Below are 144,179 nucleotides of genomic sequence, written 5' to 3'. Positions count from 1 at the left end.
TATTGTTTCAATCTGAATTTCAGTGAAAACATTTTATCAGAACGAACAAAGTTACGCAGCAGTTGCGATACGTGTTCAAGCGATTCTAAGGCAGAATAAAGCACCGAATGAATCAGCAGTTCGCAGATAGTTGTATAATTAAATAAATCCAGGTTCAACAGTTAGCATTAAGGGTCATTTCACAGTAGGCCTGTGCTGGTTAAACGGCAAAAGGGTTGTCTCGCTGCTGCTGTGGTAAGCCAGCGGCGGCAAACGAAGGAGACCAACGGAATACAGGCTGTGGGGCATTGTTGGGATCCACATCTGACGATATTTGACGTTTATTGTTGTAGTCTCCGTTGATTTTGTGTTACGTGTTCTTTGTCATGATAGACGTTGTCACATTTTGTAAGAGGCAAGCGAAATGAAAAATTAATACCCACTACAAAGGGAACATGGAATGGTTAGATTCTGAAATAATCAACTTACGTGTTAAGACATTTATCCCACTGTGAGACTAGACGATCTATTCCTGTTTCGTAGAACGCGATCGGCAGCTGGTGGATCCACAACAGCAGCCACTCTTGCACTTGGTCATTCGACTGCAACAGCTCTTTTTACAGATCACTGAAGATGTGAAAATCACACGGTGAAAGATCCGGGCTGCACGGAGGATGTTGCAGTGTTTCCCAACCAAATCGCTGAAGCGTAGCCTTCATCCAATCGGCAGTGTGACGACGGGTGTTATCGTGTGACCGGATGCTTTCTCTCTGCTGGCCGTCTTCCTCGAGTTTGGAACCACGATCAGTGCGCAGTGCTATGGAGGTAGAAAGCGCCATAAAGTCCAAACGCCCAATTAATTCTGGAGTCCTGTTGCACGATAGCGCCCACCCGCACACTGCCAATTGGACGAAGGCTAAGTTTCATAAATTTGCTTCGGAAACACTGCAACATCCTCCTACGTCCCGGGTCTTTCACTTTGTGATTTTCGTGTCTTTGGCGAACTGAAGAACGACACGTGGACGTCGCTTTCAGTCGGACGAGGAAGTGCAAGAATGGGTCCGGTTGTGGTTGCGTCAGCGACCGACTGACAACAATTGATGGTCTCGGCTCCCGGTGGGATAAATGGCTTAGCGCGTGTGATTGTTATTTTTGAATGGAACCATTCCATGGGCCGTTGTGGCTGGTGTTCGGTTTTCATTTGAGTGCCGCTCATAGAAACGAACGTTACTTAAAGCGACCGGAAGCAACTCAGAGTCAGTTGAATTTGAACTAATTGGTGCCAAAGTTAGGTGGGCACACGTCGTTTTTCAATGGAAGAGTTCAGTCCTTAGACGGTTTTGACTACGATGAGGTAATGAAATTCCAGAAAAGAGTGTTACGAATCGTTTCTGAAATTAGAAAAAGCAAAAAAAAAAAAAAAAAAATCCATTGAATTCCAGTGTGGTTACTTGGCATAGCACATTCAGTGGGCACCATACCGCAAAGAGAAGCCCCCACCATATCCTACACCCCGTTACCGAGACTTCACAGGGACATTTTACACACACCCCTGTATCAAATGGTCTAGCTGTTCTAGGCGCTCAGTCCGGAACCGCGCGACTGTTACGGTCGCAGGTTCGAATCCTGCCTCGGTCATGGATGTGTGTGATGTCCTTAGGTTAGTTAGGTTTAAGTAGTTCTAAGTTCTAGGGGACTGATGACTACAGACGTTAAGTCCCATAGTGCTCAGAGCCATTTGAACCCTGTCTCACATCGCCTCAAAATCTCATCACTTAATTCATACAGTTTCTAAATTAAATATTTAAATTTCTTTCTTAACTGCCGGTTTGCGTTTAAGGTTTTTGTGTACTGCAATATTAAATTGTAATACATACATCTCCGACTCTTAAATACGAGAGTTGTCCAGAAAGTAAGTTCCGATGGGTCGCGAAATGGAAACGACTGGGAAAATCCGGTAAAGCTTTGCAGAGATGTGTTGGCAGTGTCTCTAGAATGCCCGCCGATCGTGTCGCGTCGCTCTTTTCAGTTTTGAGTGAACAGTGAGCACGTAAAGGTGCGTAGGGAATAGCGTCTCCCGCCAAGTATGAGGGCCTGGTTAGAGATTTCGCCTGTGTCATGCAACCCACATAACACATCTGTCGAGCAGTTCCTTCTTCATGCCAATTCTCGACCGCACACTGCAAGGGCAATGAAGACGCTCCTGCATCGTTTCCGATGAGTACTGTTTGATCACCCACAGTACAGTCCGTAATTGGCTCCCCCTGAGTCTCATCTCTGCTCACAAGAACCGCTGACTATGAAGACAAAATCTTTCCACAGACAACGAGCTGCAGACCAGTGCAGACAACTGGCCGAAAGCACAGGCGACTGCTTTCTATGACGAGGATCTTGGGGAGGCGATACAACACTACGAGAACACTCGAAGTTGGAGCGGCGACTATCTAGAGAAGAAGGTGGAAGGTGTACCTAACTGATGCAAATAAAACGTTTCTGGTTTTCACCGTGGTTTCCATTTCGCGACCGATCGGAACTTACTTTCTGGACAACTCTCGTATCTTGGAGATATGTAACAATATACAATATATTAAAGTTCTTTGGAACAGGTGCAGAACTTACAATACAATTTAAAATGTTTCATTATCTCTGATTGTGACTGCTAACGTGTCGCATCCCGGCAAGAACAGTGACAAAACTCAAACATGCAACACTTCAGAAAATTGGACTGAAGGAATGAATTCTGCTACTGAACATAAGTACTGCAACATATTTTTTCCTGAAAAGAGGCTGGTATTATTTAGGTTTCCAATACACCATATTATTCCCCTCTGTTTTGGCTGCAAAACCCCACTTTTCAACATAATGTGCGTTCAATGCGACGGCCGTACGCCACTCTATTGGGAGGCCTTGTATGTCCGCATGGTACCACTCTACTGGTCAGTGTCCGAGCCAACATCTTGCTGCCTCAATAGCATGGCCATCATCCACGTACTGCTCCCCACGGAGTGCATCCTTCATTTGACCAAACAGATGGAAGTCGGAAGGTGCGACTTCCGGGCTGTAGGGTGGATGAGGAAGATCAGTCCAATGAACTTTTGTGAGGGCCTATAGTGTGACCAGACTTCTGTGAGGCCTTGCGTTGTTATTGACGAAGAGAAGTTCGTTGCATTTTTGTGCTGACGAACGCGCTGAAGTCGTTTCTTCAGTTTCCTGAAGGTAACACAGTACACTTTTGAGTTGGTCGTTGCGCTATGAGGGAAGACATCAAATAGAACACCCCATTCAGAATACCAGAAGACTGTTGCCACATGACCTCACCGGCTGAAAGCGTGGCTTAGAACTTTTTGTTCGTAGCAGAGGTGCCGTTGGGCCACTCCACGGATTGCCGGCCGGCACACGGGAGATCGGACGGGTTTACGCGACCTCGTTGTGATGATGACAGACGCCTCGCCCAACGACTCAAAGTGCTTTTGTTCACTGTCAGTTCTCCGTAGGCATTCTGCTAGCACCTATGAATACCTGCGATGTTGTAGTTTTTCTTCAAAGGAAACTCAATGAGAGCTCTCTGCTTGGAATGCACCTCTGCTACAGACGCCATTTTGAAGGATACGTATAGCGTCATCACCCACTGGACCTTCATGAAACTATAGGGGTGAAAGCGGGAACCCTTCACCATGTTTCACAAAAAATTCCGCTTTTTTTCAGCCCAAACGTGTTGCATTAGTTATTGAAGACTCCTCTCATAAAAGTTATATTGAAATAGTAACTTCTCCCTAACAGGCCCTGAAGGCCCAAAGGTACCGACCGGCCGCCGTGTCATCCTCTCTGCCCACAGGCGCCACTGGATGCGGACATGGAGGGACATGTGGTCAGCACACCTCTCTCCCGGCCGTATACAGTTTCCGAGACCGGAGCCGCTACTATTCAATCAAGTAGCTCCTCAGTTTGCGTAACAAGCGCTGAGTGCACCCCGCCTGCCAACAGCGCTCGGCAGACCGGATGGTCACCCATCCAAGTGGTAGCCCAGCCCGACGGCGCTTAACTCCAGTGATCTGACGGGAACCGGTGTTACCACTGCGGCAAGGCAGCATTTTTCATGCACGTTGTTACGCAACATATGTAGTTTTTAGTAACATAGCCTAAAATTGCCACTTTTCGCCGTGTCACTTTTCTTGCCGCGGTGTGATGTGTTTACATTGGGCCAATTCTCTGAAGGATGTTTTGCGGCCTTGGATCGAACTCTTTATTATTACATGCAGATCATCAAAAGTTTGCATATTCATAGTAAAATAGTAGAACAATTTATCACCATCGTTTCTCAAGTCCTCAAAAAGTATGAAGTAATTCCCAACATCGTATCTCCTCATGTTGAGTGGAGGAAGCCACTGCCTCATTCTTTTTTTCTTCAGGCTACTACAAGCGAACACCACTCAACTAATTTATTGCGACCCATGTGTCTATTTGTGTGTCAGACTTTAGGAACGTCTGACGAGCTGTTGTCGCTACAGCCTGTCAGCTGTCGGCGCAGGCCACCGCGCAGTTTACATGGCAATCGGTCGAGTGTGAAACGATCCTAACAGTTCTGGGCGCCCTGGTTCTGGCTGATCTGTGCAAAACATGGCGGTGGTTCATGACGGTGTGGCTGTCTGTTCAGTTGAATCGATTCTTTGCCGTTCCCAATTGCTGGGCGTAGAATATCCTCGAGTGAATCCTTCGGGTAGGATATCCATTACCACGTTTGTAGAATTCAGTTAACACTGCAGCTGTAAGAAACTGGCAAACGCGACATTCTGTCGACTGTTTCCTGAGACGAGGACGGTTTTGAGAGGAACATCATCTTTAGTGTCACGGGGCGCTTCCATCTAAAAGCATTTGCAAATGAACAAAACTACCGTATCTGGGGATGAGGAATTCCTTGCATAGTTCGAGAAGGGGAAATACATTCTCATCGACTGACGGTGCGTTGTGACTTTTGGGTGGGCGGCATCACAGACCTTTTTTATTTATATATTTTATTGTTTGAAAAGTGGGTAAGCTATTACAGTATATGGAAGCCGATGCCGCTTCACGATCAGAGGTTTTTTGCGGCCTTATTTCAGTGGACTGGACGTTTAAGAGTTCTGGATTCACCAGGATAGTGCCACCTGTTGAATTGCCCCAAGGGCGGTTTCCGGATCACCTTATCTTCTGTAATGGCTGCCAACATCGCCCGCCAGAATCATGTGACATGACCTTTCGCGAGATTTTTTTCCTTTGGAGTTATCTTAAATCTTTGGTGTATGTCAATAGGTCTCGAATATCTCCGAGTTGCAGGAAATTCGACGTGTTCTTGGCGAAATGCAAGTGACGTCCAGTTAGGCAGTCATAGTAAATTTCATATACAGGGTTCTCACTTGCCACCACAGCAGACGAGGTTATGTGCCAGATCTGGAACAGCGAAAGGTATATAGCGACTGGAAAACTGCTCGTCACTTCCGCTTTCAAGAAGGGTTGTAGCAGAGATGCTTATAATTGTAGGCCTAGATCGCTGATGGCAATCTGTTGTAGAGTTATGGAACATGTTTTATGCTAAAGAATTATGACGTTTCTGGAGAACGAAAATCTCTATATAATCAACACGGATTCTGCAAACAGAGATCTTGCGAAACTAAGAGCTGTAGATAACGGCGCTCAGATTGATACCACGTTCCGTGACTTTAGGAAGGCGATTGACACCGTGCTGTTGAAGCTTCCTGGCAGGTTAAAACTGTGTGCCGGACCGAGACTCGAACTCAGACCTTCGCCTTTCGCGGCCAAGTGCTGGTAGAGCACGTTCCCGCAAAAGGCAAAGGTCCCGAGTTCGAGTCTCGGTGCGGGACACAGTTTTAATCTTCCAGGAAGTTTCATATCGGTGCACACGCCGCTGCTGAGTGAAAATCTCGTTCTGGAAACAACCCCAAGGCTATGGCTAGGCCATTTCTCCGCAATATCGTTTCTTCCAGGAGTGCTAGTTCTGCAAGGTTCGCAGGAGAGCTTCTGTGAAGTTTGGTAGGTAGGAGACGAGGTACTGGCGGAATTGAAGCTGTGAGGACGGGGCGTGAGTCGTGCCTGGGTGGCTCAGTTGGTAGAGAACTTCCCCGCGAAAGGCAAAGGTCCCGAGTTACAGTCACGGTCCGGCACACAGTTTTAATCTGCCAGGTAGTTTCATATTGACGCACACTTCTCTGCAGAGTGAAAATCTCATTCTGGACCGCACTGTTGTTCAGTGAGCTTACCGAATATCGGACGAATTTTGCAACTGGATTTAAGACTTCCTTACATACAGAATTGAGCACGTCGCTCTTAACAAAACAAAGACAACTGATGTAAAGGTAGTTTCCGGAGTATACCAAGGAAACGTGATAGGACCGTTGCTGTTTAAAGTGTTTTTGGATGATCGAGTAGAGCGTGTCGGGAAGATCTTGAAGACTGTTCGCAGTTTATGTGCTTCTCTATATGACAGTAGCAACGCTAGAAGACTATCGATTTGCAGAATGACACACATAGGGAATGGTGAATGGTGCAGGCTCCGTCAGTTGATCCTGAGCGTAAATGAATCTAACATATCACGTTAGCATAGAAAAAGATGTCCACCACTGTGCAGCTAAACTATTGATTAAAAACAGCTGGAAACAGTGTCCGCCATAAAATTTATGTGAGCAACTACCCAGAGCGATCATCAGTGGAATGACCACACAAAATCAGTAATAGGAAAAGTAGACGCCAGACTGAGATTCATAGGAACAATCTTACGGAAATGTAACTCAGCCAGGAAGGAAGTGGATTACAAGGAGCCTGTTCGAGCGATTCTTGAGTAATGTTCATAAATCTGGGATCCTAAGCAGGGAGGATTGATAGAAAGCCAGTGAGGATCCAACGAAATGCGGCGCGTTTCGTCACAGGATCGTTAGGACGGCGTGAAAATGTTACCGAGAGGCTAACAAACTTTAGTGGCAGACGTTACAAGAGATGCATCACGGAGAGCCTTTGCATCAAAATTTCGAGAGAGCACTTTCCGGGAGGAGTCGCACAACATATTGCTTCCTCCCACATACCTATCGTGTAAAGAGCACGATCATACAGAGGCTACCGACAGCCATTCTGCCCACGCGCCAGTCGCGAGAGAAACAGGGAAAGAAAAGGGGGGGAGGGAGGGAGGATCAGTTAGTGGTGCCCCAAGTACCCACCGGCACAAACCGTTGATGGCCCACGGAGCGAGATGTAGATGCAAATCTCATTTTTTGTGCCGAGAATGGGAAGGTGTGATGAACACGTTTAGGTTATTGTTGTTGGGTCTTCAGTCGAGAGACTGGTTTGATGCAGCTCCCCATGCTACTCTATCCTGTGCAAGCTTCTTCATCTCGCAGTACCTACTGCAACATACATCCTTCTGAATATGCTTAGTGTATTCATCTCTTGGTCTCCCTCTACGATTTTTACTCTCCACGCTGCCCTCCAATACTAAATTGGTGATAGCTTGATGCCTCAGAATATGTCCTACCAACTGATCCTTTCTTCTAGTCAAGCTGTGCCACAAATTTCTCTTCTCCCCAATTCTATTCAATACCTCCTCATTAGTTATGTGATCTACCCATCTAATCTTCAGCATTCTTCTGTAGCACCACATTTCGAAACCTTCTATTCTCTTCTTGTCTAAACTATTTATCGTCCACGTTTCACTTCCATACATGGCTGCACTCCATACAAATACTTACAGAATCGGCTTCCTGACTCTTAAATATATACTCGACTTTAACAAATTTCTCTTCTTCAGAAACGCTTTCCTTGCCACTACGTTCTATATGCTATCTACTTCGACGATCATCAGTTATTTTGCTCCCCAAATAGTAAAACTCCTTTACTACTTTAAGCGTCTCATTTCCTATTCTAATTTCCTCAGCGTCACCCGACTTAATTCGTCTACATTCCATTATCCTCGTTTTGCTTTTGTTGATGTTCATCTTATATCCTCCTTTCAAGATTACAATCAGGAGTTGGACGATCCAGAGACAACCTGAAGGGAAGGGGCTTCATAACAGAAGATACGTCCTGTGATTGTGGACAAGAACAAACCACAAGCCACATGCTCCAGCGCCTTTTGTGCCCTACATCAGCACGAAGATTGATCTCCTGCAAGTCACTCCAAGCGCCTTGGAGGTTGGAAAGTACTGGGCACATGTAATATAAACACAATTTGTATATACAGGGTGAAAAGTATTTAAACCGACAAACTCTGGGAGGTTGTAGGGGACATCAAAACAAATATTTTTCCCTAATGTCATTTTTTCCTATGATGATTATTTAAACCGGTGGAGGCCGTGTTACGCTCTTCACTTGTTAGAGGCTGTATTGCGATATTAAGTTGTCAGAGGACCTATTACGTTCTTCACTTGTAGACAACTCCTGTTCACTAGTGTAGTAGTGCACTTTCTCCGTTTACTAATGGAGCGATACACCTGTATTGAGTTCACTGACATGCTTGGTGCATACTACGTAGCGCACCACAACGGACGAGCTGCACAGCGGGTTTATCAACAACAATATCCTAATCGCCGTGTCCCGCATTATGCGACGTTCGCTGCTGTGTACCAACGTCTGCGTGAGACCGGGTCATTTAGCAGATTACCTGGACAGGGACGCCGTCGCACAGTAAGAACGCTGCAATTTGAGGAAGCTCTCTTGCAGCATGTGGAGCGGGATCCTTCAATCAGAACTTGTCCAATTGTACGTAACATGGGGACGAATCAGACGAATGTAAGAACAGTCCTTCGAGAACAACTGCTACGTCCATTTCACTTAGAGCGTGTCCACGACCTGGAGCTAGTTGATTACCCACCCAGAGCACAGTTTTCGCAGAGGTACCTGGCACACTGTGAAATGCATCCTACATTTCCATCCTCTGTGTTGTTTATCGATGAAGCAACGTTCGGGCGTGATGCAGTCTTCAACATGCACAATTCGCATGTTTGGAGTGAGGATAACCCACATGCCACAGTTACTAGCGTTCATCAAGTGCGGTTCTTCGTTAATGTGTGGGTCGGTGTTGTTGGGGACTGTTTAATTGGGCCGTATCTGCTACGTAGGCCATTAAATGGCAGGCACTATTACAATTTTCTATTACAATTTTCTCGCCAGAGCATTGCCGGAATTGCTGGAATACGTCCCGCTCGCTACAAGACAACGCATGTGGTTCCGACATGACGGGGCGCCGGCACATTTCAGTCGTGCTGTGCGTCGATTCCTGGACCGACGGTTCCCAGAAAAGTGGATTGGCAGAGGTGGTCCTGTACCATGGCCTGTTCGATCCCCAGATATGTCCCTCTCTGGATTTTTTGTTGGTTTAATTAATATGTCGCCAGAGAAATCTTCCTCTACCGGTTTAAATACTCCTCATAGGAAAAAATATGACATTAGGGAAAAATATTTGTTTTAATGTCCCCTACAACCCCCACAGAGTTTGTCGGTTTAAATACTTTTCACCCTGTATATATGTACAAACTTATTGATGTGTATGGCTACTGTAAATTTGTATGTTTCTGACTCGAGAATATATTCTGTTCAGCTGTTCTTACCAGGTCCTTTCCTGTTTGTGACAGAACACGTTTCGGTATTTTGCCAATACGTTTTGAAGTTTATAATGTGATGGGCCAGAACTGACATTTCCTACACCGGTGTGTGTGTTCTGTACTGTGCTCCTGGTGTACGGCTACTGGCGGGCAGGGATTACACGGTGCTACTGCAGCAGCAGCAGAAACAGGTGAGTGGCGGCGGCAGGGCTCGTGTTACTGAAACCCTGCCCCGTAGAGCGCCGCCGCCGCCGCCGGCTGTTCCCAGGCGTCTACCGGAACCTGAGGTTGAGGTTGGGCGCAGCATTCCGACACGCCACGCCGGGCTGCGCGCGGGAAAAACGCAAACGCTCCGTGCGGCGGCAAGCCGGCCGGGCCCGGAACTCGCCGCCGTGCACTGGCGATGGCAGCCGCGAGACACGAGAGGGCGGCGCGAGGCAGGGGACATCGTAGCGCGTATGTACGAGTAAACCAGTGGTTCCCGATCTCCCCTAGACCGTCGCACCTAACTGCAATTAGACATGAGCTAGTAACCCCCCCCCCCCCCTCTTTCCTCCGCCGGCCCCAGTGGCCGTGCGGTTCTGGGCGCTACAGTCTGGAACCGTCCGACCGCAACGGTCGCAGGTTCGAATCCTGCCTCGTGCATGGATGTGTGTGGTGTACTTAAATTAGTTAGGTTTAATTAGTTCTAAGTTCTAGGCGACTGATGACCTCAGAATTTCAGTCGCATAGTGCTCAGAGCCATTTGAACCCTCTTTCCTCCACCCTCCACGTCTGATGCCCTTCCCCCTTCCCTATAATACCACCAATATTATCCCCTACCTGAACTTTTCTTGGAACGCTTTTATTTTTAGAATGATAAAAGAAAGTGATATTTACACTCCTGGCCATTAAAATTGGTACACAACAAAGATGACGTGCTACAGAATTTTAACCGTCAGGAAGAAGATGCTGTGATATGCAAATGATTAGCTTTTCAGAGCATTCACACAAAGTACGCCGGTGGCGACATCTACAACGCGCTGAAGTGAGGAAAGTTTCCAACGGATTTCTCATACACAAACAGCAGTTGTCCGGCGTTGCCTAGTGAAACGTTGTTGTGATGCGTCGTGTAAGGAGGAGGAATCCGTACCATCACGTTTCCGACTTTGATAATGGTCGGATTGTAGCCTATTGCGATTGCGGTTTATGGTATCGCGACATTGCTGCTCGCGTTGGTCGAGATCCTATGACTGTTGGCAGAATATGGAATCGGTGGGTTTAGGAGGGTAATACGGAACGCCGTGCTGGATCCCAACGGCCTCGTATCACTCGCAGTCGAGATGACAGGCATCTTAGCCGCATGGCTGTAACGGATCGTGCAGCATCGTCTCGATCCCTGAGTCAACAGATGGGGACGTTTGAATCACAACAACAATCTACACGAACAGTTCGACGACGTTTGCAGTAGCATGGACTATCAGCTCGGAGACCGTGGCTGCGGTTACCCTTGACGCTGCTTCAGAGACAGGACCGCATGCGATGGTGTACTCAACGACGAACCTGGGTGCACGAATGGCAAAACGTCATTTTTTCGGATGAATCCAGGTTCTGTTGACAGCATCACGATGGTCCCATCCGTGTTTGGCGACATCGCGGTGAACGCACATTGGAAGCGTGTATTCGTCATCGCCGTACTGGCGAATTACCCGGCGAGATGGTATGGGGTGCCATTGGTCACCTTTTGTTCGCACTGACGCCACTGAACAGCGAACGTTACATTTCAGATGTGTTACGACTCTTGGCTCTACCCTCCATTCGATCATTTCAGCAGGGTAATGCACGACCGCATGTTGCGTGCTCTGCATGGGCCTTTCTGGACACAGAAAGCTCATTGTCCAGATCTCTCACCAATTGAAAACGTCTGGTCAATGGTGGCCGAGCAACTGGGTCGTCACAATGATGAACTGTGGTATCGTGTTGAAGCTGCATGGGCAGCTGTACCTGTACACGTCATCCAAGCTCTGTTTGACTCAATGGCCAGGCGTATCAAGGCCGTTATTACGGCCAGAGATGGTTGTTCTGGATTCTGATTTCTCAGGATGTATGCACCCAAATTGCGTGAAAATGTAATCACATGTCAGTTCTAGTATAATATATTTGTCCAATGATTACCCGTTTATCAACTCCATTTCTTCTTGGTGTAGCAATTTTAAGGCCAACAGTGTAGTGTGTGTGTGTGTGTGTGTGTGTGTGTGTGTGTGTGTGTGTGTGTGTGTATGTGTGTGTGCATCGCAAGTGCTATCAACAAGTGCTTCTCAGATAAGAAAGCTAACCATCCACGGCGAGGGCAGACACTTGTTGCGAAACGTACTTCCCTGCACTACTCCTCTCTATTGCGGCAATAGCTTGAACTGCACACTGCAACCCAATTTCAGTCAACCAAGTTAAAAGGTGTGCTCTATACTTACTGTTCATAAATCACTTGATTGCTTCACTCCTCACTTCTGAACTGGCAGAAGTTGGAAGACTTCAGGCTGTTAACGCTTTATGTCTCACCACAGCCAATAACTTATGATTAAGTAATGATAATAATAATAACAATACTGTACACAGCACGGCAGCTGCTATGCTGACCACTCTACACAACACCCGCTCTCAGAGTAGAGAAAATGTCTGACCCAGTCGGCAGCCGAACCTGAGCCCATCGCTCGGCATTCTGTTGGTCTGACCTCTCAACACCACATCTAGTTCAACAGAGGAGAAAATCTCTAACCTCGATGGAAGTCGAACGTAGACTATAGATGCGGACGGCGCGAAAGCTTCTTCGCCCTGAATAACAAAAGGCTAAGGTCATCCACATCAATGCTAATAGAAATCCGTTAAATTTCGGTTATACGATAAATCAGTCAAGTACTAGGGCCGTAAGTTCAACTAAACTTAAACTGGAAGGAACAAGCAGAAAATGTCGTAGGCAGGAAATGTTTTATCGGAGTGACACTTAGAAAATGTAACAGATCTACTAAAGAGACTGCCTACCTACACTATGCTTGTCCGCCCTCTTTTAGAATACTGCTGCGCGTTGTGGGACCCTTACCATACAGGACTGACGGGGTAGATCGATAAAGATCAAAGAAGGACAGGACGTTTTGTATTATCGCGAAATAGGGGTGAGAGTGTACTAGAATGATGCACGATTTGGGATGGACATCCTTAAAACAAGGGCGTTTTTCGTTGCGGCGGAAGCTTCCGACGAAATTTCAATCATCAGATTTCTCCTCCGAATGCGAAAATATTTTGTTGACGACGACTAAATAGGGAGAAACGATCACAAATAAGGGAAATAAGAGATCGCACCGAAAGATATAGGTGATCGTTTTTTCCGCGCGCTGCACGAGACGGGAATAATAGGGAACTGTTTTGGTTCGATGAACCCTCTACCAGGCACTTAAATGCGATTTGCAGAGTATCCATATAGATGTAGATGTAGATGTATTGATACATAAGTAGTTTATTTCTGTAGGGAGTAGAAACCGATAGGTTTGTTTCGTTGTGAAAAAAATGGTAAAAATAGAACTTTTTTGGTTAAGAAGGATGACATTGTAGCATGGCATGCACGCTTCCTCATAACTGTGATCTGAACGCCAACTACAGTTATGAGATCGGGAAACGTCAGTTTTATTTTAATTTTTTATGCTTCTTTGTAGAAGAACGTATTAACAGTTATTAGATAGTAATACAACAGTTTGATTTTCTTTTTTTCATGTCCTGTGCTTTCCTGTGAAACAAATTAAAATGGAAAACAGCCATTGTCTCCTACACGCACAGCTGCATTGTTCGACTGTAAATGTCTATTTTGCTATTGATTGTTCCGAATATTTTTCTGTAGGAGAATGTGTTAACTGACCATACGTTTGTTTTATCTGATCCATGGATAGAAAAAATGGTTCAGAAACCGTGTTCCATTTTGAAAGAACACTTTTATCTCGCTCCTGCATCATTCGAAACAACCAATAGCAGAACAAGTTCGCAGTGCCCTCGGCTGAAACACCAGTTGTAAAGTAAGCAGGTTACGCATAAATAAGCGAATAGATGTAGTACTATAGGTAAAGTTGTAAACAAAATAATATAGGTAACATTATTTCCTGGAACCAGGCTGCATAGACTGAAAAAAAAATAATTCAGTGAGCATCCTCAGCTGGAGCCTCCCAGTGCTTTTTCATTTCATTAAGTTTTTCCATTTCGAGCTTCGGTCTGTAACGGCAGCATACAAAGAAGAGAAACACGAGACGTCTCCTCACTGCACAATAGCAGTGTCCATATATCTCACGTAATTGGACAGTGGCCCTATATGGATGTGAAACTTGGACAGTTGGAAGAGCAGAGAGAAGACGGCTAGAGGCCCTGGAGATGTGGTGCTATAGAAGGATGATGAAGATCAGCTGGACAGACAAAGTAACAAATGAAGAGGTGCTTAGAAGAGTACAGGAAACCAGATCTCTGTGGAGGCACATCCAAACAAGAAGAGACAAACTTGTAGGGCACATCCTACGACACAACAATATCATTGGAACAATAGCAGAAGGAGTTATTGAGGGAAGGAATCGGCGGGGGCGACCAAGGATATCATACATGCAACAGATCATGAATGACGTTGGATGTAACACATATGTGGAAATGAAGAGGAAAGCAGACAGAAGAATGGCGCTCTGCTGCAAACCAACCTCAGGGTTGAACACTAAAAGAAGAAGAAGAATTGGAGAGCAGAAGCAGATATGACTCTCCTTCCACCGTTAAAACCAATTTCGATATGTTTGCTGCAATTCTTACACAGTAATGGTTGGCACAAAACGCACCAAACGTAAACTGGACAGTGACTACATTTATCTCTGCAAACTTTTCAAAATATGTACGGTGTTGTACTTTACTTCGAAGAATTGCAATAACTATGGCCAATAACGAATAGAAACGAAGTTGATTATCAAGCTGCAATGAGTGGCTATAAGGTGCGGAAAAATAATATTTTCCTACCGAATAATTTCCTCGGAATCGAATGAGAAAGACTGCACAGCGGAGAACACGTGTGAATCCCAAAGGAGAGCAACTTATTTTCTAACGCGAGAAGAAAAAGTTTTACTGAGAAACTAACTCCAAAGATGCTTTGCTTCATTTACTGGAAACATTTTCTTAGGTAAATCAGATGACTCGAATTTTCACGGCCCATGTTTCGAGCGAAACGAATTGCGTGCAGTGGGCAGCGCCTCAGTGTTTCTGGGTACCCAGATGGAGGGGGAAGCTTGACACACTTTGCGCTGCCTGGAGGCTTCTGTTTACTTCAGTCGTTCCCAACTTGGGGATGATTACCCCCTAAGGGGTAAACTGAAATTTTCTGGGGGATAAAAACTAAACGATTCGATTATGTTTCAATCAGGAAACTAAATTATTTTCAAAAGATCATTGCCTTTATAACAATTTTATAAGACTCTGATATTGATTATGTAAGTCATCAATCATTACTTTGAAACGCCCCCTTAGAAAGATTAAAAATAACTGCGCTGGTAAACTGCGTTATTCGATTTTCAAACAGCTGAGCAAAGCTCAACGTACTCAAAAGGTTTTCTCTTTTGTATATAAAACATTCTCGATATTCTTGCCGTGTCATTTCTGGATAAAATCTCGAGGTTTCGACGATTACTTCCATCTTCATCGTCAGGAGCTCACGATGACGATGGAGGTATTCGTCGAAAGCTCGAGATTTTTCCAAGACTGACGCGGAAAGAATATCGAGAATGTTTTATATGTAAGTACCATCGCGAAAAACTTCGTTCCCAGTTTTCTCTTTACTTATTCTGATCATCACTAAACTGGCACACAATCTGACTTTCAATAATCTCTACAAAAGAATGGCCCTGACTAACAATAACCTATACCTTTCATGAATCACTTACCTCATAAAAATCTTCGTTACTCGAACTACTGCAATACAGCGAGCGCCAATACTCCCAGCTAAATAAAAGATTCAAACTACTGAAGGCACTAACTACTGATAGGCATAGTTAGAAAATGAAAGATTTTGATAGAGAACAAACAATGTATTTACCTTAATAAAATTCAAAAGTCATCATACATACATCTATCAATTCATGACATCCATCTTTACAAACCGGCCGGAGTGGCCGTGCGGTTCTAGGCGCTACAGTCTGGAGCCGAGCGACCGCTACGGTCGCAGGTTCGAATCCTGCCTGGTGCATGGATGTGTGTGGTGTCCTTAAATTAGTTAGGTTTAATTAGTTCTAAGTTCTGGCGACTGATGACCTCAGAGGTTAAGTCGCATAGTGCTCAGAGCCATTTGAACCATCTTTACAAATTTCCTTTTTCTGGCAGACACACGTCCAGATCGTCCGATTATAGTAACCTCTCAAAACTCTGGCATCTCTCTCTCCATATCCATCACTGCTGGCAGCTCACCTCCAATTGCCCAACGCTATGCGCTGTTTACGTCCAACATCCCAACACTATACAAGCGAATATACCAATAATGAGTCCAACCAGCCACAGACTGCACACAGCACAGTCAGTAATTTTCATATAGAGCGCTACGTGCGTTACCAACATAAAAACCTAAACAGCCTACTTACAACTTTTCTCAATTAGTAGCATTAAAGCCGTGGAGACTACAACTTCGTCACTTTCACATCATCTGTCCAGGTTCCCCCCGTTAGCCCTCGGCTGTGGTATGTCATATTTGTGCCAAATTTTTAATGCAGTGTTCAAGTGAGTGTCCAGCGTTATATGTCTTTCCAAAGTGTTACGAATAAAAATCATGCTGTTGCTGGGTGTGAATTTTATATCTCTTACGAAGGGGGGCCGAAGTGCATGCGTTTTAGCTCATGCAGACTGGCGTGAGGCGGAAAGAACTATACTGATGTGAGGTCTGGAACTTGCCAAGGAATTAGAATTCAGAAAGCGTACGTAATTAGTTTGATACTTAACTTAGATCCATTAATGATGAACGTCGATCTTGATGGTACATGATTCAAAATATTATCTGTTCAGAATACGTATAGTAACTGAATATGGCGCCTTGCTAGGTCGTAGCAAATGATGTAGCTGAAGGCTATGCTAAACTGTCGTCTCTGCAAATGAGAACGTATGTAGGCAGTGAACCCTCGCTAGCAAAGTCGGCTGTACAACTGGGGCGAGTGCTAGGGAGTCTCTCTAGACTAGACCTGCCGTGTGGCGGTTCTCGGTCTGCAATCAATGATAGTGGCGACACGCGGGTCCGACGTATACTAACGGACCGCGGCCCTATTTAAAGGCTACCACCTAGCAAGGGGGGTGTCTGTCGGTGACACCACACTAAGCTGGTGCCAGCCCGCCGCCTTCGGGGGGAATCGAAACTCAATAGAGTAAAAAAGAAAAAAAAAAGTATTCCGGGACGATTAGGTCCGTAACGGTGACAGTCCCGGTATATTGGCTGTAAGGTGTCAGGCAAATCCAACACTTTCCATGAAAACCCTGACATCATAAGCAAATCCAGTAGTATGTCACATAGCTCCGAATAAATCGTGACATTAAATTAACCAAAGCAATACGAGTAAGGAGTGAGCAAATGGAATACCACAGACTAACACCAGAATGCCTAAATGCATGTCATACCTTCCAACCGCGAGACAGACGCAGTTCCGAGGGGAGAAATGAAAACAGAAGCCGAGAGCAGAACCGTGTTAAGCTAGAAGGCCCTACGATAAGGGACGGACACCCACGTCGCCAGCTAACCACCATCACCACCCCCCAGCCCATGTTAAAAGCTAGAGCCCTCCAGAAGAAAGTATAGATCTTATGATAACACTAAAAGGCCACACCAACTGCAAGTTTTAGCGTGAGACTTTTTCGCGTCTCTGTTACGTTGCAAACTTTAAAAACATTGCCTCACCACGAAAAGTATAACGTTTCTCATTGGATAGACAGAATTTTTGTCGGTGGAGCTTAACATTGAGACCCTGATTGGTCAGATGAAAACACAGCGAGATAATTTTTTTTATTAAACAACTTCGGTAAATTGTAGTAAGGAGAAGTTAGAAGAGAGTTGCTTCGGAGATGGCGAGCTGTATGGAGCTGCGCCGGCCGCCGCCCCCTTGACGAACACCGACAAGGTAATGAACGCACGCGATGCCGCATTTATGAGCGCATAAGGCTTCACTCAGAACTGCAGAAGTCTCATATGTTACATCCCCTTTTTACGTAATACTAGTGTCGATCGTCAATTGAAGCTCATGGTATTCACATTTTCTACGTAAGTTGAAATCTGAAACGCACTGATTTTTCTGTTATATAATTATTGAGAAGCCACATCAGCCACTGTAATTTACGACAAGTTAGATAAGTAATTAAAGATAATTGAGGGTCACTGTAGACCATTTTGATAGTTTTCTCTTTTGTGAAACTTAATTTAAACCTAGATTGTAGATGTGATATGGCATAGGTCATCCTTTGATCCCTTGTAGAACTTGGAAACCCATTCAGGGAATATTCGTTTATGTTTTTGTTGAACGCAGTTGGTTTTTACCATCCTGTATTAAAACACTTCCTTTTATCAATAGTGCAATTTATAAACAATGCTTTGTGAGTAGAATAAAATTTCCAGTGGTAAACTTAACTGCTTTTTCGACGTTATTTTACGAGCTAACTAAAAATAGGAAAGCCTTGAACCCCTTCCACTAAATTTAGTTAGTATTAAGATTCTTTTACAGGGAGTGCAGTGGAGCTGACGCTGAAATCATTAAGTATGTGGTTATATCATCGCTAGTCTCACTGAACTCTTCTGAACTCTACATGTCATGTGTGGCCTGGCGTCTCCTTACCAGCAACGGGTCCCAGGTTCAAACTAGTCAATTCCCTAGAAAACACGCTCAGAGCGTCGTTGCGCGAAAGTGGTAGGGAGACACGACTTAGAGAAACCACGCAGAATGTTAGACGGCACGGACGGCGGCCGTACGTGTGAGGCTGGTTCCGCAGCGGCGGCGGGTTTCCCGCTGTGGGCAGAGCGCGTCCGGGCCGGGACCTTGCGCCTCTATTTCTGTGTGCAGGGCGGGCGCACGTGGTGCCGGAATGCGGCCGGCGTCGTGTCGCGCCGCGACGCGCCGCCCGGCGCCGCACCTGCGCCGCGGCCGCCGCCGCCAGCAGCAGCCTCAGCGCCTCCGGCTATTTGCGTCTGCCGCAGCACTTGGCGCCGCCAGCCCGCCGCACACCTGCGCCCCGTCGTCTGTGCTAACGCGACGTGCGCTATTGCCTCACCGCGCTGTCGCCTCAGCCGTGAGGTGGCCGACCTCTCAGCCAAGCACGCTGCGCTCCCACTACACGCTCACCTTATTCCGTCACGTCCGTCTCAGTAATCGTCCTACTCTCTCTAGCGGTGCTTCCCAACCTTACCCGTGCGGTTCTAGGCGCTACGGTCGCTCGTTCGAATCCTGCCTCGGGCATGGATGTGTGTAATGTCCTTAGGTTAGTTAGGTTTAATTAGTTCTAAGTTCTAGGCGACTGATGACCTCAGCAGTCAAGTCGCACAGTGCTCAGAGCCATCTGAACCAACCCAACCTTACTTAGAACATTACCTCTGAGTGAAATCAGACATTAGCTAGTATCCTCCCTTCCCCCCCCCCCCCCCCTTTTCTGCTATATTCCCCCCGCCTTTGCCCCTTTGTCGTCTGACGCTCCCCCTTTTTAGCAACTAACTAAACAGTAGCTGAAAGACTTCTCTTGGAATACTTTTATTTTCAAAGTGATGACACACTTGTTACAAAACGTGCTTCCCCTGCATTACTCCTCCCTACTGCGGCCCTTGCTTGGCCTACACTGCAACCTCATTTAAAATCCAACAAGTTCAGATGTGTGCTCTGTACTTACTGCTCGTAAATCACTTTCTTGCTGCACTCCTCACAGAAATTGGACGACTTCAGCTGTTAATGCTTGGTGCCTAACCATCTAATAATAATAACAATAATAATAATGATAAAACTGTGTACAGCAATCTTTTGACTCTGAAGGTCCTATCTACAACTTGGAGAAGACGTTTCCTTGAAATATTTAGCATTTCATATGTATGTGCCTCACTTTTTAGGAATCGCGCTGCGAAATCTGAGTGCGTGAACTTTTCTTCGCGGTGAAATGGACCGACCGCAATGTCTCAATCAGTAGTAGTAAAACAATGTCAGCAATTTAACGTAGGCCTCACAGACCAGAGACGACACTGTCCAGGCAGTCTTTTCGGTAAAGGTGGAAAACATCTGGCGGGAAAGAGGTTGTCCACACAGCGGCGCTAGACCGACCCACCGAGCGACGTGGCGCAGTGGGTAGCACACTGGACACGCATTCGGGAGGACGGCGGTTTAAATCCGAGGCCGGCCATGACTTCCCTAAATCGCTCCAGTCGAATGACGGAATGGCTCCCTGGAGAAGGGCTCGGCCTATTTCCTTCCCTACCCTTTAGTAATCCGAGCTTCGTCTGGAAACTGTTTGTCTTTAACATAGCGTTCCAATGCTCTTTGATGACAGCGAAGATGCGAAATATTTTATAGCTCCCCATTTCTTCATTGCACATAGCTAAAATGACAGCATTCGTTTGTTTGGCTTCCGAACGTTTTCTAGGTGACATCTACAAAAGAAACTTGGAGTGCTGTTAGGAACTTTACCTCTGTTTCTATTAAAATACTTTCTTTGGTATGCCATTCACCATGTAAAATGAAAACATGTTTACTTATATATAAGCAGGTTTATCAGAAACGGTTCAAATGGCTGTAAGCACTATGGGACTTAACATCTAAGGTCATCAGTCCCACAGACTTCGAACTACTTAAACCTAACTAAAATAAGGAGATCAAATACATCCATGCCCAAGGCAGGATTCGAACCTGCGAGCGGAGCAGCAGCGCGGTTCCGGACTGAAGTGCCTAGAACCGCTCGGCCGCAGCGGCCGGCAGGATTTATCTAAATTAATTTTATAGAAAGCAAATTTCATTAAACATGTAAGGTGGCAGAATAAATGAAGGTCAATTTTACATCTTACAAATGAGTTTTATACATCGTGATGGGAAGGTGAATATGACACTTAACTTACTTCGGCGGCAATGAGCAGATTTCCTTATAAGTATGTAATGCAAAAGGGATGACACTCAATCGGTGGTATTAACACACCGCCCCTTACAAAAATACATACAACGAACTTATAGTTATAACGAATAAATTGGGATCCCAATTTGGGAAGCCCCATATTAGGAATCGCACATATGATTATCAAATGTGTTTGATTTGAGCACTTCAGAGTCCGTGAAGTACAAAACGATTTACGTCATTGCAATCCTAAAGTGGTATAGACTTAATGCATGTATAATTATTTAATCATGTACTCACCTCTTACAATACACACGTATCAAAAAGCTTTTGCATCACCTCGATTCCAAGAGTTCCAGAACCAGTACAGAAAATCGGACTAGAGATAACATAAACGTTACTTCCGCCCTCTTTATTGATCATGAAAATCATATATTGCATGTTGTACCACCATACAGCGAGACCTTCAGAGGTGCGGTCCAGATTGCTGTACATACCAGTACCTCTAACAACCACTAGCATGTTCTCTTGCATTAATGCATGCCTGTATTCGTCGTGGCATACTATCCACATATTCATCAACGCACTGTTGGTCCAGATTGTCCCTCTCCTCAACGGCGATTCGGCGTAGATCCCTCAGAGTGGTTGGTGGGTCACGTCGTCCTTAAACAGCCCTTTTCAATCTTTCCCAGACATGTTCGATAGGGTTCATATCTGGAGAACATGCTGACCACTCTATTCAAGCAATGTCGTTATTCTGAAGGAAGTCATTCGTAAGATGTGCATGATTTGGGGGGGGGGGGGGGGCGAATTGTCGTCCATGAACACGAATGCCTCGCCAATATGCTGCCGATCTGGTTGCACTATCGGTCGGAGAATGGCATTCACGTATCGTACAGCCGTAACGGCGCCTTCCATGACTACCAGCGGCGTACATCGGTCCCACATAATGCCACCCCAAATCATCAGGGAACCTCCATCGTGCTCCCCTCGCTGGACAATGTGTCTAAGACGTTCAGCCTGACCGGATTGGCTCCGAACACGTCTCCGACGATTGTCTCGTTGAAGGCATATGCGACACTCATTGGTGAAAAGAACGTGATAGCGATCCTGAGTGGTCCATTCGGCTTGTCGTTGGGCCCATCTGTACCGCACTGCATGGTGCCGTGGTTGCAAAGATAGACCTCGCCATGGACGTCGGGAGTGGAGTCGCGCATCATGTAACCTATTGCATAACACGACGTCCTGTGGCTGCACGAAAAGCAGTATTCAACATGGCGGCGTTGCTGTCAGGGTTCCTCCGAACCATAATCCGTAGGTAGTGGTCATCCACTGCATTAGTAGCCCTTGGGCGGCCTGAGCGAGGCATGTAATCGACAATTCCTGTCTCTCTGCATTTCCTCCATGTCTGAACAACATCGCTTTGGTTCACTCCGAGACGGCTGAACACTTCCCTTGTTGAGAGCACTCCCTGGCACAAAGTAACAATGCTGACACGATCGAACCGCGGTATTGACTGTCTAGGCATGTTTGAACTACAGACAACACGAGCCGTGTACCTCCTTCCTGGTGGAATGACTGGAACTGATCGGCTGTCGAACCCCCTCCGTGTAAAAGCGCTGCTGATGCATGGTTGTTTACATCCCTCAGATGTTAAGTCCCATAGCGCTTAGAGCCATTTGAACCATTCTTTTGGATCGCGGTTCTAGACATTTCTTCTTGTCAAGTAGAACGCGATCTTGCATCTCATTGACCAATTCCTATCTATGAAGCTTTCATGCTACGAAATCCTGTGGAACACAAAATCACACGTTGTGCTGTCACAAAACTCGGGCAGCTCTTAGCCCACGTGCGCTTTCACGCGCCCTATGAGGGCGGCTTAAGAACAGGGTACACGAAACAGTTTATGGGAGACGATGGGTGTTAACAGTCACGTCAAACTAAATATAATTCTGGAAGACCTGGAAAAATTTCCCCTAAAACTAGCACATATACCGGATATCTCTGTTAAGAGTCGTCAGGCACATTTTGTCTGGTGTTTCAGCAGATACTTGCAAATTCGTTTTTGCAACGTACAGCTTGATTCGGCGCAAACAAATACTGTTCATGAGTCTTTCACGTTTGTGTCGACACAAAACGTTGGTTTGTTTCCCATTACAAACAACATTATTTTCAAGTAGGATGCACCTGTGCGCCTTGAGGCTATCACCGTGCGGCTGCAGCTTGCCGCATGCGGAAGTCGACGATCCCTGTGGGAGCACGGGTGGGAACGGAACCCCTCGCACGCACGTTGTCGAGGAAGAGGCGTGCACCTGCACGCGCAAACCCTACTTCCGTGCAAGCTTCTTCATCTCCCAGTACCTACTGCAACCTACATCCTTCTGAATCTGCTTAGTGTATTCATCTCTTGGTCTCCCTCTACGATTTTTACCCTCCACGCTGCCCTACAATGCTAAATTTGTGATCCCTTGATGCCTCAACACATGTCCTACTAACCGATCCCTTCTTCTAGTCAAGTTCTGCCACAAACTTCTCTTCTCCCCAATTCTGTTCAATACCTCCTCATTACTTATGTGATCTACCCATCTAATCTTCAGCATTCTTCTGTAGCACCACATTTCGAAAGCTTCTATTCTCTTCTTGTCCAAACTAGTTATCGTCCATGTTTCACTTCCATACATGGCTACACTCCAAACAAATACTTTCAGAAACGACTTACTGATACATAAATCTATATTCGATGTTAACAAATTTCTCTTCTTCAGAAACGCTTTCCTTGCCATTGCCAGTCTACATTTTATATCCTCTCTACTTCGACCATCATCAGTAATTTTACTTCCTAAATAGCAAAACTCCTTTACTACTTTAAGTGTCTCATTTCCTAATCTTTCCCTCAGCATCACCCGATTTAATTTGACTACATTCCATTATCCTCGTTTTGCTTTTGTTGATGTTCATCTTATATCCTCCTTTCAAGACACTGTCCATTCCGTTCAACTGCTCTTCCAAGTCCTTTGCCGTCTCTGGCAGAATTACAATGTCATCGGCGAACCTTAAAGTTTTTATTTCTTCTCCATGAATTTTAATACCTACTCCAAATTTTTCTTTTGTTTCCTTTACTGCTTGCTCAATATACAGATTGAATAACATCGGGGAGAGGTTACAACCCTGTCTCACTCCTTTCCCAACCACTGCTTCCCTTTCATGCTCCTCGACTCTAATAACTGCCATCTGGTTTCTGTACAAATTGTAAATAGCCTTTCGCTCCCTGTATTACAAAAACGAAATTGCTAATATCTGCCGAAACTCCAGAGGAAATGCACCTGACGGCGACTCTTAGGAGAGGCGTCCTATGTAAATAACAATGTGAGGAAAAGAACTGCAAGAATAATACATTTAATGGGGGAGGGGTTAGATAAGATGATACAGTATAAAAATAAACGAATTGACCTGTCTTAATATTGAAATCGCAGATTTCGGCATCGCTAGGCTATTAGGAGATAGTCTTAGTCAGTTTTAACTTAAATCGAGTAGGACTCAATCTTCAGAGAATTTTTAGAATTTAGATGCAAAAAAGCAGACACCGAATTTTGAAAATTGTAATAAATAACGGACAATACCGTGTAATCAACAAGTACGCTATGCAGCGTGTATTATAATTCACTGCGGAAACTGACACTGTTGAAGGTATATTATATTGGAAATAGAAACGTTTAGGTAAATGTGGGTTGTCTGCGACATTATCGCGAACGTCCAACAACGAGCCACCGCCTACTCAAGTAGAGCGCAGTTAAAAGTAGCCCGCCTCCCCTGTGAATGCGAATTCAACAGAGTAAACGGCTACAACAATGGAGTTTTATGCAATAATCGATTGTTAGCATTCTTCCGAGAGCATTTGTTTATGTCATCAGTGAATTTAGACGTTCCTCGTTGTGGTCTGGTCCCGGCGGAGGTTCGAGTCTTCCCTCGGCCGTGGGTGTGTGTGTGTTTGTCCTTAGGATAATTTAGGTTAAGTAGTGTGTAAGTTAGGGACTGATGACCTTAGCAGTGAAGTCCCACAAGATTTCACACACATTTGAACATTTTTTCTTTGTGGTCTGCAAAATTACTTTCTCGATAGAAGAAAAAATTGAAATTGTGGAAGCGTGTGTGAAAGCAGATTCGATTAAAGAAACTCGCGAAATTTTCGGGGTCAAGTATCCGGATAGAGGACCACCAGCAAAGAGAGCAATACAGAGTCTGCATAAAAAATTGCGTACCCACGGATCTGAGCAAAATGTAAAAAGACAAAGAATTCCTTCAGCTCGCACACCCGAAGTTATTTGCAGTCATTCATCGAAAAATTATTCAGAGCCCAAAGAACTCTACACGTAAAGTGGCCCAACAGGCGTATTTAAGTAGGAGTGGCCAGCGGACATTGAAAAGTCTTAATATGAAGCCGTATCGTGTGATGGTTGTACAGCAAGTACGGGAGGATGACAGAAACGTGTAGATTACTGCGCACGGCTTATGAATAACATCGACGGTAGTTTATTAGACTCTTCACATTTCTCATGAATGATGAAGAGTGGTTTCCTCTTTCTGGTCATGTGAATTCACAGAACACGAGGTTCTGGGCAGTGAAGAGCCCTAGCACTGAGTGTCACCAACCATCCATAGGGAAAAAAATCGGTGTTTTTTGCGGTGTAACAGGAACGCGCATCATTCGGGCGATATTTTTTGTCCCCACCCTGAACACACTTCCATGTACGGAAACTTGATACGTTTTGTGCTCAACTCACTGAATATGAAAGTCAAGTCTGCTTCTTCCAGAAAGACAGGCAACATGTCACACGTCTAAGGTATCCCTGGAAAGAGTACATGACGTCTTCACTGAGGAACAAACTGTTAGCAAACATTTAAGCCCCCCGTGTTCGCCGGGTCTAACAACACGTGATTTTTTTTTTCATTGGGCACACTTGAAAAGCAAGGTCTATAAAACAAGTCCACACACAATACAGTAACTGAAAGACATCAGCCGTGAAGTTGACGCCATCGGCATCCGAACTTTACGCTGAGTGTATCTGAATACGCTTACACGTGCACGGCTATGTATTGATCACTCAAGGGGCCACTTTCAGCATCTTCTATAAATGTACAGGGTGATTCAAAAAGAATACCACAACTTTAGGAATTTAAAACTCTGCAACGACAAAAGGCAGAGCTAAGCACTATCTGTCGGCGAATTAAGGGAGCTATAAAGTTTCATTTAGTTGTACATTTGTTCGCTTTAGGCGCTGTTGACTAGGCGTCAGCGTCAGTTGATGCTAAGATGGCGACCGCTCAACAGAAAGCTTTTTGTGTTATTGAGTACGGCAGAAGTGAATCGACGACAGTTGTTCAGCGTGCATTTCGAACGAAGTATGGTGTTAAACCTCCTGATAGGTGTTGTATTAAACGTTGGTATAAACAGTTTACAGAGAATGGGTGTTTGTGCAAAGGGAAAAGTTCTGGACGGCCGAGAACGAGTGATGAAAATGTACCACGCATCCAGCAAGCATTTGTTCGCAGCCCAGGAAAATCGACTCGCAGAGCTAGCAGAGAGCTGCAAATTCCACAATCAACTGTATGGAGAGCCACCACATTGGCACTTATCTGTCCGTAACTACCTGAATGTCAACTGCCCGAGGCGATGGATCGGCCGCCAGGCAGCCCGTGACAGAGCACTTCATCACTGGCCTCCAAGAAGCCCTGATCTTACCCCCTGCGATTTTTTCTTATGGGGGTATGTTAAGGATATGGTGATTCGGCCACCTCTCCCAGCCACCATTGATGATTTGAAACGAAAAATAACAGCAGCTATCCAAACTGTTACACCTGATATGATACAGAGACTGTGGAACGAGTTGGAGTATCGGGTTGATATTGCTCGAATGTTGGAAGGGGGCCATATTGAACATCTCTGAACTTGTTTTTGAGTGAAAAAAACCTTTTCAAATACTCTTTGTAATGATGTATAACAGAAGGTTATATTATGTTTCTTTCATTAAATACACATTTTTAAAGTTGTGGTATTCTTTTTGAATCACCCTGTATTTTTCATTGTAAGTGAATGGTAAGTCCATTTCAACTTTTTGTTGCTGTAATTTCGCTTCATTTCCTTTATACATGCATGGGCTCCTTTTGTCTGTGTCACTCTGTATTATTCTAGACTGGCTAAATACTGTGTAATTGTAATCTAAACTTTGAGATCGAGTGCCCATCTAAAATGGCTCTGAGCACTATGTGACTTAACATCTGAGGTCATCAGTCCGTAGACTTAGAACGGCTTAAACCTGACTAACCCAAGGATATCACACACATCCATGCCCGAGGCAGGATTCGAACCTGCGACCGTAGCATAAGCGCGGATCCGGACTGAAGCGCCTAGATCCCCTGGGTCATAACGGCCGACAGTCCCCTCTAACTGGGTTCAACTGTCACTCAAGACAATACTGCTTCAACAAATTACATTATATAGTTTACTATATGCTCTCATCTGTTAAAGGAGGTTTGCACTTGGACGCAGCACTGCACTCGTCTCTGTCAAATGTGATGAACTCTTTCAAACACCTCGCATCACCTCGTACTGTCTGAGAAGACTGTACAACTCCCAGCTCCAGTTCTTCAATTGGGTGATTGAGAGTGCTGTACACTTGACATTTGAGATGACCCCAGACAGAAAATCGGAAAGAATTGAGGTCAGATGATCTTGTAGGTGTAAGCCCTGATCGAGATATCTATTTTCGACATCATTGGCGTGTCGGATGTCATCTGACAACAGCATCAAAACGTGTCGGTGCATCATCAGGCACATACCAAATTGCCCAACCATGTGCCGTGTGCTAAATTTAAGCCCAGATGGGGACTTAATCGCAAAGTTTACATTTCAAATACATCGATATTAACTCGGACAGCACTTCATACTGTATTCAGTGGCCGCTCTCATAATCAGTTATCTGCCTAATGGCTCCTTTGCGGCATTCTTCACCTGCGTTACAGCCGGTATAATCGCAGGTTCCGTGGCTCATCTATTTCTAAATGTTGAACTCGTGAACAGGATTTGTTAACACCTGACCACAGAGTGTCCTCAGCCCAAATATCCCGGAATTCTTGAAGACTCTATAGATGCCGGAACTTCGACATTCAGTTGGCTTGGAGTTGTTGGATGTACCTTTCTGATAAAAACGTCCGAAGTATACAGTTGTCTTTTTATTGGAATCGTAGCCGTTGTTCTGTCACTCTAATAAAATTTAAAAATAGAAAGCGTTGTATTGTTGCCTTGTCTTTCCAAGAATTTCTATTGTTCTTTGTGTAGTAGCAGCGCGTCTCACAAATAACTGGGAATAAATTCTAGTTGCCTGGCACGAACGACATCAAAGGGTATCAGGTACAGGCATTTTGTGCGCGAATGTTTCAGATGGGCGCAGGACGAATTCAGCGTCTGGCTAGGGAGGCACTGTGGGCAGAAATATCGTCGGCAAAGTTTAGGAAGAAAAACTGGAAACCCTATTTAAGATATCTGAGGTAGTTAGCTGGCTACAGAAACGTTTGGACTATTATATCTCTCTCATAGAAACACTCGGCAGCTTAATCCGACCGTTGTACAGCATGTCAGGGTGGAATAGGAATATGAAAGTCCACTATATTCCCATGTGCCCGATAAATAATGTATTATTTTCTTCGCGAATCACCTATAAAATTTAAGTTGTAGTCACTAAACTGCCAAAAAGTCACATTTGCCGTAATTTGAGCACTTTGCGAAATTCTAGAAAAAAAGTGTATGATTAAGACCAGATTGTTAGAAGCAGGGCATTATTCGACGTCTATTGTACCATTATGCGAACATGAACGTCTTTTCTAAGTGTTTTCGAATGTGTAGGTGTTAAAAGAGTGAATAATAAAAAACTTAAACAAAGATCAAAAACTGATTCTATATAAGAGAGACAGACAAAGGGAGCCCATGCATGTATAAAGGAAATGCAGCGAAATTACAGAAACCAAAAGTTGAAATGGAGTTACCATTAATTTACAATGAAAAATACCTTTATAGAAGATGCTGAAAGTGACCCCCTTCGTGATCAATACACAGCCGTGCACGTGTAAGCGTATTCAGATACACTCGGCCTGAAGTTCGGATGCCGATGGCGTCAACTTCACTGCTGATGTCTTTCAATTACTGTGTTGTGTGTGGACTTGTTTATAGACCTTGCTTTTCAAGAGCCCCACACGAAAAAAAATCACGTGTTGTTAGATCCGGCGATCACGGGGGGCTTAAATGTTTGCTAACAGTTTGTTCCTCAGTGAAGACGTCATGTACTCTTTCCAGGGATACCTTAGACGTGTGGCATGTTGCCTATCTTTCTGGAAGAAGCAGTATTGACTTTCATATTCAGTGAGTTGAGCACAAAACGAATCAAAAGTCAAACGTGTTGAGGGTGGTGTAAAAAATTTCGCCCGAATGATGCGCGTTCCTGTTACACCGCAACAAACGCCGATTTTATGTGTATATCACAGATGGGGTTACAATTAGAGAAATTTCCGTGTTGGGAAAGGTCATATGCCCAGTTAACTGTAGGTGATTGTTAACAACTTGGAAAAGTCTTTGACAGAAAAGGGTGGTCGTTTCGTTTCCCTGCCAGACAATGTGTGGCTAATTACTTCCGCTTTATCTAGCAAGCTGAGGGGCAAATATCAGGAGGTAGTGAGTCAGAATGATTACTTCTTAAAGTAATGGATTCCTTGCAACGCCGGTCCAACGAACGTTGCTAAACCGCCTGCATGGTCGTACTGCACATAAAACACGTACTAATATTGGCCAAGAAACTGCCAGATTGTTTCAGTGTGAACTCATTATGTTCTCTTTTTTCAAATACCTGCTCCAAATTTATTTGAAAATAATGTAATTTTTTGTGTTTTCAAGAAAATAAGTACAGGTATGTTGTAACATCTTAACCTACAATCTAATCACGCATCAGACTAATCTAGCTTTTCATACAAATATTTAATACGTGCACCTTTAGTCATACGGCACACATCGACCTAAAATCCAATTTTCGCACACATTGGTTAACAAGTACGGAATAATAGAGGCAATAGAATCCTCAGTTCTGTGTTTCAACGTCGACAAATCATTAGGTTGTGGGGCATCGTAGACACGATCTTCTATAAGGCTCCAAACGAAAAAAAATCGCTTGGTGTGAGGTTAGGTGAACGTGGAGGCCAGCAGGAAACAGGTCTGTCATATTGACCATTAATACCGGTTCAATGGTCAGGGATTTCGATATTCAGCCACTCTCATACTCGTACGAAGAGAAGCCGATGGGCATCCAAGTAACTTTCCTTTTCTTGCGCATGTGCATAGATAGCGGGTCAGGCTCGTAAGTGAGCGACCGTTTGTAGCTGCAGTTTATGGCAGGTCACGGCCCATCGAACATAAGGCCGGTGTGAGGTGGAGCGTACAACATTAAGTTAAGCAGTGGTTTTGACTTTGTACATATGTATTGTTTGTGTTTTCCTTTTCTTTTTCGTTTATAAATGTATAGCTCTGGTGTTCTTTTAATCATTGACAAAGGTCTTCTTAGTCACTTGTGGGTTTTATTGTTGGTCTGAAGAAGGTGTAGTTATCTACGCCGAAACCTGGGTTAACACTTAACACTAGGTGCGTTTTTCGCAATCGAGGCGGGTTTTTAGTTTTTTAATACACCTTCAAACTGTTTCCCTACCGTTCCACTCTCAGTACGAACTATGATCTCTCTTATTTTGTTGTGATCACCATTTCTCTGAATATCGACAACAAAATATTTTCACACTCTGGGGAGAAAGTTCGTGACTAAAATTACATGAGAAGACCCTGCTGAAACGAGAAACGCCTTTGTTCTAATGATTGACAGCACAATTTGTGTACCCTATCCTTGGCACTCTCTCCCCTGTTTCGCGATAATACAAAACGAGCTGTCCTTTTTTGAACTTTCTCGATGTCCTCCGCCAATCCTATCTGCTGCGGATATTACACCGCACAGCAATACTCCAGAAGAGGGCTGAGAAGCGTGGTGTAAACAGTCTCTTTTAGTAGTAGTTTTATAGGTGTTGTCCACCTCCCTAGCGTAGCGGTAGCGTTTCCTCTTATCACGCAGGGGCCCGGGTTCGTTTCATGGCAGGGGACTGGGTGTTGTGTGTGTCTTTCATCATTATTGACCCGCCATTCTCCGAAGTGGCGTCAACTAGAAGGCCGAACTTCCCCGCATGGGGCCTCCTGGCCAACAATGCCATACGCTCCTTTCCATTTTTTTCCTTAACTGTTTTACCAATAAATCGCAGTCTTTGGTTTACCTTCCTCACAGTATTATATATCTGATCCTTCCAGGTTAACTTGTTCGTAATTGTAATTCTTAAGTATGTAGTTTAATTTACAGCCTTAAGAGCTGTGTGACTTCGTGTACCCGAAATTTAACACATTGCTTTTCGTACTCATGTGCATGACTTTACACATTTCATTATTTGGAGTCATTTGCCACATTTCCCACGATGCAGATACCATTTTGCAATTGGTTTTGATCATCTGATAACTTTACAAGATGATAAATTACAGCCTTATCTGCAACCAATCTAAGAGGACTGCTTGGATTGTCTCCTAAACCGTTTATTTAGATTAGGAACACCAGAATTACTTCTGTTTTACATGAATGCATAGTGACTGTTCTTTTGGACAAGTCCGAAAGAACAGACATCAAGTATTCGTATAAAAGATTCGACTCGATGGGCAGTGAATCCACCACCTCCAGTGCCGAATTGACTGTTTTTTGGAAATTGTCTTAAATGAGTAATTATGTCGTGTTATGCTCCTAACATGCCTTTTCCCTCTTGAATTCCAATGTCCTTTTATAAAAACGGAAATGAAATTTAAACTAAAACGCTCCATGTCTGTGACATCACTGGCTAGCTCGTTGCTCCTACTATCATAATGCTAATTCATAGTGACGTCTTGTTTTGGAATTTACGTATCGGAAAATGTGTTACAAATGGTGTGTAATACCATATTATACAAATACTACGTCGGTGTAGTTGCTACGTCCGCCCAGGTCGCCAGATAGTTTTCATTACTGAGTATCTTCTTAATTATACTCAATGCTGGTTCCTGTGCCTTGCTAAGATTATAACCGCAGTCTCGGTTGGTGGGTTAGTCCCTGGTGCGAATTTCGATGGCCTCTACGACAACGCTGTCCCAATATTTACAAGTCTGGGCCACGATCTTGGTACGCTCATAATCCATCTCGTGTCTTTCGGATAAACAATACTCTGCTACCGCCGACTTGTTAGGATACTTCAGTCGTGTGTGCCTTTGATGTTCTCGGCAACGATCTTCGATGGTGCGCACTGCCTGTCCAATACAAGTCTTGCCACATTGACAGGGAATCTGGTAGACGCCGGCCTTCCGTAAACCGAGATCATCTTTCACACTTTCCCATAACGCTACTGTTTTATTGGGCGGGCAAAAGACAGTTTTAACTCTGTGTTTCTTTAATGAGCATCCGATTTCACCCGGTAGTGCGCCAGTATAAGGGATAAATGCAGTGGCTACTTCTTCCTCCGTGACTTCTTCCATCTCCCAAGATTATACTGTAATGGTGGCGCGGAAAGCGCGTCTAATCTGACATTCCGAGTACCCGTTATTTCGGAAGACGGTTCTGAGGTGTCCCAGCTCCTGGGAGAGACCCTCTGCGTCTCAGATGCTGCGTGCCCTTTGTACTAGTGTTTTTAGAACCCCATTTCACTGAGAAGGGCGGTGACAGCTGCCTGCATGCAAATTCAGATCAGTGTGCATTGTTTTCCTGTACACGCCGTGATCCAGTGTGCCATCAGCTCTTCTGTTGATCGTGACGTCCAGAAAAGGTAATCTTCCTTCTGCTTCGGTCTCCATTGTGAATTGGATGTTGGGATGTATGGTGTTCAGATGTGTAATGATGTCCAGGAGCTTGTCCCTACCATGGGGCCAGATGACGAACGTGTCAACCACATAACGGAAAAACAAGTAGGTTTCCATTTGGATGACGCCAAGGCTTCCTCCTCGAAGTACTCCATATACAAATTCGCGACCACAGGTGAGAGTGAGCTGCCCATCGCTACTCCTTTCTTTTGTTCATAGTATTCTCCATTAAAAAGAAAATACTTGGAGGTCAGTACATGTTTGGAAAGGTCGGTGGTTTTCTCGTCGAATTTCTGCCCAATGAGATCGACTGACTCTTGTAGAGGCACCCTGGTTGGTTGATTGATTTAAGGAAGGGGTTCGAATCCTGCCTCGGGCATGGATGTGTGTGATGCCCTTAGGTTGGTTAGGTTTAAGTAGTTCTAAGTTCTAGGGGACTGTTGACCTCAGATGTTAAGTTCCATAGTGCTCAGAGCCATTTTAAGGAAGGGGACAAAACTGCGAGGTCATCGGTCCCATCGGATTAGGGAAGGATGGGGAAGGAAGTCGGCCGTGTCCATTCAAAGGAACCATCTCGGCATTTGCCTGAAGCAATTTAGGGAAATTACGGAAAACCTAAATCAGGACGGCCGGATGCGGATTTTAACCGCGTGTGTGTGTGTGAAATCTTATGGGACTTAACTGCTAAGGTCATCAGTCCCTAAGCTTACACCCTACTTAACCTGTATTATCCTAAGGACAAACACTCACACCCATGCGCTAGAGAGGACTCGAACCTCCGCCGGGACCAGCCGCACAGTCCATGACTGCAGAGCCTTAGACCGCACGGTTAATCCAGCTCGGCGGTTTGAAGCGTCGTCCTCCCGAATGGAAGTCCAGTGTATTAACGACTGTGTCACCTCGCACTGTTTACAAAGTTTTTATCTTCGTAGTGTTCAGCTAGAATCCTTATTATTTAATCTTTTGCAGTTTCATTGTCTCACATAAAGATTAGTCTGCTACAGACGCTAGTTTACTCTCACAGATATGACAGCCCTTACGTATGTGTCACCTGCATGTTGTACACGCTCTATATCTCTCTGTACAAACACATTCTCCTACACCTCGTTCTATTCTGGGCGTAGGATGATATCTTCACTACTAGCAATGCTTCCCAAAAAAAAAAAAAAAAAAAAAAAAAAAAAAAAAAAAAAAAAAAAAAAGTGAATTGTTTGTTCGCATAGAAAATGCTTTTATACTCTATTGTCCATTTTCCAGACTAAGACTAATGTGAAGCTATATATAAAACGCCTCATAATCGAAACAACTGCTACAATGAATTCTTGCTGACGCTAACGCTTTCGTGTAGAACTTTTGAAAATATATTGATAATTCCAGGATTCGAAAATTTGATCAGTCGGATGCGCTATGCGTTGCGCTAAGGAACTCCAGCTGGATGCAACACCTCTTCTGAGTGTTTTCTAAAAAGGAAATCAGCACTAAGTTTTTCCAAGAATAATTTTGTTGTGTGTTGGGTCACAGCTCGTTACTGATAGTCAACAATCTAGTTATAGTACACAGACCTATTTCCAAAAGTTCTACAGTTCCTTAGTTTTGGGCGAGTTTAATGACGTTGCAGGGAGCAGGCAAAGAAAGTCCGCCGGCCACAGCGGCCGTGCGGTTCTAGGCGCTACAGTCTAGAACCGAGAGACCGCTACGGTCGCAGGTTCGAATTCTGCCTCGGGCATGGATGTGTGTGATGTCCTTAAGTTAGTTAGGTTTAATTAGTTCTAAGCTCTAGGCGACTGATGACCTCAGAAGTTAAGTCACATAGTGCTCAGAGCCATTTGAACCATTTGAAAGAATGTCCGCATTGCACATATCGGCGCTCTAAATGGATGGAGCATCCATGTGTCAATTTCCACAAGAGTTCCAATATCACCGTTCATAAAATTCCTTTCCATTGTAACTTAAAATCTGTAATTGCGTTTTCCATCACTGACTAACTAAACTGTTTTGTAGAAAAAGTACGTTAAAACCTCGTAGTTTCGGCTAATATTCCTATAACGCACGTATAACTCCTAGTCTGTGACGTCACCACAACATCAGCCAATAGCGGAGCGTTTTCGGTCACGTGACCAGGTCTTGGTATGTAATGATTGGCCGGCCGCGGTGGTCTAGCGGTTCTAGGCGTTCAGTCCGGAACCACGAGACTGCTACGGTCGCAGGTTCGAATCCTGCCTCGGGCATGGATGTGTGTGATGTCCATAGGTTAGTTAGGTTTAAGTAGTTCTAAGTTCTAGGGGACTGATGACCACACATGTTAAGTCCCATAGTGCTTAGAGCCATTTGAACCCTGTCTCACATCACCTCAAAATCTCATCACTTAATTCATTCAGTTTCTAAATTAAATATTTAAATTTCTTTCTTAAATGCCGCTTTGCGTTTAAGGTTTTTGTCTACTGCAATATTAAATTTTAATACATACATCTTTGACTCTTAAATACGAGAGTTGTAATGATTTTTGTAATGATTTCTTTGTAATGATTTTTGAGCTTTAATTACATCGAACTAACAGATATTTTATGCGGATATTGACTGTAAATGCTATTTAAATGTTATAATGAATCAGAATAGCAACAATCTGAACCACGAAACTTCCTGGCAGATTAAAACTGTGTGCCGGACCGAGACTCGAACTCGGGACGTTTGCCTTTCGCTGGCAAGTGCTCTACCATCTGAGGTACCCAAGTACGACTCACGTCCCGTCCTCACACCTTCAATTCTCCTACTTTCCAAACTTCACTGAAGCTGTTCTGCGAACCTTTGAGGAATGCTAATTCTACAAGGTTCGCTGAAGAGCTTCTGTGAAGTTTGGAAAGTAGGAAACGAGGCACTGGCAGAATTGAAGCTGAGAGGCCGAGTCCTGAGTCGTGCTTGGGTATCTCAGATGGTAGATCACTTGCCCGCGAAAGGCAAAGGCCCCGAGTTCGAGTCTCGGTCCGGCACACAGTTTTAATCAGCCAGGAAGTTTCATATCAGCGCACACTGCACTGCAGAGTGAAAATCTCATTCTGGAATCTGAACCATATTTTAAAAAAAGGAAAATAAGCTATTATGTCCGACCTCCTGCGGGAATCTCGAAGTAGTGAACATGGAGCACATGGGCGGGGTCTGCATATAGCCGGCGCTAGGTGGAAATGGGGGGTGGCCGACAGGCGTCCCGCAGTCCGCGCAATTCCGATAAACATTGTGGCCTAGTGGTTAAAGCAATTTCCTAATAAGGAGGAAACCCGGTTCGAATCCCAGTGTGACATCCGTTTTCAAATGGCTCTGAGAACTATGGGACTTAACATCTGAGGTCATCAGTCCCCTAGAACTTAGAACTACTTAAACCTAACAAAGCTAAGGACATCACACACATCCATGCCCGAGGCAGGATTCGAACCTGTGATCGTGGCGGTCGCGCGGTTCCAGACTGTAGCGCCTAGAACCGCTCGGCCACTCCGGCCGGCCATACGTTTTCACTCGTCACGACTGATTCCGTATGAAGTCCCCCATCCACTCGATTACTTTAATCAATTACCAATGATCTCCGACTTTTCTGACAGAAAAGCACGATTCGAGTCGCACGAGTGAGACGATAATCCATAGATACGCACTTATAATCAAAGGCACTTATACTTTTGCTATTTAAGCAATGTCATACAAGTTTTTAGCCGAATGTCCAAATGATCCGGATTTTCGGTAATCCGGATAGTCTTGAGCCCCACTTAGACCGGAGGAGCGAGTTTCCACTGTGCATCGGCTTCCGTCCGCGCTGACCGCCGTTTTGTAGCCCTGTTTCCGCCATTCTGAGCGCCGGGACTGCGGGCACCGCTTCTGCGTCCGCAGCTGCGCGCCTGGAAGGCCGAGATAGCGGCGGCACAGCTGCGTCCGGCGGCGACGCGTGTGGCCGGAGGGGAGGGCAGCGGCCGGGTCTGGCAGGAAGTGCGGCCGGCCTCGCCTCCGCCGATACGGCGCCGGAGGGCCGACAGGTGCCACCGCTGTCTCTTACTGCGCACCAGCAAAGGGATAGCGTGCTGTTGCTCGGTACTTGTTACAGCGTTCGTTGTTGTTAAGGTTCCGTACCTCAATCCGTGAATTCGGAACCCATTAGCACCTCTTTGTATGTCTGTCTCTCTCTCCGTCCGACTGCAAAGAACCCTTTTTCTCAGGAACGGGTAGGCGTATCAAGTGGACATCTATGACACTAAGTCTACGGTCCCATAGCGGTGTAAAACACTGAAGCTTCTAAGTCAGTGCTGTCAAGAGGTACGGACATTTGCATAACATACACTACTGGCCACTAAAATTGCTACACCACGAAGATGACGTGCTACAGACGCGAAAATTAACCGACAGGAACAAGATGCTGTGATATGCAAATGATTAGCGTTTCAGAGCATTCACACAAGGTTGGCGCCTTGTTGACATGAGGAAAGTTTCCAACCGATTTCTCACACACACACACACACACAGCAGTTGACCGGCGTTGCCTGGTGAAACGCTGTTGTGATGCCTCGTGTAAGGAGGAGAGATGCGTACAATCACGTTTCCGACTTTGACAAAGGTCGGATTCTGGCCTATCACGCTTGCGCATTATCGTATCGCGACATTGCGGCTCGCGTTGGTCGAGATCCAATGACTGTTAGCAGAATATGGAATCGGTAGGTTCAGGAGGGTAATACGGAACGCCGTGCTGGATCTCAACGGCCTCGTATTACTAGCAGTCGAGATGACAGGCATCTTCTCCGCATGGCTATAACGGATCGTGCAGCCACGTCTCGATCCCTGAGTCAGCAGATGGGGACTTTGCAAGACAACAACCATCTGCACGAACAGTTTGATGACTTTTACAGCAGCATGGACTATCAGCTCGGAGACCATGGCCGCAGTTACCCTTGTCTGCATCGCAGACAGGAGCGCCTCTGATGGTGTACTCGACGACGAACCTGGGTGCACGAATGGCAAAACGTCATTTTTTCGGTTCTGTTTACAGCATCGTGATGGTCGCATCCGTGTTTGGCGACATCCCGGGGAACGACCATTGGAGGCGTGATGGTATGCCGTGCCATTGGATACACGTTTCGTTCACCTCTTGTTCGCATTGACGGCACTTTGAACAGTGGACGTTACATTTCAGATGTGTTAGGACCCGTGGCTTTACCCTTCGTTCGATCCCTGCGAAACTCTACGTTTCGGCAGGATAATTCACGACCGCATGTCGCAGGTCCTGTACGGGTCTTTCTGGATACAGAAAATGTTCGACTGCTGCCCTGGCCCGCACATTCTCCAGATCGCTCACCAATTGAAAACGTCTGGTCAATGGTGGCAGAGCAACTGGCTCGTCACAATACGCCAGTCACTACTCTTGATGAATTGTGGTATCGTGTTGAAGCTGCATGGGCAGCTTTACCTGTACACGCGATCCAAGCTCTGTTTGACTAAATGCCCGGCAGTATCTAGTACGTTATTACGGCCAAAGGTGGTTGTTATGGGTACTGATTTCTCAGGATCTATGCACCCAAATAGCGTGAAAATCTAATCCCTTGTCAGTTCCAGTGTAATATATTTTTCCAATGAATACCGGTTTATCATCCTCATTTCTTCTTGGTGTAGCAATTTTAATGGCCAGGAGTGTACCACCATTTTGTTCTTTATATGTCTGTCTCTCTGTCCGTCCGACTGTTAAGAACACTTTTTCTCAGGACCGGGTAGGCGTATCAAGTGGACACTTATGACACTAAGTCTATGGTACCTTGGTGGTGTAAAACACTGAAGCTTCAACTAAATGCTGTAACTTATTTTGATATTATTTGAATGCGCAGCGTATGTTCCTTCGAAAGAACAGATACCCCGCAGATTCAGCAGTTGCAAAAAAACTATATGTAAATTGAACGGGGATCACTGCTATCAGCTGCAGCGGGCATAAAGCGGAATCGGCGGCGACGATGAAAATGTGTACTGGACCGGGATTCGAACTCCGGATCTCCTGTTACCAGGCAGGTGCGGTATCCAGCACAGCTGATAGCAGTAGCTGTAGCTGATAGCGGTGATCCCCCTTCTATTTACACCTACATATTTTGATACTCGCAAACTCACTCATTGAAACGTGTAGAATGCTACCAGTTAACACGCAATCTTGCAATTCGGGAAGAAGCAAAGTCTCACAGTATAAGTACAGGAGAAAAATCAGAAAAATCTTAGTTTGTAATTATATCACATCAAAAAATATTTCTTTTGTCATATGACATCCGACTTCAAACTGGAAATTAAAACATTCCCGCCGGGTTCCCGGGTTCGATTCCCGGCGGAGTCAGGGATTTTCTCTGCCTCGTGATAACTGGGTGTTGTGTGTTGCCCTTAGGTTAGTTAGGTTTAAGTAGTTCTAAGTTCTAGGCGACTGATGACCATAGATGTTAAGTCCCATAGTGCTCAGAGCCATTTGAACCATTTTTGAAAACATTCCCGGTAGTCTTGGAATCCTTGAGACCGATATCTTACGCGTACCAATATCGATAACAGGTACCAATATCGATAACAGGCAAAAATAGACGAAATTCTCGATTCCCAGAACGGAACAACTCTCTTCACACACAATTAAGTCTGTACGGAACCCTGACTGCACGAGACCTACTCGCACCTGGCCAATTTTTATACGGTAATGGATAGTGTTGACTGTTATCTATAACGGTGAAAACTAACGGCTTACGAAAGTACCCATCCGCGAGTACAGTTCCCGTGTCTTGATAACATCTAACACCACGGCAGTGCAACTCACAGCAACTTGAGGTGACACGAGCTCGGTTCGCCGCCAGGGCACTTGGAGCGCTGTAAGGTTATTACTTCTTATTGGCTGAATTTCAATCTTCATGTTTGTTTTAGTTTACCGTGGGCGTCTGCAAGGGTGGCCAAGGGTGAAGGGGGCTGGGGGCAACAAGATGGGGCACTTGCCCATCCTGGAATTTAGGTACAGGCTTTTTAGTCATTACGAAATTCTGACGTATTTCTAGCAAGAAGCAATGATTATCAGCGATTCTATAGATCTCCAGGTTTAACGTTGCTGAACCCGACGGGAAATATTGTGACTTTGAGAATCATTGTACGTCTTGGACTTTTTCGTTCACACATTGCTCACGGGAAATTATGCCGATTGTTACATCTGCATCCACGTGGGTTCTCTGCAAATCAGTGCCTGGCAGAGGGTTCATCGAACCACGTTCACAATAATTCTCTGTTTATTCCACTCTCGAACACGGCGCGCAAAGAAAAAACACCTGTATCTTTCCGTGCGATCTCTAATTCCCCTTACTTTGTTAAGTGACCATAACTCCCAATGTAGGCCGGCGTCAACAAAATATTTTCGCATTCGGAGGAGAAACTTGGTCAATGAAATTTTTTGAGAAGATCCCGCCACAACGAGGAACGCCTTTGTTTAAATGATAGCCACTCCAAATCCTGTATCATGTCTGTGACACTCCCACCCCTAAACAAAACGTGCTCCTTTCCTTTGAACTTTCTCGATGTACTCAGTTAATCCTATCTGGTTAGAATTTCTGACTGCACAGCGGTACTCCAAAACAGGACATGCAAGTGTAGTCTCTGTAGTGGACCTGTGGTGTCTTTGAACTGTTCTGCCAATGAAACGCAGTCCTTGGGTCGCCTTCCCCACATCATTTCCTGTACGTTCTTTACAATTTAAATTGTTCGTAATGGTAATTCCTGGGTATTTAGTTGAATTTGCGGCCTTACGATTTGATTGATTTATCGGGTAACTGAAGTTTAACAGATTCCTATTTGCATTCATGTGGATGACCCCACACATTTCATTATTTAGGGTCAGTTGCCAATTGTCGCACCATACAGATTGTTGTTGTTGTGGTCTTCAGTCCTGAGACTGGGTTGATGCAGCTCTCCATGCTACTATCTGTTCAAGTTGTGCCACAAGCTCCTATTCAATACTTCCTGATTAGTTATATGATCTACCCATCTAATCTTTAGCATTCTTCTGTAACAGCACATTTCGAAACCTTCTATTCTCTTCTTGTCCAAACTATTTATCGTCCATGTTTCACTTCCATACAAGGCTACACTCCATACAAATACTTTCAGAAATGACTTCCTGACACTTAAATCTATACTTGATGTTAACAAATTTCTCTTCTTCAGAAACACTTTCCTTGCCATTGCCAGCCTACATATAATATCGTCTCTACTTCGACCATCATACCAAAACTCCTTTACTACTTTGTCTCATTTCCTAATCTAATTCCCTCAGCACCGCCCGACTTAATTCGACTACATTCCATTATCCTCGTTTTGCTTTTGTTGATGTTCATCTTATATCCTCCTTTCAGGACACTGTCCATTCCATTCAACTGCTCTTCCAAGTCCTTTGCTGTCTCTGACAGAATTACAATGTCATCGGTGAACCTTAAAGTTTTTATTTCTTCTCCATGGATTTTAATACCTACTCCGAATTTTTCTTTTGTTTCTTTTTCTGCTTGCTCAGTATACAGATTGAATAACATCGGGGAGAGGCTACAACCCTGTCTTACTCCCTTCCCAACCACTGCTTCCCTTTCATGTCCCTCCACTCTTATAACTGCCATCTGGTTTCTGTACAAATTGTAAATAGCCTTTCGCTCCCTGTATTTTACCCCGGCTACCTTAAGAATTTGAAAGAGAGTATTCCAGTCAACATTGTCAAAAGCTTTCTCTAAGTCTACAAATGCTAGAAACGTAGGTTTGCCTTTCCTTAATCTTTCTTCTAAGATAAGTCGTAAGGTCAGTATTGCCTCATGTGTCCAGTACTACGGAATCCAAACTGATCTTCCACAAGGTCGGCTTCTACTAGTTTTTCCATTCGTCTGTAAAGAATTCGCGTTAGTATTTTGCAGCTGTGGCTTATTAAACTGATTGTTCGGTAATTTTCACATCTGTCGACACCTGTTTCCTTTGGGATTGGAATTATTATATTCTTCTTGAAGTCTGAGGGTATTTCGCCTCTTTCATACATGTTGCTCATCAGATGGTAGAGTTTTGTCAGGACTGGCTCTCCCAAGGCCGTCAGTAGTTCCAATGGAACGTTGTCTTCTCCGGGGGCCTTGTTTCGACTCAGGTCTTCCAGTGCTCTGTCAAACTCTTCACTCAGTATTGTATCTCCCATTTCATCTTCATCTACATCCTCTTCCATTTCCATAATATTGTCCTCAAGTACATCGCCCTTGTATAGACCCTCTATATACTCCTTCCACCTTTCTGCTTTCCCTTCTTTGCTTAGAACTGGGTTTCCATCTGAGCTCTTGATGTTCATACAAGTGGCTCTCTTATCTCCAAAGGTCTCTTTAATCTTCCTGTAGGCAGTATCTATCTAACCCCTAGTGAGATAAGCCTCTACATCCTTACATTTGTCCTCTAGCCATCCCTGCTTAGCCATTTTGCACTTCCTGTCGATCCCATTTTTGAGACGTCTGTATTCCTTTTTGCCTGCTTCATTTACTGCATTTTTATATTTTCTCCTTTCATCAATTAAATTCAATATTTCTTCTGTTACCCAAGGATTTCTACTAGCCCTCGTCTTTTTACCTACTTGAACCTCTGCTGCCTTCACTACTTCGTCCCTCAAAGCAACCCATTCTTCTTCTACTGTATTTCTTTCCCCCATTCTTGTCAATTGTTCCCTTATGCTCTTCCTGAAACTCTGTACAACTTCTGGTTCTTTCAGTTTATCCAGGTCCAATCTCCTTAAATTCCCACCTTTTTGCAGTTTCTTCAGTTTTAATCTACAGGTCATAACCAATAGATTGTGGTCATAGTCCACATCTGCCCCTGGAAATGTCGTAACATTTGAAACCTGGTTCCTAAATCTCTGTCTTACCATGATATAATCTATCTGATACCTTTTAGTATCTCCAGGGTTCTTCCATGTATACAACCTTCTTTCTTAAACCAAGTGTTAGCTATGATTAAGTAGCGCTCTGTGCAGAATTCTACCAGGCGGCTTCCTGTTTCATTTCTTAGCCCCAATCCATATTCACCTACTACGTTTCTTTCTCTCCCTTTTCCTACACTCGAATTCCAGTCACCCATGACTATTAAATTTTCGTCTCCCTTCACTATCTGAATAATTTCTTTTATTTCATCATACATTTCTTCAATTTCTTCCTCATCTGCAGAGCTAGTTGGCATATAAACTTGTACTACTGTAGTAGGTGTGGGCTTTGTATCTATCTTGGCCACAATAATGCGTTCACTATGCTGTTTGTAGTAGCTTACCTGCATTCCTATTTTCCTATTCATTAAACCTACTCCTGCATTACCCCTATTTGATTTTGTGTTTATAACCCTGTAGTCACCTGACCAGAAGTCTTGTTCCTCCTGCCACCAAACTTCACTAATTCCCATTATATCTAACTTTAACCTATCCATTTCCCTTTTTAAATATTCTAACCTACCTGCCCGATTATGGGATCTGACATTCCACGCTCCGATCCGTAGAACGCCAGTTTTATTTCTCCTGATAACGACATCCTCTTGAGTAGTCTCCGCCCGGAGATCCGAATGGGGTACTATTTTACCTCCGGAACATTTTACCCAAGAGGACGCCATCATCATTTAATCATACAGTAAAGCTGCATGCCCTCGGGAAAAATTACGGCTGTACTTTCCCCTTGCTTTCAGCCGTTCGCAGTACCAGCATAGCAAGGCTGTTTTGGTTATTGTTAAAAGGCCAGATCAGTCAATCATCCAGACTGTCCCTTGCAACTACTGAAAAGGCTGCTGCCTCTCTTCAGGAACCACACGTTTGTCTACCATCTGTGGCAGCTGTCTGAGGCCCGTCCTGTGTCGGGCGTTCAGATCGCGGTCCGCGCCCGCCTGGTGCTGCTCCTGAGGCTTTGGCCCTTCCCTGGTGCTCCCACAGACGTCCGCGCCCGGCTCGCCCACCATCTGTGGTCTTGGCAGCTCTCTGGGGCCGGACCCGCGTTTGGCGATCCGTTCGTGGTCCGCGCCGGCTTGGCGCTGCTTGTAAGGTGTTGGCACTTCCCTGGTGCTCTGACGGTCGTCTTGCTCGGCTCGTCCATCATCGGCTGTCAGAGGCCCGTCCTGCGTCAGAAGTTGCGTTCTCGGTCTGCGCCCGTCTGACGCTTCTCCTGTGGTGTTACTACTTCTTGAGGAGTTTCTTGGTTACTTCCATTGGGCCCTGATAAGCTCCAGAGCCGGTCTTCACACCGAGCTGAGCTGGTAACCACTGTCTTGGTTTATTAGGTTGCCTGTGACCTTGATCTCGATGGCCTCCTTTATGACATTGTCCCAAAATCTTGGAGTCTGTGTCACAATTTTGGTGTTGTTATAGTCCATTGAGTGGCCGAGCTCCACACAGTGCTCCGCTATGGCAAATTTGGCTGCCTGTCCGAGTCTGGTGTGCCTCTTGTGTTCTTTGCAACTGACGTCCTCCATCCTGGTTGTCTGGCCAATATATGATTTTCCACACTGGCATGGGATGTTGTAAATGTCTGGTTTACGTAGACCCAGGTCGTCCTTCACACTCTCTGGCATTGTCCCAATTTTGGAGAGTGGGCATAAGATATTCTTTATATCGTATTTTGAAAGAATTCTGCTGATCTTTGCAGAAATAGGTCCAGAATATGGCAGGTATGCCACCTTCTTTGGCTCCTCTGGCTCCTCTTCTGTACCCTGTGGTTGGCTGGTAGCACAAAGTGCCTATTGGATGTCTGTGGAGGAGTATCCATTTCTGCTGATCACCAGCTGTAGATGTTCTGTGGCCAGACTTTCCATGTCCATCAGAGCCCGATCCCTGTGAACTAATGTTTTCAGGACTCCATTCTTCCATGCCGGGTGGTGGCAGCTACTGGCTTGAAGGCATAAGTCTGTGTGGGTGGGCTTACGATACACACTGTGCCCCAGAGTGCCATCTGCCTTCCTCTTGATGAGGACATCCAAGAGTGGGAGCTGTCCATCCTTCTCTAGCTCCATAGTAAATTTTATACTTTGGTGGCGTGAATTTAGATGCTCCAAAAAGTCATCTAGCTTCTCCCTGCCACGAGGCCAAATGACAAAAGTGTCATCGACATACCTAAGAAAGCACATGGGTTGGTAAGTGGCTGATGCAAGTGCCTCCTCTTCGTACCTTTCTATGAAAAGTTTGGCTACCACTGGTGATAAAGGGCTGCCCATTGCCACTCCTTCCGTTTGCTCATAAAATTGACCCCCGCAAAGAAAATATGTTGAGGTCAGTACATGCTTGAACAGGTCGAGCAGGGCACCATCGAACTTCTCTCCAAAGATATTGAGTGAATCGGTGAGTGGCACTCGTATGAAGAAGAAAATGGCTCTGAGCACTATGAGACTTAACATCTATGGTCATCAGTCCCCTAGAACTTAGAACTACTTAAACCTAAAAGGACATCACACAACACCCAGTCATCACGAGGCAGAGAAAATCCCTGACCCCGCTGAGAATTGAACCTGGGAACCCGGGTGTGGGAAGCGAGAACACTACCACACAACCACGACCTGCGGACTCGTGTGCAGAGAGACACCACATCGAAACTGACCATGATGTCAGAGTCCACGGTGTGTAGCTGCCTTAGCTGTTGTAGGAAGTCCTCCGAGTTCACAATGTGGTGTGCACATTTGCCCACATTTGGTGCCAATACCTTCTTCAGGCATTGTGCAGTGAGTTATGTCACTGCGCCGATGTTACTGACAATAGGTCGAAGAGGGACTCCTCTCCTTGTGGACCTTGGGGAATCCATAGAGTCTGGGTGGTAAGGTGCTTTGGGATGAAGCTTCTTGATGACCTGTTCAGGTAGAACTTCCGGGTCGTCTTGTCCACCTTGTCAGAGGGGTCGCCATGTAGTGGTTTGTAAGCAGTGTCTTCCAGAAGTTGTTTCACCTTCCTATCATACTCCAACTCGTTTAAGATGACTGTGGAGTTACCCTTATCAGCTGGCAGAACTACAACGCTGTCATCTCCTCGCTCAAGATGTTGGATTTGTGGGGCTTCGTCCTGGTGAGTGCCTTGTGGGTCCCCCTGCGGATCTCTTCAGACACGTTGGAAGGTAGCGTGTTGACGACCTGCTCAACCGAACTGATGAAGACTGCAACAGGTATGCTTCTGGGAGTCACTGCAAAGTTGAGGCCCTTGCTGAGTAGTTTCGAGGTGGCCTCATTGAGGTGCTTGTCACTCAGGTTGACCACTGTCCGTGCGGCCCCATCCTGTTGTACCTTCTTGTTAAGGCGCTCCTTGGCCCGTTGACACGCTGTTGATTTTCTCATGGTGCATTCAGACAAGGACCATAAGGCAACATCAACATGGTCCCTATCTTCTCAGGTCAGGGTAACTGCTATGGAAAGGTGGAGATACAGCAACTCTCTGGGCGTGACATCTAGGTGGTGGCGCATGTTACACACTCTTTCTCGTACCAACACGAGGCTGGCACGGTGTCTGATTCTGTTCGCCATTCTGGTGTTGACATGATGCTTGAACCTGGCGAAGATAGGAATTACATCCCCCTCTCGGCATCTCAGAAGGAAAGTGAGAGAACAGCATCCTTCCCTTCCTCTGTCAAAGCTTATCCAGCTTCTTGATATTAAGGTACATCTTTTCCCTGTAGAGTCTTCTGGTGTAACTCTTCAGGCTTCCCTGGCGAGATCTTGACATGAGGAATAATCGGGTCTAGTGCCAGATGTTTGTGTCGCTCTGGTACAATAATTCGGCCATGTAACCAGTTGCCTTCTTCAGGTGCTACCTGACACTGTTGTACTGGAGGATCTTGTCCAGTATTTATGCCCAGAGGGCGCTGGATGCTCTCTCTGCTGCCCACACCCAACTTGGTCGCCATCTGTGGCAGCTGTCTGAGGCGAGTCCTTTGTCGGGCGTTCCGTTCGCGGTCCGCACCCACCTGGCGCTGCTTGTAAGGTGTTGTCTCTTGCCTGGTGCTCCCTCGGACATCCGCGCCCAGCTTGGTCTCCATCTGTGGCAGCTCTCTGAGACTCATACTCCAAGATTTTGGGACAGTGTCATAAAGGAGGCCATCGAGATCAAGGTCACAGACAACATAATAAACCGAGACAGCGGTTACCAGCTCAGCTCGGCGTGCAGTTCGGCTATGGAGCTTATCAGAGCCCAACGAAAAGAACCAAGAAACTCCTCAAGAAGTAGTAACACCGCAGGAGAAGCGCCAGGCAGGCGCAGACCGCAAACGCAACTTCTGATGCAGGACAGGCCTCTGAGAGCCGATGATGGACGAGCCGAGCAAGACGATCGTCAGAGCACCAGAGAAGTGCCAACACCTCAGGAGCAGTGCCAGGCGGGAGTGGAACGCCCGACAAATACGGGCCTCAGAGAGCTGCCACAGATAGAGACCAAGCTGGGCGCGGACGTCTGAGGGAACACCAGGGAAGAGACAACACCGTACAAGCAGCACCAGGCGGGTGCGGACGGCAGAGAGAGCACCCAGTGCCCTCTGGGCATAAATACTGGACAATATTCTCCAATGCGACAGTCTCAGGTAGCACCTGAAGAAGACAACGAGTTATTTGGACGAAATATTGTGCCAGAGTGACACAAACATCCGGCAGTAGGCCCAATTATTCCACATGTTCAGATCTCTCTGGGAAAACCTGAAGTATTTTGATTTGCTTTAAGATGGAAATAGACTGTTAACAATATGTTGGCTCTCACTTACGATCTTAAAGCAAGTCAAATTGTAAATAAATTAACTGCAGACCACTGATGATGCCTTACCTCAATAAAGCGAAACGCGCTTGCTGAGAAAAACTCGCATATTTTGTGGTTCCAACAACAGAACGAAAATACTCTCAAGAATTGTAAAGCAACTTCGGACAATATGGGCACACAAATGAAGAAGTTTTATTCAAACTGTTTATCCCAGTCAACATTAAGAATAAAAAGCATCGAAGTAATGCAATAAGTCCACTAACTGGACCAGTTGTGGAGTTTCGTAAGCAGACAAACTACTGAATAAATGTTTTATAGCTTAATCCTTGTTTCTTCACTTTATGGAACATTAAAGTGAAACTTCTTGTTGGTTGCTGCTGCTGTTGTTTTTGTTGAAAACCAACAGGATTTTCTCAATCATTCTAAATTTTTGAGCTACAGATTTTCTATATTCTGTGCCAACCTAACACGTTTGAAATATAATAATTTTGTTGTATCCCACTGATAAGTCCCAGCTGCAATCATTTGATGATGAAGTTTCAGATTGTTGAACATCAAAAGATCGCCTACTCTATGAAAATATGCATTTCATTTAGATGTTAAAATACTCTATCTTAGAAGTACTAAGTGGATAATTATCAATTGTTTGAGATTAATTAGTTTTGCATACTTCCTGAAAGAATACCGCCCTTGGGGCACTACATATTTTCAAAGTCACAAAGCAGTAAGAATTTTAGAATTTTACTCCCTCTTGGATAAGTTGTTGTGGACGCCCGTTTAGTTAACAGATACTAGTTTCACCACTGAAATCCTAAAGAAGTTATTAATCTACATAATTGTAATTCGATCAAATCAAATACAGAGTAGATCTTTTTGCATCATACATTGCTAAGGAACGGATTTTTATGCAAATAATTTTTTTCAGTTATGTATAAAAACCAGTAAGAGAAATTAACGAAACAGCACCCCTCAATCATATACGAAGTTCATTTCACATAAAAAAATTTTTTTGTAATATTTTATATAAGTAAATATTTTAAATAATTTATCTACAAACACATAATTTGTCTCTTTACCTTGCTATAATTTTTTAATTAAAATAGGGCATTGATATATTACCAGATGGCAATTTGACTGAACATTAGTCATAAATTTTTCCACAGCATGTGCTGCCACGCTATCTGAAAAGGGAATCCCTTATTTTTGATGTGGATGGCTGATGCAATGAGCACAGCGGTGTCCAGTCATTTCCCTCGTTTTGTTTAAAGCAGAGCGTTTACACTATACAGTATCTCAAGTGAAGCTATTTGTGATATAATGCCGAAATTGTGTTCGCTCTCGTTCGCAAAAATTTGTTACTGAATTTAGTGGCATCTGTACAAGTGCGCCGGCCGCGGTGGCCGAGCGGTTCTAGGCGCTTCAGTCCGGAACCGCGCGACTGCTACGGTCGCAGGTTCGAATACTGCCTCGGGCGTGGGAGTCTCATACTGCTCATAGCCATTTGAACCATTAAATTTTTTGTACAAGTGATGGAAGACCCATCCTGTAAAAAATGTGGGATATTACTAAATCATTTCTATCAGCAGTTTCAAGTCTTACGGGATTTAGCAGGTGGCAAACATAGAAAAGCCATATCACATACAACATTTAGACTAGTCTGTTAGGTGGACCTGCTTCCTCTCCACACACCCTAGTTTCAAAAAGTTCCTAATATTGTGCAGAATTACTACTGTGTAGCCATATTTAACCCTGCCACCATTTACAAGCCAGTTGTCATCATGCTATGTTCTACTCCACAACCCGGATGTACTACGCTGCGATGGACAGCTTCGTCTCTTGGACTGGAGTACCTGCTGTTCGATGTTGACTTGGCTGCGCTCTGGCCTTAGAATCTGGTTGCCCTGCTGGAATTTGGACTTCAACAATTACTAGCCTTAATAAGTTAATGAACTTGTCATTTCCACGGGAATTCCACATTCCACTTGTACTTCCTGGACATTGTTATAACCACCATCAATTTATATTATTTTCACGAAGTTCGCCTACTCACTTGACCCTTGATGACAGAATAAGTGTTGTGTTAATATATTGTGAAACTGTGATATATTTGTCTTATTATTCCTGGTTATAACACCTTACATTCAAACAGAACAAAAAGTCTCTAAAAAAAGTTTCGTCCTGTGTATTGGCAGAAAATGGACGTCAGAAAAGGCAATTTGGCAACACGGTGATCGTATATAGGACAAGTATCTTTATTCAGTTCGCTGCGCCTGTTCTGTTCAGTTAGTGCAATCGGTGGACACTTTTGATAACTTTTCTTGTGCCTCGACCAGTTTTATTTTTCACCATCTTAAGCGTTTCGACTTTACGCCATTTTCAAACGCAGTGTTAAGTCAGTTACATAAAATTATTCGTAGATACATTGTATCATGCCAACATTCTCGATCACGAGATAACTGCAAACTTGTATGAGACAAGTGCAAACTTGCACTTGTTTTATGATCGAGAATGTTGATACGATACAATGTATGCACGAAAAATTTTATATAACTGACATAACACTACCTTTGAAAATGGCGTACGGTCGAAATTGCGTAATGTGTTGAACAATAAAAGTGTAGCCAAGACATAAGAAAAATTATCAAACGACCATCCAAATGTCTGCATCGTCTCACAGTACTTTCATGGAAATTGAGCAATCTGTAGAGTTTAGCGTTGGAATACTCGAGTTACAAAGTTAATGAAACTTTTGTTTGTTTTGTGATGTTGATCTGCCTGACAATACTACAGTATTCACTGTTTCTTAAACGGTAGATTTCCTGTAACAACAGTTTTCTTAACACTGAAAACTACAGTTATTAGTCGGACGTACTGGAAATATTCATTCTGAGTAACGACCAATTAAAAAAAAAGGGTACTCATCATATGGCAGGAATAACCTACAAAACATGTGAGTATGGAGGTAGTATACATACATAACACATTGAGTAACAGCGGCTAATTGTTACATTGTGAGATTGTCCACACTTTGTATCTGCACAGTGAGTGGACTAGTGTGCGCAAACTCAGCTTACCACTTAGTGTGCAAATGGACAAAACATGTGAACTGTCTTCTCAAGTGCAGGGCGTTAACCAGACATTCTATATAAATATGGTCCTGTAAGGCAACTAATATCAGGTTGAGATCATAACAAAATTCATTAGAAATGCTGCTGTCACATAACTAGAATGCATGAATTAATAAAGGTGAAAGATGCAGATCATAACAAAATTCATTACAAATGCTGCTGCCACATGACTTAATAAAAGTAAAAGTTTGGGGTCTAGTCAAAAATACAAAATGCTGTTCCTTTTTTTTCTGCATATAATTTATCAAATCATTATCTCTACATATGAACATTTTTATCACAGGAAAGAATTCATTAGCTCATTTACATATATGATGATGTAGCTGGTCAATGCACTGAGTTGGTGGAGTATAAATTTACTTATCAAACCAATGAAAAACCCTAATGTACTCAATGTGAGGGTAGGTTAGTATATTAGATTTTGGTATTCAGTGGTCAATGCGTACACAAGTTGGAGCATGCAGAATCTCGACTCAACATTTACTGCGGCCTAATACGTGATGGTACTTTACCAAGCAGCATCTGAAATGCCATTGTCTCCGTGATGAATCTGAAACGCTAATTTCCTACTCTGGCCTTGACTGAATTCACTCAGTCTCAACTTTCCTGTGATCTGTAGAACGTTAACTTTTCCCTAGTTGAAATAATAGCTGTTGCACACTTTCTAAGGGTTGGAGCGATGTGCACAATTTATTTGCCTACAATAATTCCCAAGGGAATAAATAGCTACCTCTTAGCTGTCTGTTGCCACGATACGTGAAATGTATCGTCCACACTTCGCAGAAAGCAAAGCTCTCAACGCCCATGCTATTTTGCGTACACTTGTGCGGTCTGCTGCAAGATGAGAGAGATATGTAGAAATTTTAGTTCTCAGAATGATTTTATATAGTGGAGATCTCTGCACTGTGTCGCATCTGCGTCGCCCAGTGCGGCTTCAGCCAATCGGCATTCTCGATAGAGATGAATTTTATTTTTCTTGCTGGGTTGCAGCCTAGCCCTGTCAAAGCCATCCAGCGTCTTACCCTCGGTCCCGGCTGTATTTACGTTAAAAGTAATAATGTATTGTTCTGGCCTTACCCCTTTCTGCACTGAAGCTCGCTGTTCTCTTGTTAAGTGGGGTTTTCTGATGCCATTAACCACGCGCTCAGTTTGTTTCCAAATTGCATTTCATTTTAACTTAGTTATTCATTCCCCTGTCCATATATTGGTAAATATTGTTTTGTTAGTTTTCGGTACATGAGATTACTGCAATTGCCTTTTGTTGATATAATATAATTATTATTTTCTGATGATCTTATACTGTATCGTACTGTCATTATGGATCAAGCTCATGTAATGTCCGTAAATTCCTTTCACCTTACACATGACGTCCCTTCTGAATTAATTTTGTGCTGCTGTGATCAATGGTTGAGGAGTCCTCATTGCAGGGAAAATCATAAATTCAATTAATTTTAATCATTGTCCAGCTATTTGTCTACATCATGCTAGATGATGTCGTTATAACATTCTGTTTTGATTTCAAATGTAGTGCTTTTCAAGGCATTTTCTATTTAGATAATTATTATGTGGCTTTACAGTCCTTTATAGCAGTTATTTGACTAATCTTACAACATTTTCCTCTAGTACTTGTGGTTAACTTCTATTAAAATGGTTCATCCATCCTTTATATTCTCTCTTTACAATAATGTCAGGCATTCCACAATTCTCAAACATTCATGATATTGTTGATTATGACAGGTGAGTGAAGTTAAGGAGGCATTTGTTTCTCTTCTTCTCTATTCTCAAACTGTAAATACTACATCAGTATTGAATTGTCATCATATTTAAAATAGTTAATATTTTTGCAAGGCTAAAACTTTATTTTCATTCACATTATTTATCTTTAAAAACACGTTTCCAAAAATCTACCTTACTTAAATTCTTATTAACATATCTTTAGACTGAATGGACATTTACAAATTTACTCATGAAATACAACATATAAAACATGGTACATTTATGAATATAATATAACAATTCACAAATCGAATTATAGAATACAAATGAAACACATAAAGTACCAATTCTCAGTGGTACAAGTACGACTGAATATTTGCAGACATCTCCACTCCTTGTTGAAGTAACTATCTTTTGCACACTTTATAACATTACAATGAATTCGTCACATGCATCACTTTCTTTCTTAACGCACTTTACACTTTAAACTTCGGGCTAGGTTTGCTTCCCGTAGACTCTGTGTGATGTCGATGAAGATTATCGACATTCACAGTTCTGAGTGTTCGGTCACAAATGCCATTACAAGGTCAATTCCATATTGCATTGTTTTGATGACAAACTGCTCGTCCAAGGCAATGCCATGACTCGACGACATAGGTGACATATTCCTTTATTGGTGTAGTTGCAATTGAGGTTGATGAGTGTAGCCCCTCGACAAATGCTGCAGTTTGATGTTCCCATTATGTGATCTTTGTTTGATGGTTTGACTGCCTTTGGTTGGCTTGATAATTAGGATGAAATAACTGCCACGGTTTTGTTGAATATTGCTTTCTGTTGATTCTGCCAAATCTCATACTGGTTTAAGGTATAGGATTTAGAAAGAAATCATGCTGTCTTTTGCCCTCATCTTGGGACCCTTTCTTCTCTTCTTTTCTTGCTCTGTCTTCATGTCTTCTTTCTTGGAGCACAGGGATAGGATATCTTATTCAGTAAACGTTATTTGGAAGGATTACTAGTAATGTTGTTATAAGATATCGCCAACTTTGAACATATAATTCTGTAAGTGATATATCTGTTTTGAGTTATTAGCTTCTCTATCTGGTATTGAGAGAAATATTCTGAGTTTATTTTTCCAGGTGGTTGTACTATGGAGCTGTTGCCGACAGTTTGCTATTGTTAGTCACTTATACTGTGTGTCGCTAATGTGGTCGCTTTGCTTTCCTCACAGGTGTACGTCCTTTGTCCCTCGCTGGTTGGTTCAAATGGCACTGAGCACTATGGGACTCAACTGCTGTGGTCATCAGTCCCCTAGAACTTAGAACTACTTAAACCTAACTAACCTAAGGACATCACACACATCCATGTCCGAGGCAGGATTCGAACCTGCGACCGTAGCAGTCGCGCGGTTCCGGACTGTAGCGCCTAGAACCGCTAGACCACCGCGGCCGGCCCATCGCTGGTGCTGGGCTTTCTCCGTCCTCTCGCAATTGGGGTGAGGTGTGGGACAACATTCTTCAAAATATACCTGGCTTGATCTCCACACTAATGTGAAGCATGAGTCAGTAAATTCCTTACTTCAGTCTCCAGTTTGTCACCAACGTCATATTGTGCAATCGTATAAAATCTCACACTCAGACTGTAGCCTCCTGTTGATCTTCTGCTTCTGTTGTCAGTGTCTTCCTTCCCCAGATGATTCAAGTGATGTGGCGCTGCTTGTGTTTTCTGTTGCACGTGGTTACCGTGACATTTTGTTTAATGCTACTACTTACAAGTTTCTTTATCTAAATTTACAATGAGCTTTACATTGAATGTTAACTGAATAATACAGTGTATATTTAAATAGTTTTTCAGTACTTTACTGAAAAATTATCATTTACACTTTAAGTTACTTTATTTTATATTGGTTCCTTTACTGCCTGAATGAGCATGGATTGATGATATATAGGATAGTTAATTAGTACGTAATGTCATTAGTTTTATTTTTTTCTGACCTACTTTAACGAGTTAAATGATAAGTATTATTGTACCTATATTTGAATATTTACATGTTGGTACTCATCCTGCTGCCTCTTGAGATCTTCTGCTACCTGAAACATATCTACATTGTTTTGCCGTATCATCTGTGATCCCTTTACATTTTGATTTTCATAGCTAATTTCCATATGACCATTGCAAGAATTCCCATCCAATTGGTCTGAAGAACGGCATGTCATTCTTCAGCAAATAATGCTGACAAATGTCAACCGAGTTCTTGTCTTTCCACTTATGTTTGATCTTGAATACCTCTGGGTCTTTTTTCTGTTTGAATAAGTCATTGTTACCACCGCAGCGACTGAATAACAGCACTGATACCACCACTAACTGACTCCCGCTTAACTACTATTGTGTTAACAACAATACCCCTGACTGTTACATGATGTATCGGACTTATCTCTGAAGTTCTCTCGTCTTCGACTTTCTCCATTAATATGTCCTCAATTACTTTGTAGTTTAACCGACGTATGTGTTTGTTCTGTTACAACTGGATGTTTATGGACATCCATAGTTGCATTATTTTCCATCAATATTTGATGGTCTTCAGTGAGAGCTGGGGAGAAGTACTTCCCTTTTTTAAATTGTTCAGCTGTAGTCTCGCTGCTCCCAGATCAGCTTCTACAGTAACCAATATAGATTTTAAATCTTCATTTTCGCACCTTTCTACTACCTTTATGTTTGTCTCCTCGTCACACATCTGTGTAATCATGTTTAATTTGGATTTTAGAGCCTGGCAAGTATTCTTTAAGTGTGACAGTACTTCACACTTATATTCTGGAGATTCGTCAGATTCTATATTAATTGCGTTTATACTCGCTTCCTGATTCAACTCGTTATCATATTTGTTATCTGCCACTGAGAGTTGCAAATTTCAATTTTCAGCTGTGTCGTTATTTATTACGACCCTGTTTTCTGTGTCTGGCGTGATGATACGTGGTCTCGGTAATACTGCTGTACTATGTCCTCGTATGTACCAAGATTGTGTATTTTTGAATCTGATTTATCAGACATCTCACATCCTTTATCATCTGGTTCGTTTTCCGGTCCAGACGGGATATTTTCTCTGTCATTTTCCTCTCCACTATCGCCTTGTTCTTCCCGATTTTGTTCGATTCCCGCCATCCACAACGCCTCAGACTCTTTCTGCCTTTCTTTCGAAGTTTTGTGGAAGGGTTTTAGTAGATCTAGTAGTATGTCGAACTTTTGATCGATTGTACTTATCCGTGCTGCCTTCTTTTTTCTATGACCTATATTAGCCGTATTTTGTCTGTTAATCCCATCGTCTTGATCAACCGTAGCGTTACAGCTTGCAGTAGGATATGTATTATCCTGCTGAAAATCATTTTTCGTCTGTGCAGAATCAAACCTCTGCACCATACACATTAATACTTGGTCACAATCAAATGGGTTATTACTAGGTAATGCAGGGCGTTCATCCTCATCGTCACTGCCAGTCCAATCTATCTTGTCCCAACACCTCAGTTGTGTCTTTCTCCCTATTTGTAGTATCTGTACGGATACTTTTGATGATCGTTCTGTCGTTCCTCTTCTCAATTCCGACTCTTGTACGTCACATCTTAATGTATTTATTGCTGCGGTCGCCTAGTCAGTCATTTCGGTAGAAAGTGTATTATCTGCTTGAACTCCTGCAATATCTAACGTCAGTCAATCCTCACGCTTCCCAGGATTTGGTGGTTCATTTCTCCGGTAATTATCCAAAGTATTTGCCTGTGGCTGCGTTCTCGCACCACCTTCCCATTTGCTTTCTCTCCATGGACCTGGAGATCTCTGATAAAACCAGTCTGTCGGTTATCCCGAATTCTCCAGTTGCCATTCCTATTTTCGGCTATATTCCACATGTTCCCACCACTATTAAAACCATATCCATTACGCTGTGGTCTAATGTTTCCACTACTCCCATTTCCGTAATTATTCCCATTTCGTGCAGAATTCAATCCCGTTACCGGCCTGCCATCGCTACCATTGATATTCTCTTTACTATTACGTGTTCTTTCAAAATTATTCTGTTCTGAATCGCTGCGTCTTTGAGCGTCGTTTTCATACATTAATTCTACTTCTCTCAAAACACCTTTGAATGTTTCTACATTGTCGCCTCCACGTCCTATCAAGGCTTTTGATACTTCATTGACAGTTCCGTTTTTCATATTTGAATCAATTCTCCGTCACTATATGGGTCATCTAAGTATTGGTTCCTTTTAGCCATATCCTCAAAGAATTTGACTGCTGTTTTCTCACACGAATTTTCGAATGAGAGATTTTGTAATAATCCATATTTTATTCTCATCTGAGCTTTAGGTGACCAATATCTTGCTTTAAAGGCAGCTCTAAACGAACCATACCAATCGCAAGTTTCTGCTATGTTCTGCATAGTTTCAGCACCACTTCCTTCCATATGTGCACAAATGAAGTCTAACTTATGTTTCATTGGCTCAGTATTCCTACTTTTAATTGGTCAATAAATGTGTGGGGATGGAGAATATTTGCGTCTTCCTTATAGTGTTGGTATTTCCGGGCTATAAGAAAGTGGTTATCATCAAAACCTCCCGCTTCTCTCTGTGATGTACCTGCTGGGTTTTTAAGATTGGAATTCTGTTCTTGGTCTGCATCAGTTCTACGGAAACGTGTGTAACGCTCGCTACCGGCTCTGTATCTTGACGTGTAAGCAATTCTGGCTCGTTAGACGCCGTACTGTAACCCGTCGGTATTCGTCCTACAGGTTGTGGCGTTGCGTAACGCGTCTCTATCGTTTGATCAGCGTATGACGCGCTTTGTGCGTGACGTACTGAACCTTGCTGCAAACCACACTCTTGTATTCCCAATTGACCTGTTAATATTTCTTGAACAAGTGGTCACAATCCACACTGTTCCCTACGCTTACCGTGATGTTCTGGCATATGCTGGTTTGAGCTAATTTCCCGTTCGCGGTTTGCAGTTTCGGACTGGCATCCACATGTGCCTTTCCGTCTTACGTCATACGTAATTTCGCGTACCCTTTCTGCCGTATTATCGGCAGCTGTTGATTCTGCAGTCTTCACAGTAGCAGCTACCGACACTAAAGGGGATTCTGTCGTCGTCTGCGACTCCTCACTAACGCCTCCTACGTCACCTCGACTTTCGATCGAACGTAAAACTTTCGATCTCAGCCGTTGAAATTGGTGTTCGTTTCTCTCTCCCTCTCTCTCTCTCCTTTTTTTTAAAAAAAATAATACGAGCATCGAATTTCTTTAATGCTGCTTTTGTCGTTCTTTTGTGAGACGTCTCAACAATAACATGTTTCGCTTTCGTCGTCGCTTTGATGGCAAGAGCTTCGACCTCTTGTTTAACCTTTTGGACACTTTGTTGCGTAACTTCACGCAACGTAATCATGTCTGGTTGGACAGTGTCAATGTCTGTTCTCAAATGTTAGTGCCCTGTAACGAGCTTTTGAAGCGTGATTTGCGCTTCCTTAGCTTCAGTTCGTATTTGATTTACCTGGCCTTGAATATTATGACGCGTTTTTTATATTTCCTTGTTAGTTTCTTTCAGCCCCAGTGTTAATACTTTTTACCCTTGTGTTATCACCCATCTATACGCCTTTCTGATTCCTGAGATTGTTGTAATAAACGCTGCAGCATTACATATATGTTGGCGTTTTCATCTACACTAATTTTCGGCAGTTGCCATCTGATGCAACCATTTCCTACCTCGGTTTCGGTGAACCGATTCCTTCACTTCCGAACATAGTGTAGGAGCACCAACAATCGTTCTTTCACACCATTGCAAGCCTGACTGATTCAATGTGATTACGTTAGGCTCAATATGCTGTAAACCATTATCTACAGACTCAGCGTCTGGTTCATTAGCAACACCGTTCTCATGTCCATTCTTTGGACCATATTGAACATCACGTGTTGCATTTTCGGTCTCATTCGGTATTTCTACGTGTTCTGTCTCGTGTTGTTCACGCTGATTCACCAGTTGCGTGTCCAACTCGATCCTATCAAGATCTTCCATGACTTCTCTTTGTCTTAATCGATTATTTTCTGTCATTTTTTAGTGTTCCACTAAGCGTTGCTGTTCGCGAATTTCTGAACCTGACTACATGTTAACATCTGATCGTAAGACTTGATTCGATCCCAAAATATCATCTACAGCCCTATATGCAATATTTGAACCCATTTCCTCGTCTTTTATTTAGCCTTTTGGTTAACAGAGTTGAGTCAGAACTCAACACAATCCAATTGACCTGTGTGTTGTGCAAGAAAATAAGAAATACATGAATACAATTCTATCCACACTTGCTACACAATTGAGTTACATTTACATTCACATTTTTTTCAGTTAGCTTATTGTTTGGGAGGCTTGTGTGTTTTGTACCTATAAAAAACAAACCCTCAATCTATCGGAATGCTGTAATTTTGCATCCTGGCAGGGTCGCCATTTTTTGAGATTGTCCGCACTTTGTATCTGCATAGTGAGTGGACTAATGTGTGCGAACTTCCTTTATCACTTAGTGTGCAAATGGACACAACATCTGAACTGTCTTCTCGTGTGCAGGGTGTTAAACAGACATTCTATATAAATATGGCCCTGTAAGGCAACTAATATCAGATGCAGATCATAACAAAATTCATGAGAAATGTTGCTGTCACATAACTAGAATGCATGAATTAATAAAACTGAAAGTTGCAGCTCATAACAAAATTCATTAGAAATGCTGCTGTCATGTAACTTGAATGTATGAATTAATAAAAGTGAAAGTTTGAGGCCTATTCTAGAAATATAAAATTTTATTCCCTCTTTTTTGTACATATAATTTATCAGCTGAGCTTTCAAGGGTCAAGTGATACATAACAATCATGTTCAATTTCTTTTGACACTCATTAACAAAATATTTAACTCTTGGACATTCGAATTGATGGTTATTAAAATCATTATCTCTACATATGAACATTTTTATCACAATAAACAATGATTAAAACCCTCACTAGCTCATATACATCTACGATGTTGTAGCTGGCCAATGCTCTGAGTATGTGGAGAATAAATTTACTTTTTAAACCAATGAAAAAACTCTTACATACTCAATGTGAGGGTAAGTTAGTATCCTAGCTTTTGGTATTCAATGGTCAATGCATACATAACTTGGAGTGAGCAAAATCTCGACTCAACATTTACTGTGGCCTAATGCGTGATGGTACTTTACCAAGTGGCATCTGCAACGCTGCTGTCTCCTTGCTGGGTCTGAAACGCTAAATCCCTACTCTGGCTTTGACTGAATTCACTCAGTCTCAACTTTCTTGCGTTCCGTAGAAAGTTAATTTTTCCCTAGCAGAAATATGGCTATTGCACACTTGCTAAGGGTTGGAGCCATGTGCACAGTTCCTTTGCCCACAAAAATTCCCACAGGAATAATTAACTACCTCTTAGCTATCTGTTGCCACGATATGTGAAGCGTATTGTCCACACTTCACAGAAAGAAAAGTTCTGAACGACCTTGCTATTTTTCATACACTTGTTTGGTCAGCTGCGAGACAAGAGAGATATCTAGAAATTTAAATTCTCAAAATGCTTTTATATAATGGGGATCTCCTCATCGCGTCATGTCTGGATCGCCCATTATGGCTTTAGCCAAGTGCCGGTCCGTTAGGGGTGAATTTTATTTTTCTTGCTAGGTTGCAGCCTAGCCCTGTTAAAGCCATCCAACCACTTACCCTCGGTCCCACCTGTATTTACGTTAAAAGGAATAATGTATTGTTCTGGCCTTATCCGTTTCTTCACTGAAGTTCGACGTTCTCTTGTTAAGTGGGGTTTTCCGATGCCATTAACTACCTGCTCAGTTCATTTCCAAAATGCGTTTCACTTTAATTTGTTTATTCATTCCCCTGTCCATAAATTGGTAGACATTGTTTTGTTAGTTTTCGGTACATGAGATTACAGCAATTGCCTTTTGTTGATATAACATAATAATTATTTTCTGAGGATCTCATACTGTGTTGTATTGTCGTTATGGATCAAGCTCACGTAAGGTCAATAAAATCCGGATGCCTTACAATATTTTAAACACACTCAGTGGCAACGTATCTTTCATTGTACTGTCATTTTTGTGTTAGTTTTAAGTACACACTAACAAAAGAACCAATGCACCACAAAGGAATTATCCGAATGGGACGGAAATCGGTAGATATGATATGCATGTCCAGGCAAACAAACAATTACAATTTCAGAGTAAGCGGATGATTTACTCAAGAGAAAGAGCTTCACACATTCAGCAAGTGAATAACATGTCGGTGCACCTCTGGCTGTTATTTGGCTTGGCACCGGTTGATAGGTTTCTTGTGTGCCCTCCTCAGGCATATCGTGCCAATTCTGTCCCAGTGTGGCGATAGACCATCAAAAGCCCTATGCAGAATGCTCCAACCTTACTCAGTTAGTTGAGAGGTCCGGCGGCGTTGCTGGACAAGGTAGTGTTCAGCAAACACAAAGACAAGCAGTAAAAACTATTGCCATGTGCGGGCATGCATTGTCATGCTGAAATGTAAGACTGGATTAGCTTGCCATGAAGGGCAACAAATCGGGATGTCAAATGTCGTGGACGCACCACTATGCTGTAAGGATGCTGCGGTTGACACTGAAAGCGATCGTGCTATGAAAGGCAATGCTTCCAGAATGAGATTTTCACTGTGCAGCCGAGTGTGCGCTGATATGACGCTTCCTGGCAGATTAAAACTGTGTGCCGGACCGAGATTCGAACTCGGGACCTTTGCCTTTAGCAGGCAAGTCCTGCAAGGTTCGCAGGAGAGCTTTTGTAAAGTTTGGAAGGTAGGAGAGGAGGTATCGGCAGAAGTAAAGCTGTGAGGACAGGTCGTGAGTCGTGCTATGGTAGCACAGATGGTAGAGCACTTGCCTGTGAAAGGCAAAGGTCCCGAGTTCGGGTCTCGGTCCGACACACAGGTTTAATCTGCCAGGAAGTTTCAAAGGAAATGTTACTTCATACCATCACTCCTGGTTGTAGGGTCATATGCTGGACGACAGTCGGTTTGGCATTAGTGGTGTTGCCATGGGTGGAGACGCGTGAGGGGAAATGCTGACGCCGTTGGCACTCGCCCCTACCAACAGAAACTGCGACGTCTAGCATCACCACACAATTCTGAGACTACAACTACTAGGTCTCTGGCGTTTGATGAAATAAAAAAAAACAGGTAGGTTGACATGAAGTGTTCAGGACAAATCCGACATGTGACGAAACCGAAGGATGGACCCATCAGACACATTTTATTGTGCCACTTACGTGCTGTCATCATTGTTAGAAAAGTGGTTATCGCGAAGTGTTAACGTGCATCATTTTCCTGTCAGTTATTACACTAAAGGGAGGATAAGCAGGCTGGTTTTTGATGTGCAGAATATATAAGAATAATCAATGCTCATACAAACAGCTCTAAAACGGGCAGTATATTTACAATGTGCAGGTGATAAACACTCCTGGAAATGGAAAAAAGAACACATTGACACCGGTGTGTCAGACCCACCATACTTACTCCGGACACTGCGAGAGGGCTGTACAAGCAATGATCACACGCACGGCACAGCGGACACACCAGGAACCGCGGTGTTGGCCGTCGAATGGCGCTAGTTGCGCACCATTTGTGCACCGCCGCCGTCAGTGTCAGCCAGTTTGCCGTGGCATACGGAGCTCCATCGCAGTCATTAACACTGGTAGCATGCCGTGACGGCGTGGACGTGAACCGTATGTGCAGTTGACGGACTTTGAGCGAGGGCGTATACTGGGCATGCGGGAGGCCGGGTGGACGTACCGCCGGATTGCTCAACACGTGGGGCGTGAAGTCTCCACAGTACATCGACGTTGTCGCCAGTGGTCGGCGGAAGATGCACGTGCCCGTCGACCTGGGACCGGACCTCAGCGACGCACGGATGCACGCCAAGACCGTAGGATCCTACGCAGTGCCGTAGGGGACCGCACCGCCACTTCCCAGCAAATTAGGGACACTGTTGCTCCTGGGGTATCGGCGAGGACCATTCGCAACCGTCTCCATGAAGCTGGGCTACGGTCCCGCACACCGTTAGGCCGTCTTCCGCTCACGCCCCAACATCGTGCAGCCCGCCTCCAGTGGTGTCGCGACAGGCGTGAATGGAGGGACGAATGGAGACGTGTCGTCTTCAGCGATGAGAGTCGCTTCTGCCTTGGTGCCAATGATGGTCGTATGCGTGTTTGGCGCCGTGCAGGTGAGCGCCACAATCAGGACTGAATACGACCGAGGCACACAGGGCCAACACCCGGCATCATGGTGTGGGGAGCGATCTCCTACACTGGCCGTACACCTCTGGTGATCGTCGAGTGGACACTGAATAGTGCACGGTACATCCAAACCGTCATCGAACCAATCGTTCTACCATTCCTAGACCGGCAAGGGAACTTGCTGTCCCAACAGGACAATGCACGTCCGCATGTATCCCGTGCCACCCAACGTGCTCTAGAAGGTGTAAGTCAACTACCCTGGCCAGCAAGATCTCCGGATCTGTCCCCCATTGAGCATGTTTGGGACTGGATGAAGCGTCGTCTCACGCGGTCTGCACGTCCAGCAGCTGGTCCAACTGAGGCTCCAGTTGGAAATGGCATAACAAGCCGTTCCACAGGACTACACCCAGCATGTCTACGATCGACTCCATGGGAGAAAGGCAGCCTGCATTGCTGCGAAAGGTGGATATACACTGTACTAGTGCCGACATTGTGCATGCTCTGTTGCTTGTGTCTATGTGCCTGTGGTTCTGTCAGTGTGATCATGTGTTGTATCTTACCCCAGGAATGTGTCAATAAAGTTTCCCCTTCCTGGGACAATGAATTCACGGTGTTCTTATTTCAATTTCCAGGAGTGTATTTATAGGCCAGTACGTAGGTAATTTTTCCATCGATATATCGGTATTTCGATATTTCTTCTCGACATATCGAGGGCCGACAATGATATCTTTTTTTTTAAATATCTATGTATCGGATTCCCGATATTTTTAAAAATATCAACAATCCCAGTTGGTATCACACTGCTGTCCGTGCGTCTGCAGACACGTCTTCGGCCTGGAATCTCATTGACTGGAGCCGAATTGGCTTCATTGCTGACTCTCACTTCCAACCCAGCCCCGATGGCCAGAGAAGACGTGCCTGGAGACGCCCGGACAGCGGTTGCTTACCAACTGGACTGTCGCCCCGTACACAGCCCGACAACTAGGAGTAACGGTCTGTGGTGTCATCTGAGGCATCCTTACAGCACACTGGTACGTCGACGATATTCTACGCCCCGTTTTGCTGCCCTTCATAGCAAGCCATCCTGGGCTTATATTTGAGCAAGATAATGCATGCCCGCACATGGCAATAGTGTCTACTGCTTGTCTCCGTGCTTTCCAAACCTTACCTTGGAGAGAAAAGTCACGAGATCTCTCTCATTTGAAAACGTTTGGGACTGTGTGCAGAGCCCTCCAACCAGCCCGGGATTTTGACGATCTAACACACCAGTTTGACAGAATTTGGCAGGATGACCTTCAGAAGGTCATCCAACAATTCTTTCTCTTGAAGAAATCATCCAGCCTTCCTGATACTTCAATTATTTGTTTGTCACTGCATGTACATCACATCTACCGACTTGCGTCTCATTTGGATAACTCTTTCGTTGTGCGTTGTTTTTTTCTTGTGTCTTAAAGTGTATTCATGAAGTACAAAAAATAAAAATAAAAGCTAAAGTACCTGACATAGGACGCAAATAACCACAAAACATATGAATGAGGAGATTCAAACACGCATACTAGTTGGTGTAAGAGCGGCTGATTGCTATTACTATCACTGTCATTACTGTACTAGTATTAAACAGCTGCACATGTTTTGTGTCACAGCTGCTGCATAACAAACGATAAGGAGCTAAATACCATATCGCAGACCAAAAATCAAAGACGCAGATAATGAAGAACAGGTGCAAGGAATGGGTAATAAATCGGATGGAACTGAAGACAGTTTCTAAGAAATGAAAAACCGGAAAAACCAGGACTAGATGGAATAAATACCGGTATGATTAAACACGTTGGAATTCTCTTAGAATTAAGATCGCTTCGTCTTTTTCACGTGTGTTAAGTGAAATACTAGATGCTGGAGGAATGGCAAATAGCAAACGTCATTCCACAGTGTAAGAAATGCGAAAGAATTCATACATCTAACTACAGGGTATAAATAATCAGAATATTGCTTACAAAATGTACAGAAAAATAGTAAATGAAAGGTTACTAAATATCTCCGATGTAATTGTAATGGAGGGGCAAACAAGTCTGCCAAAGGGATGATCTTGAATAGAGGATGCTTTCGCACTGAAACTGGAAGTACAAAAAAGACGAGAATTTAATTCTGAAACTCACATATCATTTGTGGATTATGAAGTAGCATTTCACAGTGTTCACAGAGATGAGATATGGGCAATAATGGAAAAAAGAGGAATTCCTAAGCATCTGACATGTACAGTATATAAACACCATAATTAGAACTGACACGGTACAGAGATAACACCTGAAATACAAACAAATCAAGGAGTAAAATGAGGATGTAGCTTGTCACTAACGTTATTCAATATCTGTGCAGATGACATGACCAGAGAATGGAAAAGATATAGAAAACTATCAGACATAAATACTGGGGGTAATAAACATATTAACATCATGTTATTCACTGTTGATCGAATTATCATACAAGACAGTGAAGAAAATTACAAATGGCACTATATAAACTAAGTCAACGGCCTTGTCGCAGCGGTAACAACGCGTCTCGTCAGATCACCGAAGTGCTGTCGTGCTAGGCTAGCATTTGGATGGGTGACCATCTGGTTCTACCGAGCGGTGTCGGCAAGGAGGTGGCGCCGCCTTTCTGAGGCCAGTCGAGCAGCTTCTTGGTTGACAAGTAGCGGCTGCGGTCACAAAATCTGACAACAGCCGGGGGAGGGGGGGGGGGGGGGGGGGGGCGGCGTGCTGACAACGTGCCTCTGCTTGTCCGCATCCAGTGACGCCTGTGGGCTGAGGATGACACGGCAGTCGGTAGGCACCGGTGGACGGAGTTTGCTGTATCCATGAATAATACTAACACCATGGCCATTCTAGGTACGCACCCAGTACGAACAAAAATACTCCTCAGTAATAAACCTGTAGAATAGGCAGCCCATTAAAAGAAAGTAAGTAACGCGTTGGTCCACCTCTGGCCTTTAAGCAAGCAGTTAATCGGCCTGGCATTGATTGAAAGAGTTGTTGGATTTCCTCCTGAAGGATATCGTGACACGTTTTGTCAGACTGACGCGTTAGAACATCAAAATCCCACGTTGCTTGTAGGGTCCTGCCAGCAATGCTCCAAACGTTTTCAGTTAGGGAGATATCTGCCTACCTTGCTGGCCAAGGTAGTGTTTGGAAAGCATAATGACAACATCTACATCTACATCCATACTCCGCAAGCCACCTGACGGTGTGTGGCGGAGGGTACTTTGAGTACCTCTATCGATTCTTCCTTCTATTCCAGTCTCTCTGATTTTATCCTTATGGTCACTCCGCGGAATATACGTAGGAGGGAGCAATATTGTGCTTGACTCCTCGGTGAAGGTGTGTTCTCGAAACTTCAACAAAGGCCTATACCCAACTACTGAGCGTCTCTCTTCCAGAGTCTTCCACTGGAGTTTATCATTTCCGTAACCCTTTTGCTATTACTAAATGATCCTGTAACGAAGCGCGCTGCTCTCTGTTGGATCTTCTCTATCTCTTCTATCAACCCTATCTGGTACGGATCCCACACTGCTGAGCAGTATTCAAGCAGTGGGCGAACAAGTGTACTGAACCGACTTCCTTTGTTTTCGGATTGCATTTCCTTAGGTTTCTTCCAATGAATCTCAGTCTGGCATCTGCTTTACCGACGATTAATTTTATATTATCATTCGATTTTAAATCACTCCTAATGCCTACTCCCAGATAGTTTATGGAATTAATTGCTTCCAGCTGCTGACCTGCTGTTTTGTAGCTAAATGATAGGGGACCTATCTTTCTATGTATTCGCATCACATTACACTTCGCTACATTGAGATTCAATTGCCATTCCGTGCACCATGCGTCAATTCGCTGCAGATCCTCCTGCATTTCAGTACAATTTTCCATTGTTGCAACCTCTCGATACACCACAGCATCATCTGCAAAAAGCCTCAGTGAACTTCCGATGTCATCCACCAGGTCATTTATGTATATTGTGAATAGCAACGGTCCTATGACACTCCCCTGCGGCACACCTGAAATCACTCTTACTTCGGGAGACTTTTCTCCATTGAGAATGACATGCTGCGTTCTGTTATCTAGGAACTCTTCAATCCAATCACACAATTGGTCTGATAATCCATATGCTGTTACTTTCTTCTTTAAACGACTGTGGGGAACTGTATCAAACGCCTTGCGGAAGTCAAGAAACACGGCATCTACCTGGGCACACGTGTCTGTGCCCCTCTGAGTGTCGTGGACGAATAGCGCGAGCTGGGTTTCACACTATCGTCTTTTTCGAAACCCATGCTGATTCCTACAGAGTAGATTTCTAGTCTCCAACAAACAGTAAAAATTCTCCCCGTAGGCCTGCGGGCATTATTTTGCTGAAATGTAAGCCGAGGATGTCTTGTCATGAAGGGTAACAGAACAGGGCGTAGAATATCGTCGAGGTACCGTTGCCCTGTAAGGATGCCGCAGAGGATAACCAGCAGGGGCTTGCTATGAAAAGAAATGCCACCCCAGACCATCACTCTAGGTCGTCGTGTCTTATGGTGGCCGACATCGTTGTCCAGGGCGTCTCCTGACAGGTCCTCACTGGTTATCAGCAGGAGTCCTCAATGAAACCAGTTCTACTCCAGCAAGTGAGATGCCGAGCCGAAATTTCTACTGCTTGTCTTCGTGATTGCCAAATCCTACCTTGGCCAGCAAGGTCACGGGATCTCTGCTCAGTTGAGAACGTTTGGAGGATTATGGATGGGGCTTTCCAACCAGCTCGGTGTTTTAACCATCTAACGAGTCAGTTGAACAGAATTTGGCACGGTATCCCTCCGAGTAACTGTTTACATAAGGACCAGAGATGAACCAAGAGGTTTCTGACCTGCTCACTTTGTGAAGCTCTTACTCTTGAATAAATAATCCGATATTTGCGAAATTGTAATTATTTGTTTGTCTGTACATGTACATCACATCTACTGATTTCTGTTCCATTCTGCTAATACGTTCGTGGGGTGTCCTTATGTTCTGTTCGGCTTAGAGTATATTCGGGGTGTAACATGCCACATGATCAAGATATGGATACAGAGAAAAAAATACTAATACCTGCATGCGTATATGTGCTGCAATAAAGACGGTAAAAGAAGAAAAGAGACATAACTAATCTTCTGTAAAGCCATGGCAGTTTATTGGGCGGGACAGTTGGACGCTCATCAATAAAGATGTGCGGAAACTAGAAGCAGCAGATGCGAAATTTCTAAGATTTGTGAAAGGCTGTGCCAGGAAGACAAAATTAGAAACAAAGTAATAAGGGAAGAATTAGGGATACGAAGAACAACCTAAGGGCTATCCAAACATAGAAAAATGACTCCACAAAGACTTCTTTGGGGATAGGGAAACAAAACAAAGTAATAAGGGAAAAATTAGGGATACAAAGAACAACCTAAGGGCTATCCAAACATAGAAAAATGACTCCACAAAGACTTCTTTGGGGATAGGGAAGTGTGGGAATACCGAGGAAGAGATGTTGAAAGCGAAGCAGACCCTAGGCCTAAACCTGGAGCAGCAGAAGAAGAAAAAGAAGAAGCCATATCACACACAAAAAAGAGTTTGAAAATAAAAAATATATACGTAGACCCGGAATAGAAGGTCGAACACGCAAAACTGTGAAGTACTGCTATATAGTTTTGAATAAAGAGAAAATACTTGTCGGGCATGTGATTACAGTGTTTTCAGACTGAATTTCTTCGACGACCATTTTCTGAGTAAAATATGGACGGCGCGAAATTTTGTTACAGACTTTTTCGAATTGTTAGTAAACGAAGAATCGCGTCGGGGTGCGCAAATTTTGGTGCAATGTGTCAAGGCAGGAAATGCGAGTAGGTAATACAGGCAGCTTGGACGATCACAAATGGCCGAAGAAAATATACAAGAGGACCTTCGAAGTAGAGGAAAGGAAGACGGCCACCAGGAGCGTGGATGTCGGTGTCAATTCAGCGACACCTTAGGAGGTACCCTGGGAAGCGGCACTCGGTGTAATCAATACCGTCGGTATCGTATGACGATTGGGCGCACATCGGCACTTTCGTTTTTGAAGAGAGTGCTACGAAACGAGTTGCTCGCCTCTTTAATTCGTCACACCAGGTGGGTGCAATCACTCGACTACGTTGCGTGGGCGGATGCAACACAGAGCTGTGGCGGAGGAGGGGGCGGAGATGGCGAGCAGGGGGCGGCGGTGCCGGAGGCAGTAATTGGCCACAGCAAGTGGTCGCTTCCTGGAAGCTGCGCCGCCCAGAGCCCGCGGCCCGACGCACGTGTGTTCCGGGGCGTCAGTGCAGGGAGCGAAACCTCCTAACGTCCTTCCTCACTGAATAACAATTCGTCCGATAAAAAAAACGTATCAAGTACGACGCAGCCACATCGTGCTATCAAGAACATTCATTACGCCATTGTTTTATCTCTACAGGGCGTTTCGCAATTGTCGTTGCAAAAAACTGGTGAGTTCTCAAACTGGGGAACAATCAAGAATGCGGTCCCGCAAGGTTCGGTCTTGGGTCCTCTGCTGTTCTTAATATATATTAATGACTTGCCATTCTATATTCACGAAGATGCAAAGCTAGTACTTTTTACCGATGATACTAGTATAGCTATCACACCCAACAGACAAGAATTAACTGGTGAAATTGTAAACGATGTTTTTCAGAAAATCATTAAGTGGTTCTCCAAATGGGTTGTCACTAAACTTTGACAAAACACTATATATACAGTTCCACACAGTAAATGGAATGACACCATTAATAAATATAGACTTCGATCAGAAATCGGCAGCTAAGGTAGAATATTCAAAATTTCTAGGTGTATGCATTGATGAGGCGTTGAACTGGAAAAAACACACTGAGAATCTGCTGCAACGTTTGAGCTCAGCTACTTATGCTATTAGGGTCATTGCAAATTTTGGCGGTATACATCTGAATAAATTAGCTTACCATGTCTATTTTCATTTTATGCTTTCGTATGGCATCGTATTCTGGAGTAACTCATCATTGAGTAAAAGAGTGTTCATTGCACAAAAGCGTGAAATCAGAATAATTGCTGGAGCTCATCCAAGATCATCCTGCAGACACTTATTTAAAGAGCTAGAGATATTCACTGTAGCTTCACAATATATATATTCACTTATGAAATTTGTTATTAACAGACCGAACCAATTCAAAAGTAATAGCAGTGTACATGGCTACAACACTAGGAGAAAGGATGATCTTCACTACTCAAGGTTAAATCTAACTTTGGCTCAGAAGGGGGTAAATTATGCTGCCACGAAAGTCTTTGGTCACTTACCTAATAGCATCAAAAGTCTGACAGATACCCATGTAGCATTTAAAAGGAAATTAAAAGAATTTCTTAATGGCAACTCCTTCTACTCGTTAGATGAATTTTTGGATATAGTAAGTGGGTAAGTTCCCCAACCCCCCCCCCCCCCAAAAAAAACACACGAAATAGTAAAGTTTCAATAGCATCTGAGTAATAGTGGGCAACATCTCTGCCAAAGAGGTTGCGCTACGTGAGACTGTTAGTACAACCTTTGCTTGTGAGTGTAGTTGCAGACAGAGAGAGAGAGAGAGAGAGAGAGAGAGAGAGAGAGAGAGGAGTCGCATTTTATCTTGTGATGGAGTGAGATGTGTTTAGGCTGTGCTGTGTGCCGGCAATAATTTTCTTATATTATTTTTCGTTTTATGGAGAGATGTTTTGCAAATTCATTCAGAAGACTTCAAAAGGTACTGTAATAGCTCATTTGCCGAGACGTCCAAGCGTAGTAATTAATTTGGTCAGGGATTTAGAATGGGAGATTTTTATGACAACGAAACAATGTGCGATTTATTGATTTTTTTCGAAGATGGATAACATACGTGTTTGTACGAAAGTATGGAGAATTTGTTGAGGTTTTTCCACTATTTATGTAAAGTGACTCTTTAATATTTCAAGTGTAAAAATACACTCCTCGAAATGGAAAAAAGAACACATTGACACCGGTGTGTCAGACACACCATACTTGCTCCGGACACTGCGAGAGGGCTGTACAAGCAATGATCACACGCACGGCACAGCGGACACACCAGGAACCGCGGTGTTGGCCGTCGAATGGCGCTAGCTGCGCAGCATTTGTGCACCGCCGCCGTCAGTGTCAGCCAGTTTGCCGTGGCATACGGAGCTCCATCGCTGTCTTTAACACTGGTAGCATGCCGCGACAGCGTGGACGTGAACCGTATGTGCAGTTGATGGACTTTGAGCGAGGGCGTATAGTGGGCATGCGGGAGGCCTGGTGGACGTACCGCCGAATTGCTCAACACGTGGGGCGTGAGGTCTCCACAGTGCATCGATGTTGTCGCCAGTGGTCGGCGGAAGGTGCACGTGCCCGTGCCCGTCGACCTGGGAGCATTCGCAACCGTCTCCACGAAGCTGGGCTACGGTCCCGCACACCGTTAGGCCGTCTTCCGCTCACGCCCCAACATCGTGCAGCCCGCCTCCAGTGGTGTCGCGACAGGCGTGAATGGAGGGACGAATGGAGACGTGTCGTCTTCAGCGATGAGAGTCGCTTCTGCCTTGGTGCCAATGATGGTCGTATGCGTATTTGGCGCCGTGCAGGTGAGCGCCACAATCAGGACTGCATACGACCGAGGCACACAGGGCCAACACCCGGCATCATGGTGTGGGGAGCGATCTCCTACACTGGCCGTTCACCTCTGGTGATCGTCGAGGGGACACTGAATAGTGCACGGTACATCCAAACCGTCATCGAACCCATCGTTCTACCATTCCTAGACCGGCAAGGGAACTTGCTGTTGCAACAGGACAATGCACGTCCGCATGTATCCCGTGCCACCCAACGTGCTCTAGAAGGTGTAAGTCAACTACCCTGGCCAGCAAGATCTCCGGATCTGTCCCCCATTGAGCATATTTGGGACTGGATGAAGCGTCGTCTCACGCGGTCGGCACGTCCAGCACGAACGCTGTTCCAACTGAGGCGCCAGGTGGAAATTGCATGGCAAGCCGTTCCACAGCACTACATCCAGCATCTCTACGATCGTCTCCATGGGAGAATAGCAGCCTGCATTGCTGCGAAAGGTGGATATACACTGTACTAGTGCCGACATTGTGCATGCTCTGTTGCCTGTGTCTATGTGCCTGTGGTTCTGTCAGTGTGATCATGTGATGTATCTGACCCCAGGAATGTGTCAATAAAGTTTCCCCTTCCTGGGATAATGAATTCACGGTGTTTTTATTTCAATTTCCAGGAGTGTATTTTGTCTTAGTGATGTAAAGTTTTGTTAATACAGTTACTGTATTGTTTTTCCACCATCTACATTCGTCTCTTTATGTCAAGTTTCACATACATAATTCTGCTTTCCCGAGTTTCTGAGTAACAGAACTTTAACTGACAATAGTCGCTTCAGCAATTAGATTTACTGGCACAGAAGTTTTGTGGATGTCTCTAGTTTAAACTACACATTGCACATCGCATTGCTAGTAGTTTGAATTCATCTTTTTTATCTAGCATAGAAGCAGCAGCCGTATAGTTTGGAGATAATAGCAGCATAGTATTCAGTCATTGCGTAGGCCATTTATAATTTACGTCAGATACAGTTATCATTTCAACAGTGACATGCTTTTCAGACAGGGCTTTTTTGGTAGTCATATTTTTCTCGCAGTCAGATTGCTTCTATCATCACTTAGAGCACAGTTTTCTTTTTTGCATTGCTGCTCACTTTTGAGGAATCGCAAAGGTCCTCATGAACTTCACTACGAGTTCAACTGTCTTTCTAAGCGCGAGCTTGATCTCACACTACTATGCAGACAGCATATTAGTAAATATAACTGTACATTGCCATACTTTCACTGTTACATACTTGTAGCGCAGTATATCAGTAAATGTAACTATACATTGCCATACGACAAAAGTAATTAGCCACTTTCACTGTCACATGCTTCTAGAGCCTGTAGAGGGGCCTCAGTACATAAAGTTCTGATAAGGAATCCATGTCCGGAAATATGCAGCTTATAAATTTAGACAACATAGTCTATGGAGAACAGCGACCTGATACTATATTTAATTAAAATGAACAGTCAAGATCGCAAGAATACTTGTTTATTTACCGGTTTCAGCTGATGAAAAACCCGTATTCAGAATTTTTGGCCCCTGTGGCTGGTGCTCGCGGTTCCTAGGCCGAAACCGTTAAATAAACAAATATTCCTGCTGTCTCGTGACAGCACGATGGTGGAATCTCGAAACAACCGAGGAGCCGCCAGCACCAGCCATAGGGGATCAAAAATTCTGAAGGTGGCTTTTCCATAAGCCGAAACCGGTAAATAAACAAGTATTATTACGATTTTGACTGTTCATTTTAACTTAAATATGCAGTTTAGATATAAAATAAGTTTAAAGACAGCACCATTTTCAAATCTCCTGCGTCACGGCACACTCATAAACTGAGAAGAGGGAGCCATCATCAGTACTTGTTGTACTTACAACATGACATACCATTTTCGTTCGGCTGCAACAACGGCTACGGAAACGGTTACGTTCGCAACAGCAGAGGATTGACCATGGTGCTCCACGGACGTGGTGCAGTCCCGGCTTTTTAGAGGACGTTGCTCGGGGGTGCAAGGGGTGCACCGCACTAGGGCTATTGATAAAATATCGATATATCTATATTATTCCACATGCCGTCGATATATATCAGCGCTATTCTTTCGGCGATAAATCGACACGGAAAGGATATTACGGAGGACAGATATTTTTATTTCATATTTTATTTTTTTCGTGATTTCGATAAATATTTGAAATTGTTCTTTTTAAATTCAAGCAGAACATAGTTTTACTTTCGCTGTGTGAAGCAGTCGTACTACTTTTTGATCTTTCACCACGTCCAGTCTTTCTCTTTGTGTGAAGCAAGTATAAATGACACACAAAGAAGAGGTCCGATTGAGCTAAGTGGGAGTCGCGGCCGGTGGCGGTGTGAACGGGAAAACAAGATTCCCGACGTGGAAAAATAGCACACCCGTCATCAGCATTCTTCAAAAACAGTTGAAGAAAATGATGAACAAAAATCTAAATGACAAGATTGGTCTTTGCGGTGGGCGGATACGTGTGAGAGGAGATGACGTAATCGGCGCTAGGTGCTACCGACATAAACTGTAACGTTTAGCTTCAGAACGCAATTACGCAATTTTGACACAACAATTGCTAGGTCGCTGGCGTTGGCAGAGATGAAAAAACGGGCAAGTCGACATGAACTGTTCCGGACAAATCCGATGTGTGACGAAACCGAACGACGGAGCCTTCGGGCGCCTTTTATTGTGCCACTTACATGCAGTTACCATTGCTAGCAAAGTGGTAATCGCCAAGAGTGTACGTGCACCGTTTTCCTTTAAATTCTTGCTCTAAGGCCGCGTCCTACGTAAGCGACAGAAGCGACCAACAGCTTCAGGCGACAAAACACAACCGCAGGTATAGTTACGGAAGTGGCCTACGTGAGCGACATCTGTGTCGCTGCCTGTCTCCCGGTGCAGCAGGCGACGTTTGAATTCAGACCTGTTTGAATCTTGTCGCTGCAGCACGCGCGACAGCCCCTTGTCTTCTCGGCAAAGCAGTGGAGCGGACGCGACGGCAGCTAAGAAACACTTATCATCCGATTTAAAGAAAACTATTTGGTGAAAAAATTTGATTCTTCCGCATCTTATAGCTTGATATCTTTAAACGATAAAGGTCTGGATTTATTTTCGTTATTCGTCAGAGTTACTGTGGTGCACCACATAGAGTACATGGCAACACGAAATTTTTAAGAATTTGCAGAGATAAAATCACATTGCATAGGTTTTCGGTAAAGTTCATTTAAGGCCATTCAAGGCATAGATATTTTGCACACAAAAGAATACACTGGTGCGGCATTTAAATGTTAAAAAGGCTTCCTCAGAATCAAGTACGTTAGGAAGGCAAACGAGGAATCAGTAAGATCATGTTTTCTGAATAAAACGTGAAAATAAGAAATAAAATGAATCAATCAAATATTTTATGAAATGATTTGTGTAAAAGAAATAAGTAGATCAGAGAAACGTTCTTACGTGCCTTTCAATGATGCTCGAAATCATGAACATAAAATGAGATGCACCAAACGTTTCCCTAATATTTTTCATTTCGTACTTTTAGATAATTGAACAAAACGTTCGACTTTTTTTTCAAAACTTTTGTATACTTTAATTTTACAGACTATTTAGACCAATTGATACGCTTGGCCTTAAGATTGACTGCTGATGAATTACTTTCTCAGCATCAAATATCTGTAAAATTTCATGATTCATTGTAATTTATTAGGAATTTACTGTGTGTGATACACTGGGATAGGCGTATACACACTTAAAGACCAAGTTCTTTGGCAAGACCTAATATATACTTAACGATGCAGTGTAAACAGTATACATAAAACTTAGAATACAGAATTGTAACGGAGTCAGTTAAAATATAAGAACATACAGGATTTTTTTTCTCATTTTGTTCGATATTGTTTGTCGCATTTGTTCGTTGCGGATGTCCCATGACACCCGTTCAAGTTCAGTGTTCCGCCGTTGACTCAGTTTTTTATTACAGAGAGAAGCTAACCCTCTGAGCGAACACGCTGAGCTACCGCGCTGGAATACCTTTTCGTCATTTTTTTAAGGTGGGGGGCGGGGGCCAGACACACTACGGGCTGTCATACACTGGCCTTACCTTTTTATCATTTTTTTGAAAGTACTGATACTGGTGATGATATTTCTTTAGTCTGTCAATGCGGTGGGATGTGGAGGGTATATGCAGAAAAATAAATCAACCACCACACCACGTTTCACCTGTTCTGTTGAATTACTGAGTGACGCCAGAAACAGCACGTATTTATCGAGCGACGCAACTGAATAAAATTTTATAAATTTATATCAAAAGTACATACTGCTCTGATTTGAACCTAGGACCTTAGGAAGCACGCGATCAGTATCTGTAACGCTACCGCTACACTACAGCCGACCACTGACTATTAAATCCATTTTGTAAACTTATGTACATCTACATCTACAATCATACTCGACAAGCCACCCAACGGTGTGTGGCGGAGGGCACTTTACGTGCCACTGTCATTACCTCCCTTTTCTGTTCCAGTCGCGTATGGTTCGCGGAAAGATCAACTGTCTGAAAGCCTCCGTGCGTGCTCGAATCTCTCTAATTTTACATTCGTGATCTCCACGGGAGGTATAAGTAGGGGGAAGCAGTATATTCGATACCTCATCCAGAAACGCACCCTCTCGAAACCTGGCGAGCAAGCTACACCGCGATACAGAGCGCCTCTCTTGCAGAGTCTGCCACTTGAGTTTGCTAAACATCTCCATAACGCTATCACGGTTACCAAATAACCCTGTGACGAAACGCGCCGCTCTTCTTTGGATCTTCTCTATCTCCTCCATCAACCCGATCTGGTACGGATCCCACACTGATGAGCAATACTCAAGTATAGGTCGAACGAGTGTTTTGTAAGCCACCTCCTTTGTTGATGGACTACATTTTATAAGGACTCTCCCAATGAATCTCAACTTGGTACCCGCCTTACCAACAATTAATTTTATATGATCATTCCATTTCAAATCGTTCCGCACGCATACTCCCAGATATTTAACAGAAGTAACTGCTACAAGTGTTTGTTCCGCTATCATATCATCATACAATAAAGGCTCCTTCTTTCTATGTATTCGCAAAACATTACATTTGTCTATGTTAAGGGTCAGTTGCCACTCCCTACACCAAGTGCCTATCCGCTGCAGATCTTCCTGCATTTCGCTACAATTTTCTAATGCTGCAACTTCTCTGTGTACTACAGCATCATCCGCGAAAAGCCGCATGGAACTTCCGACACTATCTATTAGGTCATTTATATTTATTGTGAAAAGCAATGGTCCCATAACACTCCCCTGTGGCACGCCAGAGGTTACTTTAACGTCTGTAGACGCCTTCCATTGATAACAACATGCTGTGTTCTGTTTGCTAAAAACTATTCAATCCAGCCACACAGCTGGTCTGATATTCCGTAGGCTCTTACTTTGTTTATCAGGCGACAGTGCGGAACTGTATCGAACGCCTTCCGGAAGTCTAGGAGAATAGCATCTACCTGGGAGCCTGTATCTAATAATTTCTGGGTCTCACTAACAAATAAAGCGAGTTGGGTCTCACACGATCGCTGTTTCCGGAATCCATGTTGATTCTTACAGAGTAGATTCTGGGTTTCCAAAAACAACATGATACTCGAGCAAAAAACATGTTCTAAAATTCTACAATAGATCGACGTCAGAGATATAGGTCTATAGTTTTGCGCATCTGCTCGACGACCCTTTTTGAAGACTGGGACTACCTGTGCTCTTTTCCAATCATTTGGAACCTTCCGTTCCTCTAGAGACTTGCGGTACACGGCTGTTAGAAGGGGGGCACGTTCTTTCGCGTACTCTGTGTAGAATCGAATTGTGTATATATGGATTTGGGGTAGTTGTCATCTAGTCAGTCAATCTTCCGCATTTATCGGCTGTTAAAAGTTCTTGACCACGTAAAAAAACATTCGTATTTAATTTATTGATGAGACAGTCGAATGCTCCTCTGCTCATTCACGGGTATCCGAAGAATTTGTATGGTGATCTTGTAGTTAATGACATTTGTGAAATTCTCCATGGAGATTCCTCTCTTTTTAAATTTATTGCACAGCATTCCTTTTCGCTTTATTTTCTTAAGTAAACCTAATTTTGTAGCCTTTCACTCCAGCTACAGTATTCTGCAGTTTAGGGGCGGCGTTTTATAGAAACAGCCGGTTGGCTCTAAGCAGCCATATTGTAGCACGACTTGGTCGCTCGCACGCGGGACAGCCGAGCTTTTCGCCCGATGTTGCTGCTTGTCGCTTCAGTGTCGCGTATACAGAAGTCGCTCGCTGCTGTCACGGCCTAAGGGGGATAGCCACGCTGCTAGTTTGTTGATGTACGGAATTTCCAATAATAAATAAATATTTAAATCTCTAAAACCGGCATTATATTTACAACGTGCAGCCGATATTGTTATAGGCCGGCACCTCATTATTTTTCCATCGACATATTGATACGTCCCTTCGACATACCGAGGGACGACAATGGTACTGTTTAACTACCAACATATGGGATTCCCGGTGTTTTTAAAAATATCAACAGTTTTACACCGCATCCGGTAGCCGACTCCAGTGGGGTGCCGAATGATGATCGATCACTCAGCTGATTATTAATTTGATCTCTCAGGCTTTAAAACACTGGGACTCACACGTTTATTTGGGTTCTCCTTTATGTAAATTAAATGCTGAAAACACTTGTATTCTGTACCGGATACAGCCTCCAGTTTTGTACAGAGAGGATACGATACGGCCGTTTGGAACGAGCCAGCCGAAACCGACTCAAGACTGCGGACAGCATTGTTGTCGGTTCCAGTCCACGTGACACGTGAGCATGAGCGTCCGAAGTGGCATCCATTGGGGACTATATGGTGGGACAGCAGCAGGTCCTGCAGAAACCACAGTGGGACGTTCATCTCAGAAAAGGTGAGGCATATATTCTGAAACAATGAGCAAGAATTTGCTCTCTCGACCATGGTTTGCAAACACACACGGTAATCTTATTTTTGTGCAGTAGTTGTATTCATTGTATTACTTAAATTTCGATGACACTTTTTTTGTATAACATTCATAATATGTACAGTACGGTCTCGATTTACTTATATCACCAGTAGAAAGCCCTGGCTAAGGCTGGGCACAATGGAACAGTCATAACAGTGCTCTGATTCCGTTGTTATTGACGATAAGCATGACAAAAAGGTTGGAGAAAGGTTGAAGGTTGATCATGAAACACCGGGTGATAACAGAATGGGTAATTTGCGCTCCAGTTTAAGCAGAAGCTCGTTTTCGTCATTTCACATTATTTATGACGTCATATCTCCTGAACTATTTGCTGCAAAGTGATGTAACGTTCCAGGCGTATTCAGTGATATATGTAGATATATGAACGAATGTTCACAACAGACCCGTTCGTGAGAGATACGAAAAATGGATTTTATGTCGTAGAGAATATAGAATGTATTGAGCGGAGGATAAACATATGAAACTTAAATGACTGAAAGCGATCGGAAAAAGAAACTTACTGGTGCACAGAGCAGAAAAAGAAAACTGGAGAAAAAAGAGAATTTCAAGAAGGTTAGTTTGCAGAGAAATATTTCTTTATCCCATTGAGTTGCCCTATAATTCAAACAGTTACATTATGCTTAATGTCTACGTTTTCTGACTCCAACTGTTGAATTATTTTTAGGTGGTGGTAAGTGAGCGTGGTTGTGCGTTTTATTTATTTAATACACTCCTGGAAATGGAAAAAAAAACACATTGACACAGGTGTGTCAGACCCACCAGACTTGCTCCGGACACTGCGAGAGGGCTGTACAAGCAATAATCACACGCACGGCACAGCGGACACACCAGGAACCGCGGTGTTGGCCGTCGAATGGCGCTAGCTGCGCACCATTTGTGCACCGCCGCCGTCAGTGTCAGCCAGTTTGCCGTGGCAAACGGAGCTCCATCGCAGTCTTTAACACTGGTAGCATGCCGCGACAGCGTGGACGTGGACCGTATGTGCAGTTGACGGACTTTGAGCGAGGGCGTATAGTGGGCATGCGGGAGGCCTGGTGGACGTACCGCCGAATTGCTCAACACGTGGGGCGTGAGGTCTCCACAGTACATCGATGTTGTCGCCAGTGGTCGGCGGAAGGTGCACGTGCCCGTCCACCTGGGACCGGACCGCAGCGACGCACGGATTCACGCCAAGACCGTAGGATCCTACGCAGTGCCGTAGGGGACCGCACCGCCACTTCCCAGCAAATTAGGGACACTGTTGCTCCTGGGGTATCGGCGAGGACCATTCGCAACCGTCTCCATGAAGCTGGGCTACGGTCCCGCACACCGTTAGGCCGTTTTCCGCTCACGCCCCAACATCGTGCAGCCCGCCTCCAGTGGTGTCGCGACAGGCGTGAATGGAGGGACGAATGGAGACGTGTCGTCTTCAGCGATGAGAGTCGCTTCTGCCTTGGTGCCAATGATGGTCGCATGCGTGTTTGGCGCCGTGCAGGTGAGCGCCACAATCAGGACTGCATACGACCGAGGCACACAGGGCCAACACCTGGCATCATGGTGTGGGGAGCGATCTCCTACACTGGCCGTACACCTCTGGTGATCGTCGAGGGGACACTGAATAGTGCACGGTACATCCAAACCGTCATCGAACCCATCGTTCTACCATTCCTAGACCGGCAAGGGAACTTGCTGTTCCAACAGCACAATGCACGTCCGCATGTATTCCGTGCCACCCAACGTGCTCTAGAAGGTGTAAGTCAACTACCCTGGCCAGCAAGATCTCCAGATCTGTCCCCCATTGAGCATGTTTGGGACTGGATGAAACGTCGTCTCACGCGGTCTGCACGTCCAGCATGAACGCTGGTCCAACTGAGGCGCCAGGTGGAAATGGCATGGCGAGCCGTTCCACAGGACTACATCCAGCATCTCTACGATCGTCTCCATGGGAGAATAGCAGCCTGCATTGCTGCGAAAGGTGGATATACACTGTACTAGTGCCGACATTGTGCATGCTCTGTTGCTTGTGTCTATGTGCCTGTGGTTCTGTCAGTGTGATCATGTGATGTATCTGACCCCAGGAATGTGTCAATAAAGTTTCCCCTTCCTGGGACAATGAATTCATGGTGTTCTTATTTCAATTTCCAGGAGTGTAATTAATCAAGGCACCAACATGGTGACAATAACGAATTGTGTAGTATGTTTCTGAATCTGTTTACTTTTATTTCTGTAACAGACCCGTCTTCTGCTTCCAAAGATCTGGTTCTAGAGAACAATGAAACAGATTTTGCAGTTACTTCTTCACCGTAGCCAGTAATTGTTGGAACTGATTCCTGCGAAAGTGGCGACTTGTCTTTGGGAGAGATGATCAATGAAGATGCCATGACTGATCATATTTTTGGGCAAGTGATAGTAAATAACTTCAGTACGTATTTAATAGACCATTGACCACTACAGATAAATTACTTTACCTATCGAACCAACAGTAAAAACAAATGGTTTTCAAATGCATACTACCTCCCAGGGGTCCACAACTCTTTTGTGGATACGTGCGAGGCGAGCATGGGACCCTGAGCTCGTGTGGCCTTCTTTCCTTTCTGGGCTGCATACCTTCCTTTTCCACATCCTTCCTCATCTCCATCCTCCCCCCCCCCTAACCTCCGCCTCTTCCCTTCCCCTTCTCCCCCTCTGGGAGTATGTTTTGCGCCTACGTCCAGAGACGGACTCCTGTAACTGGAAGACAGTCTCTCATTTTCGCTTTCCCTGCTGGGAAGTCTCTGTCCTTCCCTTGTCCTTCTCTTTTCCTTGCCTCTTCTGTTTACCCTCTTCTCCGCTGCGGCGTTTGAGACCTCTCTTCTTTCCTTTTCTCTCCCTTTCCCTTTTTTTCCTCCCTGTGCGTGTCTGAAGGACGACTCACGCATTCCCACGTGTAGCCGGTGACGGGGTAACGCGTAATGCCCTGCCCCAGGTAGACAGGTAGGACACTTGCGTACTCCCTGGTAGTGGCCAGGGCCAGGGAGGGGCGATTACCCGAGCTGGTACCTTCCGAACGTGCCCATTGGTCCCTCCGTCCGTTTCTCGGGAGGTGTGACCTGAGGTGTGAACAATCAAACACCTAAGGCGTGCGTGCCCTCAGACAGGGCCCCCACAAGGAAGGAGCGCGCCATCGCAGACGCCTGTGATCGAGGGGGATACTTCCGCAATGGTTTCCTCATCATCTACTATACCTGCTCACAAGCGAAAGTTAAATGAGTCTCAGCCACCGACAATTCTTCCATCAGCGCCATAGTTCCTTGTTGTTTTTCGGTCGGACGAAGGTCAAGACCTATCTACAGTGAACCCTTTCATTATTCAGAAAGGTGTCGACGCGATTGCGGGTCCTGTCAAGTCTTGTTCCCGATTACGAAATGGCACCTTGTTGTTAGAAGCAGTCTAGCGCCCTCCAGGCACAAAAATTGTTGCGAACGTCACTGCTATATACCTTCCCTGTCCGGGTGGAGCGCATTGAACTTTAAATTCATCGCGCGGGGTGGTTTATACACGCTCCTTCGACGGATTGTCCGACGAGGAAAATCAACACTACCTGTCTGACTAGGGCGTAACGGGTGTTCATCGAGTTATGAAAAGGGTTGACAAGGACTTGGTTCCAACCCGTACTAACGTCTTGACATTTGACAGAGTTCAACTTCTATCAAACAAAAAAGCGGGGTATGAGATAATTTCACTTCGGCCTTACATCCCCAACCCTACGCGCTGCTATCGGTGTCAGCGGTTCAATCACACCAGCCAGTCGTCTTCCAACCCGGCCAAATGCGTAACGTGTGCCATGGATGCCCATGAGGGTGCTTGCCCACCTCCGTCGCCTCTTTGCATCATCTGTATGGGTGACCACGCTGCTTCCTCTAGAGATTGCCCCATTTTCAAAGATGTGCGGTTTATTCAGGAAATCAGATTGAAGAAAAAGTTGTCGACATTTGCTGCTCGTAAGTTATTCGCCAGTCGCAAGCCCACTGTGCCTCCCGCAGTTAAATACAGCACTGTCCTTGCATCTGCTCGGCCTACTAAGGAGGCAGCCACGCAGACTTGTGATCTTACCTTCAGTGCCACGGTCGTCAGATCGGCCAGAGCAGAGACCGCCCGTTCAACCTCCCCACTATCACCTGCTCACTCTACGGCTCACCCTTCATCGACTTCTGCTAAATCACTAGCCCCAAAATCAGACACCCGGGCTTCCAAAAAAGAGCGTACTCGGGAAGATTTTTTTACATACCCCGACTTCACAACCATCGATTTCTCCCTCAACGTCCTGTTTCCAAGAAGACTCATAAGAGACCAAGTTCTCCGCCACGGCGTGCCTCATCTACAGCACCACCTGGCGGTAGCCGCCCTCGGCCGTCTTCCGTGTCGCCGAGGCGCACTGCTGGCGGCCGATCAACCGGCCGATCGCTGGTGGCAGGAGCTGCTCCCGAACAACCTGTGGATCAGGATTTTCTGCCTTCGGCTGAATGCCGTTCCACGCTGTCGGTCGCCGGCTCTCAGCAGTCACTGAGTTGAGGGCAACCACAGTAAGATCCCTCCCTTTTCCGTCCACCCTACGTCCATTATCCATTGGAATATCCGCGGCTGGTCCCGGCGGAGGTTCGATGATTCTGAAGATCTCTCGTCGTCTGTGAAGACTCTTCTTCGTCATCAGAGCACAGAACAGAATGGCGAAAGCTCTTTCGAAGAAGGCCAATTTCCTGGCTCCCAGCCTGCGCAAGCTTCCCACTGGTTGAAGAGGGTCACTCAACAAAGATGCGAAATCATATACAACGACTATGCAAAGAGATTGCACATAGTGCTTATATCGATTAATCATAACTAATTATAGGAGATACCCGTAAAGTATTGCAGAAATAAATGCCGTGATCTACTAAAAGCAAAATCTAATGGGAAGAAATCAATGTTCGGAATGAACAGGCAGCTGTCAAGCAGACAATTCTGGTGGCGGAATGGAGCTGAGCTTGTGGCTGGAGATGCTATGTCACGTCACCGTCTGTCACCTATTCTCTGGTCATCACCGCTGTGGTTCACCCCCTGTTACAGTCTTGCAAAAGTCATTTGTTGCAACACAGGGGAATCCAGTATCCGTTCACCTAGAATCTTTCTTCTGTCTTAGTGAAATTATGGTCGAGATTTGTCGATTTCTTCCCCGAACGAACGGACATGGTAGCTCTTCTGCTCAGCTAGTACTTACATGTTGGTGAATTTTATTATGTGGTCGGTAATACAAAGAGCGTGGCCCATCATGGTCTGTTTCTCCACCTGTCCTAACTTCAATACCGTGTATATCCGATAATTTTGGTACTGATGGATTGTACAGTCATTCAAACATGGAGCTTTGAACATGTACTCGGTAGGCCGAATATTTTCGACATTTCTGCTGGATCCCTTTTGTTCATTTACAATCTGAGGTACCCGATGATTACCCTGGCTGGTTTGGAAATAGTTTTTACGCCGTGTTCGCGCAGTATACGGCCGATTCTGACCCTCGCACTGGGGATGTACGGCGAAACGGCCGTATCCAACATGTTTTCTTCCAACGCATCTCTGCGTCGAGTGTTATATTTCGTGACACTTTTTGTGCTAGTGGTCAAACGTCCATTGCATCTAGCGTCCGCGTTGCTGCGGCTCACATATTCGTCTTGCGTATGTTACGAGCGTCATATACATTTCTCATTTCTGGCTCGGGGATGATGATCTGAAACTTTGTGCAGATATCGATCGATGCTTGACAGTTTTCGACGCACGCTGTGAACCACGGCGTCGATTTGTTCCGGATGATGTTGGTTTGTCTCTGGCTTCACTTTGCAAGCACTGAACAAGTGAGAGTTTTCCTGTACGGTTGCCTGCCTATTCAGTATTAACAAAACCGCGATAGTCAACAGCGACTCCTTTCATCACCGCGTTGTTCCCCACAGCAGTGATTCCGGCGGCTGCGGTTTTACTCACGTCGAGACACTTCCTTGACTCAGCGGCTCATGCATACTATGCGCCGACGGAGTGTCTCACACATGGACCCGCGAGAAACAGCACTGAAACGCCAAAGAAACTGGTACAGGTGTGCGTATTCAGAGATATGTCTGCGCAGAATACGGTTCTGCGGTCGGCAAAGCCTGTATAAAACACCAAGCGTCTGGCGCAGTTGTTAGATCGGTTACTGCTGCTACAATGGCAGGTTATCAAGATTTAAATGAGCACGAATGTGGTGTTATAGTCGGCGCACGAGCAATGCGACACAGCATCTCCGTGGTAGCGATGAAGTGTAGATTTTCCCGTACGACAATTTCACGAGTGTACCGTGATATCAAGAATCCTGTAAAACATCAAATCTCCGACATTGCTGCAGCCAGAAAAAGACCTTGCAAGAACGGGATCAAAGACAGAAGTGCAACCCTTACGCAAATTGATGCAGATTTCAATGCTGGGCCATCAAAATGTGTCAACGTGCGAATCATTCAAAGAAATATCATCAATATGGCATTTCGGAGTCGAAGACCACTCGTGTACCCTCGATGACTGCAAGACACGAAGCTTTACGCCTCGCCTGCGCCCGTTAGAACCGACGTTGGATTGTTGATGACTCTAAATATTTTGCCTGGTCGGACGAGTCGCGTTTGAAATTGCATCGAGTGGATGGACGTGTGCGGGTACGGAGACGACCTAATGAATCCATGGACGCTGCACATCTGTATATCAATAGGGTACTGTTCAAGATGGTGGAGGCTCTGTAATGGTGTGCAGTTGGAATGATATGGGACCCATGATACGCCATGATAAGACTCTGGCAAGTGACACATTTGTAAGCGTCATGGCTGATCACCTGCATCCATTCATGTCCAGTGTGCATTCCGGCAGACTTGGGCAATTCCAGCAGGATAACGCGACACCTCAAACGTCCATAATTGCTACAGAGTGGCTCCAGGAACACTCTTCTGAGTTTAAACACTTCCGATGGTCACCAAACTTCCCAGACATGAACATTATTGAGCATATCTGTGGTGCCTTACAACGTGTTTCAGAAGAGATCTCCACCCTCTCCTACTCATACGGAGTTATGCACAGCTCTGCAGGATTCATGGTGTCAGTTCCCTACAGTACTACTTCAGACATTAGTCGAGTCGTAGAATGAAGGCTTTCACGACCGGGTGACATGGCTGTTGATATACTTTCCGGGATGTGAGGTCGTGGTCCAAGAACTTTTTCTGCTCCTTAAGTTTCGTCCAGCACCGTCCTGGACGAAACGTAAGGAGCAGAAAAAGTTCTTGGACCACGACCTCACATCCCGGAAAGTATATCAACATCCATTAGTCGAGTCCATGCCACGTCGTGTTGCAGCACTTCTCCGTGATCGCAGGGGCCCTATACGATAGTAGGCAGGTGTATCAGTTTCTTTATCTCTTCAATGTATCTCATACTTGTGAGGACCCTTATCGCATCCCACGCTAACGTCCCCAGCGTGACAAACTCTCCGTCACCCGCTTGGGCGATGTGCTGCTGGTAAACGAGAAGAATCGCTTCAAGTGACTTTCAAAGTACTCCTACACAGCTACTACCGTCGTGTACCCGCTTGTGGCGTAAAACATCAGTCAAGGTGGCTTTTTATCATGCTAGCTACTCCCAACGTAAGAGACATGGAGCCAGTTCAGTTCTAGAGTGGACGGTTGGGTGTGGCGGGCAAGGTCGCAGTTTCTTACTCGGTGCGTCTACCCCCACCCCCTCCCTCCCCCACGCCCCCACCTCCACAAATAATATAACTTGACGTCAACTTGACTGTTAACATGCCCCACATGCTTCTGATTTGAATAATAAATATAAAATATATAAAATGTTTTAATATGATAATTATAATTTGTGTAGATCGATGCGTACACATGCCTTTAACATAACTTCCTAGAAATCGGAATTCGGAAGAACAAACAATCTGAAAGGCAATTAACGGTCGTCATGCAAACGATTTACGTTCTATAACAACACCAGACTATCACAACTTTGACAACGTCATAACTTACACAAAGTAAAATCGTTTTCTGCCCTCACCATGATCAGCATTTCACTCACCGATGGACTTGGCGCAGTGGACTCGCCGTCGGGAGGACGACAAATACGCGATTTTGGTTTTCCATTATTTCCCAGAATCTCTCCAGGTAAATTCCAGTATGGTACCTTTGAGGGGATGTGGCCGATATTCTTCCTCGTCCTTCAAACAATCACATTCTGTTACAGACAAAGTTACAACTGTTCAGCCATAACTATGGGCTCATTGATGGCTCTGGGAGATGCCTCATTACCACTACAACACATGAGATCTTAATTTACTTTACTACATGAATAAATAAAAAGATTTACTTAACTCGATACAGTCCTTTGGCACAGGAGTGCTTGAGAATTTAGAACGGCCATTGATTATTAAAGCATATGTTGATGCACTAATTAACAAACTGTTCTCTAGAAGTATAATTTTCACCATTTACGGAAGTACATTTGGGTTTGAGACTTTAATAGCTTTTTAGTCCTACGCGGTGATGCTGATTGCTTCAGCTAAAGTCATGAACTGAGACGAGTGCTTCCAGGCTCGGCTGTGTATTGACCTCCGTGCGAGGTGGCTGCAGTGCTGAGAGAGAGGGCTTGTCCTCTTCAGCCTCTCCCATTCTCCAACATTGCAGCGAGACATCGCTGATGACTGTGGTATCGATATGCGTTGCCGACTTTGGTCTGGCGCTGTGATCTTTGGACGCTACCATATCTAATGATCTCTCTGCCGAGAGCACGTTAAGACCTAATCTTCCTTACTTAATTTTAGTATTTCATTTAGCGCTAGAATTATGAACGAAGGACTGCACACCACGGCTATGCGAGGTTGTAAATGTGCGGAATGCTGTTTCTTCAGTCGTCCACCTACACTCTGGAATGTCAGTGTTCTATTTGTCGTCTTTATTCATCTTCTTCCTTTTGGATCAGCTAAGTACCACACCCCAGTTTTAATGCTTCCTCCGCTGTTCTTCTTTCTTCCTTCAGTATTCTTTTGTCTTCGCGCTATGTATCCTTTTCCTCTCCTGAGTCCATTTTGACCCTGCCTTCTTCTCCCTCTTGCCTTGGAATCCCTCCATTTTTAACAATTCCTTCTTAAAATTTTCTCTTTCTGTTGCATCTTTTTCACCTAGTTATTTCTTTCCCAATCTATACTAACTTCTTGACCTGACTCGACTTCTATTGTTGGCGTCTTGTCCCAAAGATATTTCAGAATCTTTTTGGTTAACCTGTTGCTGTTTAGTCTCCATAAATGTCCAAAAAATAGCAGTCGCATCTTCCATAACATTTCATTTGTCTTCTATGTTACGATGTACTTATTCATTACTTCTTAATTTCGATTCCTACGTATTTCTCAGCGGACCGAGTATTTTTCGAATGACTCTTCTTTCTAGGACTTCAAGTTTGTGTAATTTGTAATTCAAAGTATTGAATTAATTTTCATAGAGACATACTGGTTTTACTACTACGTTGTGGCGTTTTTTTTTTTTCAAATTGTTAGACAGAATTCTTTTGCTGTAAATGTTCCTCGTTCCGGCATAAAGGCAGGCGCCGACACGCCAGGCGGGAAGGTTAGAGCAGACAGGGCTATTGGACGACGTCAGCCAGAATGAAATTTTCACTCTGCAGCGGAGTGTGCGCTAATATGAAACTTCCTGGCAGACTGAAACTGTGTGCCGGACCGAGACTAGAACTCGGGACCTTTGCCTATCATGGACAAGTGCTCTACCAACTGAGCTACCCACGCACGACTCACGCCCCGTCGTCACAGCTTTACATCTGCCAGTACCTCGTCGCCTAAACTTTACAAAGCTCTCCTGCGAGCCTTGCAGAACTAGCACTCCTGAAAGAAAGGATATTGCGGAGATATGGCTTAGCCACAGCCTGGGGGATGTTCGTGAGTCGTGCATGGGTAGCTCAGTTGGTAGAGCACTTGCCCATGAAAGGAAAAAGTCCCGAGTTCGAGTCTCGGTCCGGAACACAGTTTTAATCTGCCAGGATGACGTCAGCCAATTGCTTGCTGACCAATCCTTTTCCAGGACGACAACGCGACGGCAGCGCCCTCTACACGAAGAGGACATAAGCGCCACGCCGCCTGGCCTCGGCCCAGTTCTACGACTCCTATAGAAGCGTCAAGACCCAACACCTGGATAGAAGCATCCAATGCATTACTTCACTTGTATTAGGAATTCTGTATACTGAAGAGATTTCTTATTTGTATCTCGCCCTTAGCTTGTGACACATGATTATAAATTCTCAGAGTTAAGTATTGTCATTTATCATACTGCAGTGAAAACTCATTAATACGATTTGCTTGAATTGTTGTCTAGCGATCCGAGAAGCAGGTTTCCTAGGCACCCCATGTATGAAGAGTAGGTATGATACAACAACATGCTCTCTCTATTTTACATAAGTTTTCTCTTATTATTTTACATTTTTTTTATTTTTCGTTTTAAGTGGTAGGTATTTCTCTTTCTGTGTTACTTCACTCAACATAGTGTGGTCTGCCGATTCTGCCCGCGAACTTTTCTTGGTTTTGGTGTTGGTAGCTAAGATCAATTAAGGAGATGGGACCTGGATAAACTGAAAGAACCAGAGGTTGTACAGAGTTTCAGGGAGAGCATAAGGGAACAATTGACAGGAATAGGGGAAAGAAATACAGTAGAAGAAGAATGGGTAGCTCTGAGGGATGTAGTAGTGAAGGCAGCAGAGGATAAAGTAGGTACAAAGACGAGGGCTGCTAGAAATCCTTGGGTAACAGAAGAAATATTGAATTTAATTGATGAAAGGAGAAAATATAAAAACACAGTAAATGAAGCAGGCAAAAAGGAATACAAACGTCTCAAAAACGAGATCGACAGAAAGTGCAAAACGGCTAAGCAGGGATGGCTAGAGGACAAATGTAAGGATGTAGAAGCTTATCTCACTAGGGGTAAGATAGATACGGCCTACAGGAAAATTAAAGAGACCTTTGGAGAGAAGAGAACCACGTGTATGAATATCAAGAGCTCAGATGGCAGCCCAGTTCTAAGCAAAGAAGGGAAGGCAGAAAGGTGGAAGGAGTATATAGAAGGTTTATACAAGGGCGAGGTACTTGAGGACAATATTATGGAAATGGAAGAGGATGTAGATGAAGACGAAATGGGAGATATGATACTGCGTGAAGAGTTTGACAGAGCACTGAAAGACCTGAGTCGAAACAAGGCCCCCGGAGTAGACAACATTCCATTAGAACTACTGACGGCCTTGGGACAACCAGTCCTGTCAAAACTCTACCAGCTGATGAGCAAGATGTATGAGACAGCCGAAATACCCTCAGACTTCAAGAAGAATATAATAATTCCAATCCCAAAGAAAGCAGGTGCTGACAGATGTGAAAATTACCGAACTATCAGTTTAATAAGCCACGGCTGCAAAATACTAACGCGAATTCTTTACAGACGAATGGAAAAACTGGTAGATGCAGACCTCGGGGAGGATCAGTTTGGATTCCGTCGAAATATTGGAACACGTGAGGCAATACTGACCCTACGACTTATCTTAGAAGCTAGATTAAGGAACGGCAAACCTACGTTTCTAGCATTTGTAGACTTAGAGAAAGCTTTTGACAATGTTGACTGGAATACTCTTTTTCAAATTCTAAAGGTGGCAGGGGTAAAATACAGGGAGCGAAAGGCTATTTATAATTTGTACAGAAACCAGATGGCAGTCATAAAAGTCGAGGGGCATGAAAGGGAAGCAGTGGTTGGGAAAGGAGTGAGACAGGGTTGTAGCCTCTCCCCGATGTTATTCAATCTGATATTGAGCAAGCAGTAAAGGAAACAAAAGAAAAATCTGGAGTAGGTATTAAAATTCATGGAGACGAAGTAAAAACTTTGAGGTTCGCCGATGACATTGTAATTCTGTCAGAGACGGCAAAGGACTTGGAAGAGCAGTTGAACGGAATGGACAGTGTCTTGAAAGGAGGATATAAGATGAACATCAACAAAAGCAAAACGAGGATAATGGAATGTAGTCAAATTAAATCGGGTGATGCTGAGGGAATTAGATTAGGAAATGAGACACTTAAAGTAGTAAAGGAGTTTTGCTATTTAGGAAGTAAAATAACTGATGATGGTCGAAGTAGAGAGGATATAAAATGTAGACTGGCAATGGCAAGGAAAGCGTTTCTGAAGAAGAGAAATTTGTTAACATCGAATATAGATTTATGTATCAGGAAGTCGTTTCTGAAAGTATTTGTTTGGAGTGTAGCCATGTATGGAAGTGAAACATGGACGATAACTAGTTTTGACAAGAAGAGAATAGAAGCTTTCGAAATGTGGTGCTACAGAAGAATACTGAAGATAAGGTGGATAGATCACGTAACTAATGAGGAGGTATTGAATAGGGTTGGGGAGAAGAGAAGTTTGTGGCACAACTTGACTAGAAGAAGGGATCGGTTGGTAGGACATGTTTTGAGGCATCAAGGGATCACAAATTTAGCATTGGAGGGCAGCGTGGAGGGTAAAAATCGTAGAGGGAGACCGAGAGATGAGTACACTAAGCAGATTCAGAAGGATGTAGGTTGCAGTAGGTACTGGGAGATGAAGCAGCTTGCACAGGATAGAGTAGCATGGAGAGCTGCATCAAACCAGTCTCAGGACTGAAGACAACAACAACAGCAGCTAAGATCAGCTTCTGAATGGGCGACTCTTCACAAATGGTGAAAATTTCCTCTGTTAACGTAGGTAGTAATGTTCTGGAGTCCTTGTCATTTGCGAGACTGTTACTTTTCGTGGTACTTAATTCTCCGAAAGCTGTCAACTAGGGGAAGCAAGAAAATGAAACTCAGTGTAGTCTGGTAATCCACACCTCTCGAATAGCACTACCTTAAGGGGGACTGCTTAACATCCCCATCCGACGGACGCATTGCACCAACATGAACGACTGGAAAAAAGCGCAGGTGATTCCTGTATCAAAGAGGAGTAAAGGAATTGAACCACATAATTACAGACGCATATTCTTCATACCAGTGTTTTGTAGAATTCTTGAACATATTCGGTTCCTTCAGTCCTTGAGATCAGGGCCGATGCTAGGTGTTTCGCCATCCTATTCGAGAACTGAAAAATGACACCCCTTTCTTTTTACTACGAGCGGTCTCCCCAATATCCACACCCTCCCCTCCACCACCATCAACAGCCATCGGCACAACAATGCAAATCTCCTAATACACTATCATTAAACTTAGGTGGTCAGGCGTCCTCATTTTGTAGGGACAGTCCTCAGTTTTCGTGCTTTGTCCTCAGTTCTTTGTAAACTAATTGAGAACAACGAATGTCCTCAATTTCATAATTTTTGTCCTCAACTTTTTGAATTTTTCCAAAATAACTGAAAACGCCGAAATGTGCTGAGCATTTTAAACTAGAACTCAACTGAATATATTAAATTTGGCATCAGTTACTTATTTTATTTAATTGTGAGAAAATTAACTGATATAGGTGTGGAACTATTTTCTGGTGCCAATGAATTTCTTTTTGAAATTCGAAATTGTACTATACTGATGGGAGACATGCCGAAGCATCAAACTATTTTATCTGGGTGATAGTGGTGTTGTTTTGTTTCTGTTTTAATTGAAATATTTTTGAAATGATTAATGAATCTCATATTTTTCAGCATTCACTTACTTGTGGTTAAATAAATAAATGACGCCTAGTTTGAATTTTTTATTGAGAGTCTACGACTTTTATTACCCACTCCGGTAGAGAGATTTCCTTTTCATACTAGCAGTTGCTTTTGTTTTGATTTGATAGTGTTTAGTTCCATCAAACTAAGTAAAGAGTTCATCAGGTTACCTTCCATTTGGAAAGCGGTTGCACTCAGCAACTATTATATTGACTTGTAAATTATAGATTGCAGCAATGAGTTGTCCTTTTTTAATTTTATTATGTGCAGATCTAGATTTCAGCTAGAAGCTAGCCATTCTCAATGCTAAGAATAAAACTTTTTTTTTTAATTTATAAGACACAAGAAGACACGTGCTGTATACACCTATTAGTTGATGTGGCCTAAATATTTTTATCTTTATGTTGTATCTCTCTTTATTAAAACATAATAAGTATATTGTACATCATATTTACTAAATAGTTCATAGATGGCGCCAAATGTCAGTCAGCATGTTTGGTCCAATTTGGCTATTCCGCTATAAATATAGAGGGTACTAACCTCATTATCCCTTAAAACCCATTTTCCTTGTAAATGCAAAACAACCAATATACTGAATTGCTGTAAATCATAGTTCTGCGAGGGGCATATATGGTGCTGTCTGTCTTCATGGTATATGTATGAGTGTCTGGTGGTCGATAGCTATACAAATGATGTAAAAAAGGCGATTTTGTATGGTGCAGGATACGAATTGTGTTTACTACATCGACACGGTACACGGTGATAAATTGCTGGGTTGGAGATCAGTTTCATACTCTAATATTCAAGCTCCCCCCCCCCCCCCCCTCAGTGGCAGAGCAGTGTAATTGAGTAAGAGTCTTTCCATATTTGGCAATCTATAAGTCACTTTGCAGGGCTTAATTGTCAGTGCAATATAGTGACCTGTACAAGTTTTTGCCACTGACACTCTCGTCTGCTGAATGAAAAAAAAAAGAAAAAAAAGGCGGACAGTGCTTCCACACTGGCAGTATCAGTAATTCGGTAGGTAAATTCAGTAAGAGCAATAATAATGCTCCATTCATTCGTAAGACATCTTTTGTGCCGGGACATAGGAGTCTCTACAAACTGATTCGAACAAGATGGAGGGAAGGGATCTATGGATAGTTCTGAGAAAGGAAGTGTTCAAAGACAAGTTGAAGCAGCCCACCCATCAGTAGTTGTAGGATACCCTAAATTCTCACCATTTTTCTCTTCTGTAGGACAGTGCTTCGAATTCCGTGTGTGTAATTGTTCTGGTTCCCCCCTGTCTGTGCTTACACTGCGTTCTCTTTACAAACAACAAGAATGCTTTTATGATTAATGGTGTTTTTGCAAGCATGCTCAGACATGTTGAAGGCTTTTAGTGATGAGAACATTTAACGTTTCTGGGGTGTATGTTGACAGCAGGACATCACTATTTCCAGGACGGGAACATGTGATGTCTCGTTAGGATCATAGGGAAGAATACAATTGATGTTATTCTGGACTATTTTCGTAAAGAGGTCCTGGTCGCTGCGTGATCATTTCGAGGTGATGCGCCAGCCACGCTGGGCAGGTAAGCACGCTTGCACGGCTAGATGCACCTCGCATGTCCTGTCAGAATCGCGATGGAGAAAGTAGTCGATGTTATTCTGGAAAGCAATGGAATGGATTTCTTCGGCGTCTGCCACGGTTAGTCGCTCAGCAATTACGTCTTCGCTGGACCAGAGGTAGTGAGACGGATCGCGCTAGCAACGGTGAACATGTGAATGGTCCAGAGCGAGACCTGGCGATTATTTAAATAGAACTCTAACTGTAGACGAGACTTTCACCTGCCGTCAGCAGTGGCGTGATAGCGCTGGCTTGTGTCCGGCTAGCCCTGCAAAGGGTGTGCGCATCTTGGTACAGTTCGCTGATATGTTTCATTTTCATGTGCACTGGGTGTTTGTGAACTACATTATTTTTAGGTGTTTAAGCGCTGTAAGCGTGCCTGAATAACGTTACACATGCATTATTTTTTGACAATTTATGTGTTGTTTGTGTGTCTGTTGCATTAATTTGCGAACAGGTCTGTAGGCTCTGCAATGCATGACTTTGACAGTTGACAATCAACAAGCATGTCTGTAGAGCGTTTTACAAGCATTATTTTGACAATTTAGGAGTTTTTGCGTCTCAGCACATCAGTGCACTGTATTATTTCAGTGATTTACGAGTAGTCTGCAGATCTGTAGACTATTTACTGCGACCTCAAGTACGCAAGGGTGAGGTTTTTGTACCAGTGTAATAAATTAGTGGAGGTAGCCCAGTTGACCTATCTTCCCGCAAATTTGAACTTCCTGCCATTTTATGGAGGGGGGGGGAGCAGGGGAGGGGGTTTACCAGGGGGAGATCAATTTAATTAAGTAGTCAATCAAATTGATAAGAGTGAGAGAGGCTACTGTAATAACTCAGACCTGAAAGTGTACCTGTGGCAGTGAGGGGGGAGGTTTCCTGAGAGGGGGAGGGAGCGATACAGTTAATTGGTTGTCAATCAAAAGGAAGGATCCTTTTAGCAGTACAGTAGGTTAAGTACCTGTCAATCAAAGGAGAACAGTAGGTTAAGTCCTTGTCTATAAAAGGAGAACAATAGGTTTGCCCCTGAGTGCATACCTGCTGGTGATGTAGGCAACCTGCACTAACATAATGCGAAGACAAGCCGTGCCCTACTAGTTCAACACACGAGCGATGGGAGACAGCATCTCTGAAGTAGCGACGAAGTGGAGATTTTCCGATACGACCATTTCACGAATGTACCGTGAATATTGGGAATCCAGTAAAACATCAAATCTTCGACATCTGTGTGGCCAGAGAAAGATCATGCTAGAACGGGAGCAACAACGACTGAGGGGAATCGTTCAACGTGACTGCAGTGCAATCCTTCCTCAAATTTCTGCAGATTTCAATGCTGGGCCATCAAGTGTCAGTGTGCGAACCATTCAACGAAACATCATCGATATGGGCTTTCAGAGCCACAGGCCACCTTGTGTACCCTTGATGACAGCACAACACAAAGCTTAATGCCTCGCTTCGGTACGTCAACACTGACATTGGACTGTTGACCACTGGAATCATGTTGCCTGGCCGTACGAGTCTCGTGTCAAATTGTATTGAGCGGATGGTCGGGTACGGTTATGGAGATGACCTCATAAATCCATGGATCCTCCTTGTCAGGAGGGGGAGCCTCTGTAATGACGTGGGGCGTGTGCAGTTGGAGTGATATGGTGCTCCTGATACGTCTAGAATCGACCCCGACTCGTGACACGTACGTAAGCATCCTGTCTGATCACCTGTAGCCATTTATGTCCATTGTGCATTACGACGGACTTGGGTAAATCCGGCAGGGCAATGCGACACCCCCACACGTCAAGAATTGCTACAGTGTGGCTCCAGGAACACTCTTCTGAGTTTAAACACTTCCGCTGGCCACTAAAGTCTCCAGACATGACCATTATTGAATACATCTGGGATACCTAGCAACACGCTGTTCAGAAGAGATCTCCACCCCTCGTAGTAATACGGGTTTATGGACAGCCCTGCAGGATTCATGGTGTCAATTCCGTCTAGCGCTACTTCAGACGTTAGCTGATTACATGCCACTTTGCGTTACGGCACTTCTGCATGCTCGTGAGGACCTTACACGATGTTAGGCAGGTGTACCAATATCTTTGGCTCTTCAGTGTTTATATATAATGCAAGCACTTTAGCGTATTTTTATTAATGCATGAACTGATAACTAGTAAAGTTGCACTAAATACTCAAATATTCTTGTGCAGTGTGGAGCAGACGACATGTTGTTAACCAAAACATCTCTGTAACGAAAAATGTTCGTCATCTGAAGATGCGCATGGCGGTACAATAAACATTCTAAAAGTATTTGTGGCTGGTTGCGTCATTCAGCAACTATCATTAACGACCGCAGAGTTCACAAGATCCAGCATGGATAAAATAACAAAACAGAATTACGGTTTTGTATCTTAAACCATAAAGTTTTTACATGCGTATCACTAAATATTTAACATATTAAATCATTAGTAAAGTGATCTTTAAGGAACTGGAAATGAGGGGATTACTAATAAACCGTTCAGGCGTAACAACAAATGTACCACATACACACAAATACATACAGCGTCGAATAAGAGAGAAAAGAAACAGGAATGGAAGCATTTATCCTTTCATGCGTGGAGAGCCATCGGCTGGCCTGTTAAGAGGTTTACATGTATATGTGGAGGCGCTCAAGCGTGGGATTAACATCCTAACGTGTCCCGAGCCATAAGAAGCGCAGCCCCGGCCGCGCCTAACGGTGTCGCCTCGTGAATACAGGAAGCGGCGCGGCCGGCGGACACGGCTGTTCGTTCAGCGCCTTCCGCGCAATTACCCCGTGCAGCGTCGCTATACGGTTCGCACCGGCAGCAGCAAAGGCGAGTGACACGCCGTCTCCACCTCACAGCGGCACAGCATGAGAGCACCCGCTGCCGCAATGTAGAACGCGCTGTAAATTATTCGTGACTTTTATTTGTCGCAGAGGTACACACTACACTCCTCCCGAACAGGCCTTGTAAGGCCCAACGGGACCGATCGACCGCCGTGTCATCCTCAGCCCACAGGCGTCACCAGACGCGGATATGGAGCGGCATGTGGTAGGCACTCCTCTCTCCCGGCCGTATGTCAGTTTCCGAGACCGGAGCCGCTACTTCTCAATCAAGTAGCTCCTCAGTTTGCCTCACAAGGGCTGAGTGCACCACGCTTGCCAATAGCGTTGGGCAGACCGGATGGTCACCCATCCAAGTGCTAGCCCAGCCCGACAGCGCTTAACTTCGGTGACCTGGCGGGAAACGGTGTTACCAATGCGGCAAGACCGTTGGCTGACGCAAAGGTAGGGTGTGCATAAACAAGTGGAGAATAATCATGATGGGAGTTAAACTTTACAGCTGCTGAATAACATCAGGTACAGAAATAGAGCGTGTTATAATTGTAGTATCATTGCCACACATACTACTACAACGACGCGCTAACACAAGGTTGGTAGCCCGTCGTCTGCCCAGCACAGCGCACTCTAGCGGGCTGTGCAGCTCGACGGAACTGGAGTGTGCCTCGTTCACTTCTTAGCCAGATTTCAACCTAGGCAGACGCACTTTCATAATCGGCCTTCAGCCAGTTCTGTTTGCATTGATTCTCTGAGGAGGGACCATCAAGCTTAGCCCCTGAGAATATGTTGTGTTAGTTACAGCCGTAGCTGCAGTCCTACAAACTACTGAAGATAAGTAATTTCATTGTACTATGGGTTTCTTCAATAATAATGCTTCTCTCTAACAGTGTGCCGTACCGCATACTATTGCAACCTGGACTCCTTCAGCTCCTATCAACTCGGCCTCCTACTTATTTGCATTAGGTTACGAGCTGGAACACCAACGCGTTTTGTGCCTCTAAACAATAATAATCTCACTTTACAATAACACAATTATAGATATTAGCGACGGCTTCCTCAAAGAAGCTCTTGGCGTCCCGTTATGTGATTTTATTCCTGTCACTATCCTTATTTTTTTCTCCAGGTGTCCTTTTATGTACCTACCTACCTCACTCTATTTTTAATTGGCTACAGACCCGTCATTAACCGACTATTCATTTTGTCAATTTCCTATTAGAAATTAAAACAAAAAATGAACTCTCTTTTAGTGAAGTAACGAAAAAAATTTCATTTCCATGTATCCGTGAAGACCTCTTTGAAATGATATCTCTGTACGGTGGGCGCAGCTGCATCGCGAGGCTGCAACGCGATTTTGTAAAGGTCTCGGTGGCAACGTCTCTTCATAGCATTATAGAGAGCTCTCGTTTCCGTCTACAGCGGTTTGCGCTTTGCAACTGAAAGCTGCCAAAAGCGCTCGCAAGTGTCAGGGATTTCCTTAAGTTGAATAGACTGTCGGAGTATCTTAGAAGTAAAGAGCAAATGTGTTAAAACTTTATGCATGATTCGGCGTTTTTTCACGTACCTCAGTTTTTATGACGTCATAGCTATTGAACTACGTGTCTTACATCGATATATTTGTGTAGATATGTATTCAGCTGCACATTTGCACACTGTTGCGAATAGAGATACGACAAAGAAGTAATGAGGTACGGAAAATCCTGCTTCATAACAACGACATATTTAGGAATGAAGGAGACGACTCACCTAAAGGCAGAAGCGCTCCGTCGACGACAGATACAGGAACGCACCTCACAAAAGATAAGAAACAGAGTGATTATCCAACTACGAAGCGAAACCATGATCCACATTAGTCCCTATTTATTACGAAGTTCACCGCTAAAATACACTGAAGACCCAAAGAAACAGGTACACCAACCTAATACCGTGTAGGGACCCGGCGAGCGCGCAGAAGTACCGCAACACTACGTAGCATGGACTCAACTAATGTCTGAAGTAGTGCTGCACTTGACGCTATGAATCCTGCAGGACTGCCCATAAATCCGTGAGAGTACGAGGGGGTGGAGGTCTCTCCTAAACAGCAAGTTACAAGGCCTCCCAGATACGCTCAATAACGTTCATGTCTGGGGAGTTTGGTGGCCAGCGGAAATGTTTAACCTCAGAAGAGTGTTCCTGGAGCCATTTGGTGGCTATTCTGGACGTGTGGGGTGTGGCATTGTCATGCAGGAAGTGCACAAATGGTTCAAATGGCTCTGAGCACTATGGGACTTAACTTCTGAGGTCATCAGTCCCCTAGGACTTAGAACTACTTAAACCTAACTAATCTAAGGACATAACACACATCTATGCCCGAGGCAGGATTCGAACCTGTGACCGTAGCAGCAGCGCGGTTCCGGACTGAAGCGCCTAGAACCGCTCGGCCACTCCGGCCTGCACGAAGTGCTCAAGTCTGTCGGAATGCTCAATGGATATGAATGGATGGAGATGATCAGACAGGATGCTTACATACGTGTCACCTGTCAGAGTCGTGTCAAGACCATTACAGAGCCTCCACCAGTTTGAACAGTCCCCTGCTGACATGGGAGGATTCATGAGATTTTCTCCATACCTGTACACGTCCATCCGCTCGATAAATTTGAAACGAGACTCGTCCGACCAGGCAACGTTTTTCCATCAACGGTCCAATGTCGGTATTGAGGGGCCCATGTGAAGCGAAAGCGTACACGAGTGGGTCTTCGGCTCCGGAAGCCCGTATCGATGATGTTTCGTTGAATGGTTCGCACGCTGACACTAGCTGACGGACCAGCATTGAAATCTGCGGCAATTTGCGTAGCGTTGCACTTCTGTCAAGTTGAACGATTCTCTTCAGTCATCGTTGGTCCCGTTCTTGCAGGATCCTTTTCCGGCCGCACCGATGTTGGAGATGAGACGTTTTACCCGAGTCCTGATACTCACGGTAGATTCGTGAAACTATCGTTCAGGAAAATCGTCACTTCATCACTACCACATTCAAGCTCACTTAAATCTTGATAACCCGCCATTATAGAATCAGTAACCGACTTTCACAACTGCCCCAGACACCTGTTGTCTTATATAGGTGTTTCCGACTACAGCACCATACTCTGCTTGTTTAAGTATCTCTCTATTTGAATACGCATCCCTATACCAGTTTCTTTTGCGCTTCTGTGTGTAAATGAACGAGAAATTAGTAAGATGCATTAGATGTTAAGAAATTTAGATAATACGAAACTTGAGTTATTGAGTAGGATAGTACGCGTGATCTAGGGGTAGCGTCTTTGATTCATAATCAAAATGTCTTCGGTCCCGGGTTCCATCCCCGCCACTGCCTAAATTTTGATAAATAATCAGCATTGGCGGCCGAAGACTTCCGGCATAAGAAGTTAGCTTCATTCTGCCAACGGCCTTGTCAAAGAGGGCGGAGGAGCGGGTAGAGGTTCAGGGCGCTCTCTTGTCCTAGGGGTGGGAAATTGCCCCTAAAGGCGGAAGAATCAGCAATGATCAACGACATAAGGATGCAGAAGGCAATGGAAACCACTGCATTAAAGACACGTTACGTGTATCCGCTGGACATGTGGCCTGTAGTTGAAGAAGTGTCATGATGATCTCTCCATTGGCAAAAGATTCCGGAATAGTCCCCCATTCGGATCTCCGGGAGGGAACTGCCAAGGGGGAGGTTACCATGAGAAAAAGATTGAATAAGCAACGAAAGGATAATGTTCTACAAGTCGGGGCGTGGAATGTCATAAGCTTGAACGTGGTAGGAAAACTAGAAAATCTGAAAAGGGAAATGCAAAGATATAGTAGGGGTCAGTGAAGTGGAAGGAAGACAAGGATTTCTGGTCAGATGAGTATCGGGTAATATCAACAGCAGCAGAAAATGGTATAACAGGTGTAGGATTCGTTATGAATAGGAAGGTAGGGCAGGGGGTGTGTTACCGTGAACAGTTCAGTGACCGGGTTATTCTAATCAGAATCGACAGCAGACCAACACCGACAACGATAGTTCAGGTATACATGCCGACGTCACAGGCTGAAGATGAACAGATAGAGAAAGTGTATGAGGATATTGAAAGGGTAATGCAGTATGTAAAGGGGGACGAAAATCTAATAATCATGGGCGACTGGAATGCAGTTGTAGGGGAGCAGAAGAAAAGGTTACAGGAGAATATGGGCTTGGGACAAGGAATGAAAGAGGAGAAAGACTAATTGAGTTCTGTAACAAGTTTCAGCTAGTAATAGCGAATACCCTGTTCAAGAATCACAAGAGGAGGAGGTATACTTGGAAAAGGCCGGGAGATACGGGAAGATTTCAATTAGATTACATCATGGTCAGACAGAGATTCCGAAATCAGATACTGGATTGTAAGGCGTACCCAGGAGCAGATATAGACTCAGATCACAATATACTAGTGATGAAGAGTAGGTTGAAGTTCAAGACATTAGTCAGGAAGAATCAATACGCAAAGAAGTGGGATACGGAAGTTCTAAGGAATGACGAGATACGTTTGAAGTTCTCTAAGTCTATAGATACAGCAATAAGGAATAGCGCAGTAGGCAGTAAAGTTGAAGAGGAATGGACATCTCTAAAAAGGCCCATCACAGAAGTTGGGAAGGAAAACATAGGTACAAAGAAGGTAGCTGCGAAGAAACCATGGGTAACAGAAGAAATACTTGTTGATTGATGAAAGGAGGAAGTACAAACATGTTCCGGGAAAATCAGGAATACAGAAATACAAGTCGCTGAGGAATGAAATAAATAGGAAGTGCAGGGAAGCTAAGACGAAATGGCTGCAGGAAAAATGTGAAGACATCGAAAAAGATATGATTGTCGAAAGGACAGACTCAGCATACAGGAAAGTCAAAACAACCTTTGGTGACATTAAAACCAACGGTGGTAACATTAAGAGCGCAACGGGAATTCCACTGTTAAATGCAGAGGAGAGAGCAGATAGGTGGAAAGAATACATTGAAAGCCTCTATGAGGGTGAAGATTTGTCTGATGTGATAGAAGAAGAAACAGGGGTCGATTTAGAAGAGATAGGGGATCCAGTATTAGAATCGGAATTTAAAAGAGCTTTGGAGGACTTACGGTCAAATAAGGCAGAAGGGATAGATAACATTCCATCAGAATTTATAAAATCATTAGGGGAAGTGGCAACAAAACGACTATTCACGTTGGTGTGTAGAATATATGAGTCTGAAGACATACCATCTAACTTTCGGGAAAGCATCATCCACACAATTCCGAAGACGGCAAGAGCTGACAAGTGCGAGAATTATCGCACAATCAGCTTACCAGCTCATGCATCGAAGCTGCTTACAAGAATAATATACAGAAGAATGGAAAAGAAAATTGAGAATGCGCTAGGTGACGATCAGTTTGGGTTTAGCAAAAGTAAAGGCACGAGAGAGGCAACTCTGACGTTATGGCTAATAATGGAAGCAAAATGAAGAAAAATAAAGAGACGTTCATAGGATTTGTCGACCTGGAAAAAGCGTTCGACAATATAAAATGGTGCAAGCTGTTCGAGATTCTGAAAAAAGTAGGGGTAAGCTATAGGGAGAGACGGGTCATATACAATATGTACAACAACCAAGAGGGAATAATAAGAGTGGACGATCAAGAACGAAGTGCTCGTATTACGAAGAGTGTAAGACAAGGCTGTAGCCTTTCGCCCCTACTCTTCAATCTGTACATCGAGGAAGCAATGATGGAAATAAAAGAAAGGTTCAGGAGTGGAATTAAAATACAAGGCGAAAGGAAATCAATGATACGATTCGCTGATGACATTGCTATCCTCAGTGAAAGTGAAGAAGAATTAAATGATCTGCTGAACGGAATGAACAGTCTAGTGAGTACACAGTATGGTTTGAGAGTGAATCGGAGAAAGACGAAGGTAATGAGAAGTAGTAGAAATGAGAACAGCGAGAAACTTAACATCAGGATTGATGGTCACGAAGTCAATGAAGTTAAGGAATTCTGCTACCTAGGCAGTAAAATAACCAATGACGGACGGAGCAAGGAGAACATCAAAAGCAGACTCGCTATGGCAAAAAAGGCATTTCTGGCCAAGAGAAGTCTACTAATATCAAATACTGGCCTTAATTTGAGGAAGAAATTTCTGAGGATGTACGTCTGGAGTACAGCATTGTATGGTAGTGAAACATGGACTTTGGGAAAACCGGAACAGAAGAGAATCGAAGCATTTGAGATGTGGTGCTATAGACGAATGTTGAAAATTAGGTGGACTGATAAGGTAAGGAATGAGGAGGTTCTACGCAGAATCGGAGAGGAAAGGAATATGTGGAAAACACTGATAAGGAGAAGGGACAGGATGATAGGACATCTGCTAAGACATGAGGGAATGACTTCCATGGTACTAGAGGGAGCTGTAGAGGGGAAAAAACTGCAGAGGAAGACAGAGATTGGAATACGTCAAGCAAATAATTGAGGACGTAGGTTGCAAGTGCTACTCTGAGATGAAGAGGTTAGCACAGGGGAGAAATTCGTGGCGGGCCGCATCAAACCAGTCAGTAGACTGATGACCCAAAAAAAAGTATTAGCCCAACACTTGAATGTCCTGGCTGAAACCGGATAGTTTAGGTGAAAGGAATAAAACCATAATTTGTGAATAAGTTATCATAAGACAAATCGGCAGTGAACTCACATGATTGCCTGAATCGTCAGGAGAACAAATAACATCACTGATTGAGTAACAAACGAAATTTCAACCAGTCCAGAAAAGCATAAGATTGTCGGAAATGTGTTTGATCCTGATACACACGTCAAACGCTCGGTAATACTCATACCATGTTCGACAGAGCTGCAATTTCTCAACATATTCAGCACCCAGTAACATTGAGAGTTGCGAGCAATGAGATGTGCTGCAGATCGTAACGCATCGGCTGCCGATTGCTGGGATTGGTCTTCTCTACATCTGCAGACAGTGTCCTCTCTGCCGCCAATCGATGTCTTCTCTTCATGATCTCCAGAATAAATAAAGATAATGTGTTCTGTACAGACAATGACTCAGTTGCCGTGCACCGATGAAACAGGCTCTGCAAAATGCTGGACACTGATATTTTTGCTGGCAAGACAACTACCTCCTTTCCTGGCAAAAGTTTTACAACGTTACCCAGTCGTTCTGCTCCCACATATGAAATTCTTCAACAGTTCTGAATAACTCTCCCACTCTTCAGAAAGTTTCCTGCACCAGCCAATACGCTCGTCTCCACGTCCGCATTTCTCAGAAACTGGCATCCTGGTTTCGTCTTCTTTGCACGATCGACTTTGCTATCCTGATCGATTACTCGGGACAAATCAGTCTAGTGCAGCGTCCCTACCGCTGTACTCCTGAGTCTCGCCTGTCAGGGGTGGTCAGTTTCTTTTGGAAGTCAGCGCCTGAATTTGCGTGTGTTGTGAGAACTGTCTGTTGTGGAGTTTAGACCTGATGGGTGAAAGTCATACTGCGAAGAACTATCCTATATATAATAGTCGGCCACTGTGGCCGAGCGGTTCTAGGCGCTTCAGTCCGGAACCGTGCTGCTGCTACGGTCGCAGGTTCGAATCCTGCCTCGGTCAAGGATGTGTGTGACATCCTTGAGTTTGTTAGGTTTAAGTAGTTCTAAGTCTAGGGGACGTCAGGTGTTAAGTCCCATAGTGCTTAGAGACATTGTATATATAACAGTGGGTAGGAACAAACAATGATAATAGTTTATTATTAAGGCAAAAGAAAATACAAAAAATTCGTATATAACGTCCATGCTTCTGAAACTGAAAGAAGAGCAAACAAGTCGTCCTATATCTACATTTATTTGCTCGAGAAAATACACACCTAAAAACACGTCAAATACTATTTAGAAGGCAATTAACACTTCAGTTTTACTTTTTCCTTTCTTACTTGTTTTTTCGTTGATGCCAACGAACATCGAAAATTATTTTTCTCGTTAAATATTTCCGACTTCTTCATTCTTGAGACTATTTTTATTGAAACACATTTGTCGTTTTACATTATTATTTTTACATTTTCTCGGTTTTTTCTTCGTCCAGCTGCCGCTGTTTCAAAAACTAACCGTGAGAGAACACTAACAGGGAACATACCAGGCCCTGCTGAAAGCTTCACATTGTGTCACGAAAACAAAGGAAACGAAAGGATGAAGATTAAGAACACACAAAAGCACGGAAACCAATACTACAACGGATGTGGGCTCTGCGAGAGTGGTTCCTCTTAAAGGGCACAGCCGATTTCCTTCCCCATGGCTCTGAGCACTATGGGACTTACCATCTATGGTCATCAGTCTCCTAGAACTTAGAGCTACTCAAACCTAACTAACCTAAGGACATCACACAACACCCCGTCCTTCCCCATCCTTGCATAATCTGAGCTGGTGCTCCGTCTCTAATGACCACGTTGTCAACGGGTCGTTAAACGATAATCTCTTTATCCTGAGAGAGAGTAGGTTAACTTCCGATGTTAACAGACGGCGCCATAGTCACGTATGTTCCTGCTCATTCGCCAGTGTGCAGCATATTCAAGACTGTAGAACTCAGGGGGGGGGGGGGGGGGGGGGCATCAGGCTCACATTAGGCAGGTCGCTTGTCTACATCCTAAATTGATAAACTCTAAGCTATTTTTGTTCAACACTCTACCGTTTTTAGGAAAAACCGCCACTTATGTTCATGATGCACAACAGCCTCAAAACTGATAGACTTTACAGATAACTGAGTATTGAACATATCTCATCATCGTATATGGGGCCCACCAATGCATATTTTCCTAGACAGCGAGGAAAGAAACTTTTACGACTGCCGCTTGTATACCCACAAGGTAAAAGACATTCAGTGTAAGCGACGCTAGTGTAGCGACCAAGGCAGCTGCCTGCAGGGCTTAGAACCTGTGTTCAGTCCCTACGTGGCTCTGCATGTTTTGTTTCATTTGCATTTTTTTCCGTTTCGAAACTGGAAGTAGTAGGATGGTTAATAAAGTAAGTATATCTATAAGAGCCGAGCGGTGTATCCGCACGGCCAGAGGCGCCTCCTCACGTTTCGCGCGGCTCCCTCCGTCGGAGGTTCGAGTCCTCCCTCGGGCATGGGTGTGTGTGTTGTCCTTAGCGTAAGTTAGTTTAAGTTACATTAAGTAGTGTGTAAACCTAGGGATCGATGACCTCAGCAGTTTGGTCCCATAGGAACTTTTGTTGTTGTGGTCTTCAGTCCTGAGACTGGTTTGATGCAGTCTCCATGCTACTCTATCCTGTACAAGCCTCTTCATCTCCCAGTACTTACTGCAACCTTCATCCTTCTGAATATTTTTACTGTATTCATCTCTTGGTCTGCCTCTACGATTTTTACCCTTCACACTGCCCGCCAATAGTAAATTAGTGATCCCTTGATGCCTCAGAACATGTCCTACCAACCGGTCCCTTCTTCTTGTCAAGTTGTGCCACAAACTCCTCTTCTGCCCAGTTCTGTTCAATACCTCCTCATTAGTTATGTGATCTACCCATCTAATCTTCAGCATTCTTCTGGAGCACCACATTTCGAAAGCTTCTATTCTCTTCTTGTCCAAACTAGTTATCGTCCATGTTTCACTTCCATACATGGCTACACTCCAAACAAATACTTTCAGAAACGACTTCCTGATACATAAATCTATATTCGATGTTAACAAATTTCTCTTCTTCAGAAACGCTTTCCTTGCCATTGCCAGTCTACATTTTATATCCTCTCTACTTCGACCATCATCAGTTATTTTACTCCCCAAATAGCAAAACTCCTTTACTACTTTAAATGTCTCATTTCCTAATCTAATTCCCTCAGCATCACCCGGCTTAATTCGACTACATTCCATTATCCTCGTTTTCCTTTTGTTGATGTTCATGTTATATCGTCCTTTCAAGACACTGTCATTCCGTTCAACTGCTCTTCCAAGTGCTTTGCTGTCTCTGAGAGAATTACAATGTTATCGGCGAACCTCAAAGTTTTTATTTCTTCTCCATGGATTTTAATACCTACTCAGAATTTTTCTTTTGTTTTCTTTACTGCTTGGTCAATATACAGATTGAATAACATCAGGGAGAGGCTACAACCCTGTCTCACTCCCTTCCCAACCACTGCTTCCTTTTCATGCCCCTCGATACTTATAACTGCCATCTGGTTTCAGTACAAATTGTATGTAGCCTTTCGCTCCCTGCGTTTACCCCTGCCACCTTTAGAATTTAAAAGAGGGTATTCCAGTCAACATTGTCAAAAGCTTTCTCTAAGTCTACAAATGCTAGTAACGTAGCTTTGCCTTTCCTTAATCTTTCTTCTAAGATAAGTCGTAAGGTCAGTATTGCCTCACATGTTACAATATTTCTACGGAATCAAAACTGCTCTTCCCCGAGGTCAGCTTCTACCAGTTTTTCCATTCGTCTGTAAAGAATTCGCGTTAGTATTTTGCAGCTGTAGCTTATTAAACTGATAAATCGGTAATTTTCACATCTGTCAACACCTGCTTTCTTTGGGATTGGAATTATTATATTCTTCTTGAAGTCTGAGGATATTTCACCTGTATCATACATCTTGCTCACCAGATGGTAGATTATTGTCAGGACTGGCTCTCCCAAGGCCGTCAATAGTTCTAATGCAATGTTGTCTACTCCCAGGGCCTTGTTTCGTCTCAGGTCTTTCAGTGCTCTGTCAAACTCTTCACGCAGTGTCGTATCTCCCATTTCATCTTCCTCTGGATCCTCTTCCATTTCCATAATACTGTCCTCAGGCACATCGCCCTTGTATAGACCCTCTATATACTCCTTCCACCTTTCTGCTTTCCCTTCTTTGCTTAGAACTGGGTTTCCATCTGAGTTCTTGATGTTCATACAAGTGGGTCTCTTTTTTCCAAAGGTCTCTTTAATTTTCCTGTAGGCAGTATCTACCCCTAGTGAGATAAGCCTCTACATCCTTACATTTGTCTTCTACCCATCCCTGCTTAGCCATTTTGCACTTCCCGTCGATCTCATTTTTGAGACGTTTGTATTCCTTTTTGCCTGCTTCGTTTACTGCATTTTTATATTTTCTCCTTTCATCAGTTAAATTCAATATTTCTTCAGGAACTTACCACCAACAAATCAATAAGGAATGGCAATAAGATCAGCAAATAAATTTCTTAAAGACATGCGTTAGTGAAGAATTAAACACTTCATCGTTATCGCCTTACAGTGGCTCCTTCACTCGCTCTGTTATCTCCTCAGTTTCTTTCTTACAACTAGATGGATGGTACTTGTCGTATAAGCATTCGATGAAAATACACTCATAATACCAAGAACATTTGATTAATTCAATCTTCCGGCAACAATATTGTTTCTTCTAAGGATTCTACGGAAAACAGACCTCGGTTACATTTAACAATATTTCTTTTGCGGTAATCAATTTTTATGCACACGTTGTCTGAAAATCTGGCTTCAGGTTGATAATGACTTATGCTGTGAATCATTATTGCATCCATGCGGTCGTGCAGTTCTCCCTAGGTTTCCACAAGCAGACTGCAATTTTGAAGCCTCGAAATAAAGTTTTTAACTTGCCAATAAATGGAAACATCACATGGTTGCCACACAGGTCTGCAGTTTGGCGGTATTACTTCTACCTTTCAGTTCGGTTGACCCTCGCCATCTTCAAACCTGCTGTCGTACAGTGTAATTATAAATGAAGTGTGGCTACTCAGATGTCCATTGTGGGCCATACTCGTAATTAGCGTACGGCAGCGAGATTTGGTAGACATGTTAATACGGAACCTATTTACTCTGGAAAACAAATTAGTTCCAATTTTGGCCTCCACGTGCAAATCTGGCGCTGTACGCTATATGTATGGCTGTATGGCATCCGCGCTTTCACCTGACAAACCATACATAAGGTGATTGAACAGTATGACTATAGAGAAGAGAGCCCGTGCGCTGTTAGTGAAACTATTTTATGTGACTGGTAACAATTACAGTGCTGCATTGAGAGAGTGATTGTCTTTTCGAAACTCAGTTTCTGTGGGATCTCATGTGACTGAACCAACTATGATTCCATCAGGAACCCTTGTGCACAGCGACCGTACGTTGTAAGGAAGGAGAAGCACAAAACATACAGTCTCAATCCCATTAGTGTTTATTATGCTTGAAAATCTAGATTTCGGTCATAAATAACCATCTACAGTACATTTTCGTTATAATTCAACAGACTGGTGGCAGTTCACTCACCATACGTTCTTAGAGGTGTGACGTGAACTGATGCGAGTCTGGTGAATTGTAACGAAAATGCACTTAAGATGGCTATTTATAGCCGAAATCTAGATTTTATGCAAGGACAATAAAAACTAATGGAATTGCTACTGAATGCTTTGTGCCTCTCATTCCTATCTTAAGCGACAGTGTAAGTGGGCTGTTTAGGTTTTTATGTAGGTAACGGCACGTAGCGCTCTGTATGAAAATCACTGACTCTGCTGTGTGCAATCTGTGGATGGTTGGCATCGTTGGAATATTTACTATTGTAGTGTTGGGCAGTTGGATGTGAACAGAGCGTAGATTTGCACAGTTGGAGGTGGGCCGCCAGCAGTGGTGGATGTGGGGAGAGAGATGGTAGAATTTTGAGAGCGGACGATCTGAACGTGCGTCCGTTAGAAAAACGAAACTTGCAAGACTTTTGAAGAGTATTAAGGTAAATACATTGTTTATTCCCTATCAAAATCTTTCATTTGCTAACTATGCCTATCAGTAGATAGTGATTTCAATAGTTAGAATCTTTTATTTAGCTGGCAGTATTGGCGCTCGCTGTGTTGAAGTAGTTCGAGTAACGAAGATTTTTGTGACGTAAGTGATTCATGAAAGGAATAGGTTATTGTTAGACAGGGCCATTCTTTTGTAGGGATTATTGAAAGTCAGACTGCGTAGCGCTAAAAATATTGTGTGTCAGTTTAGTGATGATCAGAATAAGTAAAGAGAGAGTACGTTCAGTTTTGCTCAACTGTTTGAAAATCGAACAGCGTAAGAGGTTTACCAGCACAGTGAATCATAAATTTTTCTAAGGGGATGTTTTGTAACAGTAGAGACCAATCCTGGAGTTACAGATTTTTCCACATTAATGACACGCGTTTTTTCTGGTGGGGACTGCCTGCGTAGCGTCTCTTGTCTTCAGGAGTTCCCGTGTTTCCTAGCAGTGCGCTTATCAGTTTCTGTTTTCCGCCTCAGTTGCTCAAAGCGCTGAGTACCTTCACAACGTTCCGTTCCGACGCCATACTGGACGATTAAGTACAGTAGTTTCCCAGCTACCATTCTCAATTTGTCGTCTTTTCATATTGTCCTTTAGTAAATATTTGTATCGTTTCTATGGTCTTTCCAGTTTTCTTTCAAACGGTTCAAGTGGCTCTGAGCACTATGGGACTTAACCTCTGAAGTCATCAATCCCTTGAACTTAGAACTACTTAAACCTAACTAACCTAAGGACATCACACACATCCATGCCCGAGGCAGGATTCGAACCTGCGACCGTAGCGGTCGGGCCGTTCCTGACTGAAGCGCCTAGAACTTCTTGACCAAAGCGGCCGGCTAGTTTTCTTTGGCCATCCTTTTGCTAGGAATACATAATTTGGTTTGGTAGACGGGATTAAGCATACGAAAAATGTCGCCCCTCAGCGCAGTTGATGCTTGATGATCGTGGCTTCAATGTTGGAAGAGCACTGATGTTATGGCGATCTTGCCAAACCACCCTTAGAGTCCTCGTCAGGCAGCACTGATGGTACTTCTCCAAACATCGTTTGTGCCTTCTTTAAGTAGTCCATGTTTCACACTCATATGTGAGAGGTGATATAACAGTAGGCTCTTACACACGCAACTTTTTCTTAATGCTGATGTTATGATTATCAAAAGCCGCCCTGGCACATCTGAGGAGATATTTTATTTCAGCACAAATATTTGCATTTGCTGAAATATGGCTGCCAACGTATGGGAAGTGTTCCATGTTCTGCAGACATTGCCTTGGACAGCAATTCTTGGAGGTATGGCAATAGAATTGGGTGAAGATTGATGTAAGATCTGTGTCTTCTGGATGTTAAGGCTTCGGATATTGCTCGTATATGCTGCATCAAATGCATTTAAGATAGCTTGTAGATCTCCCTCTGAGTCGGCAAGAACGATGTTATCATCAGCTTACTGAACTTCAGTGATGATTGTACTGGATACTTTACTCTTGCCCCGTAATCTACTGAGATTGAACAAACTAGTCCTGTGTTCTATTTCTGTGTCCTTTGGCAGCTCCCCGTCGACAAGATGAAGTATAGTTTCACCACATATTGAAAACAAAGAGGGAGCTATCACACAACCTTGTTTCACACCGGTTGTGACTTCGAAAGTCTCTCCAGGACTATTCTTGACAAGGACCGTGCCATTAATGTTGTCATGTAGTAGTCTAAGAATATTAATGTACTTCACAGGACACCCTATTTTGGCTAAGATCTTCCACAAAGTACCTCTCTTGACTGAGTCGAAAACCTTGACAAGATAAATGACATATAGACAGGATGTTATAATTCTCTACACTTCTCCTGCATTTGTCTGGCACAGAAAATCATATCTGTGGTACTGTGATTAGGTCGAAATCCACTCTGCGTTTCAGGTAAACAAACTTCAGCGAGAGGTATCAGGCGGTTGGAGATAATTCGAGCAAGTATTTTTCCAACAGCCGATAGAAGGGCTATTGCACGGTAGTTACCATACTCAGTTCCATAGCCTTTTAGATGGTAACTATCAGTGCATCTCTGAAGTCAGGTGTAATGGTTTCAGTGCTCCACATTTTGACAGTGAGAATTAGTGTATTTTTGAGTTGCTTAATAGCCTTCTAAACTTTTTGTAGAGAGGGGACTTCGCCAAGACGCAATTTTGCAGGTTATTGCGGAGTTGTGGAAATGATTGTTTCAGTGATCTCTGGGTCTTTATTGAAGAGTTCGCGGAAATGGTCCTTCTATCATGTACTAATGGAGTTGCTATCCTTCAGGAGGGTGGAGCCATCCCTAGGTTTAAGTGGATTTATTCATTGCGTTACTGGACCATACATAGTTTTTGTCACGCTGAAGAAAGCTGAGTGTTGTTAGTTTCTGCTAGATGTTGAATTTCTTATCATCGTCCACCAGATGTTTTTCAGAGCACGAATTCTCTTCTGCACTTCCGCATTCGCTTCTTGGTGATTGACTTAGGATTGCTCTGCCAAACCTGGCGTGCCGTTCTCTTTTTATGTAGTAGTACCTGAATTTCTTGGTCAGTTTCGTCAAACCGGTCTCGCTGTTTGGTCTTGCAGTATCCAACTGATTCTTCAGCAGCTGACGTTATCGCAGCCTTCAGTGTTGCCGTCTTCTGGTTTGCTTTCGGAATATTCATCCGGTAACCTTTGGTGCAAGAGTTTATGGTTGCTATTGCTCTTGAGATGGTCTGCGTTCACTTTAGATCTTGCAAATTTTCTCTGTTTCCTACGTTCCAAGAAAACGCGAAGGGTCATCACAGACAGTATCAGTCTCGGCTCTGAGCATTTCGTGAGCAGAAGAATTACGTTAGAATTGCAGTTCCGTATCCCATTCCCTCTTTTCCATCTACTTTGGGCCATAGTGTGTAAGGTGGCTATAATTTCGCACCTCAGAAGCACTCATTCACATACTTTGCCGTGATCTACAAACACAATTAGGTATCATGTGATAGGTTGTACATCGTATATAAGAATATATAAAGGAGACTGACATTGTTACGTAAGTGTTGTAAATAACTGTTAACGCTTGTTGCATGAAAGGTGACGGAGTATCTTTATTATAAAAACAGCGTAATGAATGATCGCCTATATTAGTAGTGTTGGGACGACAGTGGGGATGAAACGGCAGGCAGAACATAAGCTCAGGGTGGAAGACCCGCACAGGTGTTGGTCCTGAATAAAAACAGGAAGTAACTAGACGGACGTCGTGGCACCTGAGCTCTGGAGCACAATAGGATGATTGCCGGACGCTATTGTGGGCGGACTGGAAGGATAACCGGGAACTCTGCAAATCTTGGACGCTGGTGAGAGGAACGAAGAAGCGGCACCTCAGAAACCACGCAGGCTGGGTTATTTCCACGGATTTTTACCCAGAAGCGTACCACTGTACGAGTATAAGTTTTTCCTCGCAAACTTTCCGCGCTGGACAACAAGACTAAAATATGGTTGGTTGGCGTTCGGAAGAAACTGTAGAGAGGGAGAATATTCCATGGTTTCGGGAATACGATTCGTTTTGGGAATTACGAGAGCGGGGAGCCGATAGAAGAGCTATTCCAGGGGTGGGGAGACGAGGTCTGCCGTTGTGAACACCCGTGTGTGACGGTCGCTCGGTATCAGCTTTGTTGGTGCAGACGGACTTGCTGTTTTTGCTCTCAGGAGAGTTTATTGTTAAACAGTTAGGCACTGTACTGTTGCGAACCTTTACGATTCTGGACTTTATCTCCTGTTTGGAAGTCGTCAATGAGTACACAGCGTTCAGTAATTGAGAGCACTTCTTCTGCTTATACTTACGTTGAGACGTTATCTGAACTCTGTCCTTGTGATTGGGAGTTCGCATTTCTCGTCTGTAGAACACAGAGAGGAGTACACAGTAATAGAGTATCTTAGTCCGAGGACCGCCTTCTGCTGTCCTAGTGTTTGAAAGAGTTTATTTGTGGCTGGAGTTCTTCCATCGTTGCAGACCGAGTACAAGAACCACCACTTCGATGTACCAGGTGCAGTACATACAGTGATATAGCAAATTGCTTCGGCTTATTAGGGCTATATAGCTAAACAGCTCTGATGACGTTAGCTTATTTCCACTGAGGTTCCACACCACCGTAGATCATCTTTGAAAGTAGTGTCTTCTAGTTTTTGGTACGTAAATGATGTCAGTCATTTCGCGTTAATGGTATTAGACCGCACAGTCATAATAAGGGGCAGAGTTAGGCAACTAATTAATAACTTAAGCTAGGAAATAGAGACAATTTTACTTAAAGGGTTGATTTTAATCTATAATAAATACATATTGAACAATAAAGTTTATCATTTAGTAGTATGAGTTGCCTTCATCACTGATTTATGTTTAGATTGTAATTTATATGTTAAAGTCAATTAAGAGGTCCTAAGATCTACTTCAGGGGGTAGTCAGACAGAGCCAAATAATCATTTTAACGTTTATTGTTTTCCGTTGCGCACATTCATTTTTACACCCACCTGGAGTAGCATGGAAGTGTTGAGTCCCTACCAACTCGTGCATTAAAGTCTTCCAAGAGAATGCTTTTGTCAGATTTTGGTATTCTTATTAGAAGCATTTCGACCTGGGAGTAGAAGGCTTCCTTTTCATTGTCTTCGCAACTGATGCTCGGGGCATATGCACTGATAACTGTTCCGCATTGAAAGAGTAAAGTCACCGACTAAAAGGTCTGAGGAGAGGATCGATGTCATTAAATGGTTTAAAGAAGATGATAACGACATTCGAAAACACGGGTGAGCTTGGTGTCGCACATGCAAGACAAAGGCGTCCTATACCTGTGGAAGATACTGAGGAGGCAGTAACTGACTAAGTGGCTCGTGTCCTAGGTAGTGTTAGTGCTCGTGCAGTGACACGAGAGTTGTCCATCCTAAGGCCAACAGCACGGAAAGTTTTGTGACCTATTTTACACTGGTACCTGTACAGGATCCAGACGGTGCAGCAGCTGTAACCTCATGAATCGCAGCAAACTTCTGAATTTGATCCTCGGCTTGCGAACGGATAGAAGACGACGTGTGGCCTTGCAATGTATTTATGGAATACGAGGCACATTTTCAGCTGTAGCACGCAGTGAATACACATGACTGCCGAATTTGGCAGTGGACTCGCCACATGTGATTGTGTGGTGTGGATTCACAAGCACCTTCTTTGAACAGAATACACCCAGGGTGCCTGTCAGGTGTATCGTGACGTCAGCACTTCATCGAGATGACCTTGTACGGCGTGTAATTCCTGCTTCGGAAGAGCGCAACTGTGTGGAAAGGACTCACTGTTATCATGCAACATCGAGCGAAACCTCTTGTCGCTCGCCCAGTGAAAGATCTGCTGTTTCCCAGATGCATGGCCTGGAAGATCACCTGATCTGAATCCATGTGACGTAGCCTCTGCAGATATCTAAAACAACGTGTTTACCATGCGGGCTGTTGGGCACTGCCTGTCCTGAAGACCAGTATACGGGAGTGTGTTACTCAGAGCAACTGGTGGTCACGTCGTTTCAGGGATGCAGCATCTCGTCGATGTTTCCGGTGCTCATATTGAACAAACTGTGTAAGCAGGCCCTTAATAATAAAATCGACTTTATGCCTTTCTCACTTGTAGATAACTGCTTGCGTAAAGGTCAGGTCGGTCCAACGCGTTATTGATTTACTCAATTTGTGAAGATCTTACTCTTGAATAAATCATCCAATTTTTCTAAAATTGTGATCATTTGTTTGTCTGTACATATGCATCACTACATCACATCCACTGATTTACGCCCTGTTCGGATAATTGCTTCGCGGTGCATCGTTTTCTTTTTCTTTTTTGTCTTAGAGTCTATACAACGATGGAAAAGGCTCATTTTTCAGTCATTTTAAAAGTCCATGAACTTTTAGTGGAGTGCTCGTCATGAATTTTATTGGTGGTTTTCTTAAAAGTGGAGGGATGTTGAGCCAAAGTATCGTAGAGTCTTTCGTTTTATGTTGTACACAAGCGATCATTGGTTTGCCTTGTCCAACGCCTTCCCGTTGTAGCACAGTCTATTAATCGTTGACGTCACTGACCCACTCTCGACGTGATTGGCTGTTAATTGACTCACAAGCACGTGATATTTTTAAAATTATTGGGAACTGATAAATCGATACTTTAATAATTATTCTCTTCGGCTCTCGATATAACAAATAAAATTATGGATTTATCGATCTGTATATCGATATGTCAACGCAAATATGCCGGTCACCCAGCCAAAAGAATATCGGCTGCACATTGTAAACATACTGTCAGTTTTAAAGCTGTACATTTAAGTACTGATTTATCGTTAGATATTCTGTGCAACAAGAAGTTAGCAGCATCCTTATCCCAATCAGAGCAAGAATTAAAAGAAAGCGATGCACATTCACGCTTGGCGATAACCACTTTGCTAACAGTGGTAACAATGGTAAATGCAGGTAAGTGACAAAATAATCCTATATGTGTCCATCGTTCGGTTTCGTCACATATCGGATCTGTCTGGAACATTTCATGTCGACTTGCCTGTTTTCTTCATTTCTGCAAACGCCAGCGACCTACCAGCTGTGGTCTCAAAATTGCGTGGTGAAGTTAAACGTTGCATTTTCTGTTCGTAGCGCCGAGAGTCAGCGTTTCCCCTCACACGTCCCCGCCTACCGCAGAGACCAATCATGTCATTTAGATTTTTGTTCATCTGTTTCAGCAAAAGTTTTTGAAGGACGCCGATGTGAAGAAAAAGCACACTAGTTGCGTTAAAATGTTTTTTAACGCAATCGGTGTGCTATTTTTTCACATCGGATATCTTGTTATCAATTATTCAAAATGACAGTCACAATCGCATTATTTATTTTGCCGCCAACTGGTTTCAACCCGTGATGAGGTCGTCTTCAGGACAATTTACACTGTAAAGTTATAATATTAGTAACTAATCATGTACGTAATCTACATGTTGAAGGGAGGATTGTGGTACACAGATGCTACGATATCGAAAACCGTGCTACAGCAGACGACACGTACGAAGAGGCTACTATGAGGACGGAATCCTAGCTGAGTAGGCTAAGGAGCACTTGATATATTTCTTTTTCTAATATGTTAATTTTATAACGGAGAATACACCAATTTTGAAGTTTTTTACTAATTACTAGGACCAACTTTTACGGATAGAAGCCAGTACAGACCACGTCAACACATGCTGTGCAAACATAACGCCGCAGTAGAAGGCTACATGGGTTGACAACAACATGGGGGAAGAATGGTTATGGTACACCGTTATCATAGCAACGAACGCCGAGCAAAGATGGCATTACAAAAAAAATGGTTCAAATAACTCTGAGCACTATGGGAGTAAGAACCACTTAAACCTGAATAACCTAAGGATATCACACACATCCATGCTCGAGGCAGAATTCGAACCTGCGACCGTAGTGGCCGCGCGGTTCCAGACTGTACCGCCTAGAACCGCTCGGCCACCCCGGCCGTCTGATGGTATTACAGCAGACGACTTATCCGAAGCAGCTACCATGACGACAGCGTCCGAAACAGACAGGCTAGGGGGCGCTTGATACACTCCTGGAAATGGAAAAAAGGACACATTGACACCGGTGCGTCAGACCCACCATACTTGCTCCGGACACTGCGAGAGGGCTGTACAAGCAATAATCACACGCACGGCACAGCGGACACACCAGGAACCGCGGTGTTGGCCGTCGAATGGCGCTAGCTGCGCAGCATTTGTGCACCGCCGCCGTCAGTGTCAGCCAGTTTGCCGTGGCATACGGAGCTCCATCGCAGTCTTTAACACTGGTAGCATGCCGCGACAGCGTGGACGTGAACCGTATGTGCAGTTGATGGACTTTGAGCGAGGGCGTATAGTGGGCATGCGGGAGGCCTGGTGGACGTACCGCCGAATTGCTCAACACGTGGGGCGTGAGGTCTCCACAGTACATCGATGTTGTCGCCAGTGGTCGGCGGAAGATGCACGTGCCCGTCGACCTGGGACCGGACCGCAGCGATGCACGGATGCACGCCAAGACCGTAGGATCCTACGCAGTGCCGTAGGGGACCGCATCGCCACTTCCCAGCAAATTGGGGACACAGTTGCTTCTGGGGTATCGGCGAGGACCATTCGCAACCGTCTCCATGAAGCTGGGCTACGGTCCCGCACACCGTTAGGCCGTCCTCTGCTCACGCCCCAACATCGTGCAGCCCGCCTCCAGTGGTGTCGCGACAGGCGTGAATTGGGGGTCGAATGGAGACGTGTCGTCTTCAGCGATGAAAGTCGCTTCTGCCTTGGTGCCAATGATGGTCGTATGCGTGTTTGGCGCCGTGCAGGTGAGCGCCACAATCAGGACTGCATACGATCGAGGCACACAGGGCCAACACCCAGCATCATGGTGTGGGGAGCGATCTCCTACACTGGCCGTACACCTCTGGTGATCGTCGAGGGGACACTGAATAGTGCACGGTACATCCAAACCGTCATCAAACCCATCGTTCTACCATTCCTAGACCGGCAAGGGAACTTGCTGTTCCAACCGGACAATTCACGTCCGAATGTATCCCGTGCCACCCAACGTGCTCTAGAAGGTGTAAGTCAACTACCCTGGCCAGCAAGATCTCCGGATCTGTCCCCCCATTGAGCATGTTTGGGACTGGATGAAGCGTCGTCTCACGCGGTCTGCACGTCCAGCACGAACGCTGGTCCAACTGAGGCGCCAGGTGGAAATGGCATGGCAAGCCGTTCCACAGGACTACATCCAGCATCTCTACGATCGTCTCCATGGGAGAATAGCAGCCTGCATTGCTGCGAAAGGAGGATATACACTGTACTAGTGCCGACATTGAGCATGCTCTGTTTCCTGTGTCTATGTGCCTGTGATTCTGTCAGTGTGATCATGTGATGTATCTGACCCAAGGAATGTGTCAATAAAGTTTCCCCTTCCTGGGACAATGAATTCACGGTGTTCTTATTTCAATTTCCAGGAGTGTATATACTATCGCCCATGGCAAAGGCGTCCCTACCACAGAAGATAGAGGGCTACGCTCTCTGCTCCATGCACCAATGATGTGAAAAATGAATGGGACAACGGTTACCTGAATTTTAAATAATTGTAAATTGCTCGAGGTTTAATTAGTTATGCTTATTATTTATTATGTTTTATATTACAACTGGAACAAACTTTAAAATTTACGATTTCTTGCGTAAGCATGTAACCACCGTTGGTCACCGTGGAGGGCGTTACCGTCTGTACACGTGTTGTTGGCCGTTATTTAAGTTCTTGCAGAGAGCCAACCGTGCATTGTTCCCAACCGTGCACAGGCAGGGTGACGACTCCAGCGAGCGACCAAATGGGTATAAAAATCTGTTTATTTATGTAACTTTGACTAACTGCTTGTAGATTACATACATGAGTACTTGCTAATATTATAACTTTACAGTGCAAATTGCCCTGAAGGTGACCCCATCGCGGGTTGAAACCGGTTGGCGGCAAAATAAATAATGCGATTGTGACTGTCGTTTTGGATAATTGATTATAAGTAAATTAATCGCTATTTATCTCCATACAACTATGTTGTCTAACAATTTAGTGTATCTTGTTATTCCATTCACACCGCCACCCCCAGTGCAATAAGACTTCTTCTTTGTGCCACCTATGCTTGCATCACATTAGATTAGATTCGTTTTTCGTACCATGGATCCGTGCTGAGGAGATCCTCGTGGATGTGGAACATGTCAATTTTTTTAAAGCTGAAATAACAATACTAATAGTATGAATATATACAATACATCATTTGTTTCTATTAAAAAAATTCGTCAGTGGAGTAGAAGGAGTTGGCCAGTAGTAAGTCTTTCAGGCTCCTTTTAAACTGATCTTTATTTGTAACAAAATGTTTTATGTTTGCTGGCAAATTATTGAAGATGACTGTTCCTGAGAATTGGCCCCTTTTTTTGAACTAAAGTAAGTGCTTTTAAGTCCTTGTGCATGTCATTTTTGGTTCTGGTATTGTATGTTTGAACTGAGCTGTATGTTGAAAAAAGAGATATTATTTAGGACAAATTTCGTTAAGGAGTAAATATACTGAGAGGCAGTAGGTAGTATACCCACTTCTTTACAGAGGTTTCTGCAGGACGTCCGTGAATTTACTCCACAAATAATACGTATTACACGCTTTTTGACTCTGAAAACGTTTGTTTGACTTGAAGAGTTACCGCAAAATATAATACCATATGACATTATGGAATGAAAGTAGGAAAGGTATGCAAGCTTTCTCATTTTTATGTTGCCTGTGTGAGCTAACACTCGAATTGCAAATACAGATTTGTTAAGGCGTTTCTTCAGTTCTATGGTGTGCTCCTCCGAACTGAATTTATTATGAAGTTGTAATCCCAGGAATTTAAGACTGTCAACCTCTTCTATCTGCTCTTCTTCATACTTTATGCATATGCTGGGTGGAAACCTCTTACAGGTTCTGAATTGCATATAGTGAGTCTTTTCGAAGTTTAATGTCAGTGAGTTAGCTTTAAACCATTTATTAATATCCATGAAAATATCATTAGCAGATCTTTGTAGAACTACACTCGACATACTATTTACTGCAATACTTGTGTCATCTGCAAACAAAACGAACTCTGCTTCTGGCAGTGTGACTGATGAGAGATCATTAATGCACACAAGAAAAAGCAATGGCCCTAAGATGGATCTTTGTGGGACACCACATGTAATTTCTTCCCATTCTGATGATGACTGATGACTTAATTCACTAGTCCCTTGCACTGACACCCTTTGTTTCCTGTTAGAGAGGCATGACTTGAACCATTTTGCAGCACTGCCTGTGACACCATAGAATTCTAATTTATTTAAAAGGATGTTGTGGTGCACACAATAGAATGCCTTTGACAAATCACTGAAAATACCTGCTGCTTGTAACTTGTTATTTAATGAATTATGTACTTTTTCACTGTAGGTGTAAATAGCCTTCTCGGTATCAGAACCATTCAGAAATCCAAACTGTGTTCTTGATAATATGTTATTTGTGGTCAGATGGTTGAGAAGCTGCCTGTACATTGCGTTTTCTAAAGTGTTTGAGAATGCTGGCAAAAGTGAAATCGGCCTGTAGTTTGATGGTATCTCTTCATCCCCTTTCTTGAATAGAGGCTTAACAAGTGCATATTTTAGCCAGTCAGAAAATTGACTGGTTACATAAGTAACTTAGAATTGTACTAAACTCACAAGATTATGTCTTAATTAACTTTGTTGATATTTCATCGTAACCACTAAAATGCTTTTTTTCTTTTGGTGAAGTGAGTGACATATTCATGTACCTGAAGCTATTTGTAAAGGCTACTTTCAGATATTCAAGGGCATTATTTACTGATCCTGACAATCCCATTCTATCAGTAAAAAAAAAAAAAAAAAAAAAAAAAAAAAAAAAAAAAAAAAAAAAAAAAAAAAGGGCTCCACGTGATGGAAGCTCAGAAAGTTGTAGGACTCCCGCACACAGTGAAAGTAAAATTGTGTTCTATTACAATTTGAAAAGATCGACTTCAAATACTAGTCGAAAATTGCGAAAAAAATACAATATAAAATACAAATTTCGGCACTAGATACTGTCGCTTCGTTGTCGATATCTCGATACGTCGATGAGTAAAGCATCGCCGATATACGTCGATTTATTTGAGGAATATCGATATATCGGTAATTTATCAGCGGCCCTACGTCACACGCAGACACAACTAGTACTCCGTTTTGAACAGAGGGTCGCTAGTGTGTAAAGGGCCACAGGTGGCCAGCGGGGGGCGCGCCGGCTGCTGACTCACGGCGCCTGCGCAGGCGCGGCAAGTGCTCCCTTCCTGGAAGCGCCGGAGCCGGCGGCGCGCGCACGTGCGCTCACGGCCGCGCTTCCCGCCCCGCCACTGTCCGCCATTGACCTGATTGAGTCACTGGGCTGGGACGGGCCGGCAGGAAACCACATGACGAAAGCGCCTTATCAGCCTCCGGGCCGCCTTCCTGCCCGGCCGCGGCCGCAGCCGCAGGCACCACCACCACCGCAGACCTCGCCTCTTTCTCCTGCTCCCACCAACGGCCACCGACCACTGCTATAGTCGCCCGACACGCGCCGAAGACCCGCCTCTGTTAGCCCCTTTCACGCGAACCACTTTCCTGTCTCTGTTCACTGCTGGAGACGAATGCAAGGGTCCAGCTGCGTTCAGCTCCTTAACAAGGGAGTCTATGCCGGCGTACCTGGCATTTTGTTCCTGCACTATCTCGAGCGCAAACAGGAATACAAACGTATCCAAAATGAGATCGACAGGAAGTGCAAAATGGCTAAGCAGGGATGGCTAGACGACAAATTTAAGGATGTAGAGGCTTTTCTCACTAGGGGTGAGATAGATACTACCTACAGGAAAATTAAAGAGACCTTTAGAGAAAAGAGAACCACTTGTATGAATATCAAGAGCTCAGATGGAAACCCAGAAGGAAAAACAGAAAGATGGAAGGAGTATATACAGGGTCTATACAAGGGCGATGTACTCGAGGACAGTATTATGGAAATGGAAGAGGATGTAGATGAATATGAAATGGGAGATATGATACTGCGTGAAGAGTTTGACAGAGCACTGAAACACCTGAGTCGAAACAAGGCCCCCAGAGTAGACAACATTCCATTAGAACTACTGACGGCCTTGGGAGAGCCAGTCCTGACGAAACTGTACAGTCTCGTGAGCAAGATGTATGAAACAGGCGAAATACCCTCAGACTTCAAGAACAATATAATAATTACAATCCCATAGAAAGCAGGTGTTGACAGATGTGAAAATTACCGAACTATCAGTTTAATATGCTACAGCTGCAAAATACTAACTCGAATTCTTTACAGACGAATGGAAAAACTAGTACAAGCCGACCTCGGGGAAGATCAGTTTGGATGTCGTAGAAATACTGGAACACGTGAGGCAATACTGACCTTACGACTTATCCTAGAAGAAAGATTAAGGAAAGGCAAACCTACGTTTCTAGCATTTGTAGACTTAGAGAAAGCTTTTGACAATTAACACTGGAATACTCTCTTTCAAATTCTAAAAGTGGCAGGGGTAAAATACAGGGAGCGAAAGGCTATTTACAATTTGTACCGAAACCAGATGGCAGTTATAAGAGTCGAGGGACATGTCAGGGAAGCAGTGGTTGGGAAGGGAGTGAGACAGGGTTGTAGTCTCTCCCCGATGTTATTCAATCTATATTGAGCAAGCAGTAAAGGAAACAAAAAAAAAATTCGGAGTAGGTATTGAAATTTATGGAGAAGAAGTAAAAACTTTGAGGTTCGCTGATGACATTGTAATTCTGTCAGAGACAGCAAAGGGCCTGGAAGTGCAGTTGAATGGAATGGACAGTGTCTTGAAAGGAGGATATAAGATGAACATCAACAAAAGCAAAACGAGGATAATGGAATGTAGTCGAATTAAGTCGGGCGGTGCTGAGGGAATTAGATTAGGAAATGAGACACTTAAAGTAGTAAAGGAGTTTTGGTATTTGGGGAGCAAAATAACTGATGATGGTCCAAGTAGAGACGATATTAAATGTAGACTGGCAATGGCAAGGAAATTGTTTATGAAGAAGATTCAAATGGCTCTGAGTACTATGAGACTTAACATCTGTGGTCATCAGTCCCCTAGAACTTAGAACTACTTAAACCTAACTAACCTAAGGACATCACACACATCCATGCCTGAGGCAGGATTCGAACCTGCGACCGTAGCAGTCCCGCGGTTCCGGACTGAGCGCCTAGAACCGCTAGACCACCGCGGCCGGCTCTGAAGAAGAGAAATTTTTAACATCGAGCATAGTGTCAGGAAGTCATTTCTGAATGAATTTGTATAGAGTGTAGCCATGTATGGAATTGAAATGTGGACGATAAATAGTTCGGACAAGAAGAGTATAGAAGCTTTCGAAATGTGGTGCTACAGAAGAATGTTGAAGATTAGATGGGTAGATCACATAACTAATGAGGAGGTATTGAGTAGAACTGGGGAGAAGAGGAGTTTGTGGCACAACTTGACTAGAAGAAGGGATAGGTTGGTTGGACATGTTCTGAGGCATCAAGGGATCACCAATTTAGTGTTGGAGGGCAGCCTGGAGGGTAAAAATCGTAGACGGAGACCAAGAGATGAATACACTAAGCAGATTCAGAAGGATGTAGGTAGCAGTAGATACTCGGAGATGAAGAAGCTAGGACAGGATAGAGTCGTATGGAGAGCTGCACCAAACCAGTCTCAGTACTGATGACAACAACAACAACAAATACAACTATCTCGAGCGGTCGCTTTCCTTTACATTTAAGTGTCAAAACTGTGCGTGTTGTCACAGTTGCTTGCTGTGCTGTTTCGCACCTCAACAGCGGAAATGAGGTTAAAGAAAAAATGAAATATTCACTGAAGCGCCAAAGAAACTGGTACAGGCATGCTTACTCAAATATATAAACAGTAAAGAATACGGCGCTGCGATCGGCAACGCTATGTAAGACAACAGTGTCTGGCGAAGTTTTTAGATTGGTTACTGCTGCTACAAAGGTAGGTTATCAAGAGTTTGAACGTGGTGTTATAGTCAGCGCACGAGCGATGGGACCCAGCGTCTCCGAGGTACAGATGGAGTGGGGATTTTCCCGTACGACCATTTCAGGAGGGTACAGTGAATACTGGAAATCCGGTAAAACATCAAATCTCCGACCACGCTGCGGCCTCAGAAATATCCTGCAAGAAAGGAAACCAACGACGACTGAAGAGAATCGTTCAGCGTGACAGAAGTGTAACCCTTCCGCAGATTGCTGCAGATTTCAGTGCTTGGCCATCAGCAAGTGTCAGTGTGCGAACCATTCAGCGAAACATCATCAATATGGGCTTTCTGAGCCGAAGGCCCACTCTCGTACCCTTGATGACTGCACGACAAAATGCTTTAATCCTCGCCTGCGCCCGTCAAGATCGACGTTAGACTGTTGATGACTCGAAACATGTTGCCTGGTCGGACGAGTCTCGTTTAAAATTGCATCGAGCGGATGGACGTATACGGGTACGGAAACAACCTCTTGATTCCATGGACCCTGCATGTCAGCAGGGGACTGTTCGGGCTGGTAGAGGTTCTGTAATGGTGTGGAGCACGTGCAGTTGGAGTGATGTGAGAGGACCTCTGATACGTCTAGATACGACACTAACAGGTTACACGTACATAAGCATCCTATCTGATCACCTGCATCCATTCATGTCCATTGTGCATTCACACGGACTTGGGCAATTGCAGCAGGAAAATGCGACCCCCCACACGTCCAGAACTGCTACAGAGTGACTCCAGGAATTATCTTCTGAGTTTAAACACTTCCGCTGGCCACCAAACTCCCCAGACATGAACATTATTTAGCGTATCTGGGATACCTTGCAATGTGCTGTTCAGCAGAGATCTCCACCCCTTCGTACTCTTACGGATTTGTGGACAGCTCTGAAGGATTCATGGTGTCAGTTCCCTCCAGCACTACTTCAGGCATCAGTCGAGTCCATGCCACGTCGTGTTGCGGCACTTCCGAGTTCTCGCGGAGACCCTACACGAGGGCGCACCAGTTTCTTTGGTTCTTCAGTGTAGTAACAAACTGTTGGAACCAGCTATGATGATAGTTTATCTTTGAGGAAAACAAAATGGATTTATCATACAAACTCATTTAAAACCGATATAATAAAAGGTCAGTATCATTCCAGGCAAAAATTAAACAATTCGCAACATTAATTCAACTGGAAGCACTTTAAGGACCCGAATGTCTAACACTGAATGAAAGAGGTGAACAAGAAGAACTGGAAAAGAAAGAAAAGAAAATAGTCAGAAAACATTTTAGGACCACAAAAGAACAAGGATTACAACTGGCCGAAGAGGAGAAATGATTTATAAAGAAACATGGAAACAATCACAGAAATTATAAGAAATAGGTCATTTGGACAGAATGAATGACAACAGTCTAAGGAAGGAAATTTTTAACTTCATTTCCAAATTAAAAAACCCACTGGATGGTTGGAAGAGCCAGAAAAGGACTTGAGAAAATTTAACGTCCCACAAAACATCATACAGAGCAGGGAAATTTACAGGCTACTGATCAATTCTGCACAACTTACTGTCCAACAACGAAATTCACAACCTAGGAGAGTGATGTCAAATGACCAGAGGCAGGCCACAGCCAACGTATGAAGAGGTTCTGGAAAGAGAAAAACAAAAGGATTGTACCTTTCTTTGTCTTAGGTTCTAAGCGATATGTAAGTATCCAAATTTTGTAATAAAACAAAATTCGCGTTTTCTCTGTTGAAACAATGTTCATCAAACACTTTTCATTAGTTTGTTTCTACTTAATGCATAGTATATCCTTTTTCTCTTATTTATTTATCGTATGGTGACAGCAGCAAATTAAAAAAAAAATCATATACACTAGTGGAAATTGAAATAAGAACACCGTGAATTCATTGTCCCAGGAAGGGGAAACTTTATTGACACATTCCTGGGGTCAGATACATCACATGATCACACTGACAGAACCACAGGCACATAGACACAGGCAACAGAGCATGCACAATGTCGGCACTAGTACAGTGTATATTCACCTTTCGCAGCAATGCAGGCTGCTATTCTCCCATGGAGACGATCGTAGAGATGCTGGATGTAGTCCTGTGGAACGGCTTGCCATGCCATTTCCACCTGGCGCCTCAGTTGGACCAGCGTTCGTGCTGGACGTGCAGACCGCGTGAGATGACGCTTCATCCAGTCCCAAACATGCTCAATGGGGGACAGATCTGGAGATCTTGCTGGCCAGGGTAGTTGACTTATACCTTCTAGAGCACGTTGGGTGGCACGGGATACATGCGGACGTGCATTGCCTGTTGGATCAGCAAGTTCCCTTGCCGGTCTAGGAATGGTAGAACGATGGGTTCGATGACGGTTTGGATGTACCGTGCACTATTCAGTGTCCCCTCGACGATCACCAGAGGTGTACGGCCAGTGTAGGAGATCGCTCCCCACACCATGATGCCGGGTGTTGGCCCTGTGTGCCTCGGTCGTATGCAGTCCTGTTTGTGGCGCTCACCTGCACGGCGCCAAACACGCATACGACCATCATTGGCACCAAGGCAGAAGCGACTTTCATCGCTGAAGACGACACGTCTCCATTCGTCCCTCCATTCACGCCTGTCGCGACACCACTGGAGGTGGGCTGCACGATGTTGGGGCGTGAGCGGAAGACGGCCTAACGGTGTGCGGGACCGTAGCCCAGCTTCATGGAGACGGTTGCGAATGGTCCTCGCCGATACCCCAGGAGCAACAGTGTCCCTAATTTGGTGGGAAGTGGCGGTGCGGTCCCCTATGGCACTGCGTGGGATCCTACGGTCTTGGCGTGCATACGTGCGTCTCTGCGGTCCGGTCCCAGGTCGAAGGGCACGTGCACCTTCCGCCGACCACTGGCGACAACATCGATGTACTGTAGAGACCTCACGCCCCACGTGTTGAGCAATTCGGTCGTACGTCCACCCGGCCTCCCGCATGCCCACTACACGCCCTCGCTCAACGTCCGTCAACTGCACATACGGTTCACGTCCACGCTGTCGCGGCATGCTACCAGTGTTAAAGACTGCGATGGAGCTCCGTATGCCGCGGCAAACTGGCTGACACTGACGGCGGCAGTGGACAAATGCTGCGCAGCTAGCGCCATTCGACGGCCAACACCGAGGTTCCTGGCGTGTCCGCTGTGCCGTGCGTGTGATCATTGCTTGTACAGCCCTCTCGCAGTGTCCGTAGCAAGTATAGTGGGTCTGACACACCTGTGTCAATGTGTTCTTTTTTCCATTTCCAGGAGTGTAGTTTGCAGTTACACACTTAAGGATTTTGGCACAAAGCTAATACGTTTAAATGCTGAAAATAATTACTTCAATAGCACACTACAAGGAGAACATTTTAACTATCGAATCAAGAGTGTTGGTTAAAATATTTACATTTAATCAGAGTACAATATCTAGTGAATGAACCCAATTGTTTGCAGAGGCAGTAGCATTAATAAAGTCAGTGAATGCTTCTTGATACTTTCTGAGAGGGTAGCCTCTGACAATATGCTGGTAAGTTTGTTCTTGGGCCCCACAATTGCAGGCTGGAGAATTTCGGAGTCCCCACTTGTGCGTCATGTTCTCTTTAGTTCACTCACTTCTCTTCACATCAAATCCTGGTAGGCTCGCAGATCAATCTTAAACTCCCTGACGTTTTATTGCTACAGCAATTCATCCCTTGCATAACTCTTTTCCTCTTTCAGATATTTCTTGTGTAATGTAAGAGAACATTTGTGGGGAAAAATAATAGGACCTCGTGCAACCTTTTCAATGTGTCATGAAACGTGCCGGCCGAGGTTGCCGAGCGGTTCTAGGCGCTACAGTCGGAAACCGCGCGACCGCTAAGGTCGCTGGTTCGAATCCTGCCTCGGGCATGGATGTGTGTGGCGACTTTAGGTTAGGTAGGTTTAAGTAGCCCTAAGTTCTAGGGGACTGATGACCTCAGATGTTACGTCCCATAGTGCTCAGAGCCATTTGAACCATGAAACGTGTAAATATGTACTGGGAACTGGTGCATATACACTATGTGACCAAAAGTAACCGAAACCCCCCAAAACACACAATTTTTCATACTAGGTGCATTATGCTGTCACCTACTGCCACGTACTCCACAGCGGCGACCTCAATAGTCATTGGACATCGTGAAAGAGCAGAATGGGGCCCTCCGCGGAACTAACGGACCTCGAACGTGGCCAGGTGATTGGATGTCACTTGTGTCATACGTCTGTATGCGAGATTTCCACACTCCTAAACATTCATAGGTCCACAGTTTCCGATATGATAGCGAAGTGGCAACGTGAAAGGACACGTACAGCACAAAAGCATGTAGGCCGGTCTCGTCTGTTGACTGACAGAGACCGCCGACAGTTGAAGAGGGTTGTAATGTGTGATAGACAGATCTATCTAGACCATCACACAGGAATTCCAAACTGCATCAGGATCCACAGCAAATACTGTGACAGTTAGACGGGATTTCATGAATGGTCGAGCGGCTGCTCATAAGCCACACATCACGCCGGTAAGTGCCAAACGACGCCTCGCTTGGTGTAAGGAGAGTAAACATGGGACGATTGAAAAGTGGAAAAACGTTGTGTGGAATGACGAATCACGATACACAACGTGGCGATCCATGGCAGTGTGTGGGTATAGAGAACGCCCGGTGAACATCATCTGCCAGCGTGTATAGCGCCCACAGTAAAATTCGGAGGCGACGGTGTTATGGGTTGGTCGTGTTTTTTATGGAAGGGGCTTGCACCCTTTGTTGTTTTGCATGGCATTGACACAGCAGAGGCCAACACTGATGTTTTAAGCACTTTCTTGCTTCCCACTGTTGAAGAGCAGTTCGGGGATGACGATTGCCTCTTTCAACAGGATCGAGCACCTGTTCATAATGCACGGCCTGTGTCGCAGTGGTTACACAACAATAACATCCCTGTAATGGACTGGCCTGCACGGAGTCGTGACCTGAACCCTATAGAAGACATTTGGGATGTTTTGGAACGCCGACTTCGTGCCAGGCCTCACCGACCGACAACGATACCTCTTATCAGTGCAGCACTCGGTGAAGAATGGGCTGCCATTCGTCAAGAAACCTTCCAGCATCTGATTGAACGTATGCATACGAGAGTGTAAGCTGTCATGAAGGCTAAGAGTGGGCCAACACCATATTGAATTCCAGAATTACCGATAGAGCTAGCCACGAACTTTTAAATCATTTTCAGCCAGGTGTGCGGATACTTTCGATCACATACTGTATGTACATCCACAGCTGCTAAATTAACAAATAAAACAAAGTAAACATTACAATAAAGATTTAAAAGGGTGCGAAAGCACAAAATTCATTTCTGTAATAATCGTGAGATCGGAAAGAATTGATTAACCTTCGATGTTTGCCTCCACGGTACCCGGTCCGTATGGACGCTCCGTCTGCAACGTACTGAGAAATTTAGAGCTTCACATTCGGCACTATCCATAGATGACTGACGTCGTAGGAACACTTGAGATGTGGTTCGCTGCTGAGTAACACGCGGGCAGGAGAGCTGCTCTACAGGGGGTGGGCGAAAATATGGGCATACGACAACCACAACACGGTACCAGGCCTAATATGCTGCAGGAAATCAGCTGGCATTCAAAACAGTTCTCAGTCGTCTCAGAACGGGTAAACACAGGTCCCGTACAATTTTCAAGCGTATCTTATGCCATTCTGCCTCCAAAATAGTGCCCAAAGTTCGTGTTCTAGTGGCTAGCGTGCTGCCTCTGGATCACGGGGTCCTGCGTTCGGTTCCCGGGCTGGTTGGGGTTCTCTCTGCCTGGGGACTGGGTGTTTGCGTAGTTCTCAGCATATCGTCATCATCATTCGTGACAGTGACTCGATTAGAGTGTGTAAAAATTGGAATGTGTAAAAACAGGGACTTTGTACGAGCGCTGATGACCGCGCAGATTAGCGCCCCACAAACCGAATATCATTTAAAGTTCATGCAACGATGATGGAGGCTGTAACGGGATACATCCTTCTCTAGCATTACTTTTCCTCAACGGTAGTTGTCGATACGAGTATTGTTTTTCGAATTTTGGACAGGTCAGTATTGCCTCAGCTGCGTTTTTGAAAACTGTCATATAATTTTATACACAGGACGTTATATTTGAAGCTAAAATTTGTGAAAAGGGATGTTATAATCAGTAAGTATTAGTTCTGAATATGCAATTAAAATTATTTTCTCAGATACTATTGGCACACTAAAATTTATGTTATTAATTACGCAATACTGTATTGGTTACTACGTTTATTTCTGGATTCATGTATGAACTAATAATTGAAAGTAATAATGTAACAGAAACTAATAGGACTTCATTTGTCAAGAAAAATTGTAAACCCTTTGGAATATTGTTACTTCTGCTGAGTGAGACAGTAGTAAGCATGGCTCTGATGTGATCGAACGTATTTTTATATTTTGTGCAAACAATGCAACTACGACTTTGTTAATGTGAAAAATCAAAAGACTGTATGATATACTGAAATGTGACAAAATTTTTTAACTTAACAACAAAAATGCTGAACAACCGTCTTCAAATTTATTAAGATAAACCCTACTTTGAGGACCTCAAAAGTGACATCTTCAGCTTCAAGAATCAGACCCCTAGACAAGAAGAACTGGAGCCAACGGTACATCTGAAAATAAGTAACCTAGAAACTTTATTCTAATCTTCGCTCCTCTCAAATCTTCAGAAAAACTGTGCTTATTGTGGACGATAGCTGCAAGGAGGAAGGAGGCAGAAGATTACATGGCGGATAGCTATCACCCACCATTCTCTCCAAAGCAGACCACAGTGGCTAATTATATTGAGATCTGCTGACTATGACGGCCAGGGAAGATGCGACAATTAATCCTCGTGCTCACAAAAGCAATCCTGGAGATTACGAGCTGTGTGGACAAGGGCCTTGATGTCTTGCAACACAGCATCGCCATTGGGGAGCTATCATTGTACTATGGCATCGACCTGACCAGCGAAAATAGTCACGTAGTCCCTGGCAGTAATGCGACCGTGGAGAGTAACTATAGGGCACATGGAATACCACTATATGGCTGCCCAAATCAACACTGAACTCCAGCCGTGTTTCACTATGGGGACGTTGTAACGGCCCCTTAGAAAAATTAATAAATGACTGTGTCGGTAAACTTCTTACGTTATTTGATTTTCAAACAGCTGAGCAAAACTGAACGTACTCAGACATTTCTCTCTTTACTTATTCTGATCAACACTAAACTGACACACTATATTTTTAGCGCAACGCAATCTGACTTCCAATAATCACAACAAAAGAATGGCCCTGACTAACAACAACCTACACCTTTCATGAATCACCTACCTCACAAAAATATTCGTTACTCGAACTACTGCAATACAGCGAGCGCCAATACTGCCAGGTAAATAAAAGATTCTAACTACTGAAGGCACTAACTACTGATAGGCATAGTTAGCAAATGAAAGATTTTGATAAAGAACGGACTATGTATTTACCTTAATAGTGTTCAAAAGTCATAATATATATATACAGCAGTTCATGACATCCAGTCTTACAAATTTCCTTTTTCTGATGGACACACGTCCAGATCATCCGCTCTCAAAGTCCCGCCATCTCTCTCCCCACATCCTCCACTACTGGCGGCTCACCTCCAACTGCGCAACGCTACGCGCTGTTCACATCCAACTGCCCTACACTACAATAGCGAATATTTCAACAATGCCAACCAGCCACAGACTGCACACCGCCCAGTCAGTGATTTTGATACGGAGCGCTACGTGGCGTAACCAACATAAAAACCTAAACAGCCTACTTACAACGTAAACTCGGCCAGAAGTTGGAAAGAGTGTGATACTTGATTCATCCGACCAAATGACATTCTTCCGTTGCTCCATGGTCCAGGTTATATGGTTCTGGGACTACGTTTCCTGATACAGGCATTTGCTTAATTAATGTGTGGTTGTGGAATACCAGCTCGCCCTGCAGTGTCTTGCTTAAGCAGCTCGCTTCCTGTAGTTTCGCTGGTGGTAGGGTTCGCGAGTGCGACATACAGTTCTGCAGTGTCGCAGTTCTTAATTTTTGTCTCAGTCCATTTCAGCGATCATCCGTCAAATCTCTCAACACACACTTCCGTCCGCGTTGCGGCTTAGCGGATGATGTTTTTCAGCTTACGTGTACTCAGTATAAACCTTCCGATACGGTGTCTCTTGGAGCATCAAAGACTTTGGCTCCCTCGGTTGCGGAAGCACCCACCATGCTTGCACCAACCATTGGCACACATTCGAATACACTCACAACCACACAGATCTCTGCCCCGACTGCGACTGACACCGCCAACGCACTGAGGGCACTGCACAGATGCCGTTAGTGGTCGATTACGACAGAGCAACCTGCATTTACATTTAAGAATGCATTTCAAGCCAGTTCCCATTTCCGTGTCCAGTCACTGTACACTCGATACTCGATTGTGATCAGAAAGTCATTCGTGTAACTCGGGCTTTAGTGCACATTTACGTTTCCTTTTCAGCTCACAACAGCCGTCCCCGCAGATGAAAAGACTGTCCAAACTTGCAATCCGCACCCTGCTGCCGCGTGTTGAACGCAACCGAGCGCAAGCCTTTGTCCGTGCGTGAAAGTGCATACGATCTCCGCGAATGGACCCGGTAGAATGGGAAGCGCTCACTCACATGTGTTGCTTTCAAGGAGCAAAGGAGGCTGCGACTGTGCACTTCTCGCGGCGAGCTCACAAAGTGATTTCGAGAAGAAAGAAGGTAATTTCGAACAACCAACGCGGGAGTGCTTTTACTGAACGATGTGAACTCAAACCCACAACAGGAAAAAGTGTGGTGCACCATTGAGTGAAATATGTCGACCGTAGAAAGAATGTCATCCGCATACAACAGTGGAGTAAATTTTAAAAAAGTAAAACAAAAACACTATATTCACAGTACTATCGAGAAGGGCAGGAAAAAGTAGTGCTCACAATGAGGATGTTTACCGACTACTAGCTTTTTGACAGACTTGGGACGGCATCTTATAGTAGCTGTTAAGTTCACAGGAAAGTAATTGCTTTCCTCATCACTGTCCAGATTCGCTAATTACTCTTGTGGAAGGTCCAGTATGAAGTGATAATTACATCAGCTAATTCACAATTAAATTCGAAACGAATCTTTGTCTTCTAAAAGAAGATATTTTCGTAGAAATGCCAAGTTTTCCGTCTCCTCCCGTCTGTTTATCCTTTTTTTTACCCGTAGTAACCATTATTTTCTTTTCGCATTCTTCGCTGCCACGTCATATATTGCAGAGCAACAGATGCTGATTTCCTCTTAGCACTCACCGCCGTGATACCGGGTGGTTATAAAGAAAGTGAAAATATTCAGGGACGTCCAATACTGCAATTACCGTATGACAGCAGAACTACATACACTACTAGCCATTAAAATTGTTGCACCACTAACATGACGTGCTACAGACGCGAAAATTAAACGACAGGAAGAAGATGCTGTGATATGCTTTTCGGAGCATTCACACAAGGTTGGCGACACCTACAACGTGCTGACATGAGGGAAGTTTCCAACCGATTTCTCATACACAAACAGCAGCTGACCGGTGTTGCCTGGTCAAACGTTGTTGTGATGCTTCGTGTAAGGAGGAGGCATATGTACCATCACGTTTCCGACTTTGATAAAGGTCGGATTGTAGCGTATCGCGATTGCGGTTTATCGTATGGCAACATTGCTGCTCGCGTTGGTCGAGATCCAATGACTGTCAGCAGAATATGGAATCGGTGGGTTCAGGAGGGTATACGGAACACCTTGCTGGATCCCAACGGCCTCGTATCACTAGCAGTGGAGGTGACAGGAACCTTATCCGCATGGCTGTAACGCATCGTGCACCCACGTCTCGATCCCTGAGTCAACAGATGGAGACGTTTGCAGGACAAAAACCATCTGCACGAAAAGTTTGATGACGTTTGCAGCAGCATGAACTATCAGCTCGGAGGCCGTGGCTGCGGTTACCCTTGACGCTGCATCACAGACAGGAGCGCCTGCGATGGTATACTCAACGACATTTTTTCGGATGAATTCAGGTTCTGTTTACAGCATCATGATAGTCGCATCCGTGCTTGGCGACATCGCGGTGAACGCACATTGGAAACGTGTATTCGTCGTCGCCATGCTGGCGTATCACCCGGCGTGATTGTATGGGGTGCCAATGGTCACACGTCTCGGTCACCTCTTGTTCGCACTGATAGCACTTTGAAAGGTGGACGTTAGATTTCAGATGTGTTACGACCCGTGGCTCTACCCTTCATTCGATCGCTACGAAGCCGTACATTTCAGCAGGATAATGCACGACCACATGTTACAGGTCCTGTACGGGCCTTTCTGGATACAGAAAATGTTCGACTGCTGCCCTTGCCAGGACATTTCCAGCACCCTCACCAACTGAAAACGTCTGGTCAATGGTGGCCAGCAAATGGCTAGTCATAATACGCCAGTCACTACTCTTGATGTACTGTGGTATCGTGTTGAAACTACATGGGCAGCTGTACCTGTACACGCCATCCAAGCTCTGTTTGACTCAATGCCCAGGCGTATCAAGGCCGTTATTAGGGCCAGAGGTGGTTGTTCTGGGTACTGATTTCTCAGGATCTATCCCTCCAAATTGCGTGAAAATATAATCACATGTCAGTGAGCCATCGTGGGCTAACAGTACAGCAAAATAGTGCCCAATCGCCCGCAAGAGTTTCTATTGTATTCCTTCGTGGTAGCCAAACTTTGTCTTGACCAGCTAGGTCTCCAGGTCTGTCCCCAATTGAGAACGTTTTGAGGATTGTGGTTTGACGATCTAATGCGCAAGTTGGATATAATTTGGCACGCTAGGGATAGCGAACATCTCTCTCAATCAATGCCAAACCTAGTAACTGCTTCCCAGACCAACACGTTATTGACCTGTTCAGTTTCTGAATTTCTTTCTCTGGAATAAATCATCCAGTTTCCCTGAAATTGTAATTGGTGTTTTGTGCGTACATGTCAATCACCCTTCATATTTCTGTCCCATTCTGATAATTTCTCCGTTGTGCGTCTTAATTTTTTTTGTCCTCGAGTGTACGTTACAGGAGCTGTACAAACCGTTGTCGAGCTTCTGCGTTGTTCGTAGAGTCCACTGACATGGCTAATCGGCTTGAAATACGAAATATCGCAAGGGCGCACTAGCTCCTCTCAGAGTCAAGTCGTTTTGCCTTCAATGTGTGTCTGCATCTCAGTGCTGCTGCGAGTGGTCGTAGTCAGTGTGTTTCCTGCTGGATTATTGACAAGACAGAGGAAGTTTCAGAAAAAGCAAAACTCCTTATGTATAAGAATTATTACTTCCCTATTGTCACCTATGGTGGAGAAACATGGACCATGACAGAAAGGAACTGGAGCAGATTGCAAGCAGGGGAAATGAAATTTCTCAGTGCAGTTAAGAGAAATACAAGAAAGGGCAGAGTAAGGAATGTAGAGATTAGAAAGGACCTTAAACAAGAAAGTATGAGAGAAGAAATTGAAAAAAAGAGATTAAAATGGTATGGGCATGTTCAAAGGATGTATGGGCAGAGACTCCCCAAAATTATCGAAGAACTAAAGATGGATGGGAAAAGACCTAGAGGGCGCCCAAGAACACGGTGGAAAATGGGACTGAGAATATCTGTGGAAAGGAGAGGTGTGACCTGGCAGCAAATGGAGGAAGAAAAGTGGTGGGAGGACCGAGCCAGATGGAGAGGACTCGTCAGCACCCAGACCCGGCAGCAGCTGGAGCGGGATCCGGATATAGATACAAGAACACACTCCGGAGGTATCCGAAATGTTATGGATTATTTCCGTAGTAAAAGAGTTAACATAACAAATTAAGCTGTACCATGCACAATAACATGAAATTACGAACTCATATTGTACTTGTATAAGACCACAGGTTATGCAGTGCGTGTATCAACAAACATTGCTATCTTTTTCCACGAAGGTCTGATCTGGCGGGTGTTTCGAAATGTCTGCAAACTGGGCTGTTCCGGCCCGTACACGTTGGGGTCTTTCTGTCAGGCGTATTACTGGTTTAATTGATGTTTTAACGCGAAATTCTGGAGAACACGTTTTCTTGTGTTCTTTTCCGATGGTTCGTAAGTACAAAAGGAAAAAAAGGCAAGCGCTTCATGGTCCGAAGAAGATACGAAAGCAGCAGTAGCAAGCGTTACAGGTGGAGACATGTCCATGAAAAAGCTGCTGCATTGTTCAGAATTGCTAATTCGATAGTTAAAGTTCGAATAACTATTGCAAAATGTGATTTCACAATGGGAGGAAAGAAACGTGGTATATCAGCTGGTCGTTGGCTTGTAGGGAGCGGGACGTCTTCCAGCAATTCTGGCAATGCTCTGACGAGAAAATTGTAATAGTGCCTGCCATTTAATGGCCTAGGTAGCAGATACGGCCCAATTAAACAGTCCCCAACAACAGCGACCCACACATTAACGAGGAACCGCACTTGATGAGCGCTAGTAACTGGCATGCGGGTTATCCTCACTCCAAACATGCAGACTGTTAATGTTGAAGACTCCATCACGCCCGAAAGTTGCTTCATCGGTAAACAACACAGAGGATGAAAATGTAGGATGCATTTCACACTGTTCCAGGTACCACTGCGAAAACTGTGCTCTGGGTGGATAATCAACTGGTTCCAGGTTGTGGACACGCTCTAAGTGAAATGGACGTAACAACTGTTCTCGAAGGACTGTTGTTACATTCGACTGATTCGTCCCCATGTTACGTGCAATCGCACGAGTGCTGATTGAAGTATCCCGCTCCACATGATGCAAGACAGTTTCCTCAAATTGCAGCGTTCTTGCCGTGCGTCCCTGTCCAGGTAATCTGCTAAATGGCCCGGTCTCACGCAGACGTTGGTACACAGCAGCAAAGGTCGTATGATGCGGGATACGGCGATTAGGATATTGTTGTTGATAAACCCGCTGTGCAGCTCGTCCGTTGTGGTGCGCTACGTAGTACGCACCAGCCGTATCAGTGTACTCACTCCAGGTGTATCGCTCCATTAGTAAACAGAGATAATACACTACTATACTTGCCTACAACTGAAGAGCGTAATACGGCCTCCATCGGTTTAAATAATCCTCATAAGAAAAAATGACATTAGGGGAAAATATTTGTTTTGATGTCTCCTACAGCCTTCCAGAGTATGTCGGTTTAAATGCTTTTCACCTTGTATACAGTGTGGAGAAAAATTGTGTTACGAAATTTTAACCGTGGATAGCTCACACCAGTAGGAACCGAAGTTACTACCGTTGTGTAGGTCGCCAAAGCACCATTTTTAAACTACGGAGACTTGGAGCCACGAGCTCCGATTGGCCACGGGATTGCCCTGTTTCCGTCTGCTCTGGACAACGCATTTCCACTGCCAATCGGAGCTCGTGGCGCAAAGTTAACGGTGTTTTGTCGAGCTACACGACGCTAGTAACTTTGGTTCCTAGTGGCGCCACCTATCCACGGTTAAAAATTTCGTGACACAATTTTTCTTCAATCTGTATTTAGCTCAGAAGACGAGGGTCTTTTAATTTCTAGGTCGAAAGACTTTGCTGCAAAACGCTTTGGCTGTACTCTTGAGTAAATTCGAAGAGCGGCTATTGACGAATGCCACGACGAATAACATCAAGCATCTCTCGGGTATGGACACATGTTTGCAGGTAAAGATTGTGTAAGATGGTAAGAACTATGCCCCTTACATGAAGTCATTAAAGATCACCGAACTCATGTTGAGTGAACAGTAGCGCTGAACATAAATGACTGACAAGGCACAATGCGTCTTGTAGAGCGTATAGTATGGGCGTATTGGAATAATTAATGTTGGTTGATGGTTTTAAAGTAATTCACATGACATGAAAACTTTGTGGAAACGCATCAATTTACTGGAGGCTAGTTTATCCCAAGGAAGTATTCAGAGTTGACTGTGGCCAGGCTGGGGAGCAGCGAAGGGAAGCGACAATGGGCAGCTTAGGATGGCTCAAACTCTGAGAAAGCTGCCTTAATATGAGTGACAGTGAGGGGGGTGGTTGACCCCAAGCTGGTGTACTGGGAAGCAGAAGGAGTACTTGTATGCCTGTTGATAAATGTCCATTATCCAATTTTCAGTGAAACATGCGAGAAAGCCGCGCAAAGCTACGGTGGAGCGGTCAACAGAGGCCAAAATATCCGTGTTCGTGACTACAACAACGTCACCCTGAATTCACAGTCCGCAGAGTCTGAAGTAAGTCAGGTGAAGAGTGGCAGAATGAAATGCGCCGGCCTTTGATAGGAATGTAGGCCCAAGGAATTTGAAGTACTCTCCTGGGAGTCAGAATTCCGGAAAAATTGGTGTTTTGTGCAGATGATAACCTTGATGGGTGGCCTGGGAGGAGCTAAATAGCAGAAGTTGAGAGGAAGGGAAATTTTGTGGGAATTTGTTTACTTCCCCGAGCATACAGTGGTCGGCACTGGGAAGCAACGTATAATTAACGCGTCTTGTGCTGCAATTGGTGTAAGTGATTTTGCTGGAGGGGAAACTGAGGCGAATAGTGGACTGGGAGAAGTCCCCGTAGAGGTCTTCCTTTCCCAGATTGCCTAGAGTGCGGACGTGGCGTTCTTAGCTTGCCTGAAAGAGAGTGAGCATCTCTGTACTTTAGGACTTAGCAAACGGAGCAATTGAGCTTGGAGATAGAAAGTTTGGGTTCAACTACGTACTGAGCAAGATAGCTAGAAGTGAATAGATGAGCGCAGCCTTGCAGCACCACGAGGCTGGCTGACGTCCGCACAACGACGCGCCCTGCCGCGCTGAATTCGGTGATATTGCGCCCGCTCCGGCCACTGATTAACTTGTTGGATCACGTCGGCAAAGTTTCCAGGAGGGTTTCACGGGCCGTGTATTGTGGAATTCTTCTCACACTTCGCATTACGCCTGGGTCAGTCGATAGGAATTAATTTTGATTTATCGCGACTTACTCCACGCAAACGCAATTTATTACCACTGCCTGTTAGGAGAGTCATGTAATGTGTTGATTGAAGGTCGGGAGTTAAAATAAATCTGTGCTAATCGACTGCATCTGTTTTCAATCAAGTAGTTGAAATCCCAAGTCACTTTCTTAATTAATTTTATGTTCAACATTTGCATCTGGTGTTCAATACCTGAATATAACATCAATGTGCACCCCTTTTTAATTAAAAGGGATCAATTCTGAATCAATTAATGTCAACACTGCCACTGCAGTTCAATCAGGAGTCACAGGGCCTTATTACTTTCTTTGCGTTATTCGATATTGCGGCAGTTTTGCACTCTCTGGTGATCTGTTAATCAATCAGCTGGGGTGCACACACGCAAAAACCAGGCAAGTGACGGGTGGGGTGTTACAATCGGTACACTGAGTTTAAGCTTGAGATGGACCTGCACTGACTTGCAACAGCATTTCTACCGGGTTTGAAGCAGGCCGAGAGGACTCGCTGCGACGGCGCGGGCGCGTCCGGCGCACAGAGGCGCCGTTGAGCGTCGGCGGTGACCCGTGGCGCGACGCAGACGCGTAGGCGCCGCCACAAGGCGCCTCTGTGCGGCCAGCGGCAGCTGCGGCCGGGCCCGAGCTCACGAGACCAGTGCTCGGTGGCACGGCGCTGCTGCAGTCACCGCCTCACTACGCGACCCGCCATCGAAGATTTTGAACGAGAACTACGCGCACTCGAAACCGTAACTGTAAGCAGAGGTCACCTGTAGGACAGTTGATGTTTTTAAAAATATCGGGAAACTGGTATATCGATGAAGTATCTTGCAGATGTAACGTTCCCTGGCAGCACACACAATATTAATAAAATGAAATGACATTTAATTGTACTATGTACGCCGCTATGAAGCAATTCGAATGTACTGTAATTGTTTAACAAAAAATGTTATTTAGTTTTGTGTAAAGGACGTTGGTTATTATTGTAATATTTTCGGTAGTAATATTCTCGATGTATTTTCTATACTCATAATGTAATTACGAAATATGTCAATATCTGCGATGAAAAAATCTAAAATATAGCCACAGATGAAAATAATAATGTAAGATTACAAAGAGACATTCACAATCAGCAGTAGTATAAGAAACGCTACATGATGTGCATTCTTTGGTCGTCTTCCTCTACAGCTGAGAGAGAGAGGAACCTGTGACGTATCATTATATGAATGAGTAGACTTCGTTTGTCTGTATCTATCTTTAGCCGCCATTAGAGAAGAAATTGTACAGGTGTGTAATTTAAATTATTGTTATGGTCTAAATACATCATAATTTATCAAAATTGTGTATTACTAATGTAAATTAGCTTGCCCATGTCATCTATAATATTTCTATAAAGAATTTTCAGCACTTTTAGCGATTATCGTTGGTGTTACTGGGCTGTGACGCGACCGAAAGATTTGCAGCGGCGGCACATTTAAAAAATTGTTCCACCATAAAATTAACCATACCCGTAAATCGTGAGCAGGTAAAATTAGCAGTGAATTACGAAATATTTTTCTTTTACAGCGATCCTGAGGCTGACTGAATTTATTACTGGTTTTACATTTGTGCATTCATAGGCGGATAATTAACGTTGAAGTTGTTAATCTTTTGGTTCTTTCCATTTCTAAAGCAAATAACTTAAACGTATAGTGAAGTGTGTTTTGACAATGATAATTAAGCGTTCAGGTCGGCTTGGCAATATTGAACCATTTTATGCTAACAGAGTCAGTCTTGTGTTCCATAGCTAACGCCGGGAAAGAATTCAGTAAATATTTAAAAACCCACTGCATCTATATAATGTGTGCCAAGACCGAAATACGTAAAAAAAATTTAATTTAAATAAGTTTCAAATAAATGTTATCAGTTAGTTTGAATTTATCAGCATGAGAGGGTTGCTAAGGTTCACGTAATGTGCTTAATTCTGTCTAAATGAATTTTTATTACCACACGTAAATAAGGGGTTCTACAACAAAGTTCGTACTGAAAGAGTAAATAACATAAATATTTAAAGTCATTTCTCCCCCATTTTCATTTTCATCCATTTTCATTTTTTACATAATAAAAATATTTTTTTTTCATCAAACAGATTAAAACTGTGGGCCGGACTGAGACTCGAACTCGGGACCATTGCCTTTCGCGGCTAGTGCTCAAACAACAACAAACTTTTTTTTAAAAAAAAAAAAAAACAGTACAACAGTAGAGTGTTCTGCTACGAGCAGGTGGAGACAAGGCGGGCAGAGGTCGGAACCGAACCCGAGCCTGGCCAAGATGCCTGCCCCCTCCCATCCCTGAATCTCTCCCTCAAAGTAGCTTTCCGATTTATAAATTTATTTTTATTTTTTAAATTTTATTTTACTATTTTTTACCAGGAACAGGGTAAATGAACAAAATATCTTTATTGGTACAAGCTTAAATTCAACAGAAATGCAATCCTTCCGGCGGAAACAACACGATACACTACACTGGTACAAGGCGAGCAATTTTTTTTTGTTGTTAACAAGGTGTAGGAAACAAAGAATAATAATACTGATGTAAACTAAGAGCTGTGAAGCAATAGGCAGTGGAGTTGGGGAAAAACCAGCGTGTGCTGGTATAGTGCATAAAAGAAAGGAGGAGCGTGTCCATGCGCCTACTCCACTGTGGGTTACAATATAGAAAGTAGCGCGGAGAGTCTCAGATGTCAGCAAGGGGGGAAGGGGGGGGGGGGGGAGTGCTGTCGCCGTGTGGCACCATCCAAATGAGCGGGGGTGACGTAAAGATCGCTTGTAGGTAATTGGCGAAGATGGTGCGGTTGCGCGGTCGGGTCGGTGCTCGACTTCACTGTGGGCAGTTTGTAAGTACTGCCAGAAATCAAGACGTGACTTGTCGCCATCATTATACATGTAGGTCATCGTCCATCCCTTGACCCGTACAATCGCATGATTTGTCGTGGCGAGGAAATAAGTATCCTCAAGATGGATAAACGTGAATGGGTCAATCGAGTCCGGCGGAACGCGGAGGTAAGAAGCAACTGTCGGCCAAGGTCCCAGACGTCAGTGGTGGCAGCACATGTCAGTTGGTGGACATCGTCTACCATGAGGTGGCAAATGGAACAAAGGGGAGCGTCCGTTAGTCCGATGGCGTGAAGACGCTGATTTGTGGCGAATTTTCCACTTGCGACGTGGTACCATGTTGCCCGGACGTTGGAGGGAAGAAAAGGCTGGTGGATATGACGCCAAATTGTGGGCCACCTCTCGCGGTTCTAGGCGCGCAGTCCGGAGCCGCGCCACTGCTACGGTCACAGGTTCGAATCCTACCTCGGGCATGGATGTGTGTGATGTCCTTAGGTTAGTTAGGTTTAAGTAGTTTTAAGTTCTAGGGGACTGATGACCACAGATGTTAAGTCCCATAGTGCTCAGAGCCATTTTTTTGTGGGCCACCGCTTGGACGGATGTCTCAGTTCGAACCTACTGAGCTACCCAAGCACGACTCACGCCCCTTTCTCACAGCTTTACTTCTGCCAGTACCGCGTGTCCTACCGTCGTGTCCTACCATTACAGAAGCTCTCCTGCCAACCTAGCAGAACTAGCACTCCTGAAAGAAAGAATACTGCGCAGACATGGGTTAGCCACAGCCTAGGGGATATTTCCAGAATGGGATTTTCATTCTGCAGCGAAGTGTGCGCTGATATGAAACTTCCTGGCAGATTAAAACTGTGTGCTTCGGTAGCTCAGTTACCGGCACGGTAGCTCAGCGTGTTCAGCAGGGGGCTGCTCGCCCTCTGTAATAAAAAACTGAGTAAAAAGGGATCAACTATTAACTTGAACGGATGTCTTGTAACGTCCGCCCAGACCAAACGCAACGAACAATACCGAAAAAAAGTTGGTAGAGCACTTGCTCGCGAAAGGCAAAGGTCCCGATTTCGAGTCGCGGTCCGACACACAATTTTAATCTGCCAGAAAAACCGGCCGCGGTGGTCTCGCGGTTCTAGGCGCGCAGTCCGGAACCGTGCGACTGCTACGGTCGCAGGTTCGAATCCTGCCTCGGGTATGAATGTGTGTGTTGTCCTTAGGTTAGTTAGGTTTAAGTAGTTCTAAGCTCTATGGGACTGATGACCACAGCAGTTGAGTCCTATAGTGCTCAGAGCCATTTGAACCATTTTTTCTGCCAGGAAATTTCATATCAGCGCACACTCCGCTGAAGAATGAAAATCTCATTCTGATATATCGATATTTAAGAAGTATCATTATCGTCTCACGATACATTGAAAACGACATATCGACGTACGTGACTGCATAAATATCGGCTGCATATTGTAAATCTACTTCCGGTTTTAGAGCTCTATATCTAAGCATTTATTTATTACCAGATATTCCGTACATAAACAAGCTAGCCGTCTCCTTACCCTGTTTAGAGCAAGAATTGAAAAGAAAGCGATGCACGTTCGCGCTTGACGATAGCCACTTTGCCAACAATGGTAACTGCATGTAAGTGGCGCAATCAGAATTGTCCGATGGGTCCGTCGTTCGGTTTCGTCACATAACGGATTTGTCCGGCACACTTCATGTGGACTCTTTTTTTCATTTCTGCCAACGCCAGCGACCTAGCAGGTGCGGTGTCTCAATTGCGTGATGAAGCTAAACGTTGCAGTTTCTGTTGGTAGCGCCGAGCGTCGCTTACATTAGCATTTCCACTCACACGTCTCCGCCCACCGCAGAGGTCAGTCTTGTCACTTAAGTTTTTCTACATCATTTTTGGAGCTGTTTTTGAAGAATACCGATGTAGAGGAATAGCACACTAGTTGCGTTAAAAATTGTTTTTAAGGCAACTGGTGTGCTATTTTTTCACTCTGGAAATCTTGTTATTCCGTTCACGCCGCTTGTCCCCCAGTGCAATAGGACTTCTTCTTTTGTGCCATCTATAATTGCTTCACGCAGTGAAACAGAAAGATTGGACGAGATGAAACCTCAAACAGCAGTAAGACTCCTTCACACAGTGAAAGTAAAATTGTGTCCTACTATAATTTCAGAAGAACAGCTTCAAGTAATTACCGAAAATTGTGAAACAAATATAATATAAAATAAAAACATCGGCAGACGATATTGCCATTTCGATATGGATGTATCCGCTGAAAAATACTGAAGAGGTATAACGATGTTTTCGGAAAAATCGATATTTTATCAGCAGCCCTATTCAGCAGCTCAGACTTATTGACAGTTTTGTTCAAAAAACCGGACATACGAGAATAGGACTCGTGCTCTGAGGGTTCTGTACAGACTCAATTACCTATGTGAATAATATTATTTGTAATACTACTACTACTAATAATAATAATGATAATAATAACAATAATAATTATGATTTCTTGTGGGTCTATAAACCATTGTAAGGCTT

General features: G+C 44.3%; 1 protein-coding gene across 1 annotated transcript; it reads left to right on the top strand.

Moving 5' to 3' along the window:
* Positions 1 to 52,135: 52,135 nt before the first annotated feature.
* LOC126355287 (WAS/WASL-interacting protein family member 3-like) lies at positions 52,136 to 121,224 on the top strand. The gene is made up of 3 exons (XM_050005576.1): positions 52,136 to 52,188; positions 68,614 to 68,783; positions 120,905 to 121,224. Exons 1-3 carry the CDS (start codon positions 52,136 to 52,138, stop codon positions 121,222 to 121,224), a joined length of 543 nt encoding a protein of 180 aa, XP_049861533.1.
* Positions 121,225 to 144,179: the final 22,955 nt, after the last annotated feature.

The sequence above is a fragment of the Schistocerca gregaria genome, chromosome 3, assembly GCF_023897955.1.
Source record: "Schistocerca gregaria isolate iqSchGreg1 chromosome 3, iqSchGreg1.2, whole genome shotgun sequence".
Classification (NCBI taxonomy): domain Eukaryota; kingdom Metazoa; phylum Arthropoda; class Insecta; order Orthoptera; family Acrididae; genus Schistocerca; species Schistocerca gregaria.
This window is presented reverse-complemented; position numbering and strand designations above follow the sequence as displayed.

What these genes read in the sequence shown, in the direction of transcription:
- LOC126355287 (XM_050005576.1), top strand. Translation starts at nt 52,136, where the DNA reads ATGTCAGGCATTCCACAATTCTCAAACATTCATGATATTGTTGATTAT. An exon ending in GATATTGTTGATTATGACAG is followed by an intron (nt 52,189 to 68,613) that starts GTGAGTGAAGTT and finishes TCGTCACACCAG; the next exon opens with GTGGGTGCAATCACTCGACT. An exon ending in GAGCCCGCGGCCCGACGCAC is followed by an intron (nt 68,784 to 120,904) that starts GTGTGTTCCGGG and finishes AAAGGGCCACAG; the next exon opens with GTGGCCAGCGGGGGGCGCGC.